A 141,934-nucleotide genomic window follows, 5' to 3' on the forward strand; every position below is an offset into this window, starting at 1 on the left:
CTCAGCTGAGGAAAGGAAAATTTATAGCCTTAAATATCTTTTATTAGGAAAGAAAAATGTATAAAATTGTGATTTAAACTTCTAATTTATCAAACTAGTAAAAGAAGAGCAAATTAAACCCAGTGGATGTAGGAGAAAATAATGATTAGAGCAGAAATCAATGAAACAGAAAATAGAATAACAATGAAGCTATTAAAGCCAAAGTTAGTTTTTGAAAAAACAGAGTTGGTAAATTCCTGGCAAGGCTGATTTTTTTAATTGATGTATATTTGATTTGCAATGGGTTAATTTCTGCTATACAGCAAAGTGATTCAGTTATATATATTCTTTTTCACATTCCTTTCCATTATCGTTTATTACAGGATATTGAATATAGTTCCCAGTGCTATACAGTAGGACCTTGTTTATTCATCATATGTATAATAGTTTGCATCTGCTGTCCCCAAACTCTCAGTTCATCGCTCCGCCACCCCGCTCCTTCTTGGCAACCACAAGTCTTTGTTCTCTATGTCTGTGAATCTGTTTCTGTTTTGCAGATAAGTCATTAGTGTCATATTTTAGATTCTACAAGACTGATTTTTCTAAGGTAAAAAGATAATGAAGAATTTCATGAATAGCTTTATACCAACAAATTTAATGATGTAGAGGAAATGGCCAAATTCCTTAATAAGCACAACTTAACCAAAACTGATTTGACGTCAGGTAAAAAATTAGGGCTTCCCAGGTGGTTCAGTGGTAAAGAATCCGCCTGCCAGTGCAGGAGATGAGTGTTCAATCCCTGGGTCTGGAAGATCCCATGGAGAAGAAAATGGCAACCCGCTATAGTATTCTTGCCTGGAAAATCCCATAGACAGAAGAGCCTGGTGGACTTCTGTCCATGGGGTCACAAAAGAGTCAGACACAGCTTAACAACTAAACAACAACAACAACAACAACAAATTAGAATGGCCTTATATCCAGTAAAGAAACTGAACTGTTATGAAGAATCTTCATGTATCAGTCTAGAGGGGTGGGAGATGGGAGAGAGGTTCAAAAGGGAGGGAATATATGTGTACCTATTCATATTGAGGTTTAACAGAAAACAACAAAATTCTGTAAAGCAATTATCCTTCAATGAAAATAAATTAATAATAAAAGAATCTTCAAACAAAACTCCAATCCCAAGTGCCTTCACTGGTGTATTCTGTTAAATATTTAAGGAAGGAACAATACCTGTCTTACACAAACTTTTGTTTTATAAGGTCAGCATAAGCCTAAAATTACAAGAAAATGTATGACCATAGATACAAATATATGACCATAGATACAAAATATTAGCAAACTGAATCCAAAAATATATTTTTAAAAGGGTGCTACTTCATGATCAAATGTGATTTATCCTGAGAGTTCTAGGTTGATTTAATATTAAAAAATCAATAAATGAAATTCAGCATATTAACAATATATGATCACCTCAATAGATATTAAAAAGTTGAGAAATTTGACACCTATTCATGATTAAAAAATAACTCTGAGCAAAGCAGAAATGAAGAAAACATGATAAAGGGCCTCTAGGAAAAACCAATAGCCAACCTGTTTACTGAGTCCAAGCTTGTACCACTCTCTGTATGACTGGCCAATAAATTCAGAGACAAGTTGCTGGGGCAGGGAATAATGACTTTGTTTGGAAAGCCAACAGACCAAGAAGATGGTGGACTAGTGTCCTAAGGAACCATCTTTCAAATGTTAAAACCAAGCCTTCTTTTATATTATGACTTCCCTGGTGGTGCAGATGGTAAAGCATCTGCCTACACTGCAGGAGACCCAGGTTCGATCCCTGGGTCAGGAAGATCCCCTGGAGAAGGAAATGGCAACCCACTCCAGTACTCTTGCCTGGGAAATCCTATGGACAGAGGAGCATGGTAGGCTAGAGTCCATGGGGTCACAAAGAGTCGGACACAACTGAGTGACTTCACTTCTTTTATATTAAAAGGGCTGGTGTGGCTGGTTGTTGCAAACTTCTTGGCATTGGAATCCTTTGTTCTTACTGCTGTTGACCTAGGTCTGGCATAATGTTCCTACAAACCTCCGACAAGACAAATATTATGCTCTGCTTTCAAATTTTTATCTCTCCATGAATGGAAAGGTGTTACACCTCTAAAGATCGGAGTCTTGAGAATGGACTATCCTGTATATTTCAGGCTCAAGGCAGCATTCTCTTGAGTTTGAGGAGCCCTTGGTGCAGTCAGTGTGACTAAGCACAGGCAACAGACCACACAAGTTAGAGCTAAAGGAATGGATTCAGTATGGAATCAGGTTTGTTATTCTCTGTTACAGAGTTTGTAATTAAAGTGAACATTATTTCCCTGCTGAGATTAGTAATAAGGTAAGGGTATCAATTCACCAGTTTTATTCGGCTTTCTTCTGAAGCCATGCCCCTGCTGCTGCTAAGTCACGTCAGTCGTGTCCGACTCTGTGTGACCCCATAGACAGCAGCCCACCAGGCTCCCCCGTCTCTGGGATTCTCCAGGCAAGAACACTGGAGTGGGTTGCCATTTCCTTCTCCAATGCATGAAAGTGAAAAGTGAAAAGTGAAAGTGAAAAGTGAAAGTGAAGTCACTCAGTCGTGTCCAACTCTTAGCAATCCCATGGACTGCAGCCTACCAGGCTCCTCCGCCCATGGGATTTTCCAGGCAAGAGTACTGGAGTGGGGTGCCATTGCCTTAGGAGGTGCCATTTGGGAAAGAAGCAAAATAAAAGGCATAAAGATTGGAAAAGAAATAAAACCCTGTATTCCCAAATGGCATACTGTTTACATACAAAATTTTAAGGACTCTACAGAACAGTAACTCTCTAGAGCTAATAAGTGAATTAGTGAATTGCATAATACAAGTGAATTAGTAAATTCTATATACCAGCAACAAAAAATTTGAAAATGACACATGAAAAACAATTCAATTTACAGAAGCATCAAAGAATGTAATAGTTAAGAATAAACTTAATAGATATTTAGAAGATCTGTACTTGTAAAACTATAAAATAATGCTGAGGGCAATTAAAGACCCAGATAAATGAAAACTTATGTTCATGGATTTGAAGGCTCAATACTGCTAAAAATGTCATTTCTCCTCAAGTTCGTCTGTAGGTTTGATGTAGTTCTGATCAAAATCCCCATATGCTTTTTTAAAAATAGGAATTGGCAAACAATATTTCATGAAAGTCATTCAGAGGTGTCTGACTCTTTGCGACCCTACGGACTGCAGCCCGCGAGGCTCCTCTCTCCATGAGATTCTCCAGGCAAGAAAATTTCATAGCAAAATCCAAAGATCCCAGAACAGTCAATGTACTTTTTTTTTCTTTTGTATTTTTAAATTTATTTGGCTGTATCAGGCCTCAGTTGCAGCACACAGGATCTTTAGTTGCAGCATGTGGGATCTAGCTCCCCACAAGGGATCACACCAAGGCCCTCTGCACTGGGAGCAAGAGTTTTAGCCACTGGACCACCAGGTAAATCCCAATACAGTCTTTACAAAGAGACATAAAGCAGTATCAACAGATAGATAAGTGGAACAGAATAAAGTTAGAATTAGTGCACAGTCAGTTGATTTTTTTGACAAAGGTGCCAAGCCTATTCAAAGGGAAAAGTTTTTGAGGAAATAGTTTGTGTGAATCAAGTACAAGTATGGAAAAAGTGAAAGCTTGACCTCTACCTCCTCCCACAACGAAATTAATTTGAGACGCCCATAACCTAAAGGTAAAAGCTGAAAACACAAAGACCCTAAAAGAAAACACAGATTATCTTTAGTAGGCAAAGATTCACCAAAGAGGACACAAAAGGCAGTAAACAACGACAAAACTGGTAAATTAGGTTTCACCAAAATACATTGATGCTCAAAAGACACCTTAAAGAGAATGATGTAAGTCACGGACTGGGAGAGGATATTTGGACTACATATATTTGACAACAGCGCAGTATTTCATACCAGGCAAAAGCCCAAACCAAACCAAACAAGCGAACAACAAAGTGACCAGCTTGTGTATTTCCTGGGCTTGCAGCACCTGCAGCTCTCTCAGCTCCAGGTGGGGAGGCCCCACGGGATGGCCACTTTGGAAAACAGGTGACAGTGTCCTGTGAAGTTAAGACACTAGACCACAGGACCCAGACAACCTGGGCAAAGTGGTTACACCCGCATACATTTCCCCAAACTCAGAGAAGTATAAATTAACATCTATGCATTTTACCGTATCTAAACTTTACGGCTCTAAAAGCCAAACAGAAAGTAAGATGAAGTGAACACCAAAGAGCAACTCGCAGGGGTCCCCTTGGGTCCCTCGGGATCCGCGAGCTGGCGAGGAAACGAAACCGAAACGGCGCAAGTTGATTACGGAGCCTGGGGGGCCCCCCGCCCCCAGTTTCAGTTTCTATTTTCCCTCCGCAGCCCGGCTTCCCCTGCAGCTCCGCCTCCGCGCTGGGCGCTCACCTCGGCAAATTTCTCGCGCCTCACGGCTGTATTTAGGCAGAGCGGAGCCGAGCTCTGCGGAGCCGAGCAGAGCGCAGGAGAAGCAGGGCGTCGCGGGGAGCGGAGCCGCAGGCATGACGGCAGAGCAGCGGCGGAATTTGCACGCCTTCTGCGGCTATGTCAGGAAGATCCTGGACCCTACCTACATCCTGAGCTACATGACCCCCTGGTTTAGGGACGGTGAGTGGTTGCGGCCTGCCCCTTGGTGCAAGAAAACAGTTCAGGATTTCTTTCTTATTCCACCCCTCAACCCCCATCCCGGTCTTGCAATCAATACAGTTAACGCCGGGTTTGTGGCGAGATCTTTGCAATATTTTAGACTGGGGATTGTCAAGAGTTTGAGAAGCCCTTGGAAGCCCACATGGGGAAACTGAGTCCTAGCGAAGTGAAATGACTTGCTTAGAGCTGCACATTTGTTTAGACTTAAAGCTGGGGAAACATGTCGCTGTCCGTTTCATTTATTTCTACTAATACTTGTGTCCGTCTACTGTGTTGGTCTTTGAGCTGACATCAGAGATTCAGAATAAGATACATGCCCTTCCTTAAAATACTTTGAAGTCCAAGGGGTTGGTGGAGACAGGTGAGGACCGAAGTACACAAATGATAAGAAAGTGCTGTACTCCGGAGGAAGTTGAGACTCACTCTGCCAGATCTGGATCTTATCAGCAAATGACTGGAAACTTTTATAAATTTTATTTTTATTTTATATTGGTATAGTTGATTTACAGTGTTGCATTGGTTTCATGTACAGCAAAGTGATTCAGTTATACCTATACCATTCTTTTTCAGATTCTTTTCTCATATAGGTTATCACAGAATATTGAGCAGAGTTCTAGGTGCTATACAGTAGTGTCCATAGATTACCTGTTTTGTATATAGTAGTGTGTGTATGTTAATCCAAGACTCTTAATTTATCTCTCTCCCCCACCTTTCCCCTTTGGTAACCATAAGTTTGTTTTCACCGTCTGTGAGTCTATTTCTGTTTTGTAAATAAGTTCATTTGTATCATTTTTAAGATTCCACATATAAGGGATATGATATGATATTTGTCTTTCTCTGAGTTCACTTAGTATGATAATCTCTAGGTACATCCATGTTGCTGCAAATGGCATTGTGTCATTCTTTTGTATGGCTGAGTAATATTCCATTGTATATATGTACCATATCTTTTTTATGCATTCCTCTGTCACTGGACATCTAGGTTGCTGCCATGTCTTGGCTACTGTAAGTGGTGCTGCAGTACATACTGGGGTGCATGTATCTTTTCAAATTATGAGAGGAGCAAGACTCACTGGAAGGAATGGCTTTAGGCTTCAATTCAGGTGTTTCCCCACAGCGTATGAGTCCCATGATGATGGATAATGGCCATTTTACAGATTTGTATTGAGGTACTTTGTGCCAGAGGTGAGCAGAGCCTTGGGGAGAAGAGAAGGGAGGGGGTGCCTGGAAAGAGTTGAGATGAAAGAGGGAGTGTGCTCCAAACGCCTACATAACTTTCCTGATGTGAGGCAGTTTTTTGAAACTGTATTAAAGCAGACAGGTAACTTGCATGCTAATTGCTGTGTACAGCCAAAGCACAGCTTTGTGCTGTGGAGTGAGGAGTGAAAGAATGCGACCAACACGAAGGACTCCCACTTTGTAGCTATGCTCAGACAAAAGTAACAAAATAACATCCTAATGACTGTAGAGTAGTTGCGGCCCTTGAAGAATGTAAGCCATGTAAGCAAGACATCTGTCTCTTCTAGAAATCCTCCAAAGAGTGAAACACTAACAATGATGTGAATCCCATTCTTTCATGTACTGTGTATTGATTTAATAACCAGCAACTTAGCAGTTAAGGTGTGTGTCAGGCATTAGGCAAGCACTGGCTAGCATTAACACACATTACTACACATATTAGTTAATAGGAAGCATCCTTTTAGGAAATGAAGGATCGATAGGAATGGTTCTGCCCTGAGATTAGAGTGCATGTGTGAAGTCAGGTAACTGAACATAATAAAGTGTGATGAGTACGTTGATGGAAAACCATAGTGTGCTTATGGGAGTGCATGGGTGGGATTGTTTTTTAATATATATTAACTTTAATTTATAGTTATAATACAGCACAATAAAAATACCAAAAGTTTCTGTGGAGTATGTATCTCCCTGAATAAACCTTAAAAAAAAAAAAAAAAAAGACAATAAACTCCTCATAAAATAAAAAAAAGCCAAAAGGTAAGTTCAAAAAGTGAGCTTGAGGGCTTCTCTGGTAGCTCAGTGGTAAAGAATTGCCTGCCAGTGCAGGAGACGTGGACTCAGTCCCTGATCCGGGAAGATCCCACGTGCCGCGGAGCAACTAAGCCCGTGCGCCGCGACCGTTGAGCCCGCGCTCTAGAGCCCGAGAGCCACGACTGCGGAGCCACCTACCGTGACTGCTGAGGCCTGCATGCCCAGAGTGTGCCCCACAACCAAAGAAGCCACTGCAATAAGCCTCCACACAACTAGAGAGTGGCCTCAGCTCTCCGCAACTAGAGAGCCGCCCACGTGGCAATGAGGACCAGTACAGCCAGAAATAATTTTTTAAAAGCAAGCTTAAAAATACTGTGTATAATATTATCTTATTTTTGAATGTTAACAATACCGTAGAGGTCTTATTTCAAGTCCAGACCCATAGGCAGCTGTTCTCATATAGTTGGTTGACATCTTTCTTGTTCATTTCTTTGTATTTTATCACATAAACTCTTTGCTTTCCCAGCCCACTTTTTCTGTTTCTGTTACACTGATTAAATTCTCTATCCCTCCCCTGCCTTGTTTTCTCAGCTTTTTTGGTTAAATCCTAACCCCAGGCTTCAGAATGTGACCTTAAGACCCAGCAATCTTGTGCCTAGCAGTATATGTACTTAAGAGAAATGAATATATATGGCCACACAAAAACTTGTACATGAATGCTTATAAAATTACTGTTCATGAAAGACAAAATGTATAAACCTAAATGCCCATTAACTGATGAATAGATAGATAAAACTGGTATATCCACACAATGGAATATTATTCAGCAAGGAAAAGGATTAAATATGATACATGATTACAACGTGCATGAACTTGAAAACATTATGCTAAGTGAAAGAACCCAGCCATGAGGACCACCTACTCTATGATCCCCTTCATATGAAATATCCAAAATAGGCAAATCCATAGTTTACCATGGGGGAAATGGGGAATGACTGCTAATGGGTATAAGATTTCTTTCTACAGTAATAAAAAGGCAGTAAAATTATATAGTGGTAATGGATTTACAGCTCTAAAAGCTGTAAATTTTATACTTTAAAAGGATTTGTTTTATTGTTGCAGAGACCTTGGCAGAAAAGGGAGGCGTTCCTTCCTGTCTTCTTACATTCATTCAGCATACCTTTGTTAAGTGTACATTGAGTACTAGGTCTTCTAAACTCTGAGAATACAGAGGTTAACCTGCCAGACAATTGGAATTACTCCTGAGAATTTACATCCCACTGGCAATAGGACTTTCCTGGTGGCTCAGATGGTAGAGCGTCTGCTTACAATGCAGGAGATCTGGGTTCAATCCCTGGGTCGGGAAGATCCTCTGGAGAAGGCAATGGCAACCCACTCCAGTACTCTTGCCTGGAAAATCCCTTGGATGGAGGAGCGTGGTAGGCTACAGTCCATGGGGTCACAAAGAGTTGGACACGACTGAGCAACTGATTTCACTTTGCTTCGACAGTGGGGAAAATTATCAAATGTCAGGTCATACAAAGGTAACTGTTTGGTTATCAGCCCAGACATGGAGTTACTGTGCAAAATCAGTAAGACCACCAGCTGGTTGGTGGATAGTTGTCTGTTACCTGGCCTCACTGTGTTTTCTTTAGCTCCTGCTTTTTCTTTTCTACCATATTTCCTACGGGCATGAAATAAATAGCCTGTCAGATATTTCTCCAGCAAACACAGACTTTTTCAGGATCAGCAGAGAACTGCAATCTGGAATCTGCAATCATGGCAGCCCCATGCAGGTCCCTGCAGGGCAAAGGAAGAACACTTTTATAGAGGAGAAAAGGAGTCTGGGAGGGGCTGGAGTAAACAGTCATTGGCTTTTCCTTGGCTCAGTCCTTGCCAGGAAAGAAGTCTGACTTCTTCCTCTTGGGCTCTGCTATGGGCACAGGGCATGAGAGCGCCCCCTTCTGGTCTCCTGACTCTATTGTGATTTCTGTTTACTAATTTTTTTTTACATGTCTTAGCAAAAGCCTCGGAGAAGGCAATGGCACCCCACTCCAGTACTCTTGCCTGGAAAATCCCATGGACGGAGGAGCCTGGTGGGCTGCAGTCCATGGGGTCGCTAAGAGTCGGACACGACTGAGCGACTTCACTTTCACTTTTCACTTTCATGCATTGGAGAAGGAAATGGCAACCCACTCCAGTGTTCTTGCCTGGAGAACCCCAGGGACGGGGGAGCCTGGTGGGCTGCCGTCTATGAGGTCGCACAGAGTTGGACACGACTGAAGCGACTTAACAGCAGCAGCAGCAAAAGTCTGGAAATAGGACCATGAAAGGACCTCTGTTTATTCTAACTCTGGTTGCTGTTCAGTTCAGTTCAGTCACTCAGTCGTGTGTGACAGTTTGCAACCCCATGGACTGCAGCATGTCAGGCCACCCTGTCCAACACCAACTCCCGGAGCTTACTCAAACTCATGTCCATCGAGTTGGTGATGCCATCCAACCATCCCATTCTCTGTCGTCCCCTTCTCCTCCTGCCTTCAATCTTTCCCAGCATCAGGGTCTTTTCAAATGAGTCAGTTTTTCGAATCAGGTGGCCAAAGTGTTGGAGTTTCAGCTTCAGCATCAGTCCTTACAATGAATATTCAGTACTGATTTCCTTTAGGATTGACTGGTTGGATCTCCTTGCAGTCCAAGGGACTCTCAAGAGTCTTCTCCAACACCACAGTTCAAAGCATGAATTCTTTGGTGCTCAGCCTTCTTTATAGTCCAACTCATACATTCATACATGACTACTGGAAAAACCATAGCTTTGTCTAGACGGACCTTTGTTGGCAAAGTAATGTCTCTGCTTTTTAATATGCTGTCTAGGTTGGTCATAACTTTTCTTCCATGAAGCAAGTGTCTTTTAATTTCACAGCTGCAATCACCATCTGCAATGATTTTGGAGCCCCCCAAAATAAAGTCTGTCACTGTTTCTCCATCTATTTCCCATGAAATGATGGGACCAGATGCCATGATCTTCATTTTCTGAATGGTGAGCTTTAAGCCAACTTTTTCACTCTCCACTTTCACTTTCACCAAGAGGCTTTTTAGTTCCTCTTCACCTTCTGCCATAAGGGTGGTGTCATCTGCATATCTGAAGTTATTGATATTTCTCCAGGCAATCTTGATTCCAGCTTGTGCTTCATCCAGCCCAGCATTTCTCATGATGTTCTCTGCATATAAGTTAAATAAGCAGTGTGACAATACGCAGCCTTCACATACTCCTTTTCCCATTTGGAACCAGTCTGTTGTTCCACGTCCAGTTCTAACTGTTGCTTCCTGACCTGCATACAGACGTCTCAAGAGGCAGATCAGGTGGTCTGGTATTCCCATCTCTTTCAGAATTTTCCACAGTTTGTTGTGATCCACATAGTCAAAGGCCTTGGCATAATCCATAAAGCAGAAGTAAATGTTTTTCTGGAACTCCCTTGCTTTTTCAATGTTCCAACGGATGTTGGCAATTTGATCTCTTGTTCCTTTGTCTTTTCTAAATCCAGCTTGAACATCTGGAAGTTCACGGTTCACATACTGTTGAAGCCTGGCTTGGAGAATTTTGAGCATTACTTTACTAGTGTGTATGAGTGCAATTTTGCGGTAGTTTGAGCATTCTTTGGCATTGCCTTTCTTAGGGATTGGAATGAAAACTGACCTTTTCCAGTCCTGTGACCACTGCTGGGTTTTCCAAATTTCTGGTTGCTGTGTCCACTGTAATTGTCACTGATGACAGGAGTGGTCCTGTCCTCACACCCTTTTAGTCCTGCGATTAATTCAGACTTTTGAACAAGAAACTTTCAAATGTTAGAAGAAGCCATGGTTTTTCTACCTAACCTGGTGCTACCATGAGTTCTCACTTGTTAAGGGGAGACTCTTGCAGACATCTTTAAGAGACTCCTTTTCTTAAGGACTGCCCTCCAACGTGTGTCCAGACTTCCACAACAGACTAGGAGAAGTTTCCAGAGAGGCTGGGGGTAGGGTTGGGGGGTAGTGAAGAATGGGTATGATTGACCAAGACGGAGAACTTGCTGCCTTCCTACAGGTCCTTCCATTGCTGTGAATCCCCAGCCCTGTTTGAGAAGATCTGACAACCCTTCCAATGATTAGTGGTTTTACTTCCAGTGATTAGCAGTTCTGCAGTTTGATGAGTCCCTCTTGCCTCTGTTTGTAGATGTGGTGCAGCATATTCAGGCCGAGAAAAACAACAAGGGGCCCATGGAGGCTGCCTCACTTTTCCTCCAGGTCCTATTGGAGCTCCAGGAGGAAGGCTGGTTCCGCGGCTTTTTGGATGCCCTTCAACAAGCAGGTTAGTTCATTCTTTTTACTCACAAATCAGAGTTATTACTTGATTGTTTAAGGATTCTGTAAAGGTGAAATTCTATTAATTTATAAGTATCCACATTTAGTTTATGTCTCTTAATCTGAGGCAATGTAAAGACTATTTTCAGGCAGATGCTATAACTGCATACTTGAAATTTCCAAAGGAATCTACAGAAAGGTTATTACAACTAATGGAACAGTTTAGCATGTTTATTGGATAGAAGATCAGTATACAAAAATTAGTTGTATTTCCACCCACTGGGAAAAATGGCAAATGTAATCCAAAATAAAATACCATTTCTAATAGTAAAAAAAGTTATATTTAGCAATAAATCTAGCCAAAGGTGTGTGGAGTCTGAATAGAGAAAATGACAAAAGGTTTTTGAAAAAATATAAAGAAATTCTAGGGAATTCCTTGGTGGTCAAATGGTTAGAACTCTGTTCTTTCACTGTCATGGCCTGGATTCAATCCCTGGTTGGGGAACTGAGATCCTGCAAGCTGTGCGGCAAAACCAAAAAAAAAAAAAGTCCTAGCTAAGTGGAGACATATACCTATGCACGTGGAGAGGAAGACCGTAGAAGTGTCAGTTCTCCCTACACTGAGCTATACATTCAATACAATTCTAAATAAAAATCCTGCATGCTTCTTTATGAACTTGACAAGCAGATTCTAAACTGTATGTCGAAGAATTATGACCCAAGAATAGTCAGTATACTTCTAAGGAAGAATTCAGTAGGTTGGGGGTTCCTTTTTAAGATATCAAGATCTATTAAAAGTCACAGGCATTGATACAGTGTGATGCTGGTCCTGGTATTGAACAACTGACCGATGAGATACAATGGAGAGCCTTTAGTCAGACTCGTATATTTATGGAACTCTGATGTACTGGAGATCAGTGGGAAAAGAAGATTATTCAGAAAGGAGGGACTTTTTGATACATTGCAGTGGGCATTTAAAATGGGATAATGTTAAAAACCAGGCAAACCCTAACTTTCATATCCATGTGGATACAAATAAACTTGTCTTCCTTACCTCATTCCATGTACATACATACACTTGCACACACACAATAAGTCAAAAGAATTCAAGACTTAATTCATAATAGCAAAAGCTCAACTATTTTAGACCAGTATATAGAAGGGCATTTTTCTGACCTTAGGGTATGACAGGATTTATGAGATAAGACATTAAAACATTAACCTAGATTGATAAATTTGAGGATATTAAAAGTATATGTTTATCAAAAAACACTATACAGAAAGTGAAAAAGCAAGTGACACACTGGGGGAGGATATTTTCAAACTACATTATCACCAAAGAATTAGTATCCATGATATATTTGAAAGGCTTAAAATCAATTAAAAAAAAAAGAAAATATTTACAAGGCAAAAGATGTGAACTGAGTCTTCAAAGAATAAGAAGCATAAAAGGTTAATACACATGAGGAAAGACTCTCAGCCCAATTAGCAATTAGGAAGTTGTACATTAGGAACATAATAGCAAAATCTAGGAAGTCCAACAGTGGGAAGGCTCAAAGAGGATTTTTAATAATGGGAAATCTGAAGGATGACAATAGGGAGTGTAAATGCTACAACTGTTTTGAAAAACAATCGGCATAAGCTCGTATAGTTACAACTCTCCTTCTATCTAGCAGTTTCAGTATTAAGTATATGCCCAGAGAAATTCTTAACACATATATTCCAGAATGTACATACAAAGAATGTTCATACTGTAATCAGTTGGTAATGCCAAAAACAAGCAAGCAAAGAAACAAAACTAGAAGCAACACCAGTATCCTTCAGAAAGAGAATGGATAAATGCATTTTGTGATGTCCACACAAGAGTCGATTATCCTGCAGTGGAGATGTGTGAACATAGCTACAGATGACAGCATAGGTGAAACTTAGAAATGCAATATTAAACTTTCTAAAAAGTCAGAGAAAATTGCATTTAGTGAAGAATAAAATTAAAACATTTCAAACAAGCTTAAACTAAACATGTATTCTTTAGAGAATTGAGCATATGCCACACAACTATTCCAAGAAATCAAGAGTGATAAATCAAATACAGGATAGTGCTATCTTTGCAGGAAGATAGAAGAGCAAGAGAGAGGAGACACACACCCACAAAGGTACTGGAATATTCCAGGTATTAAGTCATATGTGCTAATATGGTCTTTATAGCCCAGTGAAAAGAGTGTGGGCCTGATAGTCAGACAAGCCTGGTGGTTCTCTGAAGAGAAACTTAGAGCCAAGCATTCCTGGATAATTCTAGTTGGAAATAATTTTTTCACTCAAATTTCCCATTGTACTTACTATTCTTTCCTTGGAATAATGTAGGCAGTAAGGCCCTGAGGGGCAGGAATTAACATTTATATTTCTTTTTGCCCTTTTTACTACTTTGCACTGAGAAGATACTTAGCATGATGGTATGACTCAATTGAAAGGCAGATCAGAGATTGTGGGTGAAGTCCATGGGGTACCTTGGAAGGAAGAGGTCTTACTAAGACCAAATATAAGACCTCAAATTTATTCTCAGTGAAAGTGTTAGTCACTCAGTCGTGTCCAACTCTTTGTGACCCATGGACTGTAGCCCGTCAGGCTCCTCTGTCCATGGGATTTTCCAGGCAAGAATACTGGAGTGGGTAGCCATTCCCTTCTCCAGGGGATCTTTCTGACCCAGGGATTGAACCCAAGTCTCTTACATCGCCTTCATTGGCAGACAGGTTCTTGCCACTAGTTCCACCTTAAATGTGGGGTGCCTAAAATGAATATTGAATTTTCTTTTTGAAAGATCATAAATAATGGAAGTGATTTACAGTTGTTTTCAGTTCTCTCACAATACATTCAAATGTGATTTCTAAATCTTAATCTCAACATATTTTTTTAGTTGGTGTCCTAAGAGCCCTATTTTCCCCCTACTCTTCAGGTTATTCTGGACTTTATGAAGCCATTGAAAGTTGGGATTTCCAAAAAATTGAAAAATTGGAGGAGTATAGATTACTTTTAAAGCGTTTACAACCAGAATTTAAAACCACAATCAATCCAGAAGATATCCTTCCTGAAATATCTGGATGTTTAATTAATCAAGAATGTGAAGAAATTATTCAGGTATTTTAATTAATATTAAATATTGAATTTGGGGGAAGAATTTGACCATGAGGAATGTCTTCTGTTTTCTATGTTATTTTAGAACTGAACAATATCATTAAAGTCTACTAAAGTCCTCAAATCTAAGGCATAATTACCTAGAAGGATACTTTTATTTGTCATCTGAGTAATCAATTTGTGTCACAGATTTTTTTCAGGTTTGCCCTATTTTCAGCTAAAATTACTTTACTACTTCTGTGAATAATGTTTTATACAAATTTAAATAAAATCAAACAGTTTAGCAAATAAAAAGAAAAAAGGTTATGGACTCCAGTGGTTAAGTATTCAGTCTCTGGACACAAATCAATTTTGTTAATCCAAGCTCATCCACTTACTAGTGGTGTGATCTTGGGCACATTTAGTTTCTCTAAGTCTCTGTTTCCTGTATGAAATGGGAATACTAATGGTACCTTATTAGTAAGGTATTTTTATAGGCTTTGAATGAGATAATATATGTAAAGTGCTTATAAATCTCTGGCACATAATAGTAATTGCTCAATGAATTTTAATTATCATGATTAATAATAAGAACCATGTAAGTCTCACTATCCAGAAAAAACTATTTGTTAATATTTTGTTATATCCTTCCGAATATGCCTATGCCAGTATACCCATATTTTGAATAGGTGTGAAGTAGTTTGTTATCCTGATATAGCTGATGTTAATATAATAACATCTCAGAGGAGGTAAGAACACATGGCTTGACCTGGTGATATCATGTGTAAGAGGACAAGGATAAAGGGAAGTGTATCTTAAAAGATCAAGTTGCACTGGGGCAAGAACGGTCATGAAAGAGACCTAGTGAACCAGAATATACAGTGATTTTAAATTTGATAGTATTTGAATTGACGTTTCTTCAGTAAAAACTCATAAAATGAAAACTTTTGAAACACTTGATCAGTCCACTACAATTGTCTTCCTTAGATAAGTTCCAACAAGGGGCTGATGGCAGGTGCAGAGAAAATGGTTGAATGCCTTCTCAGATCAGACAAGGAGAACTGGCCCAAAACTTTGAAACTTGCATTGGAGAAAGAAGAGAGCAAGTTCAGTGAACTGTGGATGGTAGAGAAAGGTAGGATACTTGGAAGGGTGTGAGGGTCTGAAAATAGGCCCTTCTTCATAGTTCTGCTTGGAGCTTCTTGCGTTCCTACCTGCTTTTCACACTGTCAGAAGCATTTTCCCTTCAAATACTCTTGTCTATATCTCTAGTGAGAGGCCAGCGTGAAGTTGAGTTCTGGGAGGTAGGTGGTTTTTTTGTCTACAGAATTAGTTGGGTTGTATATATCCCCTGAAAATGGATCAGGACAAACCCTTTCATCCAGAATTAGCCTATCTGCCCAGAGTATTTGGGGGAAAGGCAGAGTCTGAGCTCACTCTCCAGGTTTAGATGATGAGAGAAATAGCTTGAAAATTCTAGAGTTAAAGGTTCAAACTCCACAACTCACTGCCTTTTCAGAATAGAATCATCTTAGACACTATCTGGTGGTTCTCTTGTCTAGAATCCATCTGGAACCAAACTAGAACAAGATTGAAAGGAAGAATCTGTTTTGATTAAGTGGCTGAGCTATCCCTTGGCTTCCTGAAGCTAATAACATCTTCTCAGAGCATTATTTTAAGAGCTCAGTTTGATAAACCATCTGAGTGTCTGGTCTTAGCCTTTCAGAGTCTTCTTTAAGATCATAAATTGTTTCAGAAATTATCTGTCTAAATACACATCTGGTGTCTTGGGTTGGGTCAGGAATGGAAGACAAGAGTGTTTTTGCTAATAGGTGTGCTAATTTGGTGTGATTGTGGATCACCTAGGGATCTCGTTAAAATGAAGCTTCTGATTCAGTTGGGGCTCAAGAGTTTGCATTTCCAACAAGCTCCTAAAGAAGTTGCTGGTCCGTGTTCCACACTTTGAATAATAAAGTCCTAAATGACACTGGAGTTCAAACTTCAAATCAAGATTTCAAATTCAAAAAGATTTCATTTAGTTGTTTTAAAAGGTAGAGGGAATGGTTATGAGAAATCATAATGGAAGTTTAAAATTTTATGACCTCTTTGTAGGGCTTTCACCATTAAGATCATAATCAGATAAAGATTATGAGATGTGTTTTGTTTTCATAAAGGTGCAGAAAATGTTCAAATGAAAGATCTTGAGGATGATGAAATGAAAACTTTGGACGTACACATTGTCTACAAAGAAGAACCAGAAAACCAGAATCTTAGCCAGAATTCCTGTTCTTCTTCAGGTACTCAGCATTGTTCGTTCTTCTCTGTAATGATGCTCTTGAGGTATTTCGAGTAGGGTCGTGTCTTGCAGTGCCAAAAGTCATAGCCTAATGGAAAGGTTTTTAAGGAAAAATCAGAATGAAAAGAGAATATATGTTAAAACAGATATTTTCCCTACAACCAGAAATACCATTCTCTCCCTTCCATGGCACTTGCCAGCTTCTTCCTTTTCTTTTTCCTTCTTTTTTTTTTTTTTGGTCTTCTTTTATCACTAAGGATGTGCATGTCTACATTGAAAATGCAAATAGAGTCCTCCCAGAAGCTCAGTGCCTGTGACATCTGAAATGAGCCCTGCTTTCTAAAGAAATGCTTCTGCTCTTTGTGAGTCACTTGTTCAGTTTCCTCTCAAGATCCCAGGGCTGCATGTATGTTGATAAGTGTGTGCACTGTACAAATGCGTGGGCCTGAGAGCTTGAGCTGGGGCTGAGAGCCAGCCTGCGTTGTTTGCCAACGCAGTGCAGTGAGGGGCTATATCCTCCAAAAGGGAGTCCTTTCTCTAATTCACACAAAGGCACTATGAGTTAACTGCATCCCTATAAGGCCCACTTTATGTTTCTAGAAGCATATTTTCACGAGGAGACCAGAAAGCAGCATAATAAATTAAGCCAAGAGTTATTTATAAAAGGGCATCAGAGAAAAAAATAGGATCAATAAAGAAGTGTTGGAAGAAGGATGTGATTTGGGGTTAAGAACATAAGGTGAGAATTGATGGACTGCTTCTGCAATAAAATGATACATATTTTTGTCACTCCAGAATAAAATCAGTGAGTGTCAATTGTTTTAAGTTTTCTGACAGGTAAAGGTCCTTAGCGAACTCACTTAACCATTTAGAAATTTCCATTTACTTTAAAATAGGTAGGTTCGACTCAACAGATGATTTCCAAGGTCTTTCTAGCTCTTAACATTCTGTACACTTATCTGTTAGTGAGATACCTCTGATTATTTTTTTAAAACTTTTGATTCTGTTAAGAGAGAATACCATGTGAGAGCTTGCAGAATTATAAAGCACCGTTGCTTGTCAGTAAGAGATTATTTTGGAGTTTGGTATTCAGTTTGGTGTTTTTCAAAGACCTTAGAGGGATTTGTTGTTTTGTCTCATGCAGCATTTCCTTCAACCGGTGGCGATCTGTTTTGCCCTGGATTAGGTTTAATTTCTCCTGATTAGGCTTCCATGATTGTTTCAGAAAGAAATCTTTGTGGTTTTTTTTTTTTTTTTCCTTTTTTCCTTCCTGCCATTGGTACTTTGTTATTGAGGGAGAATTCTGTATTTCAAATCAGTTTAGAAGCTGGAATGGTTAATTAGAGACAAGAATTCTAAACTTTCTTAAATGAGGTCTTTCTTGCTAGAGTCAAATTTCTTGTCCTTTGGAGGAAGTGTTGACTTGATTCCTCAGAGTGGTCACTGTTTGCTAACTTAGTTTCTGTTGTATTACAGAAGTGCCTCCTACTTATAGCCCATTGAAACCAAGAAATTACCAACTAGAGCTCGCTTTACCTGCTCAGAAGGGAAAGAATACAATAATATGTGCTCCTACTGGTAAGCGGATGCAATTACTGAAATAGTTTATTTCTCTGTTTGCTTCCTTTTTTCCACTTTATTGAACACTGGGACCAAGTAGCAAGTTTCAATTGTTTCATTGTTCCATTGATCTTTTGAAAAAACCATTATTCATATAGTTTCGTAGTGTTTTCAGGGACACGAGCAAGGAGAGAGAATGCTTTCTTTTAGCTTCCTGCAGTCCCTTGCTGTGTGCAAGTGCCTAGGAAGTAGCTTGGTTTTTGAGTCAGAGTGTGAGTTCTACAGTTGTTAACCCACCCTCATCATCCGTTTACTTTTAGCTCTGTGGTTTTAGAGGAGCCCTCAGTAATGACCTTTCTCCAGAAGCATTTTAGTATACTATTAGTTACGTGTTGTCTTTCTCTTTATATGTTAAAAGGTTGTGGAAAAACCTTTGTTTCCCTACTTATATGCGAACATCATCTTAAGAGATTTCCACAAGGACGAAAGGGGAAAGTTGTCCTTTTTGCTGTTCAAGTCCCACTGTACGAACAGCAGAAATCTGTGTTCTCAGAATATTTTGAAAGATTTGGGTAGGTATAAGTCGGTCCAGCTTTTTTTTCTCTAGGTCATGTAACCAATGTGTTTTGTGCTTTGTTTTGCTTTTAGAAAACCATGATTCAAAAAACTTATGGTAGATTAAGCTTTTTTATTATTTAGATATAACTCCTTCATGAATACACCTGAAATCCTAAACTCCTTTGATTAGCTCTTGTAGAGTGAGTAAATGACTTAAGGTAAATTTTATATTTAAATGGAACATTTAACTTGTTTAATGATTTTTAAATTTATTTAATATTACTCTTTTCTATGTTCTTTCACGGTGGCTTGAAAGAATTATGGTTGGCCCTCTGTATCCTCAGGTGCCACATAGAATATATTCTATCAATACTAGCAATTCTCCCTAGATTATGTTTATGATCACTTACAATATGTCAGAGACAGTAAAGAATCCACTGACAATGCAGGAGATCCCAGTTCGATCCCTTGGTCGAGAAGATCCCCTGGAGAAGGGAATGGCTACCCACTCCAGTGTTCTTGCCTGGAGAATCCCATGGACAGAGGAGCCTGGCGGGCTATAGTCCATGGGTAGCAGAGTCTGACACGACTAACACTTTCACTTTTTTCACTTTACTATGTGTCAGGCTTTGCTCCAAGCACTTACCTTTTCTCCAAATCCATTCCTTTTGGACTTAGGGAGAATTTAATTGACGTTCTGATCTTTGTGGTTCCTTATTCACATCATGGTTGCTAATGGGAAATTTCTGTCATCTTCCAGGTACAAAGTTTCAGGCATTTCTGGAGCGACAGCTGACAGTATCTCTGTGGAACAGATTGTTGAGAACAATGACATCATCATTTTAACACCACAGATTCTTGTGAACAGCCTTAAAGATGGGACTATTCCATCACTCTCCATCTTTACTTTGATGATATTTGATGAATGTCACAACACCAATAAACACCATCCATATAATATGATCATGTTTCATTATCTAGATCAGAAACTGGGAGGATCTTCAGACTCACTGCCCCAGGTATGTCCAAAGTCAGATGGATTTCTTCCTAAATCGTATTTACTTACCCTTGTGGCCATATTGAGGATGTCCTTCTTAGATCCTTGCATACTGTACAACTCATTAGGTTAGTTTTGATTGATTCATTCATTTAATCACTTAACAAATATGTATTAGGTACCTCCATGTGTCATGCCCTGTGCTAGGCACTGGGGCACAAATATAAAAAGATAGTCCTTGCCTTCAAGCAGCTTGAGTTTTGTGGGGAGCCACATATGTGAGAATTATGTCATAATTTATGGTAATAACACGTGTTGGAGTTGTACAGCAAAGAAATGAAAGTGATCTTAAATGTGCTATGAAAGTAAAGTGAGACCTAATAGAAGTTAGGATAGGTAAAAACTAACAAGAGTTTATAAGGAAAATAGCTGGATGGTTTGCAGTAAAGGCCACTGTGTGTCTAGAGGCACAGGGGCATGAGAGTGCACAGGGGCTTGAGAAGCTTAAAGGTTTGTTTGTTTGTTTTTTTTTGGCTGTGCTGTATGGCTTATGGGGACCTTAGTTCCCCAACCAGGGATTGAACCCGGGCCACAGCAGTGGATGTGCTGAGTCCTAACCACTGGACTGCCAGGGAATCGCCAAGAATCATGAAGTTCTTAATATTGCCTGAGTGCAGAGTATGAAGCTGTGGATAGCCACCAGTGGGGCAGGATGGGAGAGAGGGAATGATTGGCAGAACAAGATGCCAGGAGAGACGAGCGGGTATGGGCTGCGTAGGTGCATTAGTACCGGAGAGCGGATGAAGCATTGTTTTTGGTGTCATCAGAGGGGAAGGGCTGAGAGGAGTCAAGACAAAGAATAGTTTATAGGTGGGGGCAGGAAGGGTATGGAATCCCTGGCATTTTCTCTTGAATGAAGGAGAGAGAGATGGTTCACTGAGAATAATCAAGATGAGAATGGAGGTGGGAGCTCAGGGTGCATGGAGAAAATTTGAAATGGGAGACACAACCGAGAGGAACACAGATGAATGGCCTGGTATTATTGAGGCCAAATGAGGTTGGAAACCATGCCTCTGGTTTACCAGTCTCACCTCTGTGTTCTCTAGGCTTAACAATTAACCATTTAGGAAGCACAGGTTAGAAGAAATCCAGTATGGTGCCCAAAATTCAGACAGAATTTAGTAGAAATCACATTTCTTACAGTTTTTTCTTCTAGAATAAAATTGATAGTTAACTAGATTCCTTGTTTATTTGAATGATTCAGTCATTCAGTCATTCAATATTTGAGTGACTTTTAGAGGAAGAAATAAATATTTATTAGAAGACCATTAAACTAAATTCTTTACAAATGTCATCTTATTGAAGTCACCCAGCTACCATTGTTTTTTAAATTGAAGTTATCACTTTTTTAAAATTGAAGCTACCATTTAAAAAAAATTGAAGCATATTTGATTTACAGTATTAATTTCTGTTGTATTAATTTTTGCTGTACAGCAAAGCAATTCAATTGCTTTCATATTCTTTTCCATTATGGTTTATCACAGGATATGGAATATAGTTCCCTGTGTATACAGTAGGACATTGCTGTTTATCCATCCTATATATAATAGTTTGCATCTGCTAATCCCAAACTCCCAGTCCATCCCTCCCCCACCACTCTCTCCCTTGGCAATCACAAACAAGTCTGTTCTCTGTCACACAACTTCCAGTTTAAATGGCTAAAGTCACCCAACTTTACAGAGAGATAAAGATTTTTGTCCAAGACACCCAGCCAGTGTGACATGGCTGAGATTGAAATGGAAGCATGTCTGATTTTAGTCCTTGCCCTTTTCAGCGTATTGTTCTATGCGTCACGGGGAAACAAGGATAAAGATGAGAGCAGTCCTGCCTGGAAAGGGTTTCTTCTCTGGGCTTCTGTGCTGATTCGTGTTCAGCTGCAGAGCAGTGATTCCTGCATTTACTCAGTGCTTCACCTAATGGGGACCTTTCCATTTTTGATGTCATAGAGAATGTCAGAAAAAAAAAAAATTCTTGTTCTTTATCTGAAGTTAGTTTAAAAAATAAAAACCCTACTTTATCAGGAAAGAGTTACATGAGGGATTGTGGAAACATCTCGCTATGTCCCAGACATCTGATGATTTGGAATCCTCCTCACAGGTCATTGGGCTGACTGCCTCAGTTGGTGTTGGAGATGCCAAAAACACAGCCGAAGCCACAGAATATATCTGCAAGCTGTGTGCTTCTCTCGACACATCAGTGGTAGCAACAGTCAGAGACAACTTGGAGGAGCTGGAGGAGGTTGTTTACAAGCCCCAGAAGTGTAAGTGGGACCCAGTCACAAGCCCTTTGGGACTTTGTTACCCTCTGCTATTCTTAGTTCAGGGTCATGTAGATGAACACTGAATTCTTACCCTTTCTCTGTTTAGAGGAAAATATTTATCTGCAAACTTGGAAAATAATCATATTTCCTGCTTCTCTCCCCAGTGAAGCTCAGGAGTGGCCTGTAGAAAGCAGTCATTCTTACTCTTCATTTCCATAAACCTTAACAAAGGTACCGGCAGTGAGAGAGGTGCTGAGAACACCTTAGCACGCACGTGGCTTGGTCCTTCCTGCCTTCTGTGCCTGAGGACGATACTGAGTTCCTATCCATTATTTGAATTTGTATCTGGAATTTTGGTTGAAGTGAAAGTATCTGAACTCATCCTGTCCTTCCTCAAAAGATCAGAATATGATTTGATTACTAAGATTGACTAACAAAGATTGATATTTCTTGAATATCAATGCTATACTAACCCAGCAAGAGAGAGAGGGTACAGAAGACAAGTACGACTTCACCCCTTGCTCTCTAAATAGCACACAACCAAATGACTACAAGGCAGAACAAACACACCAAAGACGGTCAGGGCGCTGGCTGTAAGGAATTTAGACAAGGCACTCAACCTACAACTTTTGATGTCGTATACAAATTTCTTTGGGCTTCCTCAATGGCTCAGCAGTTAAAAAAAAAAAAAAATCTGCCTGCCAATGCAGGAGACACAGAAGATGCAAGTTCGATCCCCGGGTCAGGAAAATCCCCTGGAGAAGGAAATGGCAACCCACTCCAGTATTCTTGCCTGAAAAATCCCATGAGCAGAGGAGCCTGGTGGGCTACAGTCCAAAAGAGTTGCAAAGAGTTGGGTAGGCACAACTTTCTTTCTCATCTGGTCTCTCCCACACGTTGAGCTTCATCTCAGCTTCATCTCCCACAAACCCAACCAAGTTGCATTTCTCTGGGCTCCTGGGATGGAGGAGTCATGTGTGTTCTCCCTCTAAGCTTTGTCCATCCCAGCCTTTGCACATGACTGTGCTCACTCCTCCTCGCCTCTTCCCCTGTTTATCCCCTGACATTGCCGCCCCAGGAAGAATGAGAGAAGCCTCCCCGTGCTCCATGGCACTTTGCACATACTGTCACAGCTCTGTGTCTGGTCATCTGGCTTGTGTATCTTTCTCTGCTAAGAAGATAGCCTTCTCTGGAGCGCAGAGCATGTTCTTTTCAGCTATCACCAGAACCCAGCATGTTCTGTGGATACTGCAAAAATGAGTATTTGGAGCATTGTGAACAACCCTGGGGGTTAGGTGGGAAGGGAGAAGATCAAAGAACAGAGACAGGGCTTAAAATACAGTATTTGCAGAAACAAGATGGGTATCAGCCTAGTCAGAGCAGGAGCTCTGTGTTGAGTTAACAGGAAAGCCGGAGTAAGAAGTTGAATTAGGGAAAGGAAATGGCAACCCACTCCAGGATCCTTGCCTGGGATATCCCATGAACAGAGGAGCCTGGAGGGCTACAGTCCATGGGGTCATGAATGAGTTGGACATGACTTTGTGATGGAAAAGCAGCTGCGGGGCATTTTTGAGGGAAGAAAACAGTCCCAGGAAAGTTGAGGCGCTCGCCAAAGGCCCCAGAGCTTTTGATGCAGAGTCTAAAGTGTGGCTGAGGACTCCCAGCTCCCAGGCCTCTTGATTCTGACCTCTTTCACCAGATACACACGTGGAAAACTAGAATCTAAAATGTGCCTGAGGGCTTCTCTGGTGGCTCAGTGGTAAAGAGTCCACCTGCCAATGCAGGAGACACGGGTCCAATCCCTGGTCCGGGAAGATCCCACATGCCATGGAGCAGCTAAGCCCATGTGCCACAACTACTAAGCCCGAGTTCTAGAGCCTGGGAGCCGCAACTACTGAGCCCACTGCTGAAGTCCACATGCCCTCGCGCCTGTGCCCCTCAACAAAAGCAGTCACCACAATCGGAAGCCCACGAACTCCAACTAGAGGGTAGCCCTTGCTCGCCACAACTAGAGAGAAGCCCATGCAGCAATGAAGACCCAGCACAGCCAAAAATAAATAAATAAAATTATTTTAAAAAAAGTTGAATTAGACTTGGACCATGGAAAATGTTAGAATGAGTGCATTAAACACTAGGGAGTGGCTGAAGGTGTCTTGAGTATTTGTCTCATCTTTCAGATGACCTGCCTGTGAGCTTGGGGCCTAGGGTTTTACAGAGGAAGAGACAAAGGCAGAGAAAGGTTTGGAGATACCTGCTTTGAACTATGATGTGTTCTTCCTGAGAAATACTAACTTTCCTTTGATGGCTCTAGTTTTCAGGAAAGTGGAATCACGGACTACAGACAGATTTAAACACATCATATCTCAGCTGATGGCAGAAACAGAGGCTCTAGCAAAGAGTATCTTTGAAGAACTTGGGACTGTAACTCTTGGTGAGAATAACCTCGTTTTGTCTTCTCTCCATCTGGGAACGGCCATTTGTTGTTCACTGGGGTCTTTTTGCACTTTTCTTAGTCCAAACAATGTCAAGACCATACCCAGAGTTTGACTTTCTTGTTTGTTATTCAGGAGGCTTATAAGTCCTCCTTTATTTTCTCTTGCTTTTTTTTTTTTCCTTTTTAAATCCAAAGTAAATCCACCTAGACACACACAGCTGAAAAATACCATATTTAATTCAATTCATTGCTTTTTTGACCTTCCAAATTTAGCTTTTCATTGTATGAATGAAACCACCATTGCCCTGAAGTCTTGGATTCAAACCTACAGGTGACCTTTGATCCTTTATTCTTTTGAGGCTCTCTTGAAGTTGCCAAGTTCTCTTCTCCTTTTTTAAATCAAGTAATTAATTCATCGGGTATTGTGCCAGGTACTATGCTAGGTAAAGGAAGCACCAAGATTAAAGACAGTCTTGCCTTCAAGGAACTCACCATCAAACAATGAGAATCAGATGCGAATAGTTGCCCTGTGGCAAGGCAGGGTTACACACTGCTATCATGGGCGCACAGGGGAGCTTAGGCCAGGACTGGGCTGTAGGGAGGACTTCCTGGGGGAGGTAATGTGTGCGACAGATCTTGAAGTCAGCCAGGTTAAGAAGGAGAGGTGATCAAGTGTGGTCAAAGAGACAGCAGTTGCAGAGGGAAGAGAGAGGACAGTGAATTTTAGAATCTGCAGGATTTCATGCTAATTCTAACAGGTGACTAGTAGAAAGGAGAGTGGGGCTGGGGGAGAGGCCGGGGGCAGACAGTGAAGGTATCCTGTAGGCCATGCTGAGTTTGAATTTTATCCTAGCAGTGGGACTTCCCCGGTGGTCCAGTGGCTCAAAATGCCGGGGGCCTGGCTTCCATCTGCAGTCAGGGAACTCGATTCCCACGTGCCACAACTCAGAGCCAGCGCTGCCAAATAAATAAATAAATATCCTGAAAGCAAATGGGAAGCAATGCGCGATTTTGAACTGCTAAGTTCTGTGATGAGAAATGACGAGAGCCAAACTGAGGCAGTGGAGATGGGCTAGTGAAGGGAGCTGGCTCGTGCAAACAGAAGCGTTCGGATTTAAGAGCTCACTGGGTTTGGGTGGGAGTGAGCGAGTGAGCGAGCGCGGGGCTTCTCTCTTGGCACCTGTGTGTGCACCGGCAGGTGTTACTCGTTCTAGAGCAAGGAGCAGCCTGGGCAGGCACGAGTGTAGAGTTTCGGAGATGTTGAATTCTCGTCCCCAGGGTAACTTCTGTGTCTCAACTTCTCTCACGCTTAATCTCTCTTCTTTCTTTCACAGCTTGATTTCTAACAACTTATTCTAACAGCTGCTTTGCCCGCCTCTACCCTCTTTCCCGTCGAACCCCCATTACCCAGCTCGTCTTCCTGGGATTACCTGTTTTATCTTGCCAGTGTCCTGCTGGCAATCCTCGTTCTCCCAGGCAGAGCTCTCACGGCCGGCCGGCCGCTCACCCGGCCATGCGCGCCCTGCTCGCACAATCTGGTTCTGCTTCTCTTGCCAGCTTTCTGCTCCTTGCCTATTAGCAGTTCTCTTGAACGAATTCATTCTCTTGTTCATTCAGTGCTGGGCTAAGTGCTCGGTGGTGGGAACACAGCGTGGACCCTCAGACACAAGCCCTGCCCTCACGGCATTTTCGGTTTGGCTACCGGCAGTGCCAAAGGTGGGTTAGTGATAGTAGCGAGGCAACATGGGGCGGGGAGTGGTGGGAGTAAGGGGAGTGAGGGGTATTTCAGGCAGAGGAGACAGGCGCAGAGAGAGTCTGGGGACTTTCACTGATCCTGAGAACTGTAGGAAGGAAAGTTGCTAGAGAGGAGAGTTGGAAGCCAGACCACAGAGCCCCCTGAGGGCCAGACTAGGAGTTTGACTGGAGAAACCCACTAAACACTGTATTTTTTAAAGCATTTATTATTGTTATTTTTAACATTTATTTATTTGGCTGTGCTGGGTCTTCGTTGAGGCATATGGGATCTAGTTCCCTGATCAAGGATCAAACCCAGGCCCCCTTCGTTGGGAGTGCAGAGCCTTAGCTACTGGACCACCAAGGAAGTCCCTCAAGACTTAAAAAAAAATACATGTATTTATTTATTTGGCTGCACCGAGTCTTAGTTGTATCACGAAGTTTGTTACATCATTTGGGACCCTGGTTCTCTAACCAGGGGTCAAACCTGCACCCTCTGCTTTGAAAGGTGAAGTCTTAAGCCCTGGACTGCCAGGGAAGTCCCTCCCTAAAGGCTTTTAATCAGTGGATTAGCATTGTCTCTCATCTGCAATTTTGGAAATTCCCTCCGGTTATTGAATGGAGACTGGACTGGAGGGAAGGAAGAAGGAGGTAAGGAGACCAGGTAGGAGGAGATCATGGTATTATCCAGAAGCGTTAGGATGTGGTCAGGGTTTGGAGGTGGAGAAGGGTGGGGAGACATGGTTTTCTGCCTTCTTATTCTTCTTGTCTCTTATACCCTCCGCCATCTCTTCATCTGTTCAGACGCTGTCAGCTGCTCACTGCCAGATGGCCTAGCTCATTTTTCCACCTACCTAAGTTCAGTAAATACATGTTGATTGCTCTAGTTTATTGATAGCCCCCTTGTTTGTAGATGGGGCTACTGCTACTTGTCTGGGTAACTGCCTTTGTTCCTCTGATTAAAGATGAATGGGTGAGGGGACTTCCCTGGTGGTCCAGTGGTTAAGAATCTCCCTTCCAATGCAGGGGACCAAGATTCAAACCCTGGTCAGGGAGCTAAAATCCCACATGCCGTGGGGCAGCTAACCCCGTGCACCCCAGCTAGAGAAGCCCACATGCAACCGCTAGAAAAGCCCCTGTGTGCTGCAGCAAAGACCCAGCGCAGGCAAAAAAAAAAAGGTGGGGGGCAGTTAGGTTTTATTCCATGGCCTTTGTTTGGCCTCTGGGCTGTTTGGTTGTCAGCTCAGAGAATCAGTAGAGCTTGGGTATGGGACACATCTGGGTTTGAAATCCTTGCTCCCTCTGTATACTAGCTGTGTGACTTGGTGTGATGATTTCACTTCTCCGAGCTTCCATTTCCTCATCTATAAAGTGTATCTACGTCATGGCATTGTGAAATGAAATTATAAATACAAGACATGTTGATTCTTGGCACGTAGTCGGTATTCAGTAAGAATTGTGTTTGTACGTAGACTCTGCTGAAAACTGTCTCAAGAGAAATACTCTGTGTGTACAAAGAGTAAGGAATCAAAATTAGAAGGCGAGACATGTTTAGGGCCTTAAATGACTAGCCAGATGATACAATGGAAAACTGTTTTTGTTTTTTTTTCCAGAAAACTTATCTCAAATTCAAAATAGGCATTTTGGGACACAGAAATATGAACAGTGGATTATCGCAGTTCAGAAAGCGTGCATGGTGTTTCAGATGCCAGACAAAGAGGAAGAAAGCAGGATTTGTAAAGCCCTGTTTTTGTACACGTCACATTTGCGGGTATGTGGCTTCTTTGGACAAGGATATTTCCATCATAACACCTACTGGGAGCTGTGCTGTGGCAGCTGAGAGAGCATCATTTAGGAACTTTCCCGGTGGTTCTTATGAAGCAAATGCCAAAAGCTATCCTGTTCAACATCTGTCTTTGCTCTCTGAAACCTAGCCCTAGAGGCCGAGGGACAGAAATAAAGGCCGTGGGTCTGTGCTGTACCTCAGTATCCCCATATTTGACCTTGGGGGTGGGGAATATTACTGTAGATACATGACCAGGGACAGCCATCTTTAAGTCTTTAAAGTTCAGTAGGTGGGTCGTGTTGCCATAGCCTGAAGCATGTTTTCCTACCTTTGGTCAAACCACATGCTAAGAAGTCCAGAGTCTGTAGTCGTTTGCTGGTTAACCAAGAGCTTAAGCAACAGTTACCACCATCACCTCTGCTTATCGTGCCATTGAAAACATTTTAAAATACATTCAATCCATATGAATTTGTAGAATTTTAATGGACTTAACTGAATATCTGGTGTAAGGGGTCAGCGCCATCATTCTGAACAGGTGCCATTCAGTGATGGTTTTGGATGTACAAAGAGGTTAAGTTGAATGTCTAAATGATGAAGCAGGTTGATGTGGAAGTTGCTTTACTTTCATTTTTGTGATTTAATCTTTGACATTTGTTTTTCATGTAATTTTCTTTCTCTTCCAAGGATTCTAGGATCCAAAGTGATCTGAATTAATGACTAATTCTAGCTAATTGAGGTGTTTTCTTGTTTTTTTTCTTTTTTTTACAGTATGGTTCTAAGGTTTTATTACAGTACTGTTAGAGATGATTCATCTTTAAAAACTAAGTTGGAATAGACTTGAGATGTTTATTATTAAAGTTAATTCTGTGTTAAGTACAGTGAAATGAACTTAAGTACAGTAGTTGTATTAGACATTAGAAACATACTGAAACTTTCCATTTTCAACAGAAATACAATGATGCCCTCATTATCAATGAGGATGCACGGATGAAAGATGCTCTGAATTACTTGAAAAACTTCTTCAAAAATGTCCGGGCAGCAGGATTTGATGCAATTGAGCAAGATCTCACTCAGAGATTTGAAGGTGGGTGGTGTTTCCAGGGGGAGGAAGCCAGTGGAGCCTGGAGACTCCAGGGGCAGCGTACACATATGGTGTCACAAGTAACAACACCTGGTGATGCTCAGGGACTTGTCCTAGGCTTAAGAAGATAGGATATGTGGCAGGACTGTGAAACTTCAGGGAAATCTGCACTTAGGAAAAGAATCTGCTGCTTACACTATTTGCTGTTTCGAAGAAGGAAAAAATAGTAGGATTTGCAAAAGATACATCCCATAGAAATAGTCAATTGATAGGAACATTTTTTGGTTTAACTTTTAGTAATTTTATAAAGATTTAAAAAATATAAAAAAAGTTTTAATGATATTAAGACTGTAATTTGAGCTAACTCTGTGAGATAGAGGACAGGGACGCCTGGCATGCTGCAGTTCATGGGGAGCAAAGAGTTGGACACGACTTGGCAACCAAACAAGATTGTAATTATGTACTTCTATATAAAGAAGAAAACCGATATGGCTCTTGATGCCACTGTGTCCATATTAAGAAAAATATAGGAAAATATTAAGTGAAAAGTAAGTCTTTCTTCTTCCTCTCTCAAATGCCTTTTCCCAAATAATAATTTTTTTGGTCTATACCAAAGTGTTAACTATATATATGCTAAATACTGAACAACTAGCTCTCTGGGGGAGGGAAATTTATGCATTTGTTAGTGTATTCAGTGTATGCATTGCATTGGTGGTTATTTATCATAAAATTCTGGTCAGAGATTAAGAGATGAAATGTTTGAACTATAGCTAAAGGTTGCAGTGTGTTCTAAATTATTAGAATTTATAAACCTTTTGTGGGCTCCCAGGTGGCACTAGTGGTAAAGAACCTGCCTGCCAATGCAGGAGATGCAAGACAGGTAGGTTTGACCTCTGGGTCAGGTAGATCCTCTGGAGGAGGGCACAGCAACCCACTCCAGTATTCTTGCCTGGAGAATATCATGGACAGAGGAGGCTGGCAGGCTATCGTCCATAGTATAGCAAAGAGTTGGATATGACTGAAGCGACTTAGCACACGCACATAAACCTTTTGTAAAATATTCCCCTTTTTGCAGAAAAGCTGTTGGAACTAGAAGGTATTTCTATGGATCCCAGCAATGAGAACGCTAAACTCAAAGATCTCTGCTTCATCTTGCAAGAGGAATACCACTTAAACCCAGAGACCAGAACCATCCTCTTTGTGAAAACCCGAGCACTGGTGGATGTAAGCTTCTTCCTCTGTGTGGATACAAGTTGGCCCAGTACCATTTTAATTAAAAGAGTGTCCGTTCTTCACTTCTTTGCAATTAAGCATCCCTATATAGAGTCTGTGTGGGTCTGTTTCTGGGCTCTTTATTCTATTCTGATTTTCTGTTTGTTTATCCTTACATTAGTACCTCACTGTCTCAGTCACTCTGGTTTATAATGCCTTGATACCCTTACAGCAAGCATTTTACAAATTTTTATTCTTTCCATCAATTAAAAAATTTTTAGCTGTGTCTGTGGGCACCTAGTGGTACCTCACTAAGGTTTTAATTTGTATTTCACTAATGACTAATATGATTTATCATTTTTTTCATATGCTCATTAGCCATTCATGTATCTCCTTTGATGAAGTATCTGTTTACATCTTTTGCCCATTTTAAAATGGGGTTTAACTGGGTTATTTATTATTGTTGAGTTTTTAAGTTATTGTTGTTAGTTTTTTGAGAGTTCTTTTTTCTGACAAAAATGTCCTCTATCAGAAATGTGATTTGCAAACATTTTCTTCAAGATCTTTTCATTCTCTTAACTATATCTCTTACTGAAAGTTTTAACCTTTGACAAGTCCATTTTATCTTTTTTTTTTTTCTTTTTGTGGATTGTGCTTTTGATTTTGTGTTTAAGAAACCTTTGCCTACCCAAGAGCACAGATTTTTTCCCATGTTATCTTCTAGAAGTTTTATAGATTTAGATTTTATATTTAAGTCTACAATTCATTTTGAAGTATGGATTGAGATTTTTTTCTCTTAGCATGTGGGTATCCAGTTATTTCAGCATATATGATGAAAAGACTATCCTTTCTCCATTGAATTGCATTTGTAACTTAAAAAGATCAGTTGACTCTATTCATGTTGGTCTATTTCTGGATTCTATATTCTGTTCCATTCATTTGTACATCTATCCTTTCACCCATCCTACGCAGTCTTGATTACTGTAGCTTTATAGTAATTAAGTCTTGAAATCAGGTAGTGTGAGTCTTCCAACTTTTTAATTTTTTTCAACATTGTCTTAGCTATCTTTCTTTACCTTTCCATTTTTATTTTAGAATAAACTCACACACATCTATGAGAAAATCTATTGAAATTTCATTTGGGATTTCACTGAACCTATAGATAAAACTGGGGAGAAATGATATCATAACAATGTATCTTTTTTATTTATATAGGGCTTCTGTATTAGTTATCTACTGCTGATAGCAGTTTATCGCAAAACTAAGTAGCTGGAAACAACAGACATCTATAATGCATATGGGTCAGTAATCTGGAAACAACTAACTGGGTGTTTCCATCTCAGGATGTCTCATGAGGCTCCAGTCAGTTGTTGGCCATGGCTACAGCCATCTCAAGGCTGGGAGGATCAACGTCCAACCCAACTTGTGTGGTTTTTGGCAGAAGATGTGCTTAGCTCATTCATGAGGGCTTCCCCAATCACTCAGTGGGTAAAGAATCTGCCTGCAATGCAGGAGACACAGAAGACACGGGTTTGATCCCTGGGTCAGGAAGATCCCTTGGAGAAGGAAATGGCAACCCACTTTAGTATTCTTGCCTGGGAAATCCCATTGACAAAGGAGCCTGGAGGGCGACAGTCCATAGGGGTCCCAAAGAGAGTTGGACATGACTTAGTGACTGAGTATGCACACACATGCTTAGCTCATTCATGGGGGCCTCTGCACAGGCTGGCCTCACAGAGAGGTGCTGGCCTCCCCTAGAGTAAGTGATCCAAGAGGGGTGGAGAGGGCACCTAATACCAAGGTCACAGTCATGTTATAGCTTCAACTTGGAAGTGATTCCCCTCAGGTCTGCCTTATTTTATTCATTAGAAGCAAGTCAGTAAGTTCAGTTCACACTTGAGGGGAAGGGATTAAACAGGATCTGAATTCCAAGGGGTGGAGATCACTCACAGCTACCTTAGAGGCCCCTGCCACATCTTCTTTGGTTTCTTTTATCAGTGTTTTGTCATTTTCAGCATACAGATTCTGCACATATTTTGTTAAACTTATACCTAAGTGTTAATGCTATTATAAATGATACTTTTGTTTGTTGCTGGTATTTAGAAATACAACTAATGTCTGTGTATTGATCTTGTGTCCTGAGATCTTTCTAAATTCACTTATTTTCTACCTACCCACTATTTTGAACCTTGCCTTTTTCACTGAAAAAAATGTCTTAGAAATTGAATCATATTGGATTACAAAGATAGACACCATTATAGTTATTTGTTGCATAGAATTCAATCACAAGAAGCTTTTGATTCCTCAGGTCTGTTAGTCTGAAAACTACTTCAGCGTACTTGTCTGTATACTTTTTAAAAATTGAAGTAGAGTTGATTTATGGCATTGTATTTATTTCTGCTGTACAGCAAAGTGATTCAGTTATACATATACATACATTCTTTTTTAATTCTTTTCCATTATCGTTTACTTTAAGCTTTTTTTCTACTTGCATTGTTGTTTAGTCACTAAGTCATGTCCAACTCTTTGTGACCCCATGGACTGCCACATGCCAAGTTCCCCTGTCCTCCACTATCTCGCGGAGTTTGCTCAAATCCCATGTCCATTGAGTCAGTGGTGCTATCTAACCATCCCATCCTCTGCCATTCCCTCTTTTTGCCTTCATTATTTCCCAGTATCAAGATCTTTTCCAGTGAGTCAGCTCTTCAAATCAGGTGGCATATATTCAATATTGAATTAATACAGATAATATACAAATAGTGACAATTTCTTTGTATTTTCAGGCCTTAAAGAACTGGATTGAAGAAAATCCTAAACTCAGCTTTCTAAAACCTGGCATATTGACTGGACGTGGCAGAACAAATCAGACAATGGGTATTTATATATAGTGCATTAGATCTAATATATATATATAAGAACATATATATTTTAATTCTTTCTTAGTACTTGTATCAGTCAGGGTTCAACCAGAGAAGCAAAACCAGTAGGAGATTATAAACACATACATTTATACATTCATATATATATATAGCAACACATGTATATTGTACACAGACAGGCACACAGGGATTTAGTACAAGGAATTGACACACACCTGGACTGGCAAAGCCAGTCTGAGTCTGCAGGGCAGGCCAGGATCAGGTGGAACCCCATAGGCATGAGCTGTCCAGAGTCTGAGGTCACGGATCACCTCAGTCCTCTTTTCAAGGGCTGCCTTGTTTAGGTCAGGCCTGCCTAAAATGAAGTCCCTATTGGGTAACCATATCAACTGATTTAAGAAGTTTAATTACATCTGCAAATTCCCTTCACAGAAACACCTGGGTGAATATCTGGGGACTGCAGTTCAGCCTAGCTCAGTGGACACATTGAAAAGCCATTGCCATGCTCAAATGTCAGAAACTTGTAGACTTTCCTCCTCCCATATGTCCTGCATACAAAACTGAAGTTTTGTTTTGTTTTTAATATTGTTTGAGTATATTACTCTCTTGCTCAAATTTTCAACCAGTAGATTAACTGGAAATAGAAATGCTGTCTATTTTATTGTTATTCTTTAAAGTGTAAAAAACTTACATGCATTATGTATTTTATAATTTTAAAAAGTCCTAGAGATAATCCTAAAATCTGGGTAGGGGGGTTAAAGGATGAAAGGCCACCTTTGATCCTCAGTGGCCAGTCCTCATGCTGACATTCTCACAGCCTTGCTCCCCACGCCTCAGTGATAAGCAATGACAGGTCCTCACTGTATCTCTTATTTAGTGCTGTTTATAATAAACAGTCCTGCTCTCAGTCCTCGGTCATCACCCTTGAAGTTTCCCTTTATGCAAAATTTAAGCCTCACTAATCTAAAAAGCAAAGTCAGATTTTGAATAGTTGACTTACCAAATGAGGTTGTGGTTGGAATTCAGAGGCTTCTGCCATATGACTCCAGCATGAGTCCAACTTGATTTTCAAACTTTGTTATTCATCCATACATAAGCACCCAGAAGATATTTGTTTGTCCATCCCTCCGTTCATCCATCCATTCATTCATTCATCTATCCATCCACCATCCACCCGCATTCATTGAGAACTCACTCTGTGCCAGTAACCGTGCTTCTGCTGGGCAGCCGCCCCCTCCTCCTAAGTCTAGACCACTAGGGCGGAGTCTCCCTCGCCCACATCCCACAGCACACAGTTCTGGCTCCATTCATTGTCATCACATTGAATTATACTTTCCCATGTATAGCCTTCTTCTACAAACTAGAAGCTCCCTTTAGATAAAAATGAACCTTTTAACCATTCTATCCTTATCTGACAAACCATAATTGTAGAATAAATGTTTGATGAACAAATAGTTAAGTTCAGAAATTAGTGAAGTGTGGTGTCTGTCTTGGGCATGTTCATTGTTCAGTAGATCATGTTGAAAAGAAATTGTTTTGGCCTCAGCAAAATATATCTCAAGATTTTGCTGCCAATATACTGGGACAGAGTTGGAACTTTCATCAATTCTGTTAACTCTGAGGTGGAGACCACTTAAGTTCCTGCTCTGCTCAGTGTATCAGTGGCTGGAAACTGCACGGTGGTGGGGCCCTCAGCTTAAATCCCAAGCCTGCTTTGCTGGTTAGCTGTCAGTTTACCATCCCTCCCGAACCTCCAGGTCTTCACCTGTAATAAAGGGGAGCCATAACACTCGCCATATCAACCTAAAAAGGGCCTTGTGAAGTTGCAGTGAGTAAGTAGATGTGAAAAGGTCTTGTTAGCTGAGAACTCCTGTATGTGCACAAAGGCGTTACAGTTAGCTATTGATATATTTTTAAAAATTTTATTGGAAATAGTTGATTTATTGGAAATAGTTGCATTAGTTTCAGGTGTACAGCTAAGTGAATCGGTTACACATATACATATAGCCACTCTTTCTTTTAGATTCTTTTTCCATATAGGCCATTACAGAGTATTGAGCAGGTTCTTATTAGTTATCTGTTTTGTATGTAATAGTGTGTATATGTCAGTCCCAGTCTCTGTTTATCCCTTCCCCCCTTCCCCTCTGGTAACCATGTTTGTTTTCTACATGCATGACTCTACTTAGGTTTTGTAAATACATGCATTTGTACCCTTTTCTTTAGACTCTACACATAAGTGGTATTCTATGGTATTTGTCCAACTGTTGGTATTTTTTCAAAAGATTTAATATTTGTTTTGCGATATCGTGACCGAAACCACATAGCTAGTAGGTGCTGCAGCTGGAATTTGAGGTCAGGCAGACTTGTGATAGAGTCCAAGATGTTAGACCCCCACCTTATCTTCTCTAAAGCAAGGACAGGGATAGGCCCTTCCCTGAAGGCTGTTGTGAGATCATGAATATAAAGCACTTATCACAGTACCTGGCATGTCCTAAGCTTTCCATAATTAACAGCTATTTTTTTCAAGGGTAAAGTTCCCTCTTGGTGAGTTATGTAATGTCCTCTGACACAGGAATGACCCTCCCAGCACAGAAGTGTGCACTGGATGCATTCCGAACCAACAGAGACAGCAAGATTCTAATTGCTACCTCGGTTGCTGATGAAGGCATTGACATTGCTCAGTGCAATCTGGTCATCCTCTACGAGTATGTGGGCAATGTCATCAAAATGATCCAGACCAGAGGTAAGAAGAGCTGTGATGCCAGGACTCAAAGGCTGCCGTTTTGTCTGACTTGTGACCGTGTCTGTCCTTCCAGCCCTTCTCCTTTGCTGTCACTGGCGGCACAGTGGCCCCTTCTGCCACTGGCCCTTATGGTGACCTACTTGGTCAGGATGGGGTGGCTACAGTTGTGTCCACAGTTTTGTCTGTTTTTGTTCTTGTTCACAATGAATATTGCTTACTTAGTTAATATTGGCTGACATGTTGATGGAAGGAAAATTCCAGCTTTGAGGCTTCGGCAGTCATACGTGAGCCCTTCATGGCTGTGCTTAGGTGCTGGTGGGTCCCCTGTGTGCCAGAAAGGACGTGCAAGGAGTTCTCCCGCTGGAACTAAGCAGCCTCTTAACTAGTCTTTCTTATTTTTTCTTAATTTCTATAACTACAGCTGCCACATTATTTTTCCTGAAAAACAGCTCTGAGCATGTCACCTCCCTGTATAGAAACTCCCACGGTTCCCAAATCTTCTTGATGTTAAAGCATTTTCAAAATCCGGCACCCTCTTAAGTTTCCAACCTTGTTTCCCATTCTTCCACTTTGTGTATTATCCACTTCAGCCTCCCTGGCTTCATCTTTTTTCCTGTTTGAAGGACTTGCTCATGTATTGCTGCTGCTGATCTTTGTTTCTCTTGCCCTGCTTCCACATCACTGGTTCCTCAGTCTACCAGCTGGCAATCATCTCTAATTTGAATGCCTGTGGCCCTTTTATCCATCTTTCTTATACCACTTCTCATTTTCCACCTATATTCTGGTGGTTGTGAACATGTCTCTTTTTTAAAAGTTTTATTTATTTTTGGCTATGCTGGGTTTTCCTTGCTTTTTGCTCGGGCTTTTCTCCAGTTGTGGTATGCGGGCTTCTCGTTATGGTGGCTTGTCTTATTGCAGAGCACAGGCTCTAGGGTGTGCAGACTTCAGAGCACGTGGGCTCGTAGTTGTGGTGCACAAGCTTAGTTGCCCCGTGGCATGTGGTATCTTCCTGGACCAGGCCTTTAACCTGTTTCCCCTGCATTGGCAGGTAGATTCCCATTCACTGGACCACCAGTGAAGTCCTGTGAACGTATCTTATTTCCCCATTTCCCCATCTGTTTATCATTCATCTTTGGGGCCGTCACAATGTCATCCTGGAGGTGCTTGCTGGGTTGTTTTTAAGCAGTGTCTCTAATAATGTGTCTGTCCCATCACACTGCACCAGGGAGACCCTGAGCAAGCAGCCTAAGTGGGCTCCTTGTTTGTCTGAATGTTTAATGTGCAGCTGCACCCCTGCGTTGACTCACACCCTACCAGCTCGGCTTTTCCAGAAAGTGGGATTCAGTGAACCCAAGTCGAATTTTAGGACTAGCCCTGCTTTGTTCACATTCTCAGATTTGTCAGAGTTTTACATCAAAGACACCAAGTAAAATGTTTATTTTCTAACAGGCAGAGGAAGAGCAAGAGGCAGCAAGTGCTTCCTTCTGACTAGTAATGCTGATGTAATCGAAAAAGAAAAACTGAACATCTGCAAAGAAAAAATGATGAATGAGTCCATTTCAAGGCTGCAGGGATGGAATGAAGCAGTATTTAAGGAAAAGGTAAGTCTTTGCATCCGTGTTACTCCTTCAGAATCTAACTGTAAGCCATGAACAGGGACCATGAGCATGGTTGGTACCTGTTATCATTTTGCTCTGTTTCTTAGGTTATATTTTTATTTTTTTAAGTATTTGTTTATTTGTCTGCATTGGGTTTAGTCGCAACACATAGGATCTTCGTTGTAGAGTGCAGGCTTCTCTCTAGCTGTGGTGCACAGGCTTAGAAGTTGTGGCAGACTAGTTGCCCCACAGTATGGGGGATCTTCGTTTCTCAATCAGGGATCAAACTCTCGTCCCTGCCACTGGAAGGTGGGTTCTGAACCACTGGACTGCCAGGAATTCATCCCACAGTGAATATCAGGTTCATTCTGCTTTACTTCTCAGTGAGCTAAAATACATTTTATTAGCGCTAATGCTTAAAGCTATGCTTTTAGATATAAAAGGGAAACAGCTAGAATAGCTCCAACACGGACAGTTCATTTTGAGGACAACACCCTAACACTGCAAAACACAGCTCTTAGTCTTTTCTTCACATCACTTTCTAACATCTGGAGTCCTCAGGGAGAGGGTCCTGGCTCACTGTGCCTGGAGCTGTGCCCAGTATTGGAAGGCCTGTTTACACATATGGATGATACAGTGGACCTTGAAGTAGCATGCTGGCTCAGTCCAGCCTCTCAGTAGTGACCTTAGTTTGACTTTAATTTTCTTTATGACACAGCATGGAAGCAGATTAGGGAAAGACACACACACACAGATACCCCCACACACAGACACCCATACTTTCTCCAGACTGTTTGCAGAGACTTCATCTCAGACTCTCTGGAAACACTGGACTCTGCAGGCCTGGGGAAGAGCTTTAACGTTAGAATCAGTGGTTCCAGTCTCCACTCTGCCACTTACAAAACGTGTGACTTCAGGTAGTTCCTCTTTGAAATTATCATTCTTATTTGTAGAACTCACAGGGTGGTTTTGGAGATAAAGTGAGATGTATGCATTTCTTCCTACAGTGCCTGGTTTAAAGTAAGTGCTTAAAATGGGAGTTGTTACAGGACAAGGGTGAGAGGCCTACTTTAACTTCATGAAGATGAGTCTTACAATTCAGTAGACTAATTCCATAGGGTTCATAATTTTGAAAAGTCATAATCTGTATGCTCAAAAAAGTACTGAGAAGGAATGAACTATCGAAAGCAAACTAATGCTTACTTTAGGAAAAAATTATGATGTTATGTCAGTGTTGACTCATTTTAAAAAACGTTTCTCTCTAAAGTTAGGAGAACAAGATATTTGAAAGCACCTCGTCTACATTTTCACTGAGAATTGCAGGGAAATTCTTTAGTTCCTCTTAATTTCCCCCCTTAATTTTACTTAGGATAGGGTTTTTTCACTGAGCCACTTCTCCATTTTGTAGAATATAGGGACGATGCTGATTAAAGGCTTTAAAACCTTTTTAGCTTTGGCATAATATTTTTTATCTCCTCCACTAGGTAACCGTGTGTTTACATTCATGTGTGGCAAAAGCAATAGAGTAAAAGCCTGTTGAGGAAGACAGAGGCTGGAGCAAACATATAGGCATTCTTTTTTTTTTTTTTTTAATAATTTTATTGATTGATTTATATTATTTTTGGCTGTGCTGAGTCTTTGTTGCTGCCAGGACTTTTCTCTATGTGCAGTGAGTGGGGCTACTCTCTAGTTGAGGCGAGCAGGCTTCTCATTGCTGTGGCTGCTCTTATTGCGGAGCATGGGCTTAGGAAGTGAAGGCTTCAGTAGTCGTGGTCCTCAGGCTCTGGAGCACAGGCTTAATAGTTGTGGCACACGGATTTAGTTGCTCCACAGCATGTGGGATCTTCCTGGACCAGGGATTGAACCCATGTCTCCTGCATTAGCAGACGGATTGTTTACCACTGAGCCACCAGAGAAGCCCTAGAGTTCAATTTTTTTTTTTTTTTTTACTTTTTAAAATTATATTTTAAATTAAAATTTAATTTTTGTCTTTTGACTTTTTTTCCCCAAACTTTCTATTTTGTATTGGGGTATAGCCGATTAACAGTATTATGGTGGTTTCAGGTGAATAGCGAAGGTGCTCGGCCATACGTTCTTTTGTAGCCAACGCATCAGGCCATAGGGTGCAGTGAGGAGAAAATGGACTGTTGTTAAATATCTTTTGAATTAGGCTATTTAATAGCACTGGGGAATTCCCCTAACATGCATCGATTGAAAATGGGCAGAGATGGTAAAGAGTGAGCAAGGACCCAGCTCTAGGGTAGCCAGGAGTCGTTGCTAGCTGGTAATGCCCTGGCGGTCAGGAGCTCAGAGTCTTGGCCTCGTCTCTGTCCTGCTGTGGTGACCAGTGCACACTGCCGTGTTGAAAGAGGCAGGCTTTGTTGTCAAGGGCAGAGGCTTAGGAGAAGTATACCAAGGTAGGGGAAACCTCATTCTCTTAAAAGTCAAAGGATTTATGGTTCTTGGGGTGAGCCCCCTGTCTGTGGTGTTTTGAAAAGAGAAAGACTAGAGATCTCTTCAATAAAATTAGAGATACCAAGGGAACATTTCATGCAAAGATGGGTTCAATAAAGGACAGAAATGGTATGGACCTAACAGAAGCAGAAGATATTAAGAACAGGTGGCAAGAATACACAGAAGAACTGTACAAAAAAGATCTTCATGACCCAGTTAATTACAATGGTGTGATCACTCACCTAGAGCCAGACATCCTGAAATGTGAAGTCAAGTGGGCCTTAGGAAGCATCACTACGAACAAAGCTAGTGAGGTGATGGAATTCCACTTGAACTATTTCAAATCTTCAAAGATGATGCTGTGAAAGTGCTGCACTCAATATGTCAGCAAATTTGGAAAACTCAGCAGTGGCCACAGACCTGGAAAAGGTCAGTTTTCATTCCAATCCCTAAGAAAGGCAATGCCAAAGAATGCTCCACACTTGTACTCATCTCACTCGCTAGTAAAGTAATGCTCAAAATTCTCCAAGCCAGGCTTCAGCAATACGTGAACTGTGAACTTCCAGATGTTCAAGCTGGTTTTAGAAAAGGCAGAGGAACCAGAGATAAATTGCCAACATCCTCTGGATCATGGAAAAAGCAAGAGTTCCAGAAAAACATCGATTTCTCCTTTATTGACTATGCCAAAGCCTTTGACTGTGTGGATCACAATAAACTGTGGAAAATTCTGAAAGAGATGGGAATACCAGACCACCTGACCTGCCTCTTGAGAAACCTATATACAGGTCAGGAAGCAACAGTTAGAACTGGACATGGAACAACAGACTGGTTCCAAATAGGAAACAGAGTATGTCAAGGCTGTATATTGTCACCCTGCTTATTTAACTTATATGCAGAGTACATCATGAGAAATGCTGGGCTGGAAAAAGCACAAGCTGGAATCAAGATTGCCAGGAGAAATATCAATAACCTCAGATATGCAGATGACACCACTCTTATGGCAGAAAGTGAAGAGGAACTAAAAAGCCTCTTGATGAAAGTGAAAGAGGAGAGTGAAAAAGTTGGCTTAAAGCTCAACATTCAGAAAACTTAGATCATGGCATCTGGTCCCATAACTTCATGGGAAATAGATGGGGAAACAGTGGAAACAGTGGCTGACTTTATTTGGGGGGCTGAGGAAATATTTGAGGTTATTATAATGCAGTGAGAGGCTTTATTTTTTTGGGCTCCAAAATCACTGCAGATTGTGACTGCAGCCATGAAATTAAAAGACGCTTGCTCCTTGGAAGAAAAGCTATGACCAACCTAGACAGCATATTAAAAAACAGAGACATTACTTTACCAACAAAGGTCTGTCTAGTCAAAGCTATGGTTTCTCCAATGGTCATGTATGGATGTGAGAGTTGGACTATAAAGAAAGCTTAACACCAAAAAATTGATGCTTTTTAAACTGTGGTGTTGGAGAAGACTCTTGAGAGTCCCTTGGCCTGCAAGGAGATCCAACCAGTCCATCCTAGAGGAAATCAGTCCTGAATATTCACTGGAAGGACTGATGCTGAAGCTGAAACACCAGTACTTTGGCCACCTGATGTATAGAACCGACTCATTGGAAAAGACCCTGATGCTGGGAAAGATTGAAGACAGGAGGAGAAGGGGATGACAGAGGATGAGATGGTTGGATGGCATCACCGATGTGATGGACATGAGTTTGAGCAAGCTCCAGGAGTTGGTGATGGACAGGGAAGCCTGGTGTGCTGCAGTCCATGGGGTTGCAAAGAGTCGGACACAACTGAGCTACTGAACTGAACTATTTAATTGCATTTTAGTGTATGATTGAACATCATTAGATGTATTTAATTTTTTTAATTGGATGCCCAAAGGGCAAGTTTATATTTTTACCTTTTTTCCCGTCACATTCCCCCCACCCTGAGCCTGCCTTAAGTAATGATCAGAACCATGTCTGAGAAATTAAAATTCCTCATAGGGAAATGTAACCCAGGAATTTCATTTCTAGAAATTTACCCAGAGGAAATAACGAGGTAAATGCACACATCATGCAGCAGTTTTGCAGCAGTGAAAATGTGAATTGGAAATAGGGCACATTAAGCTTCCTTTATGCTTACAGAAACAATGAAGATAATTATAGGTGGGATGGAGTAGAGTGGGGAATCGGGGGAGAGAAAATCATATTTTGATTGCTTTCCTGACCTATATTCCAGGCCTAAATTTTTTTTAATATAAATCAAGTTGTATTTGAATTTGAAGTGCTTTAGAGATCAGTGACTTCTCAGTGGGTGATCAGTAACCAGTACAAGGTGTACGGGGCTGGGACATTTCTGCTCACAGTGACAATAACTGTCTCATCCATGCAGAATATGGGCTCTCCACCAAGCCCTGCAAATGCTTATTTTTATCAACGGTTCTCACAGTGATCCATGTGGTCAAGCCTCTCATGAAGTCACTCTCTGGGAGGGAAACTGAGGCATGAAAATTTCATTGTCAGTAGATCACACAGCTAGGTCGCGGTAGAGCTGGCAGAGTCCATCTGTCTAAACTCTGCATCTGTTGGCCTAACCAGAAATGTTTGAAGCATAAATAAGGACAACTAAAAAAATTTTACCGAGCAATAGAAGGTAATTAAGAGAAAAGAAACCCTGGGACTACCCTGGTGGTCCAGTGGCTAAGACTCCGAGCTCCCAATGCAGGGAGCCCACGTTCAATCCTTGGTCAGGGAACTAGGTCCCACATGCTGCAACTAAGACCCAGCACAGCCAAGTAAAAAACTTTTGAAAAAGAAAGAAAAGAAACACCATTTTCTTGAATGGAATGACTGGATATTTTAAAGATGTGCATTTACTGCAAATTCAGTTGTACATTTATCATAGCCCATAATCAAAATATAAATGATATTTTAGCTTTGTAAAATGGCTCCAGAGTTTATATAGACACATACATAAGTGAAAATAGCGATGACATTTCTGAAAAAATAACTCATGAATAGGTATTGCCCTACCCAGTATTGAAGTACAAATCACCATCATTAACATTTTCATGGTTCTCGGCAAAAGACTAGCGTAACAGACCAAGACGAATACCAAGGAGCATTAAAGCTATGCCAGGCGGTCCTGATCAATTATTAACTCATGTTACCTCCCAACAACCTAGGAAGTAAATGCTATGACTATTCCCATTTTATATTTGAGGCACTTGCCCAGAATGACACAGCTGCTCAGTGGTAGGAACAGGGCTTACTTACACCTAAGCTGTCTGGTTCCACCTGGAACACTGGATAAAAAAGAGGCAGCCCCACAGCAGCGGGGCAGAGCAGATCCTTCCACACACAGCTCTGCTCTGTAGTCACCATGCTTTCTTCCTTTATTCTTCTGTCATGTTCTTCTCTTTGGAGAACTTCTTTTTGCTCTTCTTTTAGGGAAGGGAACGTCTGCTGGTGCACAGATTCTTAAAATAATTTGTTTTGCTTCACTGAGAATGTCTTGATTTCCTCTTTATTTCTGAAGTATATATTGCGGAGTATATAGGCATTTGGATTGACAGGGTTTTCTTTTAGCATTTGAAAAACATTGTGTCACTTTTGTCTGCTGTCCACATTCTCTGGTGAGAAATCTGGTGTCATTCAGATTGTTTTTCCCTTGTAGGTAAGGTGCATTTTTTTTTTTTTCCTGGTTGCTCTCAAGATTTTTTTCCTGTGTGTTTAGAGAACAGACTTGTGTTTGCCAAGGAGGAGTGGATCGGGGAGGGAAGCTTGGAATCAGCAAATTAAATGTAAACTCTTATATATAATAGTTTAAACAGCAGCAGAATAAACAACAAGGTTGTACTGGATAGCACAGGGAACATATTCAGTATTCTGTGATAAATCATACTAGGAAAAAAATGTGTCTATATGTGTGTAACTGAGTCACTTTGCTGTACAGCAGAGATTGGCATAACATTGTACATCAACTACACTTAAATTGAAAAAAATTTTAAAAAGACAATATAAATCAAAGGGTCTGGACTTCCCATAGGATAAATCTCTTAAAGGTGAAATTACTACATAAAAAACCATGTAAATCCAGAAATAGATAAATACATGAAGGTAAGGGGCAAACCATACACACACACCGAAGTGTGTTTTCCCTGTGCCTTTAGTTTTCAGAAGTTTCATTATAATGTGTCTTGGTGTGGTTTCTCTGCATTTATCCTGTTTGGATTTGTCCAGCATCTTATATCTGCAGGGTTCTGTTATGTAAAATTTGGGAAATGTTTAGTCATTGTTTGTCTGAGTACTTTTTAAGCTCTGCTCTTTCCCCTCTCCTGTCGTAACTGTTAGATCTTTTTAAAATAGTCCTAAAGTGACCTGAGGCTCTGCTCATTTATTAATTTTTTTCTATTTACTTTCTGTTGTTTAGATTGGGTCATTCCTATTGTTCTGTCTTCCAGTTCACGGATTCTCTCCTTTGTCCTCTCCATTCTGCTATTGAGCCCATCCACTAAACTTTTTGTTTTGGTTATTGTATCTTTAAGTTCTAAAATTTCCATTCTGTTCTTCTTTATATCTTCCATTTCTTTGTTGAGCCTCTAAATTTGTTTGTTTCAGGAGTGTTTATGATGACCCATTGAAGCACTTTTATTATAGCTAGTTTAAAGGTTTTGTCAGATGATTCTCAAATCTCTGTCATCTCAGTGTTAACATCAACTGGTTGTCTTTTTTTTTTTTTTCCATTCAATTTGAGATCTTTCTGGTTTTTGGTATCAAGAGTGATTTTTAAATCAAAACCCAGAGGTTTTCATACCAGATAATGAAATTTGGGGTCTTAACCTTCCGTGTTAGCTGGCGTCTTCTGATAGTGATCTGGCAGGGGAGGTAGGTGACCCTGCTTCATAACTGCCAGGTGAGGGTAGAAGTCTGGGTTTCCTACTCAGCTGCTGTTGATGTCAGCAAGGGCAGGCTCCTTGTAACTTCCGCTTGGGAATGCAAGTTCTGGCCCCCAGCGTGATCTCTATGGATTCTACAGGCAAGGGGGGCTACCATGTGGCAGGACTGAAAATCCTGGCTCCCTGTGTGGCCTTCTCTGACACCACCAGGGGGGAGTGTTGAGATGCTTCGTCTCAGCCCTGCAAAGTGGAATTCTAGGTTCCTCCCCACTAGATTCAGGGTTTCTTGGTTCTTGTTTTTTTTTTTGTTTGTTTTTTGTTTTTTGTTTTGTCATTGTTGTTGATTTCTCCCTGTGGAACAGCTATTGTCTAAAAGTTTTCTGTCTTGCTAGCTGCCCCTGTCTTCATCCTTTGGCTAGAGAGACAGGCTTTTGTTGAGACTTTCTGTGTGTGCCGAGAGGCATTTCTGGTTGCCAGCTTCTTCGGCCCCATGTCTAGGATACACAAGGCAAAAAAAGACAAACCCCAGGGATCTCACTCCCATGTGGTTTCTAGGGCCCCATGGTTCCTAGCTGGTCTGCTTTCTTCTCTTCGTCCTTCAGAATCTTATGTTTATTTTATATATAATGTTTCAGCGTTCTTAGTTGTACTTAGCCAAGGCCTAAATTTTGAGGTAGAATGTAGTCATCCTATTTAGACATTTAACTTCAATGTAATTCAACAATATTCTTTGTGGTTTGGAAGGGAAGAGAGAAAAAAGATTTTAGGTGGTGGGGGACTCTTCTGCCGGCTGTTCTATTCAATGGGTTTATACCTTGGGAGTGGGTATTTTATTCCTAAAACAGTCAATGCATATCATATATCTATTTGTGAAGGATTTAAAAAATTTTACCAACTACTAATGTAGAAAGCATGGTTCACATGACTATTTTATGGACATCTTTCATGCTTTTATGGATCTTTGATGAAGATATTGGAAAGACTAATTGGAGAGGCCACAGTTAAACACTAACAAAGAATTAGGAGAATCAAAATTATCTGTGGGATTTTTATAAACAAAACCAGGTCCTGTATGTTCATAGAAGTTGTATAGGAATAAATTATTATGTACGTGTGTGTGTGTGTGTGTGTGTGTGCGTGTGTATCTTAATTATACCCAGAGTACATATTTGAAGGTTTTCTTGTCTGCTTTTTTGCACTTAGATTCGCCAGATACAGATTCAAGAAAAATTAATCAGGGATAATCAAGGAAAAGTAAAACCTGTTGTTGATAAGAAAAATAAAAAACTGCTCTGCGGAAAGTGCAAAACCTTTGCATGTTACACAGCTGATATAAGAGTGGTGGAGGTAAGCAACCTTTTTCACAAAGAGCACTGGGTCATTTTTTAGCACTCATTAAAGCTTATCTATCTGTGAGAGAATTATAGTAAGAATACTCTTATTTCTTTTATTATCCTGGCCAAGGTCCACGTATTTTTAAAAGGCTAAAACATTTAAAAGAAACCCTAAATATTCAACAATAAAGGAATACTTTAAAAGCTGCTGCTTAACTAAATATTGTATAGCCATTACAAATAATTGTTATGCTAAATGCAATGTGGTATTCTGGATTAGATCCTAAAACAGATAAAGGTATTATTAGAAAAGTAGTAAAATTTATAGCTTAGTAAATAGTAATGTGCCGATATTAATTTTTTAGTTCTGACAAATATGCTATGATATGTAAGATGGAAGTGCTTATTAGGGAAGCTAGGTGAAGGGTACTCAGGACAGTCTTTCCAAGTTTTCTGTAAATCTGCAGTTACTCCAAAATAAAATTTGTTAAACAAAATTATTAGGAAGCTTATGTAGTATAAGGAAAAACTTTTTACAAATTAATGGCAAAGTGGAAAAAAACCAGGATATGTATTAAATATGTATTAAATATGCTATGATCAGAGCAGTGTGAAATAATAGCAACAATACCACCATCACCACCACCAATAAAAACACTTATGTTTGTACCAAAAAAGGCTAGCAGAAGTATACTAAAACATACTCACATTTTGCAGTGAGACACCATGATTCTTTTCTCTTTCTACTATTTTATGTTTTCTTTAAAAATTTTTTTAAATTGGAGTACAGTTGTTATACAGTGTTGTTTGAGTTTCTGCTGTACAACAACGTGAATCAGCCACAAATACACACGTGTCCCCTCCCTCTCGAGCCTTCCTCCCACACCTATTTTACATTTTCTGAACTTTCTTTTGGGGATATGGATCACTTTTACAATGGAAGCAAAATCTCCTGATATTAAACACATCTGCAGCTTAGCTTTCTATTTTTTTTTTTTTCTTAAAACTTTTAGATAAAGGATTAGAAGAATCTCCAAAGACAAAAATTGAACGTAACTCTATTGCTGCTGACTGGGGACAGTGGAGGGCCTGGGCTGGTTCATATGATGAGTTATTACATTACATTAGCTGTTACATGTAACAGGTGTAATAGGTGTGGGAGGAAGGCTCAGGAGGGAGGGGGCACGTGTGTACTTGTGGCTGATTCAACGTTGTTGTACAGCAGAAACTCAGACAACACTGTATAACAACTGTACCCCAATTAAAAAAATTTTTTAAAGAAAACATAAAATAGTAGAAAGAGAAAAGAATCATCGTTTAGTCTTCTGTTTAGTCTCCAGAAAGCTGAAGTCTCTAGTCAGTACAACACTGGAGCAAGAAACACATTTAGGGCTAATATTATCAAGTTCCCATACCTTCCTGAGTCTTTTTCTTTAGCTGTAGAAGGTCCTTTCAGCTCCAATTTGGGTGATTTTCTCTTGAAATAGCCCTTTTAGACTCTGTTTTCCTGAGGGCCAGGTTTGTAGGATCTGTATTTGTTCCGTGCACTGTGAAGTTTATTTGTGTTTATTCTAATGTTGTGGGTGGGGCCAGTGGACAGCTTAGTCCCTGAGACTCTTCAGATACACATTGACCCTTTGTTGTTCTCTGTATCCTTGGGATTCTTCCTGTCAGGGACACTGGTGAACTTGGGCTTCCCGGATCTTCAGCAAATACCCCTTTGTCTCTGAATTAATAAGGAGTATCTATTAATATTTTCAGGGGTTTCCCTGATGGCTCAGTGGTAAAGAGTCCACCTGTCAATGCAGGAGATTCAGGTTCGATCCCTGGGTCGGGAAGATCCCCTGGAGAAGGGAATGGCAACCCACTCCAGTATTTTTGCCTGGAGAATCCCATAGAGAGAGGAGCCTGGTGGGCTACAGTCCATGGGGTTGCAGAGTCAGATGTGACTTAGCGTCTACAACAATGACAGTCTGTTTTCAGAGCCAGGCTGCCTGGAAACGTTAGTCCTCCTCAGCAGGAGGTGCCCCCATCAACTCACTGTACCTCCACCTGTGTGGCTGGGCGTCAGACTGCATGGATTCTACTCTGGTCTTGAGGGGAATTCACATTTCCTCCCTACTCCATCTGTAAAAGAAGTGGGACCCCGTCTCCTTGTCATCTCAGATTATTGTGGAATTTTATTTTTTAAGTTACAGTTACATTCTGGTTCTAACATTCTGTTTTGGGTGCTATTCGATCCCTTTATCCGTAGGAATGCCATTTCACTGTGGTTAGAGATGCTTTCAGGGAGTGCTTCGTGACTAAGTTACATCCCAGACCGAAGAAGTTTGGGAGTTTTGAGAAGAAAGCTAAGATCTTCTGTGCCAGGAAGGATTGCCTCCATGACTGGGGAATTCACGTGAAGTACAAGACATTCGAGATTCCAGTTATAAAGATCGAAAGTTTTGTGGTGGAAGATGTTGCGACTGGAGCTCAGACACTGTATGCAAAGTGGAAGGACTTTAATTTTGAGAAGATCCCATTTGATGCTGCAGAAATGTCCACTTGCGCTCAGGACCTCAATCTGCAGGGAGTGGATGGCCTTGAATGAAGAAGTTAAACCTGCGTGTAAATCATGGGTCTCTTTGTACTACGGTCGTTATTTTTCCTATGGCTTGTATCATACGGAGTATGTATCACTCAACTTCTATTCATTTTCAGCAGTTTGTACTGATACTATATCATGTCTGTCAAGCACAAGTGAGTGGATTAGAGCACTTGATTCTTTGTTGGCTGGGAGAGCTTGGGAAAAATGAATAAGCCTTAATTTGTTGCCATCCGTCCTTTCAGAACCCACTGTACCCACAGCCACTCAGACACACTGGGATCAGTGAATGAGTGAATGGAATGTTGAAAGCTTTTCCATACTTCCTTTTCCTTAACCCACTATGCTGAAGCTGAAACTCCAATACTGTGGCCACATGATGCAAAGAACTGACTTATTGGAAAAGACCCTGATGCTGGGAAAGATTGAAGGCGGGAGGAGAAGGGGATGGCAGAGGATGAGATGGTTGGATGGCATCACCGACTCCATGGACATGAATTTATATTTAAGCCAGCTTACTTGCTGATTTTTATTCATTTTCCATTTGTATTTTATAAGACTATTAAGGTTCTGATCACCGGTTTTAATGTGGGCTTTTTCCCCACACCACCAAGAAATTTATCAATGGGGTGTCTTACCACTCAACTCAGTTCTGACATTCTCTGCCTGGAGATGGCATCAGAGGCCTTACAGGTTAAGGGCTCAGTCCTATAAGACTGCCCGCCTCCTCCCTACAAAGTGTCATTACCTGTGCTTTGACCAGTTGCCAACAAAGGTCCATCTAGTCAAAGCTCTGGTTTTTCCAGTAGTCATGTATGGATGTGAGGGTTGGACTATAAAGAAAGCTGAACACTAAACAATTGATGCTTTTGAACTGTGGTGCTGGAGAAGACTCTTGAGAGTCCCTTGGACTGCAAGGAGATCCAACCAGTCCATCCTAAAGGAGATCAGTCCTGGGTGTTCATTGGAAGGACTGATGCTAAAGCTGAAACTCCAATACTTTGGTCACCTTATACGAAGAGTTGACTCATTGGAAAAAGACTGATGCTGGGAGGAATTGAGGGCAGAAGGATAAAGTGATGACAGGATGAGATGGCTGGATGGCATCACTGACTCGAAGGATGTGAGTCTGAGTGAACTCTGGGAGTTGGTGATGGACAGGGAGGCCTGGCGTGTTGCAATTCATGGGCTCGTAAAGAGTCGGACACGACTGAGTGACTGAACTGAACTGAACTGACCAACTGAATACAGATGAAAGTTACAGCAACCTCCTCTGTGGGCTTAATTAATTTGCAAGACTCATAGGACTCAGATTATTGGTTTATTGTAAGAGGAAATAACTCAGTGTAGGGATTGTTCCTACAAATTAGCCAAGATGGCAGTGGTCAGGCTCTCTTGCCCCATGACCTTTTGCTGTCACCCCACGTTTTGTAAATAATGCCTTTGCATGGTTATGTAACAGCTGAGGTCACTTACAGAACTGCGCATGCATGCCATGATGTACTCGCGTGGCTCGGGCCACTTTTTGTTCTGTAAGGCTATATAAGCCCCACCTGAAACGCTCTTTAAGGGGAGTAAGAGCTGCATTGAGTTGGGTTGCGTAGTTGTTGCTCCTGCGGCAGTCATTAGAGAGTAAAGCATGTCTGCCTTCCCACAGTGAGTAAAGAAAGTCTGCCGTTCCTTCCCAGGTGGCTCCGTGGTAAAGAACCCACCCGCAATGCAGGAGACACGGGTTTGATCCCTGGATTGGGAAGAGCCCTTGGAGGAGGAAATGGCAACCCACTCCAGTATTCTTGCTGGAAAACCCCATGGACAGAGGAACCTGGCAGGCTACAGTCCATAGGGTCTCAAAGAGTCAGACACGATTGAAGCAACTTAGCCTGCGTGTTCACAGTTCCTACGGCTCCTCACATGTTCTTCCAGCTTCCTTGCCCGTGCCTCGTCTTCCCTGGGATCAGTGAACAGTGAGATACAGCGAGACAGTTGGCGTAGTCAGTAGGATACAGCGAGACACTCAGGAACAGCCAGGTGAAAGAGATGCATAGGGTAATTATGCAGAAAGGGTTCAGAATTTCCATGTCTTCTCTGAATCTCTCCGTGTTCATACACCTGGAAGCTCTTTGAACCTTGTTCTTTGGGTTTTCTGAAGGCTTCATTTGGGAAGCATGATTGATTAAGTCATTGGCCATTGGTAGCTTGTTTAACTTCCAGCCCCTCTCAGCCCCTGAGGGCAAGGGATGAGACTGAAAGTTCTAACCCTCAGATCCTGTGATTGTTTTCCTGTTAACCAGTCCATCCTTAAGTGTTAGCTGCTCGGTTGTGTCTGACTCTTTGCAACCCCATGAACTGTAGCCTACCAGATCCCTCCATCCATGGGATTCTCCAGGCAAGAATACTGGAGTGGGATGCCATTCTGTTCTCCAGGGGATCTTGCCAGCCTAGGTCTCCTGCACTTCTCAGGTCTCCTCCGCTGCAGGCAGATTCTGAGCCACCAGGGACGCCCACCCTCCCTTAGGTGTGGTCCAAAGGTCAGTCATTAACATAACCAAGACACGTTTGTTGCTGTTACCACTTACAAAATTCCAAGGGTTAAAGGAGCACACACACACACACACACACACACACACACACACAGCAGATTTTCAGTGCTGGAAAATCTGCTGGAAATCTAAATATTTCAGTTTGGATGAAGGTGAGTAGCCCTTCCTTCTCGACAGCCAACCAAAGAACGCAGACGAAAGCTGAAGCAAGAAAAACTGAGAATTTCCTTGTTTCACATTAGCCTGAAGTCAAGCCCTTGCAGGTATAGAGCATGGAACAGAGTAGGCATTTGGTTGAGACTTGTTGAAGGAAAGAAAACAGTAGTAAGGATTTAAGAATTGCATACTCTTGACTGATGCCCAAATGGTCGCTGGATTTCTAGATCAGAGGCTGCGTTTCAGAACCAACTGGGAGTCTTTTTCTTGGGCACATGCCTAGCCCCCTTAGAACATCCTGGCAGGGTGGCAGCTTTTGAAGTTCCTCAGGTGTTTCTGATATAATCTGATACAACCGCTCTTTTCTAACTGTGGTCCCCGCCAGTGCTGACCTTGTATTTCTGCCTGAAATGAAAAGTCACTTTCAGTCTAATGATTGTGTCACAAGGCCAGTAAACTGATTCCCACCCTTAAAACTGAGATTATTATTTGAATTTAAAAACAAGCAAGCCAGCAGGTCAGTGTTGGCTCAAGTGTGACCCGTGGAACGTGGAGCCGTGCGATGCTCTGCAGAAAGCAGCTCTTCGGGCAGATGGGCTTCCATGTTGTCTGCTGCCCCGTCCCCTTGAATGAACGACTCGCAGCACACACGGCCATGGTGTGTCCTGCGTCAGCTGTAGTAATAAGGCCCGTGTAACCCAGTGATTCCCAACTACACTGACCCTAGACCCCCGTATTCACGGAACGTTATCAGCATCCTGTAGAAGAACCATAGTAGCAGATACTCATAAGCCCTGGTGCCGACCAGATGACGAACCAAATTAGAGTATTAATTTCAGGATCATACCAATAACTCTTTTATTATATCATGTAATAAAACTATAAATCCCACTCAACAAATCTGTATTTAAAATGCAGACCTCAGTTTTGAAAATGCAAATTATTAAAACTGTTAAACATCGACTATAATTATATAGTCTTTGTACAGGTGAACAAAAGCAACTTGGATGTTAAATTCTGTTTGTGGTCAGGACATTTAACAGCTTCCGAAGAAGGCAGCCCGTGGAGCTTGGGTTCCTGTTTTTCAGAAGCAGCTCTCATGGCTCCGCCACACTGTCCTAACTCAACCCTGAAAGGCCAGCTGTGCCCCAAATAAGGTTCTTCATTTAGGTGACTAGGAAACTCCCAATATTTTTAGCCTAGGGGACACTGGGATCTAAGATCACAAACTATTAACTGTTATCCCAGAGCTGTCAGTGCCCATATCCCCCAGCACATGGACTGGCCCAGAGTGAGGCCATCACAAATGGAAATGAATTGGAGGGACCTGAGTCTGAGTCGCTAGATCCAATCACCCCTGTGGCAATGGCCACCTCGGTTCTGGAGCCAATTTTTTTTGTTTGTTTAGGCAGTTTGAATTGTGCTTCTAACACTGTAACCAGGAGTCCTGTCTAATATATCCTTCTCCTAGATCACTTTCCACCTACATGAGCTATTCCATAGCCAAAGACACGTGTGTTTACTCGCTGCAAGAAAAATTCATCAATGAACTCACTGTGCGCCAGGGGCACTTGTTTCTCTAGGAGGGATCAGGCAGATACGAATTTAGAAAACAGTAGGAACAAAGGAGATGGGAACCCCATAGACAGGAAGGAGGGGCTGGGCCCAGCACGCTTCTCACCTGGAGAGTAAGCACCCAGTGCCTTCTTGAGAAACCAGGTGAAAGGGGTTTATTTGTCCAGCCTGGTTGTAAGCAAGGATGGGACACTGGCCCAAGACACTTTATTAATGAACATGATAGAGGGTGTTTGGAAGGGAGAGGAGGGAAATTCAGAGGTGAAGGGACCCCATTCCAGAAGTCATAGCCGTAAGAATAAGCACTGAGGGTGGGAAGTCAGGCTGCTCCCAGGCTCGGCAATGGAGGCCTGAGGGGTGGATGTGTTTTTTCAGCCCTTAGTGTTTTTATGCTAGGACTGATTTTAATATGTAGGTCACAGGGTTTTATTGTACAATAGGGTTCTGTTTGTGATTTTTATTTATGAACAGAAGCTAGATCCCAGGATCTCAGAGGCAAGGATGCTCAGGAACCTGCCTTGTCCATTATTTGGGGGGAGAGCTGGGGGCAGGATTTGATCCTGGGTGTTCTGGCGCTAGTGATAAAGATTCCGTCTGCCAATGCAGGAGAAACAAGAGATCTGAGTTCGATCCCTGGGTCAGGAAGATCACCTGGAGGAGGAAATGGCAACCCACTCTGGTATTCTTGCCTGGAGAATCCCATGGACGGAGGACCCTGGTGGGCTGCAGACCATGGAGCTGCAGAGTCAGACACGACTGAGCGAGCACACAGGCCCAAGTTCTGCTGACCAGCCCACAGACCCTGAGTGCTGAAAGCTGAGACTTAAAATTCATTCGAGGGAGATTAATTTGTAAGGTATGGGTGCCCTGTTATGGACTGAACGTGCCCCACCTCCACCCCAAATTCCTATATTGAAGTCCACCCCCCACTGTGATTCTGTGGAGATGGGGCCTCTAGGGTAAGTTTAAATAAAGGTCACGAGGGCCGGGCCCTTGTAAGAAGAGACCCCAGAGAGCTTGTCCTTTCATCCTATATCTGCGCGTGCACTGAGGGAAGGCCACTCGAGGACACAGGGAGAGGTGGCTGGCTGCAAGCCAGGATGAGAGCTCTCACCAAAAATGAATTCACTGGAACCTCAATCTTGGACATCTATCCTCCAGAACTGTGAGAAAATAAATTTCTGATGTTTGAGCCACTCAGTCTATGACATTTCATTATGGCAGCTGGAGTAGACTACGACACGTGCCCTGAAATGACTTCAGTGATGAAAACGAGCAGATAACCCAGCTGAAGATTAAAAAATATTCTGATCTGTTCACCAAGCTACATTGTCACTGCTCCCAGGCTATTGCTACCGTCTTGTGTGCTTGTAAATGAGGTTCAACACAGCCATTTAACCTGCATATTACTGATGTGGTTACAAAAAAGAGCTCGAGGGACTTACCTGGTGGTACAGTGGCTGAAGACTCCGTGCTCCCAGTGCAGGGTGCCTGGGTTCAATTCCTGGTCAGGGAACTAGATCCCCTGTGCCACAGCTAATTGTTCTCATGTTAAAACTAAGACCTGGCACAGACAAATAAATATATTTTTGGAAAACAAACAAAACTCGAAGATCATTCAGACTTCAGGAACCTGCAGTCTGAAATTTGCTCTGCTCTAAATATCACAAAATGAGGGCCACGCACGCAGCAGAATTCAATACCAAAGTCAAAAAGTTTTCCTTGAAAATAGATTTAATCTTATTCAAATTAGAAATGTTCTGCATCTCTCTCCAAAACCACCTCCAAAGTTCTCCTCTTGATATATGAAAAGTTTTCTAGGCAAACTTTATGAAACTACTGAAAGAAATCTCCGTATTTCTTCAGTGTGGATCTGTCAAAAGGTACACAAGCAAAAACTTCCGTGTCTGAGCTGCTCACGAGGTGCCTGGGTCACTCACTGGAGGACAGGGCGGGGTGCAGGGACTAGTCACCACGTGCGAACACGTGCCCCTCTGCCTTGTCAGCTAGGCTTGTCTTGTCGGCGCACACAGAGGCAAAGGACTCTCAAGGGGGAGGTTTCACTGAGCAGAGGGTAACAGAGAGGAACCAGAAACTGGGCAGGAGACGGACGTGTGTTCACCTGAACACTGGAGGCTAAGAGTGAAAAATCAGCATTCAGTGATCAGTGACCTTAAAGGGCTCAACTCTCCCTTCTTGGCACAAGTGACAGTCCCACCATTCTAAGCTCCCAAATTCTACATCAAGATAAAAAGATTAACAAAAATAGAGCATGTAGAAACTGCTGATTCTGTGTGCAGAGGATCCACACTGGGCGCCCTGGGCAGGCAGCACCCCTGCGTGGAGGGGAGGGTCGGGGGAGGAGGCCGGGGCGGGGACGCTGCCGACCCAGGGCCTGTGGGCTGTGGATGCTGTGCTTCCTCCTGCCACCGGGCAGCTGGGACACCAGGGCCTACTTGGTCATCTTGCGGATCATGTAGTTGAGGATGCCCCCATTATGGAAATAAGTGAGCTCCACGTCGGTGTCAAACCTCATGACAGCCTGGAAGATCTTCCCGGTATCCAGCTGGGAGGATGGATAAGCAGAGAAGAATTGCTGAGGGAGGAGACGAGCCAGCCCTCAGACTGCCCCTCCAAGTGCAGTCCATGCCCTGGCAGCACCCAGCACCCAGAGCAGGTGCCGGCCGGCCCCAGCCCAGACCCGCTGAGCAGTAAGCTGTGGTTTACTTAACAAGATGCCCCAGGTACTGATCTACAAGGTAAAGCCCTGCAGAGCATCTGTGACGGAAGTGAGAGACACTGGAGAATTATAAACAGCCTCTCGGGGCAGCAATTACTAGCAATGTTTGGAATATTTTCGAAGCCTTCACCAGGGACGGCCCGAGGAAGGAAGTGTTGGCAGCCAGCAGGCACTTCACTAAGGTTGTCCCCTAGGCGCTGGCCCAGAGGCTCGCCCTGGGACACGGCTCAGCAGCTCAGTCTGCCTGGGCAGCTAGATCACCCTGGGACCACGGTGGCGCACTTCATCCTCGCCTTACCCAGGGCTAATCTGTCGTTTTCACCTCAGTACTAATCAAAGCCAGGGCGGGGTGAGTGTGTCTGTTCACATTTTTATCATAAAAAGGTGTTTTAAACGCCCTGTCCCTGAGCTTTTCATCACTATTCTCCCAATGCAGGAGACATGAGTTCGATCCCTGGGTGGGGAACTAAGATCCTGCATGACCTGCAGTGTGACCAGATTAAAACAAACAAACAAAAAAGACTGATGACAAACATGGGGCCCCTTTTAGCTGGACCTGGCCTGGAAAGGCACTGACTTACCTTGATCTGGACTTTCATTCGTGGTTTCAGGGTTTCTGGAATGCTAATAGTGTATCGTTCACGCCCAGTGAGTCCCAGGGTGTCTGCATTCTCCCCAGGGAGGTACTCGAGAGGGATCACCCCCATGCCGACCAAGTTACTTCTGTGAATGCGCTCATAACTCTCCGCTAGGACAGCTCTGATTCCCTGAGAAACCAAGAGAGTAAGTAGTTCGGACACAGTTTTTCTTTAGATACACAGACACCTTACAAAAGGGTTCTTAGGTCAAAACTCTTCTCCTGCCTAAATTCTTCTTAAGTACCAATTAATCCTTTACATAATATGTTGTCATTATAAATAGCACCGTAGCTGACCAACTGCCTCCACTGGATAAGCAGCGTGCGGGCAATGAAGTAAGCTCTCTGCTTCTACCTCCACCAACCCTGGATGAGACACTGGTACCGTGCCCCGCACCCTGGGAGTCAGTGGTCTGTCAGATATTTGAATCCACAAAGTCTAACCACACACTTAGTTTGTGATACAAACTCCCATTGTGTCTGGAAACCACACTACAAAGAAACACAAAGAAAATTCATTTCCCCCCTTGAATTTCGGTATTATTGTAGGCTGTATTAGCAGACACAGAAGATTTAATCAAAACACAACTTTCAGAACATACTACAGAGAAAGGAATTGATCACCTGCGGTGTGCTGCTTTTATACCTCCTATTTCAAGGATCAAATTGCACTGAATATAATCTTGATATAAAGCTTCCTATAAAGTACATTTTATTGGTAACCTATAACTGACAATATACAGCAATGATCAGTAAACCAGGATACCTGATTAACTGGAACACCCAAATCTCAAATATTAGTTAACTGTAATATAATATTAAGATACCCGTAAAAGCTCTCAACATCCTTTCAGATCCCCTGAATCAGGGTCACTCAGGAAGCTTGTTAAAAAATGTAGATTCTTGGGTACTTACTACCCCTGATCTACTATATCAGAATCTCTTGCAGGAAGCATGGGTGGGAGAAGATGGGATTCTTTTAAGTCTGGAGAACCATGGCAGACAGAGGTGTTCTAAGACTCTGCTGATATTACAATCACCAGGGGAGGCTTTTAAAATCCAGACGTCCAGGCCTTTCACCTTACCAACCAAACCAGAATGTCTGGGAATGAGATCCGGGCATAGGTATTTTTTAAATCACAAAGTGTTTCCAAGTTTAAAAGCACAGATTTAAAAGAGCAGATTCTTTATGACAGTGGGTATTTTGTATAGATTTATGTACATATGTACTGTGTATTCATTTGGGGGGAAGGGGCAATGGTTGTAAACACAGGTTATTCACGCCCCAAGCTCCGTGAGGAGGGCTGTGTGGGGCTGCAGGTCACACTGCCCGGCCCTCTCTGCCTGCGGACAACGTGGCTGAGGCTGGCCAGCTACAGAAGGAAGTGTGCACGGCCGTCTGGGCAGACAGAACTCAGGGCAGTTCTGTAGAGAAGCTGACACTTTCAGAGTCAGGACCCTAAAAGAGGGCTGTTCCCTTGTTCTTTGTATACCCGCTGCTCTCCTGGTCGGGCTTCGCCTCCGCCCTACTCACCTGTGTGCTTGCCCTCTGCCCCTTAAGCCAGGACGGCCCCACCTGTTAGTTCATTAAAGGGAAACATTTACCCACTGATGGCTGTTACTTGAGGGGCTATGAGGGACATGGCCCAGCTCTGGTTTCCCTGGTAACTGACAGCCAACCTGATGTCAATCCCAGCTCTAATAAATGGGAGGAGCTGCCTCTTGCTCCCAGGGGTAGAAGTGTGTCCTGCCTGCAGTCAGCCACGGCCCCCGATGCTTCAGATATGTAAGAGCCTCCCTCTGTGAGACCACTGACGCCTCTCTGTGAGACCTCCCTCTGTGAGACCACTGTGAGGTCCCTGTGAGAGCCTCCCTCTGTGAGACCACTGATGCCTCTCTCGCCGTCGCCAGGCTCTTTCTTTGGCCCTGTGGCTGGTGCAGCCCCACCAGACTCGAGAGCCCCCCTGTGCCAGGACTCGTCTATCCAGACCTTACTGTCTCCCGCCCAGCCCCAGACTGCTCCTGCTCTCACTGCTGTTGCCAGTGCCCGGCTCCCTTTCTAAAATCCTTCCTTTTGTAATTTCTTAGGTTCTTTTCAGCATTTTCTAGAAAAAGCAGGCCTTCGACAAATTATCAACTAATAACATATCTTTTCTCTACACCTTGCCTCCACTGCAAACTAATGGAATTAAAAAAAGCGGGGTGGGTGTTGATAAGACCTGGGCATCTGGAGGGCTGTCTGCAAGACAGCCATATATTTTTTACTGCACTTGTGGATATCAACTGACCTAGCGTCTGCCAAGTGCATTGATTTGCTCAAGCCATCGTTATTTGAACTGATATCAGCTAAGCTGTTCTACCCAACCCTGAGGACTGAAGCCAGGCACTAAGAGTGGCCCTGCTTTCAGGGCCAGCAAAGGGGCCAGAGGTAAAAACTCCTGTGGGGCCCCCTCCCACAGGGACAGCTTACGGGTCAAGCCCTGAAACGGCTGAAGGTTCTGAGGAGCTGTCTACACACAGAGAGGGCTTCCTTTTCTACTGAGCCCGTATGCAGACCATTCACTGGCAGTGAAAAGCAGCTGTAAAAAGTGCATTCCCTGAGTTTATTCAAAGCTCAGGCTCCTGGGCTTCCCTTGTGGCTCAGCTGGTAAAGAATCCACCTGCAATGTGGGAGACCTGGGTTCGATCCCTGGGTTAGGAATGATCCCCTGGAGAAGGAAATGGCTACCCACTCCAGCATTCTGGCCTGGAGAATTCCATGGACTGTATAGTTCATGGGGTCGCAAAGAATTGGACACAACTGAGAGACTTTCACTTTCAGGCTCCTGATGTTTTCCCTTCTGTGAACCTAACAGATAAGACAGTAGCAGCAGCTTATTCCTCACATTGACCTGGGACAAGGGCCTTAAATAAGCTTCAGGTGCTAACCTGAGAGCATTATGAAAACCATGAAACTTTCCCCATTAAAAAAAAAAGACATACATTCCACACTTCTGGATGTAATTTCATAGACTTCAAGATCCTCCCCTCAACTGCTGTACAGACACACCCAAAGATCCGTGGCTCCCAGGGTAGCCACATTTGATGGTGGGGAGCCGGGCGACTCTACTTCACTCAGTGAGGGAAGCCCCGATCTACCAAGCAGGAGGCGAGAAAACAGTCCACGCTTCCCCGAGCTTGCTTTGCTCTCCCACAGCATCTTCTTGGAAAGTAAAGCCTCGCTCCCAGCTTCCCTTCTGGTTCAGGGGGGCAGCTGCCTGCAGGGCTGTCTCAGTGTCCTACTCACCAGGAGGAAAGGGCCCTTGGCGGCCCAGTCTCGGGAGCTGCCAGAGCCGTACTCTTTGCCGGCCAGGACGATGAGGGGGAGGCCCGCCTGCTGGTACCGCTCAGCGGCGTCGAACACATCAAGCTGAGGAGGAGAGGAGGAAGGTTTTACTGACAGAGTAAAGGCACAGCGTGTAGACAGAGGCCAGTGAGTCCTGGGGGGACATGCAGGAGTGTCTGCAGTTGGCCAAGCCAGTGTAAATTCAATGGCAAACTCAACCAATCAGTTGCCTGGTCTACAAATTTCCAGTTAATGCCATCTATTAATACTTACCTCTGTCAAATTGAATTTTATACTCTTAAGTGAAATGCCTTATTGTCCTAATTTTAGAAAAACATTCAAATCCTAGGGCATCAGGGGGAAAAAGGAAATTAGATCAGTTTTTTTTTTTTTTACTCTTCTATTGATTAAAATATTTTAAAGCAAAAGCAGAGAATCCCACCTAAATCTGGGTTTTGATTCTGTACCAGAGACTTGGTGATGGTTGGTTGTGAAGGGTGGCCAAACACAAAAAAAGGTCACGTGTTTGGAAATTACAAAAATGCAGACTTTTATTCATCACCCTTCTACGTGGAGGTCAAGGAAACAATAGTAGAAACACTGATGAAGCACCAATCAATAAAGGACAAGAAAGGGATAAGGAATCTCTTAGTATGTATGAGAAACAGCTTTAACAAACAGATTCGTTTGTTTCTCATAGGAACTCGGAACATTCTGCTGAGCTGAGGCTTCACAAAGACGGGTGATATCATTGATGGTGAGTAATGAAACATTTTTTTTGTCACTACTTAAGTCAGAAAATAGGACCCCTCCAAAGAGTCCAAAGAGGGAGTGTTTGATTTGAAAGGAGCTCTAGAAAGGTATATAATCAAACTCTCAAGTAGGCTTTCACAAATTACTATCGTGGTAAAAGGATGGAGACTGTGGTTAATGTCACACGGCACTGCCTAAATCTAGGCAGGGTTCTGTCTGTCTGCAGCTGAACAGAACTCACAAAGATAGAAACAGTTGGAAAAAACAGTAAAAGCCTGCTCTGTCTAACCAAAAAGCCTGGATGCTTTCAAAGACCAGGAAAGAAACAACCTACCCGATATTTTCAGAGGTATCTATTACTAATTTGGATATTAAGAATGTGGGAGTGTGTGTTTTAAAGTGCTTTCAAAACTACCACAGAGCTGACAATCCCAAGGCAGAGTGGCTGGGTTGTGGAACCCAGCTGTGCGGACTCAGCAGGTTTGAATTCCGGGCTCCTGGCTTTTCTCTTGTATGCGTCAAACTGAGAGTAGCAGCAGCTTATAAAGCATGGGCTCCCTGCGCTCTCCCTCTCTTCTAAAGAAGGCATAAAGTTAGTGGTTTCTTCTGATATCTTACCTCTGGATCCCTAAGTATATAATCGGTCAGTTCATTTCTCCTTTTTTATTATCCATTAAATTCCTACTTAGAAGATTTAGTTCTTTCAACTACCAGTCTCGTAGGGCCCTCCCCCTCCCAACCTCTCCTCTCCAGGGCCTTCTAATATCACTCATCTTTTTTTTTTGGCCATACGTTTTGATGACGTACATGCTATTTACAGCTGAGCCACATAATGGACTCAGATTTCCTTTTCTTGGCAATTAAAAAAATTTTTTTTCCCACTGGAAATAATAAATTTGTATGTGTGTGTGCGCATGTGTTCACCTGTTTCTGTGTCCCTACCCATTAACTAATGAATATACTACCTAAAGTATCGATACAAGTCTTTTCTGAAGACATTCACATCTGTCAAGCAATTTACTTTAAAAATCTTTTTCACGAGGTGTCACTCCTGATGCCCTCATTCCTGTGTGGACCGCTGACTCTCTGAGGTGTGTTCATGTGACAGAGGAATCTTCCTTCCCCAGCATCCAGGTGATTCCCTGCACCTCCTTTTCCTGGATCCTACATCTTCCCCTATATTTGGTTTATTCTCTTGTTTTGGTGGAACACAATTACCAAGTAGCTTTCTGAGACCGGGGCTGACAGATTATTTTTAAAGCTTTTGAATATCTGAATGTGTTGTTACTTTACCCTCACTTGGCTGGTCGTATGAGGGATACAGACTTTAGAGTGCCAGCAATTTTCCTCAGTCTAAGTCTCCTCGGTTGCCTTGAGTGCGTCTGATCCCCAGAAGAGTGCACATAAGCTTTTTTTCCCCCTCTCTGAAGTTTCTAGATCTTCTCCTCACCTCTACTGTTCTTAATTTCACAGTGATGTGACTTGGAGTGAGTATTAATCATGTGGCTGGGTGTGGTCAGTGGACCTTTTGATCTGGAATCTCAGATTTTGCACTTGAAGAATTTCTTGTGTTAACTCTTAACAATTTCCTCTCAGATTTTATCTGTTCTTTTTAGCATCTTTATTCAGTCAGATGCTGGTCCTCCTCGGTTCAGGCTTTGATTTTTCTTACATTTCCTAATTTCCCCTTTGTCTTTCTACCTTCTGGAAGATTTTCTCAACTAGTCAACTTTTCCTGTGAAATTTTTTAGGGACTTTTTTTTTTTTTTAAGAGCTCCTTCTTGTCTTCTGATTATACCAACAGAAAATCATCTCTCATCATTCTGACGAAATAATTGTTTTTCTTAGTTTTCTTCTACTCTGTGCATTATCTGTTTTTCTCTTTATTCCTCTGTTTCTTGTCTAGGTCTGTCTTTCAAGTTCAAGGCCTGACTCCAATGTCTCTTCATCTCTGATGCTGTCTCCTTATTTAAGCTGAGGCACTAACCATCTGACTAGGAGTTCTGTGCACGGTAGGGCTGTCAATGAGGGATCCCACCCTGACAGCTGGCATCCCAGAGGCCCTCAAAGTCTATTAACTGCAAGTCCCTTCTTCGTCTCTTAGCGATTTTACCATTCATTTGTATCTTTTTCACTTAATAGTCTATTGTCCCTCCTAGTCACTGAACAAATACGTCCTGGGCGCTCACGCTGTGCTGGATGGGCTTCCCAGGTGGTGCACTGGTAAAGAACCCACCTGCCCATGCAGGAGACACAAGAGATGTGGGTTTGACCCCTGGGTTGGGAAGGTGCCCTGGAGTAGGAAATGGTAACCTACTCCAGGATTCTTGCCTGGGAATTCCCATGGACAGAGGAGCCTGGCAGACTACAGTCCATGGGGTTGCAGAGTTGACTGAGTGACTGAAGCACGCATGCCACCCAGGGTTAAGCCTCAGAACCTTAAAAAGCAGATATTATTTTACTTTGCAAGTAAGAAAAGTGAAGCTCAGAGAGGTAGACAGATTGCTGGAGAAGGCTCCACTGCTGGTCTGAGGTGGAGCTGGGACTTGAACCTGGGCTTGTCTGACTTCAAGGGCAGGCTTTCCCACCTCTCCCCATGCCTGCCCTCTGTGAACAGACAATTCCAGCTCTAATAAACCAACTCCACGTGGTTCCCATTAGGACCCAAGCAGGCCTGCACAGTCCTCTGTATTCTTCCTTCCCTGAGGTATGATTAATTAGATGTTACTGAAGTCATAAAACAGCACTTCTTAGTAAATATCCTCTACCTTAACCTGGAATTTCCCCTTCAAGTATTCTGAACTGATGAAACCTCAATCAGATGCTTTTTAAGCTCAACTCCTAAGAAACTAGATTTAGTTAAAGCATGAAGCAGAAATCTCTAAGCAGGAAAAGGCCTCCCCGTTTAAAGGGACTCTTCTTTAGGGATGAACTCTGCATGTATGGGACACTTGGCAAGAGGGATTACGTAAAGCAAGAGGTAGGACGAGGTGTGGGGAAAATAAGGCCCAGGGGAAGCGCGAGTGCAAGAGCTGTGGCGCCCAGAGCCCGGGAGACGCTGGCTCTAGCGGGAGCAGACACCATACTCACGATCTCACCAGAAGGCAGGTGGATAGTCTGTGGTGCCTGCTTGTTCAAGAATTTGTTTAATAAGCGGATGTTGGCAAATGTCCCCCGCGCCATGATGGCATCATTCCCTCGGCGGGAGCCGTAGGAGTTGAATTCTCGAGGAGTCAGGCTGATAACGAAAGCAGGAGAGATGCTGGTTTAGGGAACTGAGAGATGAAACCTGGCTTACACCAGGAAAGGGGGTAAAAATCACAAACCTAGGTGTTTCTGTAAGTCTACTAAGTCTTGTTCTCCAAGGTGGAAACGCTGTTTCCATAGCTTCGACTGAGGGCACGATGAGAGGCAGCAGGTGCGATGGTGAACCTATAGCCTCCCAGCAGCAACCTACAGTCTTGTAAGTCTGGGCAGAGCAAGCGGGAGGAACTTTATTAAGAGCATTTTATTTATTCAGTAAGGTAGCCTATAAAGCTTCATTAAAAGTAAAATGTTAAAAATGGGTGGGAAAAAAAAGGAAGCAAAGGGAATACTCCGGGTAGGTCAGTTTGGTGGAGCCAAGAGTGGGGGACACATAAAATACATTCTATAAATTAAACAGAAGTAAGTTCAAATTTGTCCAGGAACTCAATGCAATTAAAAAACACGTAACTGGCAACATGACTTAGTATTGTTGTAAGATCAAAAGCAGGGTAGGGATGAAGGAGCAGAACAAGAACTGCTGGTCCTAAAATCAAAGAAAAGTCTGGTCTGTGGGTCTGAACGAAAGGATGTTTTGAGATGTCAGGAACAACATCTTAACGATGAACAGTGACCAGTTCACTGGGCTGTTTCTTAAAATGTTAGGAACCATGTGTGTTGATGATTTATTCGTTAGCTCAATTCTGAAGACTGAGAACCTAAGCACGGGCTTCAGGAGTAGGTGAGTGTGTCTATGAACCCCTGAAATTATGTCCAGAATGTGGATATGTATTTTTTGGGAAAGGTATATTTCATGTCATGCTATTCCCTAAAGACTATCAATAACCACCAATCAAAAAAGGTGTTGGTTACTCCTCTCTTCCTAGTTTTCTTCTTCCAGCCTCAACTCTGTTTCTCTAGTTTCTCTGTCCTTAGAAGCCTTTCCCATTCATTCATTCAACAACTTTTCACTGAGCACCAACTGCATGCCAGGAGCTGTCAGGTGCCTGGGATACAGCAAATCCCTGCTTTTGCAGGGCTTGCATCCTAGAAAGTAGAGACAGAGATGTTTTTTTTAAAAGAGCACCCTACACAAGTGTTACTAGATTGTAGTTAATACCTAAGAAAAAGTAGGCCAGGGCAAGAAAGAGTACGGTGTGTGTGACCTTATGGAGGAAGACTTGAACTTGGCATGGGAGTTCATTAAGAGGGTATCTTGGGGAAAGGCATCCAAGAGGAGAAAACAGTGAGCTCACCCGAAGGCTCTCAGGCAGAGGGGTACTTGGCCTTGTCTGAACATTCAAGGAACAAGGTGGTGGGCAGCGTGTCCCGAGCAGTGTGGGTGAGGGGAAGAGCAGGAATCACCGACCCACCTTGAACATCTGCCCTTTTCTATTTGCTGATAGACTTGCATCTCCCACTCAAGACAGAATCATCCCTTTAAAAGCTCATAATAGGGATGGTATGGGGAGGGAAGTGGGAAGGGGGTTCAGGATTGGAAACACGTGTACACACGTGGAGGTTTCACGTTGATGTATGGCAAAACCAATACAATACTGTAAAGTAATTAGCCTCTAATTAAAATAAATAAATTTAAATTAAAAAAAGGAAAACATACAGATGGCCAATAGGTACATGAAAAGATGCTTAATGTTGTTAAAAATAAATAAATAAATAAATAAATAAAAGCTCATAATATGAGGACTTCCCTTAGGTGGTCCAGGGGCTAAGACACCACACTTCCAGTGCAGTGAGCCCGGGTTCCATCCCTGGTCGGGGCACTAGATGCCACGTGCTGCAACTAAGACCCGGCCCAGCCAAACAATAAAACAAATAAATGTTAAAATCTCGTATGTATGAGGTTGGCCAAAAAGTTTGTTTGGCTTTTTTCCATACCATCTTAACAGCAGACAGCCCTGAGTGAACTTTTTGGCCAACCCACTATCTGTGTATGGGCAGTTGCCATGCATTTTAAAAAGTAGTTGCCCCAAGTTAAAGAAAAATCTCGACACAGACCACTGTGCGTTCACCTCCGCTAGATCTGGGCTGTCTTCTTAAACTCACAACACGCATATCCTGGGGAATAGGAGATATTCTCGGTCTCAATGAACAGACTGCCCCATGGAATGCACTAGGAAAAGGCAGAGACTGAATGCGCATGAGAGAAGGGGAAAGTTGTGAAGAGAATGGGTTACTCGCCCAGCAAGTGAGAGGAGGGGCAAGATAGCTGTCCTCTCCCACTGGGAAAAAAGAAAAAAAAAAGCTTCAATTCTGTTTCTCATATTGGGTCTGGGCCCTGACTCTAAAGAAGGTGACTCAGCAAGTGGGGATGGGGGCCAGGAATGTTCATCTCCCCAGACGAATCTCAAGGAGTCGGATCTGGGCGGGACACTGACTGGTATGGGTGCACTGTGGTGGTGCTTTAGTGTCTGACTCTTCACGACCCTGTGGACTGTAGCCCGCCAGGCTCCTCTGTCCATGGGGACTCTCCGGGCAAGAATACTGGAGTGCATTGCCATGTCCTTCTCCAGGGGATCTTCTTGACTCAGGGTTTGTTAAATAGCAGTATATAATATTAGTGTGAAAGTGAAAGTGAAGTTGCTCAGTCATGTCCGACTCTTTGTGACCCCATGGACCGTAGCCTACCAGGCTCCTCTGTCCATGGGATTTTCCAGGCAATAGTACTGGAGCGGATTGCCATTTCCTTCTCCAGGGGATCTTCCCAACCCAGGGATTGAACCCAGGTCTCCTGCATTGTAGACAGACGCTTTACTGTCTGAGCCACTAGGTACATCAATTTTAGTGTAATACCTGTTAAAATAGGTATATGACTGAAGGATTGCTGAATGGATGTGTAAATTGCAAATCCTCAAAGCTGTTCTCTGTAAAGAACATGTCTCTTGGGACTTCCTTGGTGGTCCAGTGGATAAGACTCTGTGCTTTCAATGCTGGGGTCCTGGGTTCAATCCCCAGTCAGGGAACTAAGATCCTACGTACTGCAACCAAGCCCATACACCACAACTACTGAGCCTGTGCACTCCAGAGCCCACACACCACAACTAGAGAGTCCATGGGCTGCAACAAAGACCCAGCACAGCCAAAATAAATAGTAAACTAAAACACAACATATGTCTCTCAACCAGGAAATGTAAATGCATTTCTGGTTAAACCCCTGCCAAGTGCTTCAAGTATAACCAGACCACACAGGGTAAGAGCCTTGTACATAAATGATCAGCCAAGCTGGTGGCAGGGATGATAGCTGAGTCTAATAAGTAGACTTGCTCAAAAAGAAGGCCTCCATGTGCTGAGGTTCATGTGCTGGTGGATTCTCTAGTAGCTTCAAAGCTACAAACAGAGTGATTGGTTTTCATGCTCCAGGGTTCAGTGAAAAACTGGAGTCTGAGTCCAAACAGACCTCATGAAAAGAGGACTAATGACCTCATGCTGTCCCTTTTGTCTTCAGGCCTCCCTGCCACCCCATTACTTACCCTCTGTTAGTTAAGTACCGAGCAGCAGGGCTGTTTCTTGCGATGTTTCCAGCTGGAGAGATGTGGTCTGTTGTTACTGAATCTCCCAAGTTTAATAGCACATAGGCATCCACGATAGACTTAGGGGGCTGAAGATCCAAAGTCTAGCAAAGAACACAGTAAGTCAGTGTTTGCCCGGCTTTTCTCCAACGCATCACCAGGGGAGCCTCAACAGTAGTGGTCCATGGATCTGACCCTGATGACAGCCCTATATCAACACACAGAGAATTCTAGTTTTATTGGGTTTATCACGGGTGTTTAGTAAAGCAAAGTGAATTTATGCAAAATATTCATATCTCATCCTTGAAGGAGGTGAAGTATTGGCACTATCCCCTCAAAAACAAAAGGGATGATGCTGCAAATGACATTCTTCCTCCACATCCAGAGAAGGTCCCAAATGCTGGGTACGGCAGGAGTCCTGCCTTCTACTCACATCCTCTCATCCCCTCCTCCCACTTGGAGAGCACAGACTCCTGATCATCAGTTTCAGAGAAGATTTCCCTTGTTTGTATGGGTGTAAGGCTTAAGTATGGCAGGTCCTGGAGCCTGTTCTCCTGGACAGTCCCCCTCAGACGTTACTGAGTCTCTATCCCAGTGACACTTGATCTCCAGGGGTCTCTGCACAGCCATGTGGAAGCCCTGGACAGACAAACCACAGGTGCGCTCCAGCTAAATAACCCAGCTTCCTCAAGCTCTCCTCAGTGTTATCTGCTCAGGTTTGTAAAGGTTTCAACAAAGTAGGTAGTCAAAGTGAGGGTACTGGTTAATCAAGTAGATTTTACAAGCCAAGAAACTTTTTGAAGAACTCATTTTGTTAAAAAAAAAAAAAAAAAAAAAGTCCTACCAGGTCTTCAAAGAATGGTGGTGATTTAATGTATGTAGATTTGGGATTCCAGCAATATAGCTTATCTGACGGGGCTGCTAAGGCATTCCAGCTCTCATTCACAGTCTTGGGGAGAAAGAAAAAAAGGAGAGGCAGATCTAACCACAGTTCATCCTGAGGAAGACTTAACATGTGAACATAACATTCAAGCTAAGAGTACAGTAAGACCAATTCTTAGTCTAAATGGTCACACAACATGTCTATACAAAGATACCACCATGCTAAGTAATTTAAAAATACACATGCCCTGTGACAGACCATCTCTAAAATGACCCCATGGACCTGCCTCCTGGGAATCCTACCTGTAAACGAACCCCTCCTGCTGAGTGAGGGCTGAGCCTAGTGACTCATTTCCAGGGTTAGGTTACAGAGACTGCCTTCTGTCTCTTCACCCTCTTACTTGCTCTTGCTGGCTCTGCTGGAAGCCAGTCACCACGCTGTGAAGAGACCCACCAGTAAGGCCCTGAGGGGGCCTCTCGCTGACAGTCAGTGAGAAGCTGAGGCCTTCACCCACAGCATGCGAGGTCCTGTATCCTGCCAATGACCACACACGCAGTCTAAGACCTGGCTCCTCCCCAGTCGAATCATCAGGTGAGGCCACAGGCTCAGATGACACCTGGAATGAAGCCTTGTGAAGGCAGACACACCCTGTTAAGCCGCACCTCCATTTCTGACCCACAGAAACAGATAAAAAATGTTTGCTGTTTTAATTCACTAAGTTTAGGAGTAATGTGTTGCAGAGCAACAGGTAACTAACACATATAATTTATGAAATAACAATCCAGGTTGTACCTGAGGAGAAATTATTGATGCTCTGAAGATTTGGGGAGGTAGACTTCTGGTCACAAGAACATTAGATAGTAAGTGACGGCCAGTATGCGTTCCAATTGGCTTGAATTTGCTCCACGTCATTAACTCAGCCTCTGGAGAAATGCATTCAACCCAGTATCCACCAAACTCCCTTCAACCATTTCCCAACGAGCAGCTTGTGGGATTCACAGTGTGTGTGTGTGACTCCCATTTGAATCTGTTCCCCAGTCTGCCCTCATATTTCAAGCCACCAGCCCCAGCCAGAAGCCCTGGGGTCAGCCTAACACAGAAACCAGGGAAAAGGGTAACATTCGAGTCTCGGACAGTGATATGGAGCCCCATACATTTCCCTTCTGTTTGTAAAATGCACAGCCAGTTTTTTTTTTTTTTTTAACTTCAGCAACTTGATAGTTTGGTGCTTCCAACTGAGTGGCTTTTATCTGTATTACTCTTTGAAGCAGGCAAATAAATCTGAGAGGTGTGTTCAGCCATGTGGCCCCTCAGTGACACATTATAGTGATATCGAGCTCCTCAACCACAGCTCATGCTCACCCCGGGCTGTCAGAGGAAGAAGGGAGCCATGCAGAGCTAGCCAGGAGCCACATCCATGCTGAGTCCATGCCTCCTGAGCCTGCTGCTCATGTGTCCAAATCTGGGAACATCTCGGGAGAGTGGGGTCTCGAAGAGCCTGAGTTGTAGGAGCAAAATGACTGTCCCACTTTGCCAGTTATCTGAAGAAATGCTACTTTGTCTAGCTGACACCGGCACTAGCCTCAGGGTTGGCAGAGAAGACGCAGAGGAGTGGCTTCCCCATGACCCTGGGGCGGGGGCCTCACCTCTATTTTCTGGTAGACCTCCTTAAACATCCCAGGGATCACGAACTGACGCTCCACTGCCTGGATCTCATCTCTGGTCGGCCAGATATCTTTCAGAAATACTTGCTGTCCCTTGGCATTGACACCTGGGGAGAAAATGTTTATTAGTGAGATGAACTTCATCTCATATCCAATTTTCATGGTCACAGGTAGTCACCCCAGTCTCATTGTTCAGGGCAGTTACGTTCAGTAAATTCTCTGCACACTTAGAAAACACTCAGCCACCACCCGCAAGAAACACACAGGTTAGGCTCCCAGGGGTGTTTATCCACAGTACTGTTGTCAACTGATCAATACATAATGCTGTTTCATGTGTTTCTGTTTACATACTGTTGATGCATTCACACTGAACTTGGGAGCCTAACATGAGGCCTGTCATAGCCTTCCTGAGCTCAGGAATATTCCACAGCACTTTAGCCCTACTCTCAGATCATTTTAAACAGTAAAACCACCAAAAAAAAAAGCACAAAAGTATGAAAAACATGATGCTATCCAGAGCACAAACAGGACACTTGTTTGCAGTATGAGACCTGAAATAAAAAGACAGGGTGTCACCTTGCTTGACCTCAGCTGAGAGCAGGCACGGTGAGTGACTCAGGGATTTCACCACCTCATACACATCTGTGAGTGACCAGGGGAGTGTGATGAGCACTGATTTTGGGGGTGAAAATCCACTTCAAAGAGTAGTCAAATTTGAAAATATGGAATACATATGTAATGAGGATCAGCTGCAGGTCTAAAACTATGATTTCCTTAAAGTAAATTCCAGGGCACCGTTTTCATATTATCTAATCTGCATAGCATGGACTGAGGAGGGCACACCAGGAGGCCAGGGGAAAGGAAAAAAGCATCATGTCCCCCAAGCTTTGAGATGCTGCATACTCTGGATGTGTTCCAACAGCAGAGACATTAAAACCAGGCTATCATGAGATTGAAGCAGGAACTGGAAAGGGAGGGACTGAAGCAGAGGCCAGAATGGCAAGACCTCCACTACTCTAGGTGTTTCTTTCCCTGTTTCTCCCTTCCCCTTTAGTAAATTCTTGTTTAGCTGTTTCAGTTATGTCTTAGCTGTGTGCTAGGGAAGGAAGCAAAGACCCTTCTTCCTCCTCTGATCTTTGGAGGTTTAGGCTTCATTATTTATTAAGGAAAGCAATAACTTTTTTCCAGTAATGTTTTCAAATTCATCGGGGGGAAAAATACTGTAACCCCACAAATCAGATCTTACCTAGTGGCTCTTTCTCAAAGTCGATCCTGATGGTCCCAGCAATCGCATAGGCTATTACTAAGGGCGGAGAGGCTAAATAGTTGGCCCGGGTATTGGGGTGGACTCGCCCTTCAAAGTTCCTGTTCCCAGACAGTACTCCAACAGCTACGAGGTCCCCCTGTGTGAGGCAAGGGGAAATAGGTCGCAGAGACAACAGACGGCCTGGGCTTCCTAGACCCATCTGCTAAAGTCCTCCTTTAAGTCAAGGAGCCCTTTAGGCTTCCCCTGCACTTGGGCTTCTCCCCGGGGAGAGAGACCACAGGGTGAGCCTGGGGGAGACATGCTGGGTCAAAAGCAGCAGAGAGACGCACTGGATGTTTTCTGCTCAGGAGCGAATACCAGGTGGGTCAGAAGGCAGCATCCTAGTCATTCTGCAGCTGGGGGCCCGAGAACAGGTGGGGAAGATGACAGGTTGACAGTTAGAGGCAGCCACACTGGCTGGCAGGGATTCCAAATCAGTGCAAGCGGACCAAATAGTATTTTTCAACACTATAGAATTTATGGGACAAAAATCAAGCCAATGAGTTTCTGTTCAGCTGTCTGACTTGGAACCAGCCTGCAGACAACAGGAACAAATGATTCCTTCACATGTGTGGGGCACGCGCAGGCCAGGCACCGCACTAAGTCCTTTGCGTTCACTATCACCAGAATGCTCGCAGCTTTCTGAAACACATACTATTATCACTTCCCGTTTACAGTTGTGAAAACTGAGGCACAACGAGGTTCATGAACTTGCTCAAAGGTATATAGTTAATAAGTTTAACTCAACTCCAAAGACCATTCTCTTAACCGCATCCCATGCTTCCCTGAACTTTCTTTAAAATTAGCAGCACTTCATCACACATCATATGAAAGAGAAAGACCCACAGGCTGCCCTGTTAATTACCTGTACGATGGCTTCTACCACAGCTTCCGGTAAGGGCCCGCTGTTGCCGATGCAGGTCATGCAGCCATAGCCCACCACGTCAAACCTGGTGCGGGAGAGAAGCACGGGATGCAGAATGACTCTCAGCGGGCCCGCCTGCTGGTGCCTGGAGACCACTGACTTAGAGAAGGTTAACACAGGGCTGTTTCTGTGAGGCTTTCATTCTCGGGAGCATTTTGATCTACATTCATCCATCCCAAATCATTCGATTAAGGCTCCTTTTTATAATTTACTTTAAAAAAAGACTGAAGTATAGTTGATTTTATATTTAACCTATTTTATACCTAGTAGTGTATATCTTTTAATTCCATACTCCTAATCCCTCCCCTTTCCAAATCCCTGATTTTCCCTTTGGTAACAATAAGTTTGCTTTCTGTATCTGTGAGTCTGTTTCTGTTTTGTAAAAAGACTCATTTACATCATTTTTTTTTTTTAAAGAGTCCACATACTACTGCTAATATATAATATTTGTTTTTCTCTGTTGACTCACTTCATTTAGTACCATATTCTCTAGGTCCATCCATATTGTTGTGAATGGCAATATTTCATTCTGTTTTACGGCTGAGTAGTATTCTGTTATGTATATATCTTTTTGGCCATTCATCTGCTGATGGACACTTAGGTTGCTTCCATGTCTCAGCTATCACAAATAGTGCTGCTATGAACATGTGGGTACATTTATCTTTTTGAATTCGAGTTTTTGTCTTTTCCAGATATATGCCCAGGAGTGGCACTGCTGGATGATAATAGTAGTTCTACAATTTTTAGTCTTTTAAGGAACCTCCATGTTGTTTTCCATATTGGTGACACCAGTTTACATCCTCACCTACAATGTAAGAAGGTTCCCTTTTCTCTACACCCTCCACATCCTCTCCAGCATTTATTATTTGTAAGACTTTGATGATGGCCATTCTGACTTGTGTAAGGTGATACCTCATTGTAGTTTTGATTTGCATTCCTCTAATTATTAGTGATATTGAGGATCTTTTTATGTGCCTGTTGGTATCTGTAAGTCTTCTTTGAAAAAATGTCTATTCAGGTCTTCTGCTCATTTTTTGATTGGGTTGTCTGTCTGATATTGAGCTGATGAGCTATCTGTATACTTTGGAAATTAACCTCTTGTCGGTTGCATTGTTTGCAAATATTTTCCTCCCATTCTATAGTTTATCTTTAAATTTTGTTGATGGTTTTTCTATAGCTTATCTTTAAATTTTGTTGATGGTTTACTCTGATGGGCAGTTTTTTTATTTTGATTAGGTCTTATTTATTTTTGCTCTTGTTGGTTTTCACTTGGGATATTGCTACCCTTTATGTCAGAGAATGTTTGGCCTATGTTCTCTTCCAATAGTTTTATGGTATCATGTCTTACATTTAAGTCTTTAAACCATTTTTAGTTTATTTTTGTATATAGTGTGAAGAGTATCCTAATTACATTCATTTAAATGAGGCTGTCCAGCTTTCCCAAACCACTTATTGAAGAGAGTGTCTTTTCTCCATTGCATATTCTTACCTCCTTTGTTGAAAATTAATTAACTAAAGGTGAATGGGTTTATTTCTGGTCTCTCTGCTGCTGCTGCTGCTAAGTCGCTTCAGTCGTGTCCGACTCTGTGCGACCCCATAGACGGAAGCCCACCAGGCTCCCCCGTCCCTGGGATTCTCCAGGCAAGAACACTGGAGTGGGTTGCCATTTCCTTCTCCAATGCATGAAAGTGAAAAGTGAAAGTGAAGTCATTCAGTCGTGTCCGACTCCTAGCGACCCCATGGACAGCAGCCCACCAGGCCCCTCTGTCCATGGGATTTGCCAGGCAAGAGTACTGGAGTGGGTTGCCATTGCCTTCTCCGTCTGGTCTCTCTATTCTAGTTCATATAATTTGCTTTTATAAATAATTCACTTTTTAAATTTATAAGTAAATTATGAGGAAACTACCTAAATGATCTGTAATTTATAAAAGTCAAAATCAGATATCTGATATCTTTATTCACTACTCTTATTATATACTCCCAGGGACTTCCAACTTTTATGAGGTACATGATAAAGATCTATGTCAACTAAATTAGTAATAGTGGGTTACTAGGAGAAACTGTATTTGGAAACAAATAATTGACTTCAGTGAATCACAACATTTCTAGGCATGTGAAATAATTATTTTCACACAGAGGGCAGACTCTCTGTGGCAGAGCCAATATTAGCCCCAGCACACCTTCATGCAACTGAGAAAAGCTGCCCCTCCCCTAGGAGGGCAGTGCTCCAGTGGAGCACGGGCTTGATATCAGCCCAGGCTCTCTTCACAGATACCCTTGTCTGATGAACAACCAGCACAACTGTACAGGAGGCCCTGTCTGTTGGAAAGTGAGGGTTTAAGTCTGCACTGACGAAAGACTATGCAATTAGATACCATCAGATAAGCTTACATCCATTTCAAGGTGACTGGGCAAGGTATCTGTGGAACACAACACAACAAAAGCGATGGTGTAAGAGACTTCTCCCTCACCCAAGCTGAGACAGGTAAGGCATGACTCCGCTTTCCCGCAGGTAGTAGGTGACCACACCACTGCCAGGAGACAGGCTAGTTTTGATGTAAGGCTTCACGCTCAGGCCCGCATCCACAGCCTTCTTCGCTAACAAGCCTGTGAAACGGTAAACACAGACATGGTTGCGGGCTGCCCGCTCCAGGTGCCACAGACAGTTCAGGAAACGCTGACTCTGCTCTGCACTTTCTGCACCGCCCGACAGGACCCCTCTCACGCTGGTGCTTTCTGCCATTTTTGCTAAGCCTGGCGTGCTGTGGTCTATGGGGTCACAAAGAGTCAAACACGACTGAGAGACTAAACGATAGAAACCAAATGCTCACTAGCGCAAAGTCATTCACGTTTGTTCAGTGAGCTCAAAATGAGCCATGGACATGAATGCCATAAAAAGAGAAGTGCTTTTTGTTTTTTTAAAGAGATAAATCATTCATGATTATATTATAGCGTGAGTTTTTAATTTTTGGAGGGAAAGCAATCTTTCTAATTATATTTAGATAAAAACTAATTGGCAGGGCCCCTTCTTAAAGTATATAAATTGCCTACTAGTTGGTGAGGAGTACAGTCCACCTAGATGTTAAAAATCTTGCTCTCAGATATTTCTTAAAGTGGAAGACCAAGGGCTGCTGGGTCACTTGATTCTGGCAAATCCAGAGGCTGTGTACTACAGGGACACTTGGGTGCTCTGACTTAGGACATCTCATGGAAGTAGGAAAGAAATAAGGAGTGTGGGTATTAAGAGACAAGAAGCTACAGACAAGCTGGGGTCTTATTTTAAGGAAACTTGTTTGTCCAAAGCTTAGGGGGCAAATATGAATTCTTGGACAAAGAAAGTTTTCCTTATGCACCTGTCTACTTCATAAAGAAAGAACTATTTGTGTGTGGACACAAGAGGAACTCTTCGGGATGTTTTAAAATTTGGAAACTAAAGGGACCTTACATTAATGAAACTCTGCATGTAAACATTAAATAACCAGAACTGCATAATAGGCAGATAAGTTGTATCAACCAAGTGCCCTGTGTGCTAATTCAGATGCACTTGACAAGGTATCTAAGACTAAATGCCACCGTATAAAAAGGGATTTTATGAAGAACAATCTGTGGCATGAAAACATTTTTTCCTTTTTCTAAAATCTGACACAAGATTCTAGGCTTTACCAGAAATTCATCTTTCTTTCCTCTCTTTTCCTTATTTTCTGTGTTAATTCTAAAGACTATACTACTTTAAATATTTTGTATTGGGCACTATTTATTGAATAAACATTTCTAGGCCAATTAGTCTTTGCATCTGGGAAGGATAAGGTTCAGAGAACTATGAAAGTCAAAGTGTTAGTCACTCAGTCATGTCCGACTCTTTGTGACCCCCATGGACTGTAACCCACCAGGCTCCTCTGTCCATAGGACTCTGCAGCAAGAATACTGGAGTGGGTTGCCATTCCCTTCTCCAGGGGATCTTACCAACCCAAGGATCAAATCTGGGTCTCCTGTACTGCAGGTAGATTCTTTGCATTCTGAATCACCAGGGAAGCCCCATACATAGAAGTTAATTAAGCCCTTGGGTTATGTCTTGGGAAGTCCCACCCACACGTCCACATGACCAGCAGATGTATTACCTGCCCCTAACATCACAGATGGATTACTGGTGTTTGTGCAGCTAGTAATGGCAGCGATTACCACAGAACCATGAGCAAGGGTGAACTTGCTGTTATTATAGATAAAGGTCTTATGGTCATTATGATGGTCTGGAGCAACCTGGAATCCTTTAAATCCTTGCTATAGGAAGAAAAAAAGAAAAAAATATATATATGGTCAAAAGTTTTCACTTTGGAAGGAGAAGAAGCACTTTGGTAATTATAATTCTTAAAACATAAACATCTCAGCTGGTAAACTCTGAAATGCTACAGAAAAATGAAAGTTCCCTTTCCTCTTTTAAAATATAAAAGGGAGTCATGATTTCTGAATCTTATTTTGGTTTGAAATTATTAACAATTACCTCCTTCCCACCTTAAATACTGAAATGCTAAAACTACAAATTTAGCTTAAAGTTAGTCTAACTGGAGCAAATTAGTACAGATTTAATGGCGACAGAGGGCACAGACACTAACCATAAGGAAATTTAGAAAAAAGTGCCATTTTGGCCAGATTCAAGCATGAGCAACGAGGCGAACACAGTACAGCTGAACATTTGGTAAAATGCTGATGTCCCATGGATAAAACCCATCACAAATCTTAATCATTCATTTGGGAAATGTTCATTGAAAATCTGCTGTGTACAAGATGCTCTGCTGAGCACTGTGTGGGATACAAAGGTGACTGCAACATAAATCCTATCCTCAAACTTAAGAGTCTAGTAAAAGAATCAGACGTGCAAATAATATAAAGTACCAACAATGAAGTTAAAGGATATGAAACGCCATCACAGGGGTTTAGACTGATGCCAGAACGTTCAAATGAGGGAGAGATGACTTTGTGCTATGAGATCTGAGGTCATGCTGTGGAGGAGCTGAGAGATTGGGGCATGCTGGTGAGGAAGGGCATGTAGGCAAGGGTGGCATGAACAAAATTAGTGGCCAGAATAGCTTGTTCAAGCAGAGTGAACGCTGTGGTGAGAGTCAGGTGAAGAGTGGATATGCTTTGGAAAAGGAGAGTTAGAAAAAAATGAAAAGGAGGGTTGAGTGTGTTTATAGGCAATAGAGGGCTATAAGGAAGCTGCTCAGCTCTTAGCTAAGGTGGGAGGAGGCACCAAGAGGTTCAGTTTGGAGAGGAAAGGCCTTCAGTACTAGGCTTCAGGAAGATTCATCATCGAGAGGCGTGAAAAGAAGCCTGTGCATGAAGAAGCCAGGCATGGGGAGGGTCTCCACCCACCTCTCCCAGCTCCCTACCTTGGCCCCCAGGCAGCTCTCAAAGTCCTTTTTCATATCAGACACGGCAACTTTGTCCTGCGGCCTTTTGGGTCCGCTGCAGCAAGGCACGACTGTTTTCAAGTCTAACTCCACAACCTGTCCACCCAGAAGAAAAGGAACCATAGAACGGGCATTATACCCACAAAGAAAAAAACACAGCTGTGCCAGAGAATTTACACCACCACAATAAAAACTAACAAACCAAACTACCACATTCAAAACCAAGAAAGTCAGGGTCCCTTTTTAACACTGAAGGGAATTTCCAGAGAGCCAGATGAGCACTTTGGTAGCATGAGACAGGCAGAAGCCTTGCCCACTCTCGGAAAGACCAGGGTGGGCACTATGGCTGCTGTGGTCTTCCACCTGGCCCTCTTTATAAAGGAGCTCATACATCCTTTCTATTGCTTAAGTTAGTCTGAGATGTGCTTCCTACTGAAACGACAGATAAACCACTGTAATTTTTCTAAGATGACTTGGGGGATGTTGTCATTAAGGCATCAATGCCAAGAAATGGGCCCTAGTCTGATGGAGTATTTCCTTCCCTCAGTGTATGAATAATAGGAAAGGAAATAATAGTCCCACATCTGGTTTACCCTCCGATCTTGGCTGTAGAGAAAAATGTGGGTTTAGTTTGCACCCTAGACAATGAGTAAAGATAAGCAGTGGATAAATCTGAACTGATTGGCTCACACTTAGTTGATTGGCTTGCACTTTCATTTCTTTCCCATCTATAATTCTGATGAGCTTATCAGCCTTTAAATAGATCCAGTCCTTCTAAACTTCTTATCCAAGGGTCGTCTAAGTAAGAGGAATAAATCAAAAAAGGAGACATTCAACTTAATGGCCAGGAAGAACGGGGGAAGTTATGTTACTTTGTTATGTCTGCAATTCCTTATCTTTTTTATTTTTTCAGCCTTTAACACTGTTTTTTTGTGATAACTTGGCAGTGACTAATTTCCTACAAGTACACCCCCCTAGGAAAAACTTCCACAATTAAAACCACAGGCTTGAGGAAGAGGAAACGTGTTCAATTAGAGGTGCTCCCATACCTGGGCAAAGTCTGGGTCTTGAGAGGAGTCACTGAAGTCCCGAAACATTCCTACAGCCTGAAGATACTGTTTAATATGCTTTACTTTTTCTTTGTCACGACCTAATGGGCATTTTAAGAACAAGTAACAGATGTCAGTATTTTCTGATGAAACTAATACCTTTAGCAGCAACTGAATAAATAATGGGGGTTTCACTTAAAACACTCCAAGCCCTCTGCTGACACTGCAGCCTGAAGGCCCATAGTCTGACCTTCCAACTGATGCTGCTGTTTACTAGGGACCATGAACCAATCTGCTGTTCTACCGAAGGGACTGTTTTCTGTAGGATCTTAGTTCCCTGACCAGGGATGAAATCCATGCCCCCTGCATTGGAAGCATGGAGACTTAAATCACTGGACCACTGGGGAAGTCCTGATTATGGTTCTTAATTAAGAGGCTCCTAAGGCTCAGCAAATTGCCAAAGTGCCCCTCCTATGCATCTGCCTTCAACTGGCCATAGACCCTCAACATTCTACATTAGTCCTGTTAAAATAGTAATTTCCCCCCATCTCCTACCACAAACCATAAGCTGTGTGCCCAGCACTGTGGGCTATACTTTTTCAATGCATTATTTCAATACCTAATCCTTTATCCCGACCTTCTGAGACAAACACTATTATTATCCTCATGTATAGATGAGGAAATAGTGACTCAAGAAGATTAAATAACTTTTCCATGGAACACAGGCTGTAAATGGCAGAACCAGGAGCCAAAGCTGAGTTTAACTCCAAAGTTCAAAGTCCTAACTCATGATACTGTATCACCAGGAATATGACCCAAATGCTCTGCTGTTTCATTCAGAAAGCTCCTGGTTGCAAGAGATAATACGCATGTTTGCCCAAATGGACATGCAGTCCTCCCATTTCTCTGACAGTAAATTAAGACTGGTGGAGAGCTTGATTCTTGGATCCACATCAGATCAGCATTTTTTGTTTGCCTGTTCACTTTCACTGACTTGTCAAGGTCATCAGCTGTCAGCATGGATCTTGTAATGGATGACTGCCTGGCTTTCATTAGCATATTTATCGTGACCTGTTGTTGCGCTCCAGTGTTCACTACGCCCCGTGTCACCCTCTCCATGAAAACACATGGGAGAAATTTCTCTTAGGTTTCCGTTTAAGAAAGGGTTCGCCTTCTCTAAAACCATTTGTTTCATTTCAATAGATGTTAGAAATTCAGTACCAGATCAGTAAGAGGTTCAGCGACCACCTCTAGATCACAGAAACCAATCTTATCTCTGGGCGTAGTTTGCAGCTTCCCCCTCCCCACCATCTCTTCCCTTCTCTTTTAGGGTGATGCCTCTACTGTTTAATTGAGGGACAGAGGCAGAAGGTAGCACCCCGATTCTCAGCTTTCTCTGAACTATACAAAGGACCTTCTGTTCTCAGGGTTCTGCACTTACCTGTCTGCACCAGGTACTTGATACTAACTTCATCAACTGGGAAAAAGGCGGCAGTGGCCCCATACTCTGGACACATGTTGGCAATTGTAGCTCGGTCGGCAATGGACAGTTGGGCTACTCCTGGCCCAAAGAACTCGACAAACTTGCCTACTACCCCAACCTGGCGGAGGTGCTGAGCAACAGGATAATAACAGAATTTGAGATTTGATAACCCACATTTTTTTTCAGTATTTATTCTTTATGGTCATGCCAGGCGGCATGCAGGATCGTAGTTCCCCAATCAGGGACTGAACTCGTGCTCCCCACATCGGGAGGGCAGAGTCTTAACCAGTGGACCAACAGAGAAGTCCTGAAAACTCTTATTTAAAATGCAGAACTATCCCCTTGCAATTTTCATAAACTAGCCTTGTGAGTCAACACAAACTAAATTAGCCCAATATATTTTGGATTATGGGCTTCCCAGGTGGCTCAGTGGTAAAGAATCTGCCTACCAATGTAGGAGATGCAGGTTGGACCCCTGGGTTGGGAAGATCCCCTGGAGTAGGAAAGGGCAACCTGCTCTAGTATTTTTGCCTGGAAAATTCCATGGACAGAGGAGCCTGGCAGGCTACAGTCCATGGGGGTCACAAAGAGTCAGACACGACTGAGCACATGTTATAGATTACTTTTAAAAATAAAACTTAAAAAGCAATGCAACTAATACAACATGGTACCCTGTAGGAGATCCTAGAGCAGAAAAGGGACATTACTAAAAAGACTGGTGGAGTTCCTAGTTTAGTTAAAAATGGCATGCCAATGTTGACTACTATTTCTGGTTATATAAGATGTTACCATCTGGGGGAGCTGAGAGAAAGGTAACAGAACTCTGTATTACCTTTACATTAACTCGCCTATAAATCTAAAATTATTTCAAAACAGTTCTTGAAAAAGGAAAATTAATATAAAAACACAATATTAAGAAAAGTTTTTCAAGATGAGAAAACTTTCTAAAGATTAAATAAATTCTTTCAACTTAAATAAGTTACGATTTGCACTTGCTGAGTAAGCAAATGCCTTGTTTCCAAGTGTATAATGAATGAATATCCTAAAAACAGGTATAAGGTAACCGAAAGATTCAGGCAGTCTGACTCCCACATCTTTTCCATGCAAGCCATCAGCCAGAGCTGCAGCATCAGTGACCAGCTTGGGCCTGCATGGAATCAGTTTCATGAAGTGTGGACAACCACATAGACAGGCTCTTCTGATTATGTGGAATTCTGCCAAATTTTGTGGGTAAAGCCTATATTACTCTACACTTGAACGATGTGGACATCTCTGATAAGCTATAATATTCAAACATATCCAATTCTGATTTCCATGAAGATTAAATCAAAAGTATAGTATCCATCCCAAATACCCCAAGCCTCCAAACTATACAACCAGAAAAAACTTAGTAATAAAAAAAATTACTTTTCTAATAATCTTTCAAAATAAAACTGCCTTCTTTCTGCAAAGCAAGCAAATCATCATAAAAGATTACTTCCAACAAGGAGAAAAAAAAAAACAAACAAAAACCTAGTATTTTCCAGCTTGGAAAAACATCCGTTGCTGCTGCTGCTGCTGCTAAGTCGCTTTAGTCGTGTCCGACTCTGTTCGACCCCATAGACGGAAGCCCACCAGGCTCCCCCGTCCCTGGGATTCTCCAGGCAAGAGCACTGGAGTGGGTTGCCATTTCCTTCTCCAATGCATGAAAGTGAAAAGTTAAAGGGAAGTCGCTCAGTCGTGTCCGACTCTTCGCGACCCCATGGACTGCAGCCCACCAGGCTCCTCCATCCATGGGATTTTCCAGGCAAGAGTACTGGAGTGGGGTGCCGTTGCCTTCTCCGAAAACATCCGTTACAATAATGTAACTTAAATACAGAGAAAGAAATTTTAAAAGTCAGAAATTATTCATAGAAAGAGTTTGTTATTTACATACAAAGAAGAACCACATGGAAAAAGTACAGAAGTATAAACATATGCATGGAAATGATTTTGTACAACCTCAGCATAGTGATTATCTCTAGAAATGAGAAGGGTGGCTTCAGCCATAAACATTACATTTCACTTCTTTAAAAAATGTACATACAGAGACAGCTCTGAAGCAAAAACAGCAAAATGGTACCATCTGTTAAGTTTATGCGGTGGGCATATAAGTGTCATTTTAACTTCTGCGTATTTAAACTATTTCACGGTTTCAAAAACATTTTTTTTTTTAATAAAAAGATCCATGCAGCAGCAGATCTGAAATTTGACCACAGAATTCTCACCTTGTTGCGCCTCTTTTAAAGTCATCAAGGTACTGTTTCCTAGCATTTCTAGAGCACATGGAAACCAAGAGAGAGTCCATCAAGGACTTCCTTCCAGTTTGTCACTGAGACTCTCTAAGACCCCAGAAGAGGCAGCACTTGGTTACCTTGGTGATGGTGAGCACAATGTCAGTGGATGTTACCAGGGGGTGGGGATTTCCCACCAGCCTGTAGCCGATCACCTGGGGAAGCACCATGCTGATTGGCTGGCCCAGCATCACAGCTTCTGCTTCGATACCACCCACACCTGTATGTAATAATGGTTTCATGACTCCTCAGGCATAGTTCAGTATCATTAATAAGTAGTCAACCCACTTACAGTATTTTACTAGTGCAAAGTTATATTTCCATAAAGAACTGTTATCTTTCCTTTATTTCCCTCTACAGAATTTTTAACAAGTGTTTCTCAGAGTGTGGTCTCCCGATATCTAGATCAAAATCCCCACGATTCCACACTGAAAAGGAGAGTGAGGGTCAGGAGTATCCATTTTTAACAAACTCTCCAGGTGGTTTTCATTTATTTTAAATGTCCCTAACCCCTTGTTCCAATTCATTCTTCCAAACATCATACTGACTGCGTAAAAGGCACAAAACACTTTTCAGGGTACTGGAAATATAGCAGTAAGCAAAACAGACAAAAATACCTCTCCGATATTTGTTGGTCACTCAAATTCATGCTGCTGGAATGTAATGGGATCAAAGTATATCGAAGACCATGCCATAGATCAGCATATACGGAATAGAAACCCAAAAAAGCACTCACCCCAACCAAGGACACCCAAACCATCAATCATGGTGGTGTGCGAATCTGTGCCCACAAGGCTGTCTGGGTAGTAATATCCATCCTGATCAAAGACCACTCTTGCCAAATACTCCAGATTCACCTGGTGGATGATTCCTGAGCCTGGTGGAATAATCCTCATGTTGCGAAAGGCCTGAGAGCCCCACTAGGGTTGAGAAATGGGAGGAACACTGTGAATGCCAGACACACGTTTACGCAGCTCACCTCTCCCTCACGCCCCACACGTATGAAGAATCAATCAATGGAACCAAGCTCTGCCCATACCTTTAAAAATTCAAATCGTTCTTTATTTCTTTCAAATTCCAAGTCTTGATTCTTCTTTAAACTGTCTGCCCTGTCAAAGAGAACAACTAAACAAATAAATTTTAAGGCTTGAAATGTTACCAAAGTTATTGATGATAATAAACCAAATGGCATATCATCTGTAGGCCTGTTGGGTGGTAATGCATATACTCACACGGCAAAGAAGAGTTAATTAAAGGAAAAACAACTTTATTTTTGATTCAGGTGATTTTTTTTACAATGTCTTTAAACATGGTAGGTAGAAAACATTGAGTGAATCTAAGTAAAAACTATTCTAATCATAAAGTCTAAGTCTTAGGAACAGACTTAAGACATTTATGAGGAGAACAGCAGTTTAGATTCTTAAAGAAGCCTTCTTTCCATACACCTTTCTCATCTGTGGCTTTGTTATGACACCCCTCTGAGCTGAGCCATGCCTGGGCCTGGCATTTTCATCTGTTTTATGTTGGGGACAGGAACCCAGTGATGCCAGGAGGCACAGGAATTTGTAGGATCACAACCTCCTATCCTCCAAATGGAGGTTTACAGGGCAGATGGCACCACCCAAAAACATGTATAAAACCCAAAATACATGCCAAGGTTTGCTCAAAGTCATTCCATCCATCAGGAGGGACATGGACAATGCAGAGCATCAGGAAGCTTTTCTAGAATTTTTATAATCAAACTACATTGTTTTGAGTCAAGGTAGAGTAAGTCATAGTGGTAACTCTGCATGCTTAGCACACAGGAGGCATTTGTAAACTATGTGTCATGGACTGAATGAACATAGGAAAGGACAGTAAAATTAATAGCTAAGAGCCAAGTCAGACCTCACTAATTGGTAGTTAACACTTACTGACATTACAAGAGCTAGGCACTAAAGTGCTTTACATTTATTTTCTAATTTAGTCTTCAAAATAGCCCTTCAAGTTAGGGGCAACTAATATCCACATTTTTTTCAAAAGGAGACAGACAGAAGGTAAGGTGCTCAAGACTATCCAGCAAGTAAATGATGGAATTGGTACTGAAACCCAGGCAGTCTGACTCCAGAATCGATGTTCTAAATCGCTATACTGTCTCCTTGCAGTAGGAGTTCCAGGAACTGCAGCAGTGGTGCTGGTATTGTAATAGCAACAACTACCATAATAATTAGAGCAGGAGCCAACATGCAAGATTGCAAGAGGCATATAGACTTTACACACATGAACTCACTCAATCATCGTAACAACCCCTCACGTAGGTACTACTATTATCCCAATGTATAGACGAGGAAGCCAAGGCACAGAAAGATTAGATAATTTTCCCAAGTACACTGAGGGCTCCATCCCTCCGGTCCCTACCTGTGACTTCAGGTCCTCCACCTTCATCCTAGTACACTGAGGGCTCCATCCCTCCACTTTCATCCTAGTACACTGAGGGCTCCATCCCTCCACCTTCATCCTAGTACACTGAGGGCTCCATCCCTCCACTTTCATCCTAGTACACTGAGGGCTCCATCCCTCCAGTCCCCACCTGTGTCTTCAGGTCCAGATCCATATTCCCAATGTATCCTGAGCATCTACACCAGGAACACTTTGGGCACCACAAATGCAACAGGTCAAATCCTAATGTGTGACCTTCCTCCCTGCATCTCCTTCTTGTCCTTATCTGTCCATCCCTCATCTAATGATCTCCTCTTCTCCCACTTAGTACCTACAGCTATCAGAGTATTTATTCCAGAAACAGCCTCCGGTCTTGTTTCTCTCAATCTAGTCAACCTATCTTTTGTACTGTCACCAGAATTTGGTTTTCCAAAATACAGATCATCACAACCCATGCTGAATCTGCCAGGGGATCCCATTTTCTAAATAAAGTACAAATCCTTTTCTTTAAAACACAAGGTCCTTCAGTCTGACCTCAGACTTCCTTCATGCACTCTCTCCCATCCTCCAGTCTAAACTTTCAGCTTCAACAGCACTGTGGCCTTCATACTCTCCCACACCACACTTTCCTTATGCCTTCGCATGCTCTGTTCTCTCTGTGTAGAATGCCTTTCCAGTTCCTTGTGGTAAACATTCCTGGGGACCTAGATTAAGTGATACTCCTGGAAGAATCTCCCAACTCTCCAAGTTAGAAATTTCGTTCCTACACTTATTAACTGCATTCAAGCTATGCATTCTCTAATCTCTCTGCTTTTTGAGACTAACCTGCTTCTTGAACAAATACTAGCACACAATAGGTCTGTTAAATAGAATTATTTTTAATAAAAAAAAAAGGAAAGGCATCTTGGAACATTATTTTTAATCATGTAGGCCCTGCTCCATCTCTTCTGCCGTACTCTGAGCACACATGGACTCCCAGTCATTATGCCTCATCCTCCTGTCTCTAGAAGGATATCAGAGCTCCTTACAGCAGAAGCAGGGCTGGAAGAAGACCATTTAACTCGCAGAATTTTGGGACCATCAGTTTGATATAAATGACACAGTCACAGGACAAGCATAGGCTGCTTTATGATATGTTAATTCTAAGCTAAAAAAAAAAAAAGAAGCCCACCAACAACAACCCTTTTAGTCACTAAAACAGAACAACTTTCATGCTAACCTTGGCTCTTTCTTTAACTTAGTTCTAGTTATTCAAATGAATAAACAGACCTAGAATTCAGAGTTTTCCACCACTCAGAACTGCCCTACATTTACCCAACCTGGTGAGTTTTTAATAATATCTCTGAATGTGAATGGCCTCACAGATTAAAGAGGAAATGTCCCCTTATTTACATAAGTTGAAATCAGATCTGGATGTAGTTCAAAGTTTCTGAGTATTACATTTAATGGTACTCCAGAAATTCACAGAAAATATTTATAGAGGAAATAGTTTGTAGTTCGGACATGCTTGAAATCTGGTTGGAAACTGTTATATTCTTGTTGGGATTTTAAAAAAGGTTATTTCTGAGATAACTTTGCAAAACATTATAATAATGCATTAGTTAGATCCTTGATCCCTAAAGATAGTGTGAAGCCAATTACTAATATTCAAACCAAGGAAAAAGTTTAGAAATACTTAACTGAGAAAATTCACCATCCTGCCACCCCTTACTCAGTTGTACTAGTGCATTTCTGGAAATAGCTGGAAAAAAGCCCACAGCACAGAGTTCCACAAAAGCTGAGACGTATCACATTTAATTCTTTACAAAAATGAGGAAACAGACTGGGAGGTCAAATTGCAAAACCAAACTCAAGAAATAAAAACAAAACACTAGCAATGAAAATGCTTCTCACAGAAATGTTTCTCTTGAATTAAAAAAAACAAGTGTTTGCTAGATTTAGTATCATTTTGGATCAAAGCTCAACCTTGGACTTTGCATTTTTCAAAACAATATTTTCAGTGTTACAGTGTAAATGAAAAAGGTCCATAAAAAATTGAAACCAGAGTTGATAGATGTCACAGCTTATAGAGGAAACCAAGTCACAGTTGGTGCTGATTCAGATTCTTTACCTACTTAAGAGTCAGGAGTTCTTTGAGTTTTGAGTCAAATAACTTCAGACATTAAAACAACTGCAATTCTGTCTCCACCAGTACTTTTACCTTCCAGGCCAGGGAAATAAAGGTAAATCCATGAAGGCCAATGAGAGTCTTCAAGAAAGATAAAAGTGGCCCATGATTTTGTGAGGTTGTTGTTGTTCAGTCGCTAAATTGTGTCCGGCTCTTTGTGACCCCATGGACTTCCCTGTCCTTCACTATCTCCCAGAGTTTGCTCAAATTCATGTCCATTGAGTCAGTGATGCCATCCAACCATTTCATCCTCTGCCACCCTCTTCTCCTTTGCCTTTGTGAGCTTACTTTTTATTCATTTCTGAAGTGGGACTTTAGGAAACGTACTTACTCTTCAATAGGACAATAGTTTGTGTATTTTTAACTCTTCCCTTTGAAATCAAAATATTAGATTGAGCGCATGTAATTTAAGGGGGCGGGGAAAGCCTAAGGATGGGTTTAGAGTCCAAAGGAAAGGAAAGAGCTGGCAAGTATCCAGTCTGCTTGTTCCAAGAACTGACAGTTCAGGAGACAAAGCAGATTTCTCTCTATTCCTGAATTTTTCTGGTTTGGATATTGTCAATACTAATTTGAGAATGACCAGTTTCTACGTTTCTCTTAAGGCTATATGGAACCCACTTAAATTGCCAAGAAAGCAAATAAAGGTTTTGGGTTTTTTTTTTCCCTTTGTGTGGCTGGTTTCACATTCTTAAATGAACTTCTAGTATAAAAACATCAGCTTCTTATTGTAAAAATAAAGAATAGTTACAATTGCTTAGCAGTTTGGCACCTCTCTTTCCAATTCTTTAATCTCTGCCTAGCTTTTCATTGCGGAGAAGGCAATGGCACCCCACTCCAGTACTCTTGCCTGGAAAATCCCATGGACAGAGGAGCCTGGTAGGCTGCAGTCCATGGGGTCACTGAGGGTCGGACACGACTGAGCGACTTCACTTTCACTTTTTACTTTCATGCATTGGAGAAGGAAATGGCAACCCACTCCAGTGTTCTTGCCTGGAGAATCCCAGGGACGGGGGAGCCTGGTGGGCTGCCGTCTATGGGGTCACCCAGAGTCGGACACAACTGAAGTGACTTAGCAGCAGCAGCTTTTCATTGAGCTGAGATCACTCTACACAGGCAACTTCTACCTGGCTCCTTGAGCTAACACATGAGCATGTTCCAAGTGTTATTAAGGATTTAAATATAACCCTAAAGGTTACTTAATATATTTATTTTAAGGATATATGTAATTTAATAAATCACTCTCCTTTGTTGGGACACCTAGAATGCTTTTAGGTTTTCTCTATTATAAATAATACTTTAAAGAGCGCTATTTAGTCACTAAGCTTCTGCTGAATTTCAGAAATCTATAAAGGGTATGTTTAGAAGTAGAAATCGCAGGACAAAGGATATGCCAATTTCTAACGATCCAAATACACAGTGCTTTCATTATTTCTAATTTCCAGCACTATCAGCAGTGTATAAAAGTGTCTCCATCATGACACCTTTATAATTAATAACATTTATTTTCTAATCTTAACTATGTTGATAAGAGAAAATGGTATCTCAAGGGTTTAATTTACCTTTTAATTACTTGTAAAGTTGAAAAGGCTTTATATACTGTTTACCATTTTCTTTTACTGTGACATGTCTACTTTCCTTTGCCCATTTATTTGCTGGGTTTTACTGTTTCTTTTTTTAAATAGGTTACACATACTCTGTATATATTAAGGCTATTAACTCTATTGAAAATATTGTTCAAGTTATCTCTTGTTAGCTTTGAAGTCCTTACATCTATAGTTTTTGTGCCTTTGTTTCATTCATTGCCTCTCAATTGAGAAAAGTCTTTCTCATCAAGACATCTGACACATATAAAGTTACATTTTCTTCTAAATGTTTGATAATTTAATTTTAAAAATATTAATGCTTTCAATCATAGGTACTGTTTTTTCTACCAAAGAATTAATTTTCCCAGCATTGTATGCAGAACAGTTATTTCCTTTTAACTAAGGTTCTATCTAAAGTTGGAAATAATTTTACTTAGTTATATTTCTAGGTGAAGGTATCAGCCTTCTAGCAGTACCTGGCTGCCCTCCATGTATTCATATCCCTGTTGTGTAATCTTGCAGTTACTGGAGTGTATGCCTCCACCCCTGACTTTGGGCTCGACCGTGGGCCTTGCTCTGATTAATGTCATTGTGAACAGAAGTGATCAGACGTCAGTCCCTCATCAAGGCTTCGAGAGATACTGCAGGTTCCCGCTTGCTCTCTCAAGCCTCTGTGATGCCCAGACAGCTGCTTTCTCCTTTAGCCTGGGCTCCCAAAGCAGCCCGCAGAGAATGGGGCAGGCCCAGCTGCCCGCAGGTGTGCAGTGTAAGCAGTCAACCCAGTCAAGGCTGGGTGAGGCACACTTGCCCAACCGCACTCAGCTGAGGTTAGTGGACCTCCCAACTAATTGGTAGATGTGTAAGAGATACATTTTTATCATCTACCGACACTGAGATTTTACTGGTAGGGTTATGGCAGGAAGAGAGAAGCGGGTATCCCGAACAGTAGAAGGAACAGTGGAAAAGAAAGGTACGGACATTATGGACACTCGTGTGGAGAGGCAGAGATGGCTAGATATAAAATAATTACTTGGAATTAAAAGAGTAATAAGGATCCAGTGGTTAGAAAAAGCAAAACAAAACACCAAAACTCTTTTAAGGTCACACACATACTTGTACTAACAAGCTCTCCTGGCAGAAATCTGTTTGTGTTTTTCACCCAAACTTCAAGCTTAAACACAGCCTGCTCCCCCGAAGGAAGTAAATAGAAAGAAAAAAAAGATTAATGTCCCCATCACTAAAAAAAAAAAAAAAAAAAAAAAACAACCCAAAAAACTTAAAGGGAAAATATATAGTAAGTTTGAGTTTTTCTGAATATATCTTTTAAAGATTTTTCTTCTTTTATTTAACGATACACACACACACAAGAAAGACTTATACGCCAAGATTTTGCACAAAGCAGAAAACCCAAATATTAATCCTAGTCTCTCACCTTCTGTTGAAATCAACCTGGATGGAATGATCAATGACAAGATCAGCAGGACAGATGGGGTTTATTTTCTCTGGATTGCCTCCTAACTTTTTCACAGCATCACGCATGGCAGCAAAGTCAACCACAGCTGGCACACCCCTAAGAAATGGGAGAATTAAGCAGAAGACAAATCTGTTAAACAAGTGTTATGCGGGTTTTTTCCAGCTTTTGTTTCTACTGCAAATATTGGCAGGAGGGCTATCTCACCAGTGGAGCAAATGATAGACGTCAGAAAAGTGAAAGCTGCTAAATACATTTCCTTGAGTGGAAATCACATCGGTAATGAGCATCATGGCTGAGTGGTACCTCTATACGCAATTTTATTCCTGCATTAAAGTTCACAACCAATGTGGTTTAGGCAGAGAAACTGTCAGAAAGCTGGCACTTAAAAACTTGGGAACTTTTTCTGTTATTACTGTTCCCTACTCACATGGTGGGCTACCAAAGTCCTGGGCAAGACAGAGATCACACCCTTCAACTTCAAATTTAAAGGAATGGATGTAACTCAGAAAAGCGGCTGTGAATCAAGTTTATATTAAATGCATCCTTCCTTTTTATTATATTAGAGACTAAAATATGAGTAATCATCCTCTAAAAAAATGAAATTTGGTCGCCAGAAGGAATAAAATAATATTGTTTAAAAAAATGAAAAGGTAGTCTGTGAAGGGGTGAAGGGCTTCCCTGGTGGCCCACTGATTGAGAACCCACCTGCCAATGCAGGGGACACGGCTTCAGTCCCTGATCCGGGAAGATCCCGCATGTCCCAAGGCAACTCAGCCTGTGTGCCACAACTACTGAGCCTGTGCTCTAGAGCCCGGGAGCCGCAGCTCCTGGAGCCCATGTGCTGAGAGCCTGTGCTCTGCAACAAGAGAGGCCACCGCAATGCGAGGCCAGCATACCACAACTATAGAGTATTCCCTGCTCACTGCAGCTAAAAGCCCGAGGGCAGCAATAAAGACCCAGTGCAGCCAAAAATGAACAAATAAACAAATAGATTTTTTTTTTTTAAAGCGAGGCTGTGATGGGAAGCAGTTCTTGGGACTAGCAGGGTGTGAGCAGAGACTTAACAGCAACACATCAGGCCTTGCAAACTACGTCTCCCCTGTGGTGATACATATCAACATTCCAAGGATGTCTGTTTAAAACCTGGCTCCCTGGGTGACAGGATGTGGGGGAGAAAAGATTCTAAGACAGTTCCACTTCATGCTGTCTCTTTCACCTTTTTTGCTAGTACACTGAGGGCTAGGATCTTCAAGACCAAGGACAATGACCTCCACCACTGGAAAAGGTGGATGAGTATCATCCCTGAGATTATCTCTTGCCATCTGGGATGACCGCCCTCTTTTGCTTTCAAGTGTCTCTGAATATTGAGTGAAAAATCACACAATCACTGTGTTGTTTTTTTGTTTTTGCCTTTAAAAAGCCTTCTCTACAGGCCAATAAGGGAGGGAGAGAAGAGAGTAAGGTGATACGAGGCTCACGTAAAGTCCTGCAGGATGACTCGGGCAGGCTTAAAGGGCACTTCTATGTTCTTATGCTGCATGACCTTCCAATTCAGGATATTTTCAACATCATTTTTCTTCACCAAAAATTGATCACAGTTCCGAATGGCTGCCTCCAGGAGAACTCTGATAGAAAATGGTAAGGATCCTAGGAATAAAAGGAGAAAGCATAACAAAACAAACAAAAATCCATGAGACATCTTATTATCAGAGCTCTTTAAAGCCAATCTCCATCCAAACTTGATACAAGGCAACATCCCCGCTAGTCTTTCAACAAGGAAAGACAGTAAATTTAAACTGATTTCAACGATATGAAATATAAGAATATTGAATGGGCTTGAGACATTCAGTTATTAGAAAATACCTGCAGCCTAGGCAAAAGTAAAATATTACAGTTAATTCTTTCATAGCCAGTGGCTGCCTAGCCTTGGAATCCAATAACAGAGCTTCCCTTAAGTTATCATGAAGGAAATCAGTCTAGATTATTTAATTTGCTATATTACTGTTAGTAAAATACACATACACACATACAGAGTAGTATTTGTTATGAAACCTCAGTGTGTAAAAAATGAGAAAATAACCCCTTTACGATGATTAAAATAAGACCAAAGAATAGTCATATATACCTTTCAAAGGAAATAAATACCTAAACTCCATGGAGTATGGTCATTGATAACCATGTTTTTTAGAATAAGACAATGGTAATTTTTAAGAAAAGTTATTTTGCTTATAAAAGAAGTGGTTCAACTTGATACATAAGAATTATTCACTAGTACTATCCAGAGAAGGCACGAGTACAAAGGCAGAAAAGCACAGGAGTTGGGACAAAACAGGCTTGTGTTTTCATCCTCTTCCGCTCTTTTTGTTGCTGTTCAGTTGCCAAGTTGTGTCTCACGCTGCACACCATGAACTGTGGCACGCCAGGCTTCCCTGTCCTTCACCATCTCCCTGAGTTTGTGCAACTCATGTCCACTGAGTCAGTGATGCCATCCAACCACCTTATCCTGTGTTGTTCCCTTCTACTCTTGCCCTCAGTCTTTCCCAGCATCAGGGTCTTTTCCAGTGAATCAGCATCAGGTGGCCAAGGAATTGGAGCTTCAACTTCAGCATCAGTCCTTCCATTGGATATTCAGGGTAGATTTCCTTTAGGTTTGACTGGTTTGATCCAGTGGATGTCGGCAATTTGATCTCTGGTACCCCTGCCTTTTCCAAATCCAGCTTGTACATCTGGAAGATGTACTTACTGCTGAAGCCTAGCTTGAAGGATTTTGAGTATTACCTTGCTAGCATGTGAAACAAGTACAATTGTGTGGCAGTCTGAACATTCCTTTGCATTACTCTTTGGGATTGGAATGAGAACTGACCTTTTCCAGTCCTGTGGTCATTGCTGAGTTTTCCAGATTTGCTGGCATATTGAGTGCAGCACTTTCACAGCATCATCTTTTAGGATTTGAAATAGCTCAGCTGGAATTCTATCACCTCCACTAGCTTTGTTTGTAGGAATGCTTCCTAAGGCCCACTTGACTTCACACTCCAGGAAATCTGGCTCTAGGTGAGTGATCACACCATCGTGGTTATCTGGGTCATTAAGAACTTTTTCCGTACAGTTCTGTGTATTCTTGACACCTCTTTTTAATCTCTTCTGCTTCTGTTTGGTCCTTGCTATTTCTGTCCTTTATTGTGCCCATCTATGCACGAAATTCCCTTGGAATCTCTATTTTCTTGAAGAGATCTCTAGTCTTTCCCATTCTGTTGTTTTTTCTCTATTTATTTGCATTGTTCACTCAAGGCTTTCTTATCTCTCTTTGCTTTTCTCTGGAACTCTGCATTCAGTTTGGTGTATCTTTCCCTGCCTTTCGCTTCTCTTCTTTTCTCAGCTGTTTGTAAGTCCTCCTCAGACAACCATTTTGCCTTCCGGCATTTCTTCTTCTCGGGGATGGATTTGGTCACCACCTCCTGTACAGTGTTATGAACCTCCGTCCATAGTTCTTCAGGCACTCTGTCTACCAGATCTAATCCCTTGGATCTATTTCTCACTTCCACTGTATAATCATAAGGGATTTGATTTAGGTCATACCTGAATGGTCTAGTGGTTTTCCCCACTTTCTTCAATTTAAGTCTGAATTTGGCACTAAGGAGTTCATGATCTGAGCCACAGTCAGCTCCAGGTCTTGTTTTTGCGGACTATTTAGAGCTTCTCCATCTTTGGCTACAAAGAATATAATCAATCTGATTTTGGTGTTGACCATCTGGCGATGTCCATATGTAGAGTTGTCTCTTGTGTTGTTGGAAAAGGATGTTTGCTCTGACCAGTATGTTCTCTTGGTGAAGCTTTTGTTAGCCTTTGCCCTGCTTCATTTTGTACTCCAAGACCAAACATGCCTGTTACTCCAGGTATCTCTTGACTTCCAACTTTTGCATTCCAGTCCCCTATGATGAAAAGGACATTTTTTGTTTTTGTTGTTAGTTCTTGAAGGTCTTGTAGGTCTTCATAGAATTGTTCAACTTTAGCTTCTTTGGCATTAGTGGTTGGGGCATAGACTTGAATTACTGTGATGTTCAATGGTTTGCCTTAGAAACGAACAGAGATCATTCTCCCATTTTTGAGACTGCACCCAAGTACTGCATTTCAGACTCTCTTGTTGACTGTGAGGGCTACTCCATTTTCTTCTAAGGGATTCATGTCCACAGTAGTCAATATAATAATCATCGTTATTAACTTTTCCCATTCCCATTTTAGTTCAGTGATTCCTAAAATGCCAATGTTTACTCTTGCCACTTTCTGTTTGACCACATCCAGTGTACCTTGATTCATGGACCTAACATTCCAGGTTCCTATTCAATACTGTTCTTTACAGCGTCGGACTTTACTTTCACCACCAGACACAGCACAATTGGGCGTCCTTTCCACTTTGGCTCAGCCTCTTCATTCTTTCTGAAGCTGTTTCTCTGCTCTTCCCCAGTAGCATACTGGACACCTACAGACCTGGGAGGCTCATCTTTCAGTGTCATATCTTTTTGCCTTTTCCTACTGTTCATGGGGTTCTCAAGGCAAGAATACTGGAGTGGTTTGCCATTCCTGTCTCCAGTGGCCCATGTCTTGTCAGGCCCTGACTAGCAGGCACATGCCCTTCCGCTGTTCCACGTAGCTGGAGGACATGCCCAGTGCCCTGGTTGTCCCACTGCTGGTTCTCGCTGAGCGTGTAAACCTTCACTGGCTGCTGGGCGTGTTGGCCAACATTCCACCCGGGGGCCTGGGCAAAGGCCCTGCTGGAGCTGTTGGCTGGAGCTGACTGACAGAGGAAACCCAGGAGTGCAGGGCTGCCCGGCCTCTCTGCTGCCACTGCTTGTCCTAGGGCCAATCTGCCACCCAGCGGCCTGACTGTTGCCGCTGGCTGCCTCCTACCTACATAGCTGTTATTTAACCATATCATTGACTCTCTTTGGGCCTCAGCTTCCTCAGGACTTTTTAATGTTTTTGAATATAGCCTGACAGGCTTGTTATTCAGATTAAATAATATACATGTACAAACACTCTCTATACCAAGTGTTACATAAATGTTATATGTATATAATCATTATCTACTTGAAAATGAGCAATGTAAGAAGGGTGTGTGTGTGTATTTCTGTGGTTAATCCAAGACCATTCAGCCATTCTCTGCTACTCCCTCTTCCAACTCTCCTAAAGGCTGATTTATTAGGTAGTTTAGTTATTATGCAACTGATATGCCGATTGCTATCAGAGCATTTATATCAAAGAGCCATGTACCTACCATATCTGGAATCCTCCAATTTATTCAAATTGAAGAACTTCTTTCCTGGTTGTGCAGGATCCAAAGGCTCAACAAGGTGTGCAAATGGGTTGCTCATGATTCCTGATGACCAGGTGTCCCTGAAAAGGACAGAGAACATTTAATTTCTCTTCTCAAAGCTGGATCTTATTTATTCCAATGAGTATTTGCCCTCTTTAACAATTATGATACACACTGACTTCAAGAAATCACTTATTATCTTTTCAGAGTGGTGGGAAGGTGGGACACAAATGAATATCAGAATGATATTCTTAGCAAAGAAAATGACCTCTGTGAAGTTCCTGTGAAAGCTAGCATTCACCTCTCAAGAGTGTACAATTCCAAACTTCTTTTGTCTTATATCTACAACTTTCCAACATGATTGCACTGATAAGACATGAGGCAGAAGGGAAATGAAGGAAGTGTCACACGGGAAATTGCAAACACATGAACACCTGAGCTGGATTCATGCTTTGCTTGACAGGAGGTAAGAGGTAGGAGCAGGTGACATTGTACAACTACATAAAACCTGAACTCTGGGAAAGCAGGCTTGAAAACAGCTGTTTTCTTCCGTAACTGCCTCTGCAGCATTTTAAATAAACTTGTTAGTTAGAAGTCTTCTGGACTCACTTTTACATAATGGTAGCAAGAGTGTGTTCACATCAAGGAATCTTTAAGGTACCTGGTGGATATATAAAAGGCCAGACTCCCAAGTAAGTCTGGAGAGGACCCTCTACCCCAGCTCTGGGCAGAACTTCTCCTGTACCTTTTTATAAATTGTAAGCGGTGAACAAAAAAGATCTGGCCTGAACCATACAGATAAACAGTGATTCAAGTAACTATACGACTGAGAGCAAAACACTCCAGTGTAGGAGCTGGAAGACTTGCTTTCTAGATCTACCGCTTTGGCGAAAATCCTTATCAGTCCACTCTTCAGTCTTAATTACTATACAAGAATAGTAAAATTTCCCTACTTAATCCAAGGTTTTATGAATAAATATGAACTTTTGTTCAACCTATTTTGGGGATGACTGATATGAAATGATCAACATATTACTATAAAATAAAAAAAAATGAAAAGATATGTATCTCGACAAACCCATCATAAATTGGAAATGCCATAAGCTGAAATGCATTTAATGTACTACGCTGCTGAACATCACAGTTCAGCCAAGCCTACCGTGGATATTCTCAGGACTCTTTAACGCTAGCTTACAGTTTGGGTAAGATAACCTAACATAGAGTTGAATATCTCATGTAATGTATTGACTACTGTGCTGAAAATGGAAAACAGAGTGGCTGTTTGAGAACAGAGCGGCTGTGAGATTGTTCACCCCAGTGATGGCGTGACTGACTGGGAGCTGCGGCTACAGCTACTCGCAATCACAGCAGAGTACAGTACCGCGTAGCACCAGCCCGGGCAAGGATCAAAACTCAAAATTCAAAGTGTGTTTCTACTGAATGCCTATCGCTTTTGCACCAAAATGGTAAAAAAAAAAAAAAAAAAATTGTAAGCTGAACCATTGTAAACCGAGGACCGTTTGTAGAGAAAACAACTGTCCGTGAGGATGAACAGTGATCAGTGGCCCTTGTCTCCAGAGACAGGCCCATGTTTTCATCAAGACACAAGACAGACTGGTTCCTTTAGGGAATGAGGGAGTTAAAGTTGCTCAGTTGTGTCCAACTCTTTGCGACCCCATGGACTGTAGCCTGCCAGGCTCCTCTGTCCACAGGATTCTCCAGACAAGAATACTGGAGTGGGTTGCCATTCCCTTCTCCAGGGGATCTTCCCAACCCAGGGATCAAACCTGGGACTCCTACACTGCACGCAGATTCTTTCCTGTCTGAGCCAAGAGGGAAGCCCCTGAAGAGGGACAGAGGCCTCAAAGTCAGAACTGGGAGGACGACTCACATTCATCGTATATCCTTTGGTATTGTTTGCATTTTAAACTGAGGACAAATAAAGTTGTTTGAAAATGAGTTAAAAACTTAAGAGAGAGAATGTGTTCATTCACTCTGTCTGAAGTCCAGTGCTGGGCCGTTCTGATGAGAGGCAGCTGAGTGAGGAGTAGCCCTGCCTTCCTGGAGTTCCCCGTGCAGGAGGGCCAGGATGGTCTGGGCACCTGTAATGGAGAGAGAATGCAGTGGAAAGGCATGTGTGTGTGAGAGAGACAGTGTGTGTGAGTGTGTGTGTGTCTGTGTAGAGGTGGAGCAGGTGGGGTGGGGGCGGGGAAACGGATCTGATCAGCACCTTGTTGCTAGGAGTGGCTTCTTTCCCCTGGACACACTTTTTTTTTTAATCTTTATTGAATTTGTTATAGTATTGCTTCTGCTGTGTATGTCCTGGTTTTTGGGCCTCAAGGCATGTGGGATCTTAGCTCCCCAACCAGGGATCGAACAGGTACTCCCTGCATTGGATGGCAAAGTCTTAACCAGTGGGCCGCCGTGGAAGTCCCATCCCACGTGGTTTTTGCTGGAGCTGCAATTTGGTGGGGGAGACTAAAGGCCAAGGGACTGCCTTCTCTAGGAATTCTGGAGCTGAAACTAAAGAAAGGCCAGCAGGGGACGCTGGGGCATGCTGCAGCTCTATTTACAAAAGCACGCACCCCAGGTCATCTGCGGTAGAATTACCTGGGGATCGTTCTTGTCAAAAATAGACTCCTGTCCCAACCCCACTCCCCAAGCTGCTGAATCAGAAGGGACTGGGGAAGCAGCAGGACCCAATAATATCCCAGGTGTCTCTAGAAGGTGTCCAGTCTGAGAATCATTGCTGGGCGGTGTGGAGGGTCAGGCGAGGAACGCTCACTTAGTTCAGAAGGCGGTGAGGTACCATGGAAGGGAGATGTGTAAGATGGTGAGGGAATGAAACCAAAACACCACCCCAGTTCAGGAAGGGACCCTGAACAAGGGAAGCAGGCAGCACCCGGCCAGGCAGCTCAGGCATTGCTTGCCCAGCCAAGGGAGCAGCAACCACTTGGCTCCAGCCACAGGCTGCATGCAGGAATGCCAGCCCAGTGTGGACAGTGTTCAAGTGAGGCTGGAAATCTGGATTTCCACCCAAACTCTCTTGATTTACAAATGTTGGTAACTAAATTTTCCTGAACGACTGAGTGGCCTGCACCATAATGGCCAAACCAAACACGCCCATGGGTGAGCCCTGCCCTGCGTTCTCACTCAGCCTGGCAGATGTTTTGGAGGAACGGTAAGAAACTAAAGAGAAAACTTGGGCCAGGAAACTCTGGAAGTGGTGGGGACCTTTTGCTGAACCAGGCATGGTGGGCAGGTCATACCTTTAAAAAGTCTTAAGTAACATTGAATCATTCCTGTTTCTCTGTCAAGCCCTAAAGGGGGTCAGTTTGCCAAAATTCGATGGGCAAACCAGTTGCTAAATTGTACCCATATCTGCCATGATGCGGTGAGGATTCAACATGTCAGTTTGCTTCCCTGAAGCTTACAAATGTGGGCTTCCCAGGTGGCGCTAGCCGTAAAGAACTTACTTGCCAATGCACAAGGCATGAGACGCAACTTTGATCCCTGGATCAGGAAGATCCCCTGGAGGAGGGCATGGCAACGCACTCCAGTATTCTTGCTTGGAGAATCTCATGGACAGAGGAGCCTGGCAGGCTACAGTCCATGGGGTTGCAAGGAATCAGACATGACTGAAGTGACTCAACACAGCTTACAGATGCCCCCAGCAGAGCTCTGGAAGTCTTACATGATTCTTGCTGTTCCTACCATCCTACAATGCCAGCTGGTATTTCAGGATGCATATATGTCTCCCTGGTGGCTCAGATGGTAAAGAATCTGCCCGCAGTGTGGGAGACCTGGGTTTGATCCCTGGGTCAGGAAGATCCCCTGGAGAAGGAAATGGAAACCGACTCCAGTATTCTTGCCAAGATAATCCCGTGAACAGAGGAGCCTGGTGGGCCACAGTCCATGGGGTTGCAAAGAGTCACACATGACTGAGTGGCTTTCACTCATTCAGTCACATGTGGTGACCAGTGTGGCTCTTGTAGAAAATATGTTGTGTAACGCACTCTCCATCTGCCTCCTTTTTTCTTCAAAAACTACATAATTATCTAGTTTCAGTACATAAATGAAGGAAATCTTACTTGCAGAAGTTAGGAGACAGACGAACCAATTACTAATTACTAAGTATCAGGATGTACCGTTGACTTCATACCATCTTCTATAACCCTGGCCACAACTCTGTAAATTTCAGCCTATCATTACTCTCATTTTACAGCAGAGAATAGTGCAGCTCTGAGACATGGATAGCTCGCTGCAGGGCAAACATCCAGTTAGAGGCAGAGCTAGGCTTTGATCTCTGGCTTTCTCTACCAGCTCCTTGGGGCCACCTCTCTAGGTGTGGCAACTCCTCATCTGAAGGAGGTGATGGCTGGAGGCTACCAAGCAATCCCTAGTGTTGATAAAAAGCCAGGAGGCTTGCAGGCCTGCAAAATCCTCCTATAAGCCTCAGTTTTGAATACCTGAGTTGCCTTTCCTTCTTTCTAGGCCTCAGCCAGCACAGTGGCCTGGGCTGGGCATTGACTGCCACATGTCCCTTGCCACTCTGAGCCCCAGGTTAGTGGAAAGCAAGAGCAGCTGTGTTTTTGCAACCCCAAACTGGTTTTGCTTGGAAGTTGGGCAATGTCTACTCCCCGCCCCCCTCCCCCAACCCCTGCTTTAAACCTGGAGGGTTCTGGAAATCAGAGCCACTCCACAGTTTCACTCACTTTATCATTTGTATTTCAAATGACATTATAGGAGTTCCCAGTGCTTCAGGAACCCCAAGAGGGAGCCAAAGTGACCACAAAGAGAAAGCCAGAGAGGTGTGAGGAGAAGGATCTCTGCCTTGGGGACAAGCCAGACCAGAGTAGAATCTAGGCATCAGGGATATATGTAGATCTGCCTGACCCTCTCCAGAACCCTCAAACCCCATCCCCAAGCCTCGAGTATTATTACTGCAGGATCTGCAGGCCCTAAATTATCCCGAGATTTGTGATTTTGCTAGAAACCACACCAACTGGCCAGGGAATCCTGTCTACTTCCACAGTCACAGAAACCACAGACCCCATGGTTTCAATTCCTTTCCTATCTGCTCTGCATTGTTCCCTTTCTTCTGTTTTATCTAACTCCCATTCAATACTAATAAAAGAGAGGAATGAACAAACAGGATTGTTCTGGAGAGAGTGGAGTGTTATCCTAGGTTTTTTCTTTTATGGAAAGAGGAAAGGTTAGTGTATACATGGAAATATGTTTGGGTTGCTGCCTCTTCTGTTCCACAGAATAAGGTGGTACTGCATGGAGGCAAAGGATAAAAAGAGGAAAAGAAAAGCAGAAAAGAGATTTTTTTTAAAAAAGAAAGGAAAGCAGGGGAAATGTTATATTTAAGCAGCGAGTGTGCAGCTCATTCAGCACTTGTCCTTCCTGAACACTTGTGTTGAGGCCAGAACTGCTGACCTTTGCCTCTGAATCAAGTGGGACCCAGGGACAGTTCTTAAACAAAAGGAATCCAAAAAGAGACCTTTGTACTATCCCTGAAACCCTTCACTACATCTGTGCACATTTTGAAAGAAAAGATAATTGTTTGGTAGAGAAATGGGTGTTTCTCAAAGCTAACCCATCCTGAAATACCAGCTGGGTCACTTAGCATGATCCTTACAGGTACATTCTGTGCACGGAGGAGTGGGAGTGGGGTAGGGAGTGCTGGGCACCAGAATTTTAAAGTAAATCACTAAAAATACTAAACAGTAGGCATGGGTGGGCAGATCGGAGACATTTACCGAGTGAACTGTGCTCCTTGTAAAAAGCTCAGTGCAGGGATCCTTCCCAGCTGCAGACAATGTTGCTGCCAACTGATCTTTGGCCTTAGTTTAGGACACGGGCGGGAGACTTGGAGAGGTACCTTCACTTGTGCACTTGCCACATGGCATTAACCCATCACCACGCCCTGTGTGCTTGTGCTCCGGCGCTCAGTCACGTCCGACCCTTTTGCAACCCCATGGACTATAGCCCACCAGGCTCCTCTGTCCATAGGAATTCTCCAGGCAAGAATAGTGGAGTGGGTTGCCATGCCCTCCTCCAGGGGATCTTCCCAACCCAGGGATTGAACCCAGGTCTCCTGCATTGCAGGCAGATTCTTTTACCATCTGAGCCATCAGGGAAACCCACCATTCCCTAGGTGAGTATAGTAGATGCTGAGGATGTAATGAGATACATCAGGGAATGTTGAGCCTTCCTTGAAAGAACCTTAGATATCACTAACATTCCCCCAGTGAGGAAACAGAGGCCCTAAAAAGAAGGTGATAGCCTGGGGGTCACAGGATTGTAAGTGGCAGAACGAGGAAGAAAATATATCTGATTTTCCTTCCAATTAAAAGTACATTTCCTTGGCAGGGGGTGGAAAAAAAACTTAAAATCCTCCATAAATAGAGTTTAAAAAGTACTACTTAGACATATTACAGTCTTCTGGCACTTTCATGAGTGAGCTTTATAATCATTCACTGAACCTTCTATGATTCAAAATTCCAGAGAACTGACTGACAGCTAAACTTTGGGAAAACAACTTGTGGTTAAGTTTTTAACCATCTGGATGTTCTGGATGACTAGTTTATTCCAAGAGAGGCAGACGAGTAAGGGCAAATCAATCCTATAGATGTAAATATCAGACTCACATACTATTGTGTAAGTAAATAAAAAAAAGAAAGATATAAAGTTAAGGTATACAGATAGTTTACAGGCACATGAAAAGATGTTCAACAGGGATTCTCATCAGAAAAACGCAACCCAAGACCACAACGTCAGTGGCTTTGCGAATCAAAACCAGTCTCACACTGATAAAAGTGGATATCATGAAAAGAAGACATACAGATGGCTAACAAACACATGAAAAGATGTGCAACATCACTCATTATCAGAGAAATGCAAATCAAAACCACAATGACGTATCATCTCATGCCGGTTAGAAAGGCTGCTATCCAAAAGTCTGCAAGCAATAAATGCTGGAGAGGGTGTGGAGAAAAGGGAACCCTCTTACACTGTTGGTGGGAATGCAAACTAGTACAGCCACTGTGGAGAACAGTGTGGAAATTCCTTAAAAAACTGGAAATAGAACTGCCTTATGACCCAGCAATCCCACTGCTGGGCATATACACCTAGGAAACCAGAATTGAAAGAGACACGTGTACCCCAGTGTTCATCGCAGCACCGTTTATAATAGCCAGGACATGGAAGCAACCTAGACGTCCATCAGCAGATGAATGGATAAGAAATCAGTGGTATATATACACAATGGAGTATTACTCAGCCATTAAAAAGAATACATTTGAGTCAGTTCTAATGAGGTGGATGAAACTGGAGCCTATTATACAGAGTGAAGTAAGCCAGAAAGAAAAATACCAATACAGTATACTAACGCATATATATGGAATTTAGAAAGATGGTAATGATGACCCTGTATGCGAGACAGCAAGAGACACAGATGTAAAGAACAGTCTTTTGGACTCTGTGGGAGAGGAAGGGTGGGATGATTTGATAGAATAGCATTGAAACATGTATATTACCATATGTGAAACAGATCGCCAGTCCAGGTTCGATGCATGAGACAGGGTGCTCAGGGCTGGTGCACTGGGATGACCCTGAGGGATGGGACAGGGAGGGAGGTGGGACGGGGGTTCAGGATGGGGGACACATATACACCCGTGGCTGATTCATGTCAATGTACGGCAAAAACCACCACAATATTATAAAGTAATTAGCCTCCAATTAAAATAAATAAATAAAAATTTAAAAAATATATATATAGCATAAAAAAAGACACAATCTCATAATCTTTCGAGACAAGTGAATTAATAATATAACTATTTTTCATGAGAAAAACGAAAAAAGACCACAAATAACAAGTGGTGGCCAGGATGTGGGGAAAAGGGAACCGCCACATGCTGTTGGTAGGAATGTCGATGGATACAGCCACTGCGGAAAGCAGTATGGAGGCTCTCAAAAAACGAAAACCAGAACTACAGTACGATCCAGCAACTCCACTGCTGGGTATATACCCAAAGGAAACGCAAACACTAATTTGAAAAGATACATGCACCCCCAACGTTCAAAGCAGCACTTTTTACAATAACTAAGATTTGGGAGTAACCTAAGTATCCATCAACAGATGAATGGATAAAGAAAGAAGATGTGAGATATATATACACATATATATAATATATATGTGTAATGGAATACTACTCAACATGAAAAAGAATGAAATTTTGCCATTTGTGCAAACTAGACTTGATGGAAATAAGTCAGACAAATACTATATATTATTACTTACACGTGGAATCGAAAGAATAAAACAAATGAACGTAACAAAACAGAAATAGCACAAAACAGACCCAGAGATCAACAGGGAGGAATAGAGGGCGCAGAAATGAACTCACATGCTGATGGTCAGTTAATCTACAGTCAAGGAGGCAAGAATATACAATGCAGAAAAAACACTCTCTTCAATAAGTGGTTCTGGGAAAAGTGGATGGCTACGTGGAAAAGAATAACATTAGGACATTTTCTAATACTATACACAAAACAAACTCAAAGTAGATTAGAAGCCTAAACGTAAGACCAGAAACTATAAAACTCCTTGAAGAAAACATCGGTGGAACACTCTCTGACTTAAGCCACAGCAATATATTTTTGGACCTGTCTCCTAAAGCAAAGGAAACAAAAGCAAAAATAAAAGTAAATCACAGGATGTAATTAAATATATAGCTTTTGCACAGCAAAGGAAACCACTGGCAAAATGAAGACAACCTATGGAATGATAGAAAATATTTGCAAATAATATGACCAATAAAGGGTTAGTTAAAATTCAAAATACATAAACAGCTCATACAATTCAATACCAAAAAAAACACAACCCACCCAAACAACTCAATTAAAATATAAGACCTAGAATAACCTATGTGAAATCTTAAAAATTAAACAAATTAGTGAATATTTAAAAAAACCAAACTCAAAGACATAAACAAGCTAGTGGTTAACAGTGGGGAAGAGAGATGGTGAGGAGAGCAAGACAGGGGTAGAGGACTTTGAGGTATAAACTACTATGTATAAGATACGCTACAAAGATATATTGTACAGCACAGGGACTATAGTCAACATTTTATAATAACCATAAGGGGAGTATAAGCTTTAGAAATTGTGAATCACTATGTTATACACCTGAAACTTAGAAAAAGATCAGAAAAATATTGGTACAGTAAAATAAAATTTTAAAAACAGATATTCATTGTGGAAAGATTAGAATATGCAAGTGAACAAAAAGAAGAAAATAAGTCATCTGTAACACCATGGTGTGGAGTTTCATTTAACATGAATTTTAAATGTATTTGGATTTAAAAAAAAGTGGATTAGACCTCACATTGTTTTGTAAACTGCTTTTCCCCCCACTCATCAGTAGACCACAAACGTCTTCATGGGGCCATCACGTGATTTTTTTTTCACATGGTATTTTATATCACTTTTAACTACACCATAAAAATCTCTCCTTCAGACATATAATAATTTATTTAAATTTCTTATTGTTAAAATATGTAGGTGGTGTCCAAGCATTAAGATTCAAACATTGCTTGCAATCTTTGTATACACTTCTTTAGATAGGTCCTTAATCCAGTTCCTCAAAATAAACCCTGAGCTTTCAGTTCCTAGAAGTAGGACATCTGGGTGGAAGGATCCGATCGCTCCATTTGGATGCACATCACCAGGCCGCCAGGAAAAGGCTGTATCAATTTTATGACCCTTCTCTGAAGCAGAGAGTAAAAACAGAAGTGCCTAAACCAGGGAACATAATTTGTCTTTATCTTTTCCAAATTGAGAGATTAAAAAGTTAATCTTAGGCATTTGTCTAATGGCTAGTAAAGGTGAGTACTTTTCCACCCTTCTGTTAGACATCTGAATTTCTTCTGTTAGCTCCCTGTCTGCCAGAAAGGTCAAACTGAGTGATGCTGAGATGGCTTCTGGTGACCAAATGTTCTCTTATCCGAAGGGGCTTCGCTGAGTTATTCCTGTGGATGAGACTCAGCTCTGTAATGCGGGAGAGGCAAGGACTGCCCTTGGCCTCTATCTGATCTCAAGACCTGCGGTCTACAAGATTCCCCTTTACAAGAAGGGAGCCCTGGCGACCTGATGCACAACTTGACCCCATGCTCACGTGCTCTGTGAACCTTGCTCTTTAGAGCTGCGCAAGTGACCGATTCCTGACATCATGGGCAAAATCTTTACTGGGATCAGTGAACTCTCTACCTGTAACCCAGACCATTTCCAAGCCCAGACAGCAGTCTTGCTAATGGCTTTTGTGAGGGAGACTGAGTAGCTTATGGGCAGTACACTGCTAAACTGTCACTCTTGCTGCTGCTGTTGCTGCTAAGTCGCTTCAGTCGTGTTCGATTCTGTGCGACCCCATGGACGGCAGCCCACCAGGCTCCCCCGTCCCTGGGATTCTCCAGGCAAGAACACTGGAGTGGGTTGCCATTTCCTTCTCCAAGTCGCTCTTGCTAGAAGATTGTTATTGTAGTTGTTTAGGTGCTAAGTCATGTCTCTCTGCGACCCCACGGACTGCGGCACACCTTCACTATCCTTCACTTTCCTGTAAAGGACTGTCTCCCAGAGTCTGCTCAAACTCATGTCCATTGAGTCAGTGATGCCATCCAACTATCTCATCCTCTGCTGCCCTCTTCTACTGCCCTCAGTCTTTTCTAGCAGCAGGGTCTTTCCCAGTGAGTCAGCTCTTCACATCATGTGGCCAAAGTATTGGAGCTTCAGCTTTAGCATCAGTCCTTTCAAGGAATACTCAGGGTCAATTTCCTTTAGGATTGACTGGTTGGATCTCCTTGCGGTCCAAGGGACTCTTAAGAGTCTTCTCCAGTACCACAGTTAGAAAGCATCAGTTCTTTGGTGCTCAGCCTTCTTTACGGTAATCCAACTCTCACATTCATATGTGATTACTGGAAAAACCATAGCTTTGACTAGACGGACCTTTGACGGCAAATTGATGTCTCTGTTGTTTTTTTAACGATTTATGTATTTGGCTGTAGTGGGCCTTTGCTGCTGCACACAGGCTTTCTAGTTGCTGAGAGTGGGGGCTACTCTTCAGTTGCAGTGCTTGGGCCTCTCACTGCGGTGGCCTCTCCTGCTGCAGAGCACAGGCTCTAGGGTGTGCAGCTACAGTATTCGTGGTGTACGGGCTCTAGAATGCTGGCATGTCGTGGCGTACGGGCTCTAGAATGCTGGCATGTGAGATCTTCCCGGACTAGGGATTGAACCCGCGTCCCCTGCATTGCAAGGTGGATTCTCCACCACTGGGCCACCAGGGAAGTCTTGTCTCTGCTTTAGGTTTACGCTGTCTAGGTTTGTCACTGCTTTTAAGGAGCGTCTTTTAATTTCATTGCTGCAGTCATCATCTGCAGTGATTTTGAAGCTCAAGAAAATAAAGCCTGTCACTGTTTCCACTGTTTCCCCAACTATTTGCCATGAAGTGATAGGACTGGATGCCATGACCTTAGTTTTTTCTATATTGAGTTTTAAGGCAGTATTTTCACTCTCTTTTTTCATCCTCATCAAGAGGTTCTTTAGTTCCTCTTCACTTTCTGCCATAAAGGTGGTGTTATCTGCATATCTGAGGTTATTGATATTTCTCCCAGCAATCTTGATTCCAGCTTGAGCTTCATCCAGCCTGGAATTTCGCAAATATATGCTGCAAAGAAGTTAAATAAGTAGGGTGAAAATATACAGCCTTGACGTACTCCTTTCCCATTTTGAACCAGTTCATTGTTCCCATGTCCCATTCTAACTGTTGCTTCCTGACCTGCATACAGGTTTTGCAGGAAACAGGTAAGGTGGTCTGGTATTCCCACCTCTTTAAGAATTTTCCAGTTTGTTGTGATCCACACAGTCAAAGGCTTTAGCATTGTCAATGAAGCAGATGTTTTTCTGGAATTCCCTTGCTTTTTCTATGATCCAATGGATGTTGGCAATTTGATCTCTTGTTCTTCTGCCTTTTCTAAATTCAGTTGTATGAACTAAGTTCTTGGTTCACATACTACTGAAGTCTTGAAGCATTTAAGCATTACCTTGCTAGCACGTGAAATGAGTGCAACTGTGTGGTAGTTTGAAGATTCTTTGTCATTCTTTGCCCTTCTTCGGGATTGGAATGAAAACTGACCTTTTCCAGTCCTGTGGCCACTGCTGAGTTTTCCAAATTTGCTGGCATATTGAATGCAGCACTTTCACAGCATCATCTTTCAGGATTTGAAGTAGCTCAACTGGAATTTCATCACCTCCACTAGCTTTGTTTGTAGTGATGCTTCCTAAGGCCCACTTGACTTCACATTCCAGGATGTCTGGCTCTAGGTGAGTGATCACACCATTGTGGTTATCTGCGTCATTAAGACTTGTTTTGTACAATTCTTCTGTGTGTTCTTGACACCTCTTCTTCACCTCTTCTGCTTCTGTTGGGTGCATACCGTTTCTGCCCTTTATTGAAGGACAGAAGACTGCCTGGGACCGCACACCAGCTGATAGTGACGGCATCTGTTTGGCACAGTCAGCTTTGTCGAGATGTTTGCAATAGGCGAATGATTTTAGCTAAATGCCAATTGTTGGATAAAGTAAGATTCACCTTTTGAGGTCTAGTTCCAGGCTTTGGAGTATATAATTCTAGTTACATTTAGCTGCTTCTGCTGTCAGAGTTGAATCCTCTTAGTTTATTTTGTAATAGAGAAAGAAGCATGGATGTGAACGAACGCTATGACCAACCACAGGATTCCCAGGCACCAGCAGGAAGGAGCAGAGGAAAACTGTAACCCAGGCAGCAGAACTCCTGTCAGTAGTGGGGTGGGGTGTCTCTTGTGCCATCCAAACACTTCATTTAGGAAAAGATGGGAAGTTGGGGACAGACAGGTATACACTGTGTATTTAAAATGGATAACCAACAAGGACCTACTACAGGGCACAGGGAACTCTGCTCAATGTTATGTGGCAGTCTGGATGGGAGGGGAGTTGCGGGGAGAATGGATACATGTATATGTACGGTTGAGTCCCTTTGCTGTTCACCTGAAGCTACCACAACACTGTTAATAGGCTGTACCCCAGTACAAAATTAAAAAACAAACAAACAAACAAACAAACAAAAACAACTATAGGTGGGGAGAAAGGGTTTGGGGGTGGGGTGGAGACTGTGCATATAAGTTCCCTGGAAAGTTGGTATAGTTTGAAAGGCTTTCAGGTGATTCACTGAGAACCTCTGTGCTATGGTCTAAAGTACAGACAACACGCCCTCTGAATTATTTATTGAGCACATCTAAGACACACAGAGTGGATTTTTAAAATCTGTGCAAACATCAGAAAAAGGGTTTATTCTGTAGTTCATATGGTTTATTCACCTTGCTTCTCACACTTACCTAAATATACCCTTCCTGATTTTTCCTAGCTTCCAATCCAAAGTAACGTAACATCACTGCATCTCTTAGAGTTTACTTCAGTTCACTCTCAAGATTAGCTGTGCTTCATTTTCTTCTGTTTAAAGAGAAATTAATTGGTCCCGCTCCCAAACTGACTGCTGTGTATCTAAACATCATGCTACTTATAAACAGCTTTTTGTCAAAAGTGAGATTCCAAGGATGTCTATGTACATGTAAACAAGATTGAGGTCAGAAGCATTCAGGCCAGCAAACCACCATGGCTGGTCGACTTGGTTCTTTTACAAATGAGAGAGCTAGAGATGCTTGTGTTTTTTTTTTTTTTTTTGCTTTATTTGATGCAGATGCATCTGGGAAGCTGGAATAGCTAAACATCTCTGAATATTCCCAGCAAGTGTGTGTTAGTCACTCAGTTGTGTCCGACTCTTAGCGACCCCATGAACAGTAGCCGGCTAGGCTCCTCTGTCCATGGAATTCTCTAGGCAAGACTACTGGAGTGGGTTGCCATTCCCTTCTCCATGGGATCTTCTTAACCCAGGGATCGAACCCAGGTCTCCTGTATTGCAGGCAGATTCTTCACAGTCTGAGCCACCAAGGAAGCCCAATTTTCAGAGACCAAATCATTTCTTTGATCTTCCTAGCTGTTCATAAAAGTACTGGGAAATAATACAAAAATCTCTTAAATGTGATACTTGCAACCAAAAGAATTTTAAAGGAGAAGTCATAAGCGCAATTATCTATTTTGGGAGAGAATGGGAAAAAAAAAAAGGTAGTGCTGTTGTATGAAAAATGGGGCAAGAAAGGATGGTCAAGTGTGTCCAAGGTCTCGAGTGGCCAAGTGAGGGCCCTTGGCTTTATGCAGGAAAGAATTCAAGGTGAGCCACAGTAAAGTGAAAATGGGTTTATTTAGAGAGACACAGTGTGAGCCATCTCAGAAGGTGAGAGGTGGCCCTAGGGCATGGGGTCCTCTTGGAAAGTTAGACCAGACCCCGGGTGTAGGGGTGGTTAGTTTCTATGGGCTGGGGAATTTCACTGGATACTGAGGAGGAGGAATAGTCTAACTATCTTGGTGAGGGGGTGGGGATTTCCAGGAATTGGGGCAACTCCCGTTTTTTGACTTTTTATGGTTGGCCCTATAACTGTCATGGCACCTGTGAGACATTTAGCCTATGCTAATGTATTACAGGGCTTCCCTGGTGGCTCAGATGGTAAAGAATCTGCCTGCAATGCAGGAGACCTGCATTCAATTCCTGGGTCAGGAAGACTCCTGGCGAAGGGAATGGCAACCCACTCCGGTATTCTTACTGGCGAATTCCATGGACAGAGGAGCCTGGCGGGCTGCAGTCCATGGGATCTCAAAGAGTCAGACACGACAGCATTAACGTGTTACAGTGAGCGTACAATGAGGCTCCAGGTCTGTGGGAAATAGAATCTCCTGCCATCTTGAACCTAGTGGTTTCTACCCAGCTCTGTCATATCCTCAGGATGTTATTCTTTCAGAGGTTGCACCCTGTCCTCTTCCCTCCTGTCTCAGTGCAGAAGGAGGGTCTTAGAGAAGGAATGGCTTTATAACAATATTAGCAAATCCATCAGCACATTTTTCTTGGGCACTAATTAATGCAAGGTGCACTTTACAAAAATTAATGAGACTCTGCCTTCAGAAAGCTTTGCAGTCACACAATAACTTGTCACTCTGGGTTACAATTTTAGCTTATCACAAATTAACTTATCACAACTTAACTTATTATAATTTTAACTAACTCTTTTGTCTCATCCTGGACCACTGGCCAGAGCGCTCCAAATATATTCCTAGTTTTTTAAAGAGCTGTAACAGTTTTTGAAGGATTTAGTTTCATTCGATGGAGAAGAAAATGGCAACCCACTCCAGTACTCTTGCCTGGAGAATCCCAGGGACAGAGGAGCCTGGTGGGCTGCCGTCTATGGGGTCGCACAGAGTCAGACATAACTGATGCAACTTAGCAGCAGCAGCAGTTTCATTCGAAATAAGCCACAGAACCTTTCTGGGCCTCAGTTTCCCAGTCTGTAACACAGGGTTACTTGATGACCTAAAAAGTCCCTTCTGAGTGAAAAAAATTCTATAATTCATTCATCTATTTGTTCAGTATATCTTTACATTAACCATGTAATATGTTTTAGGCACTCAGGAACAAAACTGACAAAGCTGCCTCATGGTGCTTCATTTCAGTGGGGAGAGACTAAACAAATAAATACAGAAACAGAACGTCAGACTGTGACCAGTTCCATGGATAAAGCAGGACACGGCAGTAGGGCATGTTCTGTGAAGCATTATCAGGAGATCAAAGAAGACCTCACTGACATGGAGCCACTTGAGAAAAACTGTGGAGGAAGTAAGGGGAATCTGGAGGAGGGGTCAGATCACCTGCGAAGGCCCTGACGTGGGGTGTGAGGGAAGGCAGAAGTGGGTGAGCGAGGGCAGAAAAGGAGAAGACTGAGGTGGGGTGTAGCAGAGCCTGTCACTGTAGGAACTCGGACTAAGGGCCAACCACAAAATGCGCTCCTAACTTTACACGTGGTTTAAACTGTACATTTCCAACACCAGAATTTAGGTTTGGTAAGATATTAACTCATAATATGAAAACATCTGATTGTCATTTAAGAAGTAGCTACTTCCTGAAATCTAACCTTTCTGTTCCTCCAAACTTCATTAAGTCACATTGGAAGTTTTCAGGATGTATCACAGAAGTGATCATGACTCACTCAGCAGATGTGCACAGCCACAGCCAAAGGCAGTGGTCAGAATCTGGGTGGACCAGTGATTAAGCCTCCCTCGCCTCTTTGAGGCTCAGTGCCCAAGAGGGCACAACATCACATGCAATTCCCAACACAGAAAGCTTGCCTGACATATCTTTTAAGCTCATTTTAAATTAACTACAGTAGCACAAACCCCAAAGAACAGAAATAGTTATTTTTATTTTCTGGTATCACTATGAGCTAATATAGATAGGTTCACAACAAAGTCTTGGTGAACTTCACATTTATTATTCTGGAGATGCACTGAGAAAGGCAAGTCACTGTGGGGTCATGGAACATTTGTCCAGAGAATACAGGAAGAAGCAGGGCAGAGAGGGTCTTCCTTGGTGGTCCAATGGCTGACTCTGTGCCCCCAGTGCAGGGGGCTCCGGTTCAATCCCTGGTCAGGGGACTAGATTACAGGTTGCAACTAAGACCCGGTTCAGCCAAATAAATAAATAAATAACTTTTCAAAAAGGAAGCAGCAGCAGCAGCAGCAAGGGCAGGACCCATTAGAACCAGGCATCCTAACTAGCCCACTCTGGACCTCATCCTCTTCTCTTTGAGGCCAGTCCTCTTTAAGGCTGCCCTTCTTAAACTGCGGTTCCCTCCCCTGCAGCAACCCACCATCACCAGTACGGTTTCCAAAAGGAGACCTGCAGAGACCCCAGCCAAACCCTGATGTATCTGAGTCCCAAGGGCAAGGGAAGCGACGTGAGTCCCTCGAGCTCCTACCTCATTTAGTAGTTCCTTGGTAATGAACTTCCCTAACTCAAATTTTAGAAATTAGAAAGAGTGTCACCACAAAAGGTGGTGGCAAGTGTCAGGCTGCCAGAGGTCACTCCGGGCAGCATTTCTCTCCATGCATTCACTGAGGTTCTGAGGTGATCTGCCCCCACCCACTTCAGCACTGCTGGGATCCAACAGTGATGACTCATGCTGGTCAAGTTCACAAAAGTTTGAGCCATAAACCCACGTTTCTTGGTTTTCCAGAAGAAAGGCAACTGCAGGGAGGACCTGATGCTACTGTTTTCTCCCCCACCCAGTCAGGTGGTTAGGAGCGGGAAAGCAGCTGCCAGATCGCAGGCGTGCTGAAAGGGAACTCAAAGTCAAGTACATCTGCCCTTAAGCCCAGCTCTTGAGCAATAATGCTCTAATCCCATCTCAGTGGCCCACAGGGCCACGTAGCGTCCACATGCAATGGCCATTTCACTGAGTCAAAGATGGGACAAGTATTAGAGCAGCATTTGACGACGATGCACCTGGTTTCTGAGCTGCTGGTTTGTCCAAGAAAAGGCACTATTGCAGATTCAGTTTTACATTCAACCCTGAAAGACACTGATTTGACATTGATGGGATAAAGACATAAGCGCTCCCCCCGCTTCCCCACCATCTTCAGTTACACACAGACTGGTCAGGAGGTTATGACACGATCAAGCAGTCCATCCTGCAGCAGTGGTGGATGCAGGCCGATACAGGGAATTCTACGGGGGATTCCCTGGCGGTTCAGTGGTTAGGGCTCCACACTTCCACTATAGCGGGCATGGGTTCAATCCCTGGTCAGGGAACTAAGATCCCACATGTCTCACGATGCTGCCAAAAACAAACAGACAAAAGAAGCATCTAAGGCGAGCACCTGATCCAGTATGGGAAGGGGTCAGGAAGGCCTCTGGGGACAGGTGACACCATGCAGGAGCCTTGGAGAACTACACTGAGGGAGGGAGTCAGGGAAAAAATGTTCTGGGCAGAGAAGACAGCACATGTGAAGGTATGGAAGTGAGACCCTATGGATGTCACAGAGCTGTTCCACGCGTCTGAAGGAAATGTTCATGATGGCGGGGCTCAGAGGAGAGGGGAGGGGTGGGGCCCGTATCACGAGGGACCTCGCAGAAAGGCACAGAAAAACTTGAAGGCAGGCACGTTAAAAGGTTCTTAGCTGAAATCTTCAAGACCTGATTGGATATTATACATTACTCTGGTAGAGGTGGCTTCCCAGGTGGCGCTCATGATAAAGAACCCACCTTCCAATGCAGGAGACATAAAGAGATGCGGGTTGGATCCCTGGGTAGGGGAGATCCCCTGGAGGAGGGTATGGCAACCCACTCCAGTATTCTCGCCTGGAAAACCCCATGCACAGAGGAGCCCGGTGGGCTACAGTCCATAGGCTGCAGAGTAGGACACGACTGAAGCGACTTAGCACGCACGCACGCTGGGTGAGGTAGGAGCTGACTTGGGGGAAGGATGCTAGATTGGCGTCAGGGAGGCAGGTTATGGTGCTGTTGCGGTCATCAAGTCAGGAGTGGAGGGCAGGGCAACAGATCTAAGAAAGGAGAACGGGCTGAGGGTGGGGGAGGAAGAGAGCGAGCTAGCATGGCTCCACGTGCCCCATCTGGGCAAACTGGCAGAGCCAATGACCGTGATACACCTGGGTACTGGTTTCAGACGGTGAGTTTGCCTCGAAGAGGAACGGCAGGCAGCAGCATACATGGGCCTGGAGCTCAGGAGGCCTGGGCTAAGAGAAGCGTGGACAGGCACCCTGCCGTGAGTGCTGCACCACTCTATAGCACTGCAGCCAGCTGACGTGAGCCGAGCCCCGTGGAGTGCCCGACACTTGATCCACAGCGTCTAATATAGTCCCTCAACAACTGTGATGTAGGGATCACCACCCAACTGTACAGATGAGAAGACTGAGGATCACAGACGATAAGTATTGATAACTTGTCAACACCCCATGGCTGGAAAGTGGCCAGTTTGTGTTTTGTTTTAGTTGCTCAGTTGTGTCTGACTCTGCAACCCCAGAGTCTATAGCCCGCCAGGTGCCTCTGTCCATGGGATTTTCCAGGCAAGAATACTGGAGTGGGTTTCCCTTCCCTTCTCCAGAGGATCTTCCCAACCCAGGGATCAAACTTGTGTCCCCTGCATTGGCAGGCAGGCTCTTTACCACTGAGCCACCAATGGCCAACTCCCTTGCCCTACGCATTTCCAAACAAGCAGAGAATCTTCTAGTTATTCCTCATCCAAAAACCTACATTACCAAATAGGTTAAAAAAGTTAAATCTCACTTTAAAACAATCTTCCAACTCTAAAGTACATATGTGAGGACTAGATAATTTGGATATTTTGAGGTAGTCGTGTCTGACTTTGTGACCCCATGGACTGTAGCCCACCAGGCTCCTCTGTCCATGGGATTCTCCAAGCAAGAATACTGGAGTGGGTTGCCATTCCCTTCTCCAGGGCATCTTCCTGACTCAAGTATCAAACCATGGTCTCTTGCATTGCAGGCAGATTCCTCACCATCTGAGCTACAAGGGAAGCCAATAGAGTAGTGAGGACTAGATAGTTTTCCTCTAATTGCCCCTAAAATACCCTTGATTTCAGTATAAATTTGTATAGATGTACATTTCAGTATAGATGATTACATACAGTAATCATACATATAGATTAAATTACATATAGTATATGTAATTTCAGTATAGATGATTACATATAGTAATTATACATATAGATTAAATTACATACAGTATATGTAATTTCAGTATAGATGGGTTCTGAAGTATGGGTTGATGTCAAAAATCCATTATCAGGCATCACCTGCCTTAAAATGTAACTGATTCCTTATCTGAGCAGATAAGGTTTTATGAAACATAACAATTCTTATTGTTTTGGCTCTGCCACAAGGCTTGTGAGATCTTCATTCCCTGACCGGGGATAGGATCCGTGCTCCTTGCAGTGGAAGCTCCGAGTCCTAACCACTGGACTGCTGGGGAAGTCCAGCATAACATAGCAAGTGCTGGTCTTGATGCTACCACTGTTACACAACTGTCCTGAGTATGTCTGTGTAGTTCTCGCATGTAACCAACTGTCCACAATGATTTGTTCACATCTCTTCACAACCCAAAGTTCAAACCTGGTAAGTCTGTAGGAGAACTCTTTCTTAGGCCGACACGCCTCCTTCATGAGCCAAGCCACAATGTGTACTTTGCTTTGTAAGTCTACAGTCGTGATCATGAAAGGATGACGAGGTTCAAGAATAATGAAATGCTCCATCCGTGTCAGTTTGAGCAACAGCCCAGGCAATTCACACAGTTCAAAGTTGGGTTTCCCCAAAGTTTTGAAGTCACAAAAACAGAATGAGAGAGAACCCCACTAGCACTCATACAGAGCAGCCTTGCCAATTCATCAGAAAGCAGATCAACTTCTGCAACAAAGACTAAAGCCAAACCCAAGGCATTTGGAAAGTGATTGGTTCAGAAAGTTTGCTATCACTTTGGTAGTTTTATGCATCAGGATATACACACTGACTTCAAGAATCTGGTCTGGCTCCCAAATCCATGTCATGTTTAGAGAGTTTCTTGGCTTTGCACGTTCCCCATAGCCAATCCCAGAGAAGGGGGCGACAGAAGATGAGATGGTTGGATGGCATCACTGACTCAATGGACTTGAGTTTGAGCAAGCTCCGGGAGACAGCGAAGGACAGGGAAGCCAGGCGTGCCGCAGTTCATGGGGTCAAAAAGAGTCAGATACAACTTAGCAACTAAACATCCTGACTTCAACAACCTGGTCTGGCTCCCCAATACATGTCCTGTTTAGAGAGTTTGTCTTTGCATGTTTCCAATATTCAATCCCAAAGCCTTTGGTTTCCAATCTACTCTTAAAATCAGACTCTGCCACTTTCTGTCATAGACAAGATTCACTCTAGCTGTCTAAACCTCAGTTTACTTTTTGCAGATTTAAGGTAACATTACCTGACTGCACTGCTCTGCCCAGCTCACAAGGGCCACTGTGATTATTAAGGGAGGAACTAGATGAAAAGATGATGAATACTGGAAATGACTCTACACCCAGGAGCTACCAGTATTCATGACATTGATTGATATCAACATACTTCATGGGGCATGTGGACCCTACATGTAGTCTATTTCTTTTACTGAAGATTTAAGCCTACATCTTACAACACGATAGATATTCTAAAAGAGGGTCACTCTTTCCTGTTGAGGAAAAAAAGCACTCCAGAATCAGAGAGGTCTTCCAGATACATGTGAAAAAATGACAACAGACCAGAAAGATAATTTCCTCAAAAAAAGCTGGCTTTTTTATGTCGGCTCAAATTGGAGATTCTTTTTGTTGCAGTTCTTTAAAAATTATGCGGATGAGATAAAACGTTTGTGGTCCTAGACAATATGGGAAAAATTTCCCTCGAACATGATGCATTTCTCTTGTAATCAAAAATGTTCTCCAGTGAACTTGAGTTAAAGTAATTTAGCATCTATTTCTTGAGCATCTTCTTTGCACAAAGCATTGCTTCCCTGGTAGCTCAGTTGGTAAAGAATCCGCCTGCAATGCAGGAGACCCCGGTTCGATTTCTGGGTCAGGAAGATCCCCGGGCCTGGAGAATCCCCTTAGACAAAGGAGCCTGGGGGCTACAGTCCATGGGGTCACAAACAGTCGCACACGACCGAGTAACTAAGCAACTAAGCACAAGCAGCACAGGAGAAAGGGAGAAAGGAAAACCTTGCTTTACTTGAATATGACAGAGATGATGATCTGACTAAGGAGACTGAAATAAAGCTTGCCATTTGCAAAGGGTCATAAGAGAGGCCAGAGGAAAGAGACAGCTATGACTAGGGGAGTTGAGAAAGCCTTAAGAGAGCAGAACTGGGATACAGGAAGAAAGGCCAAGAGGCAAGCAAATGCAGAGGCAGAGAAGTGGGACCACATAGCGAGTGTGTGAAGTCCACTCCAGGGGTTCAGTCACGCTGACTGCAGGGCACAAGACTTTAAGATTTTGCTACAGCAGTTAGTACACGCTTGATACTAAAAAGACAACAAAGACTACTCTTTTCATTAGTTTATACAGTTGAACATAAAGATGCCCACTCTTAGAAGAGGGGAAAAAAGAGTGAGTTCCAGGAAAAGTCTAGGTGAAATAAGATTGGCCAAGTGCTAATGTTCATAACTGTTGAAGCTGGGGATTTATACTCTCCATTTCTTTGTATGTCTGAAGTTTTAGCCATTAAAAATGGCTAAAAAAAATTAATGAAGGCCAGTTAGTCTGGGAAGATGGTCAGCTGATGGCTTCTCGGGTGATGGTGCAAATCCAATAAGAACTTTCTAACCTCTGGGTCACTTGGAAGGAGCGGGCAGGGCTGAGATTGGAGCTGATCTTACAGGGGGAAGTAGACACCGCACAATGTGACTGAGGGCTGTTTTTGTTTCCCCCTGAGTCGCTTTCCACACACTTCTTTCTCCACTTCCCACTGGGAGGAAGGGAGTAGCAAGGGTCTGCTACTGGCCAGGTTGCATGGTCCATCTAAGAAAAATGAAGGCAATTATGTTGTCCTCCTTATATAAGTAACTGTAGGGGGTTATTTCTGGTCATATCAAGTTTAATACTTGTTTAGTGGTTGCTAGCAACTATTAATCGGAGAAGGCAATGGCATCCCACTCCAGTGTTCTTGCCTGGAGAATCCCAGGGACTGGGGAGCCTGGTGGGCTGCTGTCTATGCGGTCACACAGAGTTGGACACGACTGAAGCGACTTAGCAGCAGCAGCAGCAGCAACTATTAATCGGAGAAGGCAATGGCAACCCACTCCAGTGTTCTTGCCTGGAGAATCCCAGGGACTGGGAAGCCTGGTTGGCTGCCGTCTGTGGGGTCACACAGAGTCGGACACAACTGAAGCGACTTAAGCAGCAGCAGCAACAGCAGCAACTATTAATAAGCAAAGTGAAGATAAATAAAAATCTACTGTACTCCACCACCAAGAGAAAGCCACTTGGCATGTGGGCATATCCTTTGCCCCAGTTGGTGCATGGGCACATCAGAACGTACACGAACATGCTTTCTCTTCTCATAACTGTAGGATCAAGGAGAAACAGTCTTGGGTATTACATTTTTCAGTTTTAAAACTTTACTTTATGACATTTCATGAAATAGCATTTTACAGCAGCAGTTTAAGGGGGGTATGATGATCCACTGAAGAACAGTCTGATCTGGTGGCTTCTAACCTTACATCAAACTATACTGTTCAAGAATGTTTTGATCTCAGAGGGCTCTCTCTTAGTATCATTTTGACTTAATATATATATACTAGCATCACAGATACTAGTTTGGAAATGTGATGTAATAAAGTAATTTGTTTTCTTGGGAGAGAGGGAGTATTGGTAACATTCTTATCAGAGAAATAATCCTATCTTCCTTGAAAAAGTGTATGTTGTTGGGATTTCAGTTTTTGTTTTCAGGTTGTAAAAGCAATACAGGAATGCTGCTAAACAGGCGGTCATATGGTATCACAAAGAGTAACAAGGAGAAGGTTCCTGCCTTTTTCTCTGACTCCATTGCCCAGAACTGACTGTTAATTGTTTGGGATGTCTGTCTTCCAAACATTTATAAGGCCATGGTGTGTATATGTGTGTCCAGTTGCTAAGTCGTGTCTGATTCTTTGCAACCCCGTGGACTGTACCCTGCCAGGCTCCTCTGTCCGTGGGATTTTCCAGGCAAGAATACTGGCGTGTGTTGCCATTTCCTTCTCCAGGGGATCTTCCTGACCCAGCGATCAAACCCCATCTCCTATATTGGCAGGCAGATTCTTTACCGCTGAGCCACAACGGTGCTCTTATAAGGCTATATATGTACCTAATTTCTATCTGGAACTTGTGCTGACAGAGCAAGAAGCCAAGGAAGAAATCCAGTGAGGGGCCCCCACCTACCACACAGCAGCCTGCAGGACACTGGGGTCTGGCAGAGGCTGAGGAAGGGCCACCCACAGGGACAACCCCCCCCCCCCCTCCGAAAGTGGAAAGGGAAAGAGCACCAAGACTGGGAAGTCATTTTCCAATAAACGCAAGGTTGCACAACCACACACAGAAGCGATCATGGAGGAAAGGGAGGCAACAACATGCCTCCCTGTTCTCTTCGAAATCACTTCTGACCCACTTGGAAGCTCCTGAACAAACTCCTCCACACTTGGCACTGGCTCCCTATGGGCATGTCTCTGAACCCATGGGTCCTGTGTGCCACATCCCTGCTACAATCTGAAGGCATACACAGGCCACCTCTGCAGGCACAGAAATAACCCAAGGCATCTGAGAGCCTTGCCGATTTTCAGGAGGCGTGCAGGGCTCATTATCTTTTACGTGGGGACACAGTACTTGGGTTTCCAGAGTGAGGTTAGCTTGGTTGCAGCTACCAGAGGTTAACCATCCTTCCTTGGGGTGATGAGTGTTCCCATTCAGAGGAAGGATCACAAACAAGAAGCGGGATCAATGACTTGAGCCCCCGATGCATTTCCTACTCCAGTGGTTCTTAACGTGTGGTGCAGGGGACTCTAGGGATTTGCAAAGTCAAAACCACTTTCATAATAATACCAAGATGCTATTTGATGCTTTTACCCGCACACGTTCAGGAGTACACAGTGGAGTTTTCCAGAGGTGATATGACATGTGATACTGCAACAGACAGTGCAGAAGCAAGATATAAGAACCCTAGCTGCTACTTATTAAAACTGATATGAAAGAGATTTGCAAAAATATAATACAATGACATTCTTCTTCTATTTTGAAAGGTATGGTTATTTTCATAAACACATATCAACATATAATGCATGCATGTCTGTGTGCTCAGTCATATCAGACGCTTTGCTATCCCCATGGACTGGAACCCATCAGGCTCCTAAGTCCATGGGATTCTCCAGGCAAGGATACTGGAGTGGGTTGCCATTTTCATATCCAGGGGATATTCCCAACCCAGGGATCGAACCCACATCTCTTATGTCTCCTGCACTGGCAGGTGGATTCTTTACCACTATTTTTAAATGAGATACTAAATATATTGAAAATTCTGTTTTAGTTATATACAATAAATATTGAGACACATAACCCACATAAAAGCTCCTTAATATACTAATTTTTAAGAGTGTATAGGGGAGTTTGAGAACTGCTGAGAGGCTGTTTCCGACTCTGCCCCCATCCCCGCAACACACACACACACACACACACACACACACACACACACACACACACTCTCTCACTCACTCTCTCACTCCTCCCTGAGTCTGTGAATCTTTAGGATGGACTCTGTCCCCACTGCTGAGAGACCGTTTCCGACTCTCTGCCCCCATCTCCGCAACACACACAGACACACACACACACACTCACTCCTCCCTGGGTCTGTGAATCTTTAGGATGGGCTCTCCCCACCCCTTCCACCGAGGTTCTCTTTCCACCCTCACTCCATTTCCCCCTTACCACCTGGTGTGGACTCCCCGATCTGTCGGAACCCCAGTGGGAAATGTCCCTACCTCGCCACCCCCAGCTCGACGAGAACTCCCCGGCGAGGCCCGCACACCCTCCTTGGGGGTAGGACTCCCCGGTTCAGTGTGCCGGGACAAGTCGCAGCGTGGATTCTCCCGGCGGCCCCCTCAGCCTCGCCGACTCCCGGGTGAGGCCCGCACAAGCTCGGCGCGGACTCTCCCGGCGGCCGGCACAGCCCGGGCGAAGGAGGCCGAGGAGAGCCATTTCCAGTCCCGCCCCCGTCCTCGGCGCGGCCGGGCTGGGAACAGGGCGGAGGGGTCAGTCCCCAGGAACTAGTCCCGATTCTCCCGGCTGCCTTCCCGCTCCCCCAATCTCCCCTGGGCGGCCCGGCGCGCTGCAGCCCGGCTCGGGGAGGCGGCCCGGAGTTCCGCCGACCCGCTTTCCCCCGCCGGGGCAGGGCGGCCGGCGCTCGGGCCCGGGGACCCGGGTTGGGCCGCGTCGTACTCACCGCGGAGTGCACGGAGGACTCCGACTGGCGCGGGCAACCAGGCTGGGGGCGCTCTCTGGGGCTGAGTCCAGCTGCTGGCGCCGCTCCGCCCCCTGTCGCCGCGGGGCCGCCAGCCCAGGGGCGGGGCCGGACCGGGGCCTGCGGGAGGGGCGGGGGCGGGGCCGGGGCCGGGGCGGGGCCTGCGGGCGGGGAGACCTCGCCTGGGAGGGAGCGGGGTAGCTGGGGGTCAGCGGCAGGAAGCCGCCTCGGGATGGGATCCTCCCATGCTGGCCCAGGCCGGGGACACGCTTACTCTTGGGCGTGGAGTGTGACTGCCCAGCTCGCAGGGAGGGAGCTGAAGGGGCAGGTTAGAGATGCAGCTTTTAAAAATGATTTGACCATCAGTGGAGGCTTCCCTGTCCGACACCCCGGTACGTGGTCACCTCCCTCTCTCCCCTTTGCCCCCACCCCGCCCCCACCTTAGCTCCTGGCAAAGCGAGCCGAGTGACTGCCAGGACTTCAAAGTTTCCATGGTTATGGAGTGCAAAGTTTCAGTGTTTAATTTTTTTTTTTTTTTAATGTCTAACAACACTTCCTAATGCAGGCTGTTCACCTGTCAGAAGTCAGAGAAATGACTGAGTTGACTCAGCAGGCCTTGGTCACTGCACCTAGTTTCTATAGGTTGGTTGGAGTCGCGCCTGCTCAGGCAAATTTGACTGATTAGATCTTTCTAGAGAAAAGGTGAGGTTTTTGCCCAACTTATATGAAGAGTGATTGTAGTTTTCTATCTTGAGTTTATGGATATACGGCTTATAGAAAGAATGAGTAGTGACTATCCCCATAGGGGCCAACCTGTGTAATGTAGCATTTTCAGCTTCCCAGGTGAGGCTAGCGGTAAAGAACCCACCTGCCAATGCAGGAGACATAAGAAAAACGGGTTCATAACCCTGGGTCGGGAAGATGCCCTGGAGAAGGAGGAAATGACAACCCAATCCAGTATTCTTGCCTGGAGAATCCCATGGACAGAGGAGCCTGGTGGGCTACAGTCCATGGGATTGCAAAGAGTCGGACACTGCTGAGCAACTAACACTGCTACTACTATATTCAAGTTGGAAGGACATATTTACTGTGTAGTAAACATTGCTTCCCAGGTGGCTCAGTGGTAAAGAATCCACCTGCCAATGCAGATGGAGGCGTGGGTTGAATGCCTGGGTCAGGAATATCCCCTGGAGGAGGAAATGGCAACCCATTCCAGCATTCTTGGCTGGAGAATCCCCATGGACAAAGCAGCCTGGCGGTCGCAAAAATTGGACGTGACTGAGTAACTGAGCACACACACATAACAAGCATTATATTTTTACTATATGGGAGAAGACTTTCTTCCTACCCACTTTCTAAACTGTTTCCATTCACATCCATTGAACTAACTTCCCTTGAGAGGACTGGGGTCCCCTTAGAGAGTATGTAGGGAAAGCTGAGGGTTAGGGAGAAAAGACATCTAGCTAAATTTTGATTCTTAACCAAGGCAACCCTTTACAAAGCAAAATTTCTTAATGTTCAATGATAACATACATGTTAATAGGAGAACTGGTCATCCTTGACAGGAAATAATTAAATCAGAACTATAAAAGGAATTGAGATTTATTAGTAAACGCTCTGGCCAAAACTGTGAAGGAAAAAGTTCTCACATCACCCTACTCTTGTGCTCTTGAGCCTGTCACCAGGAATGTGTGGATTGCAAAACCCAGTGACCTCTCCTCTGTTCTTGCCCTTGCTGACTGCTCTGTGGTATTTGATACTAGTAATAGGTCTTTCCTTGAAATTTTAACCTCCTTTTGGCTTTAGAGGCTTCTCCTCTCATGATTCACCTCTTCTTAATTTGGCCCCTCTTTCTTAGGCTCTTTCAGTATACCCTTTCTCTTCTCACTTTACATGTAACTCCACACAGTGATGAAGTCTTCATCATCTATTTTTTCTCTACGCAGACTTCCAGCTAAAGTCTGCTCTGTCTCCATTATTGACCTTAACCGTCTTCAGATCTCCAGACTCTTTGACAGCAGCTATTTGTGGAGCATTAGCACTTGAGTCGGAGAAGGCAATGGCACCCCACTCTGGTACTCTTGCCTGGAAAATGCCATGGACGGAGGAGCCTGGTAAGCTGCAGTCTGTGGGGTCGCTAAGGGTCAGACACGACTGAAGCGGCTTAGCAGCAGCAGCAGCAGCAGCACTTGAGTATTCCCAAGGCCCTTGCCATACTTCACATCTAAAGTGGCAGTTCCGAGTCTTCTCTTGCCATCTGTCTGTCCCCTCCCACTCATCCAGTTTCTTCCTCATTCTGAATCCCACATCCTGGATATTTTATCATGTATTGAGAAAGCTGAACATTTACGGGGGTTCAAACCACATGACTATACTCGTACAAAGTTCGCCTGATATATATTTCTGTCATGATACAGAAGATTCTGCCAGTGGCCCAGAGGAGTGTGTAGACTTGAAGGGCCTTCAGAGAGGAAGCCATCCAGGTGTGGTAACTGCCCAGGCACTGTGGATCTGCTCCAGGGGCAAGTGGCAGAAGGGCCTTTAGTGAGGTAACAGCCTTACCTGACAGAAGCTTCTGCTCCTATAAAGGGAATCCTAAGGCTTTGGTTGGAGACCTGTTAAGCTGTAAGGAATGCCTCATTGTACTTCACAGTGACTTTAGTTACGTGTGTAAACTGGACCATCCTAAAAACTAGACACCACCTTTGCATCTTGCTTTGTAGTTCATAATGCATTTTCACACATATTATCTAATAGAAAGGAAGTGGTATAAGAGAAAGGCAGTCTACGGATTTCCCTAGTGGTCCAGTGGTTAAGACTGTGTTTCCACCACAGGGGGCAAGGGTTCGAGTCCTCACTGGGAACTAAGATCCTGAATGCTGTGCAGGAATGCCAAAGAGAGAGAAAGGCATGTTCCTGCACTGCACTCTTAGGGAGACTGAGTATGAGGGTCTGACCACCCTTTGAGTGATACCAGTGGCATTTCCCAGACTGTGTTAGAATCACCAGAGGAAACTAAAAATACAGCCTCCTGCATCCCCACCTTGTAGAATTAGGTGAGGAGTGGGATCTGAGCTCAGAGTCCGAGCACTCTGCATACTGCAGGAGATCCTGCTCCAGCAGGTCCACAGATCGGCCCCAGGGAGCTGCTACCTGGAGACACATCCTCCATGAAGGTGGGACCACGTCAGTGTGCTCATCACCCCTAACAGGAAGCCTGGCACATAGATACTCAGTCTGCTTACTGCCCTCTGCTCTGTGCTCTACGTTGGCCTGCATACTCTTCCGTGTTCTCTAACATAGCAGAGGGGGAGATATCTGTATACAATGAATGAAGTTATAAGGTGGTCCCTCCTAAATTCCTGGGCTTCCCTGGTTGCTCAGATGGTAAAGAATCTGCCTGCGAAGCAGGAGACCCTGGGTTCATACCTGGGTCAGGAAGATCCTCTTGAGAAGGGAATGGCCACTTACTCCAGTATTCTTACCTGGAGAATTCCATGGGGTCGCAAAGAGCTGAGCACAATGACTCAAGAATGCCTAAGTTCATCACTGAACGTGTGTCTTCCTCATACCAGAGAAAGTTTGAAATAAATGTTTTCTGTTCCTGTTTTTAAAAAAATTCTACGTTCATAACAAGAAAAGGTAGTTCTTGGGCTCATCTTGGCCCCCCAAAAGTACCATTGCCATGCCCTTCCACACCTGTCAAAGTCTTAATTTTTGTGCTCTCTTTCTTACCACCTAAGTCCCTGAATTCTTGAGCTGCTTTGCCAGGGAACCAGGATTCCCTGGCTATCTGCTTTTCAGTTAAGTGCTGTTCCCCTCAATGAAGTTAATAATAAAAGCCAAATGTGATTAAATGTCCCATTGACTCCACAACAGCTCTTTGAGCTGGAGGCATTGTTATCATTTTGCATCTGAGGAAACTGGGATTCAGAGTGACTGTATGATTCAGGTCACATAACTTATAAATGGTGATGTTAGGGTTTGATGAAAGGCTGGTCTTATTCTGGAGCTTGTGCTTGATACTCTGTGCAACCAAATATACTTGTTTAGGACTTTGCTCAGAGAAGGCAATGGCACCCCACTGTAGTACTCTTGCCTGGAAAATCCCATGGACGGAGGAGCCTGGTAGGCTGCAGTCCATGGGGTCGAGAAGAGTTGGACACAACTGAAGTGACTCAGCAGCAGCAGCAGCAACAGGACTTTGCTGGTGATCCAGTAGTTGAGAATCTGCCTGCCAGTTCAGGGGCTATGGGTTTGATCTCTGGTTTGGGAAGATCCCACGTGCTGCAGGACAGCTGGGCCCAGGTGCCTCAGCTACTGAAATCCATGCTGTAGCGCCCATGCTGTGCAAAAGAGAAGCCACCGCAATGAGACGCCTGTGCATTGTCACTAGGGAGTAACCTCTGCTCACCACAATTAGAGAAAACCCTCACGCAGCAATGAAGACCCTGCACAGCCAATAAACGAATTTTAAAAGTATATAATCATTTACATGAAATCGTTGGATACTCTGAGGTTATAAGTTGCTAGTTCTTTGCAGACAAGACGAGGAGCTTAAATGTTCTAGGAGGGAACTTTGGTCTGTTCCTTTATGGTCTAAAATTGCCTACTCATTTATTTTCAGGCCTGTGTTGCCATCCAACCATCTCACCTGTCGTCCCCTTCTCCTCCTGCCTTCAATCTCTTCTAGCATCAGGGTCTGTTCCAGTGAGTCAGTTCTTAGCATCAGGTGGCCAAAGTATTGGAGCTTCAGCTTCAGCGTCAGTCCTTCCAATGAATATTCAGGACTGATTTCTTTTAGGATTGACTGGTTTGATCTCCTTGCAGTCCAAGGGATTCTGAAGAGTCTCCAACACCACAGTTCAAAAGCATCAATGATTCGGTGCTCAGCCTTCTTTATGGTCCAACTCTCACATCCACACATGACTACTGGAACAATCATAGCTTTGACTATATGGATATTTGTCGGCAAAGTGATGCCTCTGCTTTCTAATATGCTGTCTAGGTTTGTCATAGCTTTTCTTCCAAGGAGCAGGCGTCTTTTAATTTCATGGCTGAACATATACTTGATATTTATGTTTTACCTACTTGTAAATGCTCATGAGGTCCAGAAGAGATTCTTGCATTCAGGGACTGTGGCAGGTAGAGAAGCAATCTCTGTTCTCTTCCCAGCAGTCCTGCAAAAGAATATAAAATCTGAGAGGAAATGGAAATTACAGCTCTAAGGACTTAAAAGGAAGAAGCTTGGAAAGGCAGTTTCCCAGTACAATATCGCCACCTGCCGGATACAGTCTCTAAGTACACCCATTTTAAAGGGGGGAGTAGCAATGGCACCCCACTCCAGTACTCTTGCCTGGAGGGTCCCATGGGTGGAGGAGCCTGGTAGGCTACAGTCCATGAGGTCGCGAAGAGTCGGACACGACTGAGCGACTTCACTTTTCACCCTCATGCACTGGAGAAGGAAATGGCAACCCACTCCAGTGTTCTTGCCTGGAAAATCCCAGGGACGGGGGAGCCTGGTGGGCTGCCGTCTATGGGGTCGCACAGAGTCGGACACGACTGAAGCAACTTAGCAGCAGCAGAAGCAGCAGCAGCAATTGATGTGTTGCCAAGTTCTGGTTGAAGATGAATGCCTGGTCCTTACATAAAGGGCTTAGGCCTCTGCAACCTGATGTCCCCATTCCTGGGTGAACTAGCTCAGATTTGACAACCAATAAGGAAAAAGTCAGGGGGTTCCCTAGTGGCTCGTCAGTACAGAATCTGTCTGTAATGAAGGAGATGTGGGTTTGATTCCTGGGTCAGGAAGATTCCTTGGAAGAGGAAATGGCTACCCACTCCAGTATTCTTGCCTAGGAAATCCCATGGACAGAGGAGCCTGTTGGGCTATGGTCCGTGGGGGTCGCAAAAGAGTTGGATGTGACTTAGCGATTTAACAACAACAAGGAAAAAGTCCAGTCTACTTACTTGTTAAATGGAGATTGTATGGCCTGGCCCCAGCAGCATCTTAGTTTATTTGAAAAAATGGCAACTGTTGCTGATAGCTTACGGTGAACGGTGCCGCTGAATTCGTGGTCTCTGAAGGAGAAGATTTAACTCCAGGACCAAAGACAGACTCAGTCACTCAATGCTTTGTGTAGATTTTATTTAAAGTGAAAGTGACAGGAAAACTTCTGACGTAGACATCAGAAGGGGGCTGGCAAGTACGTGCCTCACTAGTTTAAGCAGGGTCTTATGGACTTCTCAGACTTCCCTGGTGGCTCAGACAGTAAAGCGTCTGTCTACAATGCGAAAGACCTGGGTTTGATCCCTGGGTCCGGAAGATCCGCTGGAGAAGGAAATGGCAATCCACTCCAGTACTCTTGCCTGGAAAATCCCATGGATGGAGGAGTATGGTAGGCTACAAGTCCATAGGGTCACAAAGAGTTGGACACGACTGAGTGATCCACCTCTCCTATAACATTCATCCAAAGCCCAGAAATTAAAAAAAAAAAAAAAAAAAAGGCATGTCCTTGAACAAGAGATATTGCTGCTTACAAGGCCTTCTTGTCTAAGGCAAAAGAATGAGAAAAAGAATGTTTGCCTCCTCCTTAAAGGGCCTTAGGCTTGGACTCCTTATCAGCCTGCCTACGTTAACTCTCTCATTGTTTTGGAGACACTTTATTCTCCATTATACTACCTGAAATAAATCCATCAGTGTATTGGGGCCCTTTGTTCACAGAGGCTCATCTTAAGGCCTGGTTCACTGATGGTTTGGCTAAGTTGCATCCTGTTAGTGCCCACTGGCCTGCTTTCTATGGTCAGTGGCTGCTCAATATATGCCATCTTGAAAACTGGTGTGGTTGTCCACTCAGTGGGCAGAACTCTAGGCCATTCTCATAACTCTGGCCAATACTCCTTTTGATGAAATAAATTTTTTTTTTTTTTAACTGGTCCTTGGGATTTTGCCAACCATTTAGCCGACTGGCCTACTCTCTGGCCCGCCACTTGGAGTACGCGTAGATTAAACAACTCTGGCATCTCTGGTGGGAACACTTTAAGCCCAAAATGTGTGAGGGCGGGGACAGTTCATGATATTGTTGTCCCGCAGGTCCACCACTACCACTGAGTCAAATAACAGCTGCAGCTGACATTCTGTGGACGTGGCTGGCCCTGCATTCCTCTGCCTGATGACAGATGCTCGCTGTCATCAGTAGCAGCTCTCCACATGGACCCCCGTTTACATAGGTACAGCCTTGTTTCATCGTGACTGTTAGAAATTCACGTGCTTTTCTGATCCTGGAGAGGTCTTTGGTTATGCCGTGTATGGAAAAGGAGTCTACAACCCCTATAACACTGCCCATATGATGTAACCAACGCTAAAGCTGATCCAAATCAAGTTTATGGAGAAGGAAATGATAACCCACTCCAGCATTCTTGCCTGGAGAACCCCATGGACGAGGAGCCTGGTGGGCTATAGTCCATAGGGTCGAAAGAGTCAGACATGACTTAGCGACTAAACCACTAAATCAAGTTTAATGAAAAACTTGATTGGAATTACCTGTGGCCATTTGGGTTATATGTTTGCATGTGGCTAGAAATGGCTCATAGGCTATTTCTCCATTGAGATTTGATTTTTTTTTTTTTGCTTACCTATTGCCTTCTGTAATTGTTGGCAATGACCCCAGAGATCTGAAGGTTAGTGTAAACTCTCATGGCTTGTAGTGGATACTAGACAGCCTTACACTAGGCTGCATCCTGACTGAAATAAAATCCCTTGGTCTCCACAAGGACAGTTGCCTGGGTCCTGGAAAGCATATTTAAGTCAATACTGCAGGTTAATTTTATCTTGCCTTTGGAGTCCTATTGACAGAAGCCTTGATTAAATGCAGTATGAGAACATTTGAACTGATTTAGTTCTAGCTGCTGTTGGTTAGATTAATGAGAGTGGTCAACAGTATGGCATACTTCTGTGATTTTTGCCAGAAGTCAAGACATGGAGGAACAACAGGTGGATTGCTGGGGAAGGCAATCTTCCGTGGCCCCTGCACATTTTTGCTGGGTATGCCAAGGACACAAGATCCTGACTGCTGTTTACACATGCCATTCCTTAGGGTGGTGTTTACAGAGAGCAGAGATTGTTAAAATTATGTAAAGTCAGGCATGTGCCTCAAAATTACTAGGTGAGGAGAGGAACTGAGTGAGACTATAGATGAAACAGTGTTGTCTAAGAATTTATGATCGTTGAGTCTGGATCATGGGTGCATGTGAGTTCAAAGTGCAGACTTTTCTATCACTATGTGTTCGTGTATGCCTGCATGCAGTCTCTTTAGTCATGTCCACCTCTTTACGACCCTATGGACCATAGCCTGCCAGGCTCCTCTGTGCATGGGATTCTCCAGGCAAGAGTACTGGTGTGGTCCCATGGGAGGTGGAATAGCCCAAGTTCCACGTCATTCTTGTGAATTTCCAAGCTCATTGCTCCTCCTCTGCAGCACAAACCTACTGTATGTATTATATCCTTCTGGGGTCCTCCATGTCACTCACTCCCATGGGACCCGAGGCAAGGACTTGATTCTCATGCCTCTTGCTGTGCCTTGAGTAACCAAGTTTTTCTATGACCCAGGAGTCTCCTGCCCCCTGCCAGTATTCATAAACTAGTAACAGTCTCTTATTAGCTTGGAAGTACGATATAATCCCAAACCCTCACGGGTATCTGTGTTTTGGGGGAGGGCAAAGGATGTTATGATGTTTGCTTGAAGTCACCAGGCACAAAGTTAGTTGTGTAACTTTGTTTTTACATTGAGGAAAAGAATTCAATTCATTAAACTTGTCCTAAAGCTGCACCAAACTGCAGAGCTTGAAATTTAGCACTTTTTAATTCAGCCACTTTTTAAGTTTTATTTAAAAACTTTAAAATAATGAAAGGTCTCAGCCATTTACAAAAGTAGAGAGACTAGAATTGTGAACACTGATATAGATATCCCTCAGCTTTAGCAATTTTCAACTCATAGCTAATCTGATTATTTCTGTATCTGCCTCCCATCCCTGATAACTTGAAAGCATATTTATGAAATCATATCACTTCATTTTTAATATATTTTAATTTAAAATGATTGACTGGAATTTGCTTTGTTTTGTAGTATCTGTATTCTTTGAATTTCCAAGAACTATTTTGTGAACATAAGATATATAGCACCATTAATAATAATTAATGTAAAAACCATCACAATTCTCCTTCTCCCTGATTTCTGAAATATTTTAGAGGAACCCAAACTGTACATAGTGGTAAATGTATGTTCCTGTTTAGTTGCTAAGTCGTGTCAGACCACTGTGACTCCATGGACTGTAGCTCACCAGGATCCTCTTTCTTTGGGATTTCCCAGGCAATAATACTGGAATGGGTTGCCGTTTTCTTCTCCAGGGGATCTTCCTGACCCAGGGATCGAACCCATGTTTCTGCATTGGCAGGTGGATTCTTTACCACAGAGCCACCAGGGAAGCCCAGTAAATGTAGAGGCTTGAGTTTTTTGGTTATTTTAAACATATGAAAAAGGATATATAACTTTATAATGAACTTCCATGTGCCTGTAAACAAAGAGAACACCTTGAACAAAGAGTGTCACCTTGACGCTGCTGCTGCTGCTGCTAAGTCGCTTCAGTCGTGTCCGACTCTGTGCAACCCATAGACGGCAGCCCACTAGGCTCTCCCCGTCCCTGGGATTCTCCAGGCAAGAACACTGGAGTGGGTTGCCATTTCCTTCTCCAGTGCATGAAAGTGAAAAGTGAAAGTGAAGTCGCTCAGTCATGTCTGACTCTTCGAGACCCCATGGACTGTAGCAAAGGGTTAAATAGAAACTCCCTGCAGTCTCCCAGCAAGAGCACACAGGAGGAGAATTCTGGGCGGAGGGGGCGGGGGTGGGGTGGGGGAGGAGGGGAAGCCTTCTTTGTTTTGCATATTGTGCAGCTAGATGGTTAAGATGCATGTCTAAGGAAGAATTGTAACTACCCCAGATTCTTGCATCTTTCCATTCATAGAAAAACGCTAAAGTCATTAACTTGAGAGATCTGTGTTTTTTTGTGTGTGCGATTATCAGTAATCTTTTACTAAGATAGATGCTTCACTACCTGCATTTTCCTGCAAAGATTCATACAAAAACAAGCTCCTTCCCCACTTCCTCAGAGCAGTTCCTCAGGGCTGAAAGGCTATCTCCTGGGTTGTTGTCCTCAGTAAGGTCCCCCAAATAAAACTGAAACTCACTGCTTTTACGTCATTTTTTTTTCAGTTGACATAGCCATGACCCAGACTCAAGTCTTTAGATAATATTGTTTCTTCTGTGTCCTCACTCAATTCTTCCTCACACCTGATAGTTCTGAAGCAAATACCTGACTGTATACAATTTCATGTATTATATATTTTGTTTTAAAAATGTAACCACAGTATCCTCATATAACAAAGTTAAAAATAATTTCAGAATATCATAAAATATCTCATCTGTGTTCAAAGTTCCTGTCTTATAAAAATTTTAAAACAATTTGCTTGTTTAAATCAGGCTCATTGTATTTTCTCTGCTAATTCACAGGTTTACATGCTATTTTTTGATTTGTTGAAGTAATAATTGTGTTCTACCACCTGTATTTTGCTGATTGCATCTCTATGATGTCATTAATATGTTTGTCCTCTGAAATAGATGGGTTTCCCTGATAGTTCAGCTGGTGAAGAATCTGCCTGCAATGCTGGAGACCCTGGTTCAATTCCTGGGATGGGAAGATCCTCTGGAGAGGGGATAGGCTACCCACTCCAGTATTCTTGGGCTACCCTGGTGGCTCAGCTGGTAAACAATCCATCTGTGATGCGGGAGACCTGGGTTCGATCCCTGGGTTGGGAAGATCTCCTGGAGAAGGGAAAGGCTACCCACTCCAGTATTCTGGCCAGGAGAGTTCCATGGACTGTATAGTTCATAGAGGTTGCATCTCTATGAGATCATTAATATATTTGTCCCCTGCAATAGATACATGTATATTGAAGTGTGATTAGATTATGGTTCCCATGTTTTACACAAGAATACTTCATAGATGATGTGCGTGTGTGAGTGCTTGCTCAGTCGTGTCTGACTCTTTGTGATTGCATGGACTGTAGCCCACTAGGCTCCTCTGTCCATGGAATTTTCTAGGCAAGAATACTGGAGTGGGTTGCCATTTCCTTTTCCAGGGGCTCTCCCCAACCCAGGGGCCTCTTGAGTCTCCTGCGTTGGCAGGCTGTTTCTTTAGCAGCTGAGCCACCAGATGACATTGTGTACTTGGAGAAGGAAATGGCAACCCACTCCAGTGTTCTTGCCTGGAGAATCCCAGGGACGGGGGAGCCTGGTGGGCTGCCATCTATGGGGTCACGCAGAGTTGGACACGACTGAAGCGATTTAGTAGCAGCAGCAGCATACACTATGTGATTGTCTCATTTTATGTGTGAATGTGAGCAGGCATTGATGATCAATGCCTAGACTTATTAATCTTTATAAGTTGCAAGTGAAGATATTATAATAGAGTCAAGTTGACTTCCAAGTTCTTTTGACATAACCCAGTTGTCCTTGATAGTGTCCTTGCTTTCTGGTGTAACAAGAGCTTCCTTACTTGCTTTGTATAATACATTTTCTGTTCCAGACCTGGAACCTGCCAGCCCTCAAAGGAGTCCTGGCTCCATTTAGTGGGAACTGGTATTTAAAGATATAACCTGGGCACTAGGGGTCCTCATACCTGAATGGTCTAGCGGTTTTCCCTGTTTTCTTCAATTTAAGTCTGAATTTGGCAATAAGGAGATCATGATCTGAGCCACAGTCAGCTCCCAGTCTTGTTTTTGCTAACTATATAGAGCTTCTCCATCTTTGGCTGCAAAGAATATAATCAATCTGATTTCAGTGTTGACCATCTGGTGATGTCCATGTGTAGAGTCGTCTCTCGTATTGTTGAAGAGGGTGTTTGCTATGACCAGTGCTTTCTCTTGGCAAAACTCTGTTAGTCTTTGCCCTGCTTCATTCTGTACTCCAAGGTCAAATTTGCCTGTTACTCCAGGTATTTGTTGACTTCCTACTTTTGCATTCCAGTCCCCTATAATGAAAAGGACATCATTTTGGATGTTAGTTCTAGAAGGCCTTGTAGGTCTTCATAGAGCCATTCAACTTCAGCTTCTTCAGCATTACTGGTCAGAGCATAGACTTGGATTACTGTGATATTGAATGGTTTGCCTTGGAAACAAACAGAGGTCATTCTGTCGTTTTTGAGATTGCATCCAAGTACTGCATTTTGGACTCTTTTGCTGCTATGATGGCTACTCCATTTCTTCTAAGGGATTCTTGCCCACAGTAGTAGATATAATGGTCATCTGAGTTAAATTCACCCATTCCAGTCCATTTTAGTTCACTGATTCCTAGAATGTCAATGTTCAGTCTTGCCATCTCCTGTTTGACCACTTCCAATTTGCCTTGATTCATGGACCTAACATTCCAGGTTCCTACACAATATTGCTCTTTACAGCACCGGACTTTACTTCTATCACCAGTCACATCCACAACTGGGTATTGTTTTTGCTTTGGCTCCATCCCTTCATTCTTTCTGGAGTTACTTCTCCACTGATCTCCAGTAACATATTGGGCACCTACCGACCTGAGGAGTTCATCTTTCAGTGTCCTATCTTTTTGCCTTTTCATACTGTTCATGGAGTTCTCAAGGCAAGAATACTGAAGTGGTTTGGCATTCCCTTCTCCAGCGAACTATGTTTTGTCAGAACTCTCCACCATGACCTGTTTGTCTTAGGTGGCCCTACACAGACTGGCTCATAGTTTCATTGAGTTAGACAAGGCTGTGGTCCATGTGATCAGATTGGTTAGTTTTCTGTGATTGTGGTTTTCAGTCTGTCTGTCCTCTGATGGAGAAGGATAGGAGGCTTATGGCAGCTTCCTGATTGGAGAGACTGACTGAGGGGGAAACTGGATCTTGTTCTGATGTGTGGGGCCATGCTCAGTAAATCTTTAATCTAATTTCCTATTGATGAGTGGGGCTGGGTTCCCTCCCTGTTATTTATCTGGGGCCAAACTATGGTGGAGGTAATGAAGACAATGGCCACCTCCTTCAAAAGGTCTATGCACGCACTGCTACACTCAGTGCCCCCAACCCTGTAGCAGGCCACTGCTGACCCACGCCTCTGATGGAGACTCCTGGACACTCATGGGTAAGTCTGGGTCAGTCTCTTGTGGGGTCACTGCTCCTTTCTCCTGGGTCCTGGTATACACAAGGTTCTGTTTGTGCCCTCCAAGCGTCTATTTCCCCAGTCCTGTGTAAGTTCTGGCAGCTCTGTTGTGGGGTTAATGGCAACCTCCTCCAAGAGGGCTTATGCTCAAGTGTGCTGCACCCAGAGCCCCTGCCCCTGTGGCAGGCCACTGCTGACCTATACCTCCACAGAGACACTCAAACACAGTTGTGTCTTAGTCTCTGTGGGGTCTTTGGGTCCTGGTGTGCACAAGGTTTGTCTGAGCCCTCTGAGTGTCGCTGGCAGGTATGGGGTTTGAGTCTAAATGTGATTTTGCCCCTCCTACCATCTTGCTGGGGCTTCTACTTTGCCCTTGGACATGGAGTATCTCCTCAAAGTCGCTCCAGCACCGTGCAGCCCCCGCTCCAGACTAGGAGCTGACTGTGGCTCAGATCATGAACTCCTTATTGCCAAATTCAGTCTTAAATTGAAGAAAGTAGGGAAAACCACTAGATCATTCAGGTATGACCTAAATTAAATCCCTTAATGATTATACAGTGGAAGTGACAAATAGATTCAAGGGATTAGATCTGATAGACAGAGTGCTTGAAGAACTATGAGGAGGTTTGTGACATTGTTCAAGAGGCAGGGATCAAGATCATCCCAAAGAAAAAGAAATGCAAAAAGGCAAAATGGTTGTCTGAGGAGGGCTTACAAATAGCTGTGAAAAGAAGAGAAGCTAAAGGCAAAGGAGAAAAGGAAAGATATACCCATTTGAATGCAGAGTTATAAAGAATAGCAAGGAGAGATTAAAAAAAAAGCCTTCCTCAATGATCAATGCAAAGAAATAGAGGAAAATAATAGAATAGGAAAGACTAGAGATCTCTTCAAGAAAATGAGAGATACCAAAGGAACATTTCATGCAAAGATGGGCACCATAAAGGACAGAAATGGTATGGAACTACAGAAGCAGAAGATATTAAGAAGAGGTGGCAAGAATACACAGAAGAACTATACGGAAAAGATCTTCATGGTCCAGATAATTACAGTGGTATGATCACTCACCTAGAGCCAGACATCCTGGAATGCGAAGTCAAGTGGGCCTTAGAAAGCATCACTATGAACAAAGCTAATGGAGGTGATGGAATTCCAGTTGAGCTATTTCAAATCCTAAAAGATGACGCTGTGAAAGTGCTGCACTCAATATGCCAGCAAATTTGGAAAACTCAGTGGCCACAGGACTGAAAGAGGTCAGTTTTCATCCCAATCCCAAAGAAAGGCAATGCCGAAGAATGCTCAAACTACCCCACAATTGTACTCATCTCACACACTAGCAAAGTATTGCTCAAAATTCTCTAAGCCAAGCTTCAACAGTTATGTGAACCGTGAACTTCCAGATGTTCAAGCTGGATTTAGAAAAGACAGAGGAACTAGAGATCAGATTGTCAACATCTGTTGGATCATAGAAAAAGCAAGAGAGTTCCAGAAAAAGTCAAAGGGCAAAGCCTTTGACTGTGTGGATCACAACAAACTGTGGAAAATTCTGAAAGAGATAGGAATACCAGATCACCTGACCTGCCTCTTGAGAAATCTGTATGCAGGTCAGGAAGCAACAGTTAGAACTGGACATGGAACAACAGACTAGTTCCAAAAAGGAAAAGGAATACATCAAGGCTGTATATTGTCACCCTGCTTATTTAACTTATATGCAGGGTAGATCATTAGAAACACTGGGCTGGATGAAGCACAAACTAGAATCAAGATTACAGGGAGAAATATCAATAACCTCAGATATGCAGATGACACCACCATTATGGCAGAAAGTGAAGAAGAACTAAAAAGCCTCTTGATGAAAGTGAAAGAGAAGAGTGAAAAAGTTGGTTTAAAACTAAACATTCAGAAAACTAAGATCATGGCATCCGGTCGCATCACTTCATGGCAAATAGATGGGGAAACAATGGAAACAGTGTGAGACTTTATTTTTCTGGGCTCCAAAATCACTGCAGATGGTGACTGCATGAAGCCATGAAATTAAAAGACGTTGGCTCCTCAGAAAAAAACTATGACAAACCTGCTGCTGCTGCATCGCTTCAGTCGTGTCCGACTCTGTGCGACCCCAGAGACGGCAGCCCACCAGGCTCCCCTGTCCCTGGGATCCTCCAGGCAAGAACACTGGAATGAGTTGCCATTTCCTTCTCCAATGCATGGAAGTGAAAAGTGAAAGTGAAGTCGCTCAGTCGTGTCCAACTCTTCTCAACCCCATGGACTGCAGCCCACCAGGCTCCTCCGTCCATGGAATTTTCCAGGCAAGAATACTGGAGTGGGGTGCCATTGCCTTCTCCATGACAAACCTAGATAATGTATTAAAAAGCAGAAATATTTCTTTGCCAAAAAAGTCTGTCTAGTTAAAGCTATGGTTTTTCCAATAGTCATGTATGGATGTGAGAGTTGGACTATAAAGAAAGCTGAGCAGTGAGGGATTGATGCTTTTGAACTGTGTTGTTGGAGAAGACTCTTGAGAGTCCCTTGGACTGCAAGAAGACCCAATCAGCCCATCCTAAAGGAAATCAGTCCTGAATATTCTTTGGAAGGACTGATGCTGGAGCTGAAACTCTAGTACTTTGGCCACCTGATGCATAGAAATGACTCATTTGAAAAGACCCTGATGCTGGGAAAGACTGAAAGCAGGAGAAGGGGATGACAGAGGGTGAGGTGGTTGGATCCCATCACTGACTCAATGGACATGAGTTTGAGTAAACTCTGGTAGTTGGTGATGGATAGGACTGGCGTGCTGCAGTCCATGGGGTTGGAAAGAGTCAGACAGGACTGAGCGACTGAACTGAACTGAGGGGTCCTCACTGCTGTTGGATTGGTCTTTGTAGAAACAATGCCTTTTCAGTAGATAGAGTTTTTGTTTATTGTTTGCAAAAGGTATCATTTAGAATATTTAATTTATTTTGTGATTATTTAAATTATTTTAAGGTTTCAAAGTTTTGATAGTATGATTTGTAATAAGAAATATATATTTGGTCTTTGTCCCTGTTTCTGGCACAGAGCTCCTAAAACCCTTGACATTTCATGAATGATTAGAGCATACATCAGTTCAGTTCAGTTCAGTCACACAGTTGTGTCTGACTCTTTGCAACCCCATGAATTGCAGCATGCCAGGCCTCCCTGTCCATCACCAACTCCCGGAGTTCACTCAAACTCATGTCCATCGAGTCGGTGATGCCATCCATCCATCTCATCCTCTGTCGTCCCCTTCTCCTCCTGCCCCCAATCCCTCCCAGCATCAGAGTCTTTTCCAATGAGTCAACTCTTCACATGAGGTGGCCAAAGTACTGGAGTTTCAGCTTTAGCATCAGTCCTTCCAAAGAAGTCCCAGGGCTGATCTCCTTCAGAATGGACTGGTTGGATCTCCTTGCAGTCCAAGGGACTCTCAAGAGTCTTCTCCAACACCACAGTTGAAAAGCATCAATTCTTCGGCGCTCAGCTTTCTTCACAGTCCAATTCTCACATCCATACATGACCACAGGAAAAACCATAGCCTTGACTAGACAGACCTTTATTGGCAAAGTAATATCTTTGCTTTTCAATATGCTATCTAGATTGGTCATAACTTTCCTTCCAAGGAGTATGCGTCTTTTAATTTCATGGCTGCAGTCATAATCTGCAGTGATTTTGGAGGGCAAAATAATAAAGTCTGACACTGTTTCCACTGTTTCCCCATCTATTTCCCATGAAGTGATGGGACCAGATGCCATGATCTTAGTTTTCTGAATGTTGAGCTTTAAGCCAACTTTTTCACTCTCTTCTTTGACTTTCATCAAGAGGCTTTTGAGTTCCTCTTCACTTCCTGCCATAAGGGTGGTGTCATCTGCATATCTGAGGTTATTGATATTTCTCCTGGCAATCTTGAGTCCAGCTTGTGCTTTTTCCAGCCCAGCGTTTCTCATGATGTACTCTGCAAATAAGTTATATAAGCAGGGTGGCAATATACAGCCTTGACGTACTCCTTTTCCTATTTGGAACCAGTCTGTTGTTCCATGTCCAGTTCTAACCGTTGCTTCCTGACCTGCATACAAATTTCTCAAGAGGCAGATCAGGTGGTCTGGTATTCCCATCTCTTTCAGAATTTTCCACAGTTTATTGTGATCCACACAGTCAAAGGCTTTGGCATAGTCAATAAAGCAGAAATAGATGTTTTTCTGGAACTCTCTTGCTTTTTCCATGATCCAGCAGAAGTTGGCAATTTGATCTCTGGTTCCTCTGCCTTTTCTAAAACCAGATTGCACATCTGGAAGTTCACATAGTGCTGAAGCCTGGCTTGGAGAATTTTGAGCATTACTTTACTAGTGTGTGAGATGAGTACAATTGTGCGGTAGTTTGAGCATTCTTTGGCATTGCCTTTCTTTGGGATTGGAATGAAAACCACAGGACCTTTTCCAGTCCTGTGGCCACTGCTGAGTTTTCCAAATTTGCTGGCATATTGAGTGCAACACTTTCACAGCATCATCTTTCAGGATTTGGAATAGCTCAACTGGAATTCCATCACCTCCACTAGCTTTGTTTGTAGTGATGCTTTCTAAGGCCCACTTGACTTCACATTCCAGGATGTCTGGCTCTAACACATTCCAGGATGTCTGGCTCTAGGTGCGTGATCACACCATCATGATTATCTGGGTCGTGAAGATCTTTTTTGTACAGTTCTTCTGTGTATTTTTGCCACCTCCTCTTAATGTCTTCTTCTTTTGTTAGGTCCATACCATTTCTGTCTTTTATGGTGCCCATCTTTGCATGAAATGTTCCCTTGGTATCTCTAATTTTCTTGAAGAGATCTCTAGTCTTGCCCATTCTGTTGTTTTTCTCTATTTCTTTGCATTGATCTCTGAGGAAGGCTTTCTTATCTCTCCTTGCTAATCTTTGAAACTCTGCATTCAGATGCTTATATCTTTCCTTTTCTCCTTTGCTTTTTGCTTCTCTTCTTTTCACAGCTATTTGTAAGGCCTCCTCAGACAGCCATTTTGCTTTTGCATTTCGTTTCCATGGGGATGGTCTTGATCCCTGTCTCCTGTACAACGTCATGAACCTCATTCCATAGTTCATCAGGCACTCTATCAGATCTAGTCCCTTAAATCTATTTCTCAGTTTCACTGTATAATCATAAGGGATTTGATTTTGGTCATACCTGAATGGTGTAGTGGTTTCCCCCACTTTCTTCAATTTAAGTCTGAATTTGGCAATAAGGAGTTCATGATATGAGCCACAGTCAGCTCCCGGTCTTGTTTTTGCTGACTGTATAGAGCTTCTCCATCTTTGGCTGCAAAGAGTATAATCAGTCTGATTTCGGTGTTGACCATCTGGTGTGTTATGTTAATTGAGTGGCTTTGGGAAAGCACCTAAGGATGGGACCTGATAGCCAGAGGTGCAAACCTGTGATTAGGGTTGGAATGTTCAGTCCAACCCCTTGACCTTTAGGGAGGGAAGAGGGGCTGGAGGTTTAGTAAGTCATGTCGAAAGATTTAATCAATCCTTTGTCTGTAATAAAACCTCCATAAAACCCCAAAAGGGCAGGATTTGAAGAGCCTCCAGGTTGGTGGACACATGGAGGTTTGGGAAGGCTGGTGTGCCTGGAGAGAGCATAGAGGCTCTGTGCCCTTTCCCCTTACCATGCCCTGTGTCTCTCTTCCATCTGGCTGTTCTTGAATTATATCCTTTTGTAAAAAACTGGTGATCTAGTATGTAAAATGTTCCTCTGAATTCTGTGAGTCATTCTAGCAAATTAATTGAATTGAGAGATTGTTGGATCCTCCCATTTATCGTCATTTGGTCAGAAGCACAGATGATAACCCATACTTGTGAAAGTGAAAAAGTGAAAGTCATTCAGTTGTGTCCGACCACCTGGACTGTAGCCCTGCCAGGGTTCTCTGTCCATGGGGATTCTCCAGGCAGGAATACTGGAGTGGGTTGCCCAATTCCCTCCTCCAGGGGAATCTTCCTAACCCGGGGATCAAACCCCAATCTCCCTCATTGCAGGCAGATTCTTTACCCTCTGAGCCACCAGGGGAGTGGGTTGTGACTGGTGTTCAAAGTTGGGGGTGTTAGGGGCAGGGACAGTCTTGTAGGATAGAGCCCTGAACCCATGGGACCTGATGCTGTGTCCAGGGACTGGCAGCATGCCATTGATTTGTAGGGTGCCTAGCTGGTGTTGAAGAATTGCTTGTTGGTGTGCGGACCCCATTCCACATATATACCCTCAAGATGGAATTGTTCACTGGAACCTCTTAAAGTCAAATCTATAAAACCCGGTATATCCAGAGAAGTCTAGGTTCTGTCCCTGTCTTCTTCAGCCTATTCTTTCTACCTCCAATGGGTATCCTGTTTTTTTTGTTTGTTTGTTTATCCATCCACTTAATTTAACAAAAGTAAATATATGACTGTTTTCTTATTCTTTCCTTTCTTAGACAAATAACAGCAACCTACACACATTTTATCCCTCTTGCTTTTATTTTTTTGCCTAACCACGTATCATGGAGATCACTCCATATGGTAATAGTGCCTTTTCCCATTAATTTTTATGACTTTATGATATCCTGTTATGTGTATGTACCATTGGTAGACATTTTTGTCTCCAGTCTTTGCTAAGATAAATAGTCTTTCAAAGAAAGACCATATATTTTTTGCATAGAGTTCTAGCAGTGGTGTTGATGGGTCAATGGTTAAATCCATATTACTTTTGCTAAATATTGCCAAATTCTTTTCTGTATCAGTGAGGTTTTGCCATGAACTGAATGTTTGCGTCCCCCCAAGATTTGTACGTTGAAATTCTGATGCCCTAATGTGACAATATTTGAAAGTGGGGCCTTTGGTAAACAATTAGATCATGAGGACGAAGCCCTCATGAATTAGAAGAGGCTAGAGAACTAGCTAGGTCTCTTTCTGCCATGTGAGGCTACAATATTAGCAGCTGTAACTTCTTCGGCAACCTAGAAGAGGACTCCTGCTAGAACCCGACTGCCAGCACCTTCTCTTTAGCATCTACAACCATGAGCAATATTAACACATATTTGTTGTTTAAGTCACCCAGATTGTGGTCACTTGTAATAGCAGCCCAAACTGACTAAGACAAAGTCACATTTGGAAATAGAAACCACACTGTTGTGGTCCATGCAGACCTGGGGCACAGTGAGCGAATGAGTGGAGAATAAAGTTTATTAGAGAGGGAGATGCTAGTAGTCAATTTTTACAGCCTCAAGACAAAGAAGATTCCTATTGGAATGGTGGCATTAGGTGATTGGTTAGGATGCTATAGGGTGTGTAATAGGATGGGTATTTTGCCTAATATGGGGTCAGGGAACTGGCTGGTTTAAATCCAGAGGCTCATGGCAACAGTTGCTATAGGGCTTTATCAGTTCCTCAGATTTTTGTACTGTGACCTTGGTATAAAGCTCTATACACACCAGCTCTTTGAACCAAAAGAATTTCATATAATATAAAGGCTTCCCAGGTGGCAAGTATGGTAAAGAACTCACCTGCTAATGCAGGAGACATAAGAGATGCAGGTTCAGTCTTTGAGTTGGGAAGATCCCCTGGAGGACGGCGTGACAATCCACTCCAGTATTCTTGCCTGAAGAATCCC

At 43.1% G+C, this 141,934-nt stretch overlaps 2 protein-coding genes, 1 long non-coding RNA gene and 1 other non-coding gene across 9 annotated transcripts; 3 read left to right on the forward strand and 1 right to left on the reverse strand.

The window, feature by feature from the left end:
* Positions 1–4,463: 4,463 nt before the first annotated feature.
* Positions 4,464–53,878, forward strand: RIGI (RNA sensor RIG-I). Of its 2 annotated transcripts, XM_055577807.1 has the most exons (18): positions 4,464–4,679; positions 10,915–11,049; positions 13,993–14,174; positions 15,138–15,285; positions 16,325–16,447; positions 17,923–18,024; positions 18,425–18,578; positions 19,325–19,583; positions 21,719–21,881; positions 24,193–24,312; positions 27,663–27,820; positions 28,784–28,919; positions 29,992–30,140; positions 32,912–33,002; positions 35,580–35,750; positions 37,200–37,351; positions 45,884–46,027; positions 48,269–53,878. In XM_055577807.1, exons 1-18 carry the CDS (start codon positions 4,574–4,576, stop codon positions 48,605–48,607), a joined length of 2,832 nt encoding a protein of 943 aa, XP_055433782.1. In that variant the 5' UTR covers positions 4,464–4,573; the 3' UTR covers positions 48,608–53,878. The 2 variants fall into 2 exon arrangements, with proteins under 2 accessions (XP_055433782.1, XP_055433783.1); XM_055577808.1 differs by lacking the exons at positions 13,993–14,174; positions 15,138–15,285 and having other exon boundaries at positions 4,466–4,679.
* A 710-nt stretch (positions 53,879–54,588) lies between these two features.
* Positions 54,589–121,171, reverse strand: ACO1 (aconitase 1). 4 transcript variants are annotated; one of them, XM_055577812.1, is made up of 21 exons: positions 121,059–121,171; positions 95,042–95,160; positions 91,248–91,416; positions 89,728–89,865; positions 83,167–83,236; positions 82,864–83,047; positions 82,208–82,347; positions 79,774–79,945; positions 78,333–78,433; positions 77,263–77,379; positions 75,994–76,153; positions 74,347–74,482; positions 71,816–71,900; positions 70,891–71,047; positions 69,627–69,751; positions 67,942–68,046; positions 67,059–67,201; positions 63,418–63,565; positions 59,536–59,658; positions 56,194–56,379; positions 54,589–55,438 (listed from the first exon to the last, which is right to left on the reverse strand). In XM_055577812.1, exons 2-21 carry the CDS (start codon positions 95,136–95,138, stop codon positions 55,325–55,327), a joined length of 2,670 nt encoding a protein of 889 aa, XP_055433787.1. In that variant the 5' UTR covers positions 95,139–95,160; positions 121,059–121,171; the 3' UTR covers positions 54,589–55,324. The 4 variants fall into 4 exon arrangements, with proteins under 4 accessions (XP_055433787.1, XP_055433788.1, XP_055433784.1 ...); XM_055577813.1 differs by lacking the exon at positions 121,059–121,171 and adding an exon at positions 120,598–120,617; XM_055577809.1 differs by lacking the exon at positions 121,059–121,171 and adding an exon at positions 98,557–98,695.
* Positions 57,767–72,757, forward strand: LOC129649867 (uncharacterized). 2 transcript variants are annotated; one of them, XR_008713318.1, is made up of 4 exons: positions 57,767–58,035; positions 60,275–60,331; positions 71,839–71,984; positions 72,568–72,757. It is a non-coding gene; the product is annotated as an uncharacterized LOC129649867 (long non-coding RNA). The 2 variants fall into 2 exon arrangements; XR_008713317.1 differs by lacking the exon at positions 72,568–72,757 and having other exon boundaries at positions 71,839–72,055.
* Positions 66,479–66,551, forward strand: TRNAE-UUC (transfer RNA glutamic acid (anticodon UUC)). The gene has a single exon. It is a non-coding gene; the product is annotated as a tRNA-Glu (tRNA).
* Positions 121,172–141,934: the final 20,763 nt, after the last annotated feature.

This window comes from Bubalus kerabau, chromosome 4, assembly GCF_029407905.1.
Source record: "Bubalus kerabau isolate K-KA32 ecotype Philippines breed swamp buffalo chromosome 4, PCC_UOA_SB_1v2, whole genome shotgun sequence".
NCBI classification, from domain to species: domain Eukaryota; kingdom Metazoa; phylum Chordata; class Mammalia; order Artiodactyla; family Bovidae; genus Bubalus; species Bubalus kerabau.

What these genes read in the sequence shown, in the direction of transcription:
- ACO1 (XM_055577809.1), bottom strand. Translation starts at nt 98,663, where the DNA reads ATGAGATTCTCCAAGCAAGAATACTGGAGTGCGTTGCCATGCCCTCCT. An exon ending in ATTGGAGGATTCCAGATATG is followed by an intron (nt 91,417 to 95,041) that starts GTAGGTACATGG and finishes TTTTATTCCTAG; the next exon opens with GATCCTTACCATTTTCTATC. An exon ending in CAAGTACCTGGTGCAGACAG is followed by an intron (nt 78,434 to 79,773) that starts GTAAGTGCAGAA and finishes AATGCCCATTAG; the next exon opens with GTCGTGACAAAGAAAAAGTA.
- RIGI (XM_055577807.1), top strand. Translation starts at nt 4,574, where the DNA reads ATGACGGCAGAGCAGCGGCGGAATTTGCACGCCTTCTGCGGCTATGTC. An exon ending in AATAATATGTGCTCCTACTG is followed by an intron (nt 18,025 to 18,424) that starts GTAAGCGGATGC and finishes ATATGTTAAAAG; the next exon opens with GTTGTGGAAAAACCTTTGTT. An exon ending in CTGATATAAGAGTGGTGGAG is followed by an intron (nt 46,028 to 48,268) that starts GTAAGCAACCTT and finishes CTTTATCCGTAG; the next exon opens with GAATGCCATTTCACTGTGGT.